General features: G+C 50.3%; 10 protein-coding genes and 2 long non-coding RNA genes across 14 annotated transcripts; 10 read left to right on the top strand and 2 right to left on the bottom strand.

Moving 5' to 3' along the window:
- Positions 1 to 4,341: 4,341 nt before the first annotated feature.
- Positions 4,342 to 6,207, top strand: HOXD13 (homeobox D13). Its single transcript, XM_055308603.1, has 2 exons — positions 4,342 to 5,122; positions 5,957 to 6,207. Exons 1-2 carry the CDS (start codon positions 4,342 to 4,344, stop codon positions 6,205 to 6,207), a joined length of 1,032 nt encoding a protein of 343 aa, XP_055164578.1.
- Positions 6,208 to 11,301: 5,094 nt separating this feature from the next.
- HOXD12 (homeobox D12) lies at positions 11,302 to 12,268 on the top strand. The gene is made up of 2 exons (XM_055307681.1): positions 11,302 to 11,875; positions 12,030 to 12,268. Exons 1-2 carry the CDS (start codon positions 11,302 to 11,304, stop codon positions 12,266 to 12,268), a joined length of 813 nt encoding a protein of 270 aa, XP_055163656.1.
- A 6,564-nt stretch (positions 12,269 to 18,832) lies between these two features.
- Positions 18,833 to 30,679, top strand: HOXD11 (homeobox D11). The gene is made up of 3 exons (XM_055308207.1): positions 18,833 to 19,619; positions 20,392 to 20,846; positions 30,556 to 30,679. Exons 1-2 carry the CDS (start codon positions 18,833 to 18,835, stop codon positions 20,625 to 20,627), a joined length of 1,023 nt encoding a protein of 340 aa, XP_055164182.1. The 3' UTR covers positions 20,628 to 20,846; positions 30,556 to 30,679.
- Positions 28,423 to 31,493, top strand: HOXD10 (homeobox D10). Its single transcript, XM_055308206.1, has 2 exons — positions 28,423 to 29,187; positions 30,556 to 31,493. Exons 1-2 carry the CDS (start codon positions 28,443 to 28,445, stop codon positions 30,831 to 30,833), a joined length of 1,023 nt encoding a protein of 340 aa, XP_055164181.1. The 5' UTR covers positions 28,423 to 28,442; the 3' UTR covers positions 30,834 to 31,493.
- A 2,611-nt stretch (positions 31,494 to 34,104) lies between these two features.
- Positions 34,105 to 36,591, top strand: HOXD9 (homeobox D9). Its single transcript, XM_055308135.1, has 2 exons — positions 34,105 to 35,290; positions 35,635 to 36,591. Exons 1-2 carry the CDS (start codon positions 34,477 to 34,479, stop codon positions 35,874 to 35,876), a joined length of 1,056 nt encoding a protein of 351 aa, XP_055164110.1. The 5' UTR covers positions 34,105 to 34,476; the 3' UTR covers positions 35,877 to 36,591.
- Positions 36,592 to 42,089: 5,498 nt separating this feature from the next.
- On the top strand, positions 42,090 to 44,648 carry HOXD8 (homeobox D8). The gene is given in 3 exon segments (XM_055307637.1): positions 42,090 to 42,434; positions 42,437 to 42,779; positions 43,185 to 44,648. Coding segments are annotated over 3 exon segments (909 nt in total). The 5' UTR covers positions 42,090 to 42,164; the 3' UTR covers positions 43,481 to 44,648.
- Positions 44,649 to 47,133: 2,485 nt separating this feature from the next.
- On the bottom strand, positions 47,134 to 48,314 carry LOC129498615 (uncharacterized). Its single transcript, XR_008662164.1, has 2 exons — positions 47,613 to 48,314; positions 47,134 to 47,248 (listed from the first exon to the last, which is right to left on the bottom strand). It is a non-coding gene; the product is annotated as an uncharacterized LOC129498615 (long non-coding RNA).
- A 255-nt stretch (positions 48,315 to 48,569) lies between these two features.
- LOC129498817 (translation initiation factor IF-2-like) lies at positions 48,570 to 62,532 on the top strand. The gene is made up of 5 exons (XM_055308364.1): positions 48,570 to 48,575; positions 48,952 to 49,321; positions 59,705 to 59,729; positions 61,913 to 62,015; positions 62,281 to 62,532. Exons 1-5 carry the CDS (start codon positions 48,570 to 48,572, stop codon positions 62,512 to 62,514), a joined length of 738 nt encoding a protein of 245 aa, XP_055164339.1. The 3' UTR covers positions 62,515 to 62,532.
- A 16-nt stretch (positions 62,533 to 62,548) lies between these two features.
- HOXD4 (homeobox D4) lies at positions 62,549 to 80,325 on the top strand. Of its 2 annotated transcripts, XR_008662163.1 has the most exons (4): positions 62,550 to 64,171; positions 64,655 to 65,090; positions 79,600 to 79,703; positions 80,292 to 80,325. XR_008662163.1 is itself a non-coding variant. In XM_055308080.1 (2 exons), the coding sequence occupies exons 1-2, from the start codon at positions 63,736 to 63,738 to the stop codon at positions 64,993 to 64,995; spliced, it is 777 nt and encodes a 258-aa protein (XP_055164055.1). In that variant the 5' UTR covers positions 62,549 to 63,735; the 3' UTR covers positions 64,996 to 68,222. The 2 variants fall into 2 exon arrangements, 1 of the variants encoding a protein (XP_055164055.1); XM_055308080.1 differs by lacking the exons at positions 79,600 to 79,703; positions 80,292 to 80,325 and having other exon boundaries at positions 62,549 to 64,171; positions 64,655 to 68,222.
- Positions 80,326 to 80,371: 46 nt separating this feature from the next.
- On the top strand, positions 80,372 to 85,146 carry HOXD3 (homeobox D3). The gene is made up of 2 exons (XM_055308079.1): positions 80,372 to 80,915; positions 82,934 to 85,146. Exons 1-2 carry the CDS (start codon positions 80,378 to 80,380, stop codon positions 83,689 to 83,691), a joined length of 1,296 nt encoding a protein of 431 aa, XP_055164054.1. The 5' UTR covers positions 80,372 to 80,377; the 3' UTR covers positions 83,692 to 85,146.
- Positions 85,147 to 87,344: 2,198 nt separating this feature from the next.
- LOC129498616 (uncharacterized) lies at positions 87,345 to 90,170 on the bottom strand. 2 transcript variants are annotated; one of them, XR_008662165.1, is made up of 3 exons: positions 89,719 to 90,170; positions 88,527 to 88,991; positions 87,345 to 88,221 (listed from the first exon to the last, which is right to left on the bottom strand). It is a non-coding gene; the product is annotated as an uncharacterized LOC129498616 (long non-coding RNA). The 2 variants fall into 2 exon arrangements; XR_008662166.1 differs by having other exon boundaries at positions 89,956 to 90,170.
- Positions 90,171 to 98,352: 8,182 nt separating this feature from the next.
- Positions 98,353 to 99,575, top strand: HOXD1 (homeobox D1). The gene is made up of 2 exons (XM_055308287.1): positions 98,353 to 98,953; positions 99,174 to 99,575. The coding sequence occupies exons 1-2, from the start codon at positions 98,353 to 98,355 to the stop codon at positions 99,506 to 99,508; spliced, it is 936 nt and encodes a 311-aa protein (XP_055164262.1). The 3' UTR covers positions 99,509 to 99,575.
- Positions 99,576 to 137,318: the final 37,743 nt, after the last annotated feature.

The raw sequence follows: 137,318 nt of genomic DNA, 5'->3' as shown, positions 1-137,318 counted from the left end.
CCCCTTCTCTGTGAGACTAGTGCTTCTCTAAGAGGGAAGACTCCTACTGGGTTTAATTCTCACCAGGACTGGAGTTCTCTCCATCCCAAACAGGGGCCCCAGTGCCCTTCGGGAGGCAAACCTGGATTCACTAAATAGCATTTGGGGTTTAGAGAGTGTTTTGTTGTTGTCGTTGCAGACAATTTACATTTAATAAAGCCTAATTGAGTTGTCAAATCCGAATGGAATACATCTCCATTCCATCTCCAGACCTAGAAAGTGCCCAGACTGAGGATTCCAGCATCTGGCTTTCGCTAGAGACCCCTTTCTTTACCGTAGGTTTGCTGCTTTTAATTTTTAGATTTTCAACCTGAAGAAAACTGGGTATTTCCTACAGAGGGAAAATCAGCTTCAAAGTTGGCAGGGCACAGATTTGGTTAAGAACTGTTGAGCCAGGTCCACTGTATTTAAGGCTTTATTTTGGAATTAAGACTTTATTTCTACACTTAATTTTTTACTTCTTACAAGTTAATTAGGAGGGTGTCCTGCACTTCCTGGTGTGGCCATCAAGGAAAACACTTTCAAAGGAATTCCCAGCACCCCACTCTGATAGGAATTTTTAATTGTTGTCTGGCCATAATGGCCACTGATTATGTGGTTAATTGATCTCATTGCTGTTTTGGCAAGCAGAGGAACTTAGGTTCTTCAGTAAATCTAAATCTCAGACTTCATCCACCCATTCCCCAGCCCAGGACAAGGACAGGATTCAAAAGATCATTTACAAGAGGAGGACAACAGAGGATGTGACTTTCAGAACATTATTTATTCCCAAAAAGGGTGCCTATGGAGAGAGAGGAGAGAGGAGAGCAAGTGATGGGAAAGGAGGGTAGAGCTGGTCTCTCTCTCTCTCTCTCTCTCTGTCTCCCTGCCCCCTTCTTCTTCTCTCTCTCTCTTTTCTTAAAGGTTTTATTTATTTATTCATGTGAGACAGAGAGAGAAGCAAAGACACAGGTAGAGGGAGAAGGAGGCTCCTGCAGGGAGCCCGATGTGGGACTCAATCCTGGAACTCCAGGATCATGCCCTGGCGAGCTGAAGGCAGGCGCTTAACCGCTGAGCCACCCAGGCGTGCCCCTTCCCCCCTCTTCTCAATAAGACTTTGGGCAATGAGGGGTTTCTCACCTAAATCAGGAAATGTGACCAAACTGGTTTCACTGAATAACACATCAGTGTTTGGAAACATTTCTGTCTGGTTGCAAAAGATTTTCATTTAACCAAGATTATGCCTGTGTTGTTAAAGCTCCAACAAAATACACCCACAGGGTTCAGTCTGTGCTCCTGACCAGTTAAAGAAAATTATTCCCATTGAGTTTAAACCTAAAATCAATTCGGATGCAGGGTACACAAACTAAATGAAATGTTTCCGCAAATTCAGCCTCAAAATTCCTCCACCACCTACCACCCTTGGCTTATAAACTATGTGTCTTAGTAGTTCATAAACAGAGCAACCCTGACTTTGGTACTCAGCCACAACCCTATGATCCAATAGCAGCGGCTGCCCTTGGGGTGCTGGGTTTAGGAGCCCTCATAGGGTCCAGTCTGAAGCTCTTTCCTAGGGGGAATTCCCTGCCCCAGGGCCAGGACCTGGAAGGCTGTACAGGAAGCAGGTTCAGCGGCAGGATAGCAAGAGGCAATGCTCTTTAGTGCTCAGAACCTCTCTCATCTCTGAACATCTGCTAGGATGGGCAGAGAAACCCCAAGTCCTGTGCGAGTCCCACAGGGCAACTGGAGACAGGGCCATCATTCAGAAGTGTCTCTCAACTAGAGCATTAATTCAAACTTTCCTCCCAGTCCTGCACAACTTAATTTTAATGCTGCAAAATTAAGCCACAATTGAAGGGCTGTCTCAAATCAGCAAAAACTGACCAATTCTTCCTAGCTTAATTTCATTTTCTTCATTTTTTGGCATATCATCAGCTATTAAAATCTATTTATCAGAGAGAAAATGGCACAGAAGTCTCTGGTGGAGGGAAACCACAGTCTTTTAGTTTTAAAAGACTGAAAGTTCATTGGTTCCAGTTACTTCTTAGAAATTATTTCAACGAATTTGCTTTTTGAGGCCACGGAAAAATTTTTTAACTATGTATTTTCCCTTTTTGCAAAAAAGCAAGGGAGAAAAAGGAAGCATAGGAGTGTTTCAGGCATTCCAAGATTGGTTTGGTACTGAAATTGTTGGGTAAAGAGGACCTAGCCAAACTCTTCCAGAAAGTCAGCAACTCTGTCACCTGGCCTCCGGCTGGTGTTTTTTAAAAGCCGATTCAGCTTTCGTTACTAACTTTTGCCCCTTTCTTTCAGGTAGCCAAAATTGTTCTCACCAGCAAACTTCTACTCCTTATGATTTTTCTGCAAAGGCTCAGGCCCCTCTGACTTAAATTTGATCATGAACACATCTAGGACTTCAAAAAGGTCAAATTCCCCTGCCTTTCCTTTCCAGCACCCCTCTCATAACTTTCCCCTTTATTTGAGCCTTTTATGGTTACTGGGTTTTGCGTGTCAACACTCTCAACACCAGCAGCCCACCCTGCAATGCCAGGCCAGGCCCGGGAGGGCCTCCTTGGCTTTTTTATTCGCCCCATCCAGTCATGTCTTGGGTCCAGGAATGGCAGGGCTGTGTGATAAGCTGACTTCACCAATCACAGGCTCAGGGGAGCGATTTTCTTGGAGATGGGCCGGCCTGGGGAGTTGATGCTACAGAACCGAATAGGCTCCCTCTGAGGGCTCCTGCACCCACCGCAGCACCTTCGACTGCTCAGATGGAATGCTGCTCCTAAGGGGGAGCCTTCAATTTACCGCTGGACACACTAGCTCCCCACTGATGGCTAACATGGAGGGTGGTGGGCTGGGGCTCTGTGGCTGAGAAATGGCACGGAGGGATGAATCACGTCAGGGCTGCGATGCTTGACACCAAGAGCCCACTCTGTCCCTTGAGAGTCCAGACTCAGTTGCTCAGGGCTGCTCCTATCTGGGGCCCCAACTTGACTTGGGGGGAAAAAACCCCATCCTCTTATAATTTGCCCCCCTCTCAGTTCTCTGCAGTTGGCAGCTTGGAAAAGAAAGCGAAACAAAGTTCCCTGGGAAAGTGAAGTTTTCAATTAATTGGTGTGAGTAATGGGCGGGGGTGGGTGGTGGCTGCAAAATGCAAGAGGCACTGGGGCTGCAGGGGAGGCGCAGAAGTTTCGTGGAGGGCAGCCGAGCGGCTTTCTCCAGGTGCCCTCCACCGGCTCCTCGGCGGGCCCGGGGGAATCCGCGCCAGGGCTGGGGAGCCCAGTGGAGCCCGGTTCGGGGGGCGACTCCGGGTTGGCCTGGGCAGTAGGGGCGAGTAGTGCGGACCGGGCGTCAGGAGTTTTCTCGCTGGGGCAGATCGTCAGGTTGGCCGCGCCATGGCCGCGTCTTGTCTTCTGCTTGACTTGCTTGTAAGCCTCCGTCCCGGCCCCAAGGGCGCATGGTGGCATTCTCCTGGTGGGGGTGTGTGTGTGCGTGTGCGCGTGAGCAGGGAGCGTGGAGCGTGGAGCGTGGAGCGTGCTGCTCCGGCTGCTCCCAAGCCGGACGATCCCCTCTGACAACCTGCGTGATCCGCCCCTGCCCCGTAGCTGTGCTCGCGGTGGGGGATCCGCCCCTCGGGCTCGCGGTCCGGGTCAGCGCGTCCAAGCGACTGCGGGACGGCACCAGACGTCCGTCTGTCTTCTCAGCCCTCTGACCCTCTCCGTCCTGCGCCTTCGTTTAGCTGCGCGGCTCGGGGATCCGAGCAGAGGTGGCAAAGCCAGCCGCGGCCGGAACAAGGCGCAGGCCTCGGCGCGCGTCTCGGTCGCAGACTGGGCCTCGGATGGGCGGTCGCGCAATCGGCTCGCGGGGGCCCGCTGCGGCGCAACCGCCCGGGCCCGGGGAGGGCGGAAAGGGGCGGCGGGCTGCGCCGGGGGCTGGGAAGGGGCAAGGGGCCGGGGTGGGTGGGTCCGGCGGGGCCCGGGCGGCGAGCCAGGCTCTCCCGCGCCCCCACCCCCACGTGCCCCCGCGCAGCCAATGGCGCGGCCCCGAGCGGGAGCCCTCGGGGAGGGAGGAGGCCCCCCGACCGGCCCAGGCCCCCTCCCAACCTGAACTTCGTTTTTATAAACGTCCCGCGATGAGCTAACCTGTTGGAGGGCGGGCGGGCGGGCGGGCGGGAGGCGGGAGGCTCGCGGAGGGAGAGGGCGAGAGGAAGAGGGCGGGAGCGAGAGGACCGGAGAGGAAGGCGAGGAGGGAGGAAGCGCGCCGCGCCATGGTGTCCTGCGCGGGGCCGGGGCCGGGGCCAGGGCCGGGCCGGGCCGGGCCATGAGCCGCGCCGCGACCTGGGACATGGACGGGCTGCGGGCGGACGGTGGGGCCGCAGGGGCGGCCCCCGCCTCCTCCTCCTCCTCCTCGGCGGCGGCGGCGGCGGCGGCGGCGGCGGCGCCGGGCCAGTGCCGCGGCTTCCTCTCGGCGCCAGTGTTCGCCGGGACCCACTCCGGGCGAGCGGCGGCCGCGGCGGCGGCGGCGGCGGCGGCGGCGGCCTCGGGCTTCGCGTACCCCGGGGCCTCGGAGCGCGCGGGCTCCGCCGCGGCGGCGTCGTCCTCGGCCGTGGTCGCCGCGCGCCCCGAGGCTCCCGCGGCCAAAGAGTGCCCGGCGCCCGGCGCGGCCGCTGCAGCGCCCCCGGGCGCCCCGGCCCTGGGCTACGGCTACCACTTCGGCAACGGCTACTACAGCTGCCGCATGTCGCACGGCGTGGGCTTACAGCAGAACGCTCTCAAGTCGTCGCCGCACGCCTCGCTGGGGGGCTTCCCGGTGGAGAAGTACATGGACGTGTCGGGCCTGGCCAGCAGCAGCGTCCCGGCCAACGAGGTGCCCGCGAGAGCCAAGGAGGTGTCCTTCTACCAGGGCTACACGAGCCCCTACCAGCACGTGCCGGGCTACATCGACATGGTGTCCACCTTCGGCTCCGGGGAGCCCCGGCACGAGGCGTACATCTCCATGGAGGGCTACCAGTCCTGGACGCTGGCCAACGGCTGGAACAGCCAGGTGTACTGCGCCAAGGACCAGCCGCAGGGCTCCCACTTCTGGAAATCCTCCTTCACAGGTAGGGGCGCTGGGGGGGGGGGACGGGGAGGCCAGGAGGGAGGGAGAGGGGGGAGGGAAGAGAGACACAGAGAGAGAGGGAGAGAAGGGAAAGAAAGCTCTAGGAGTGTAGGTCCCTACTTGGCAGCCGCGCTCCTCCGTCCTCCTCGCCCAGCCAGGCTTAACCTGATGGAACGTTCCTAGAGTTTGCCTGGAATCTGTACCGCTCTCCTTGGAGCTAAACTGTCCTTCTCACAACCCTTTTCATGTCGCGTGCAGGCACAAGCCTGTTTTTCCGCCTGCAGTTGAGGGTGTTTGCGTGCCCTTGGCTCGGGCCTTGGCCCCTCCTTCCCGAAGAGGTGTCACAGAGTTGGGTCCCACTTTTGAAGGCTATGACTGCCCCAGGGTCACCACTAAAGCTTCTGAGAGCTCACGAATTCCAAACACTGTAACATAAGAAATGGAAGCTTGAACAACAACAAAAAAAACTTGAATTTTTTTTAAAGTCTGCGTATGTTTGCATGTGTCTGTGTGCAACCAGCATTTGCAGAAACTGTCCTTATAACTGTCCTCAATAAAAAAAAAAAAACTGTCCTCAATAACCATGCCATAAAAGTGAAGGCTTGTTAAGATGCTGGTTTGAGAAACCATGACGATCCATCAAATGCCTTCACTTTGAAGTGTAAATAATCTTTCTTTAATAATGTGTTAAATAATATGTCTGTGTAAATAATAATAAAATGCAAACAGCCTGGTTTTCTTTATTCCCCATACTCCTTCCAAACGTACATACACAGCCCCCAGTGGTGCTCCAGGAACCCTGGTCTAATTTTTTTCATGCTGTTTTTTATACCAGGGGATGTGGCTCTAAATCAGCCAGACATGTGTGTCTACCGTCGGGGGAGGAAGAAGAGGGTGCCCTACACCAAACTGCAGCTCAAAGAACTGGAGAACGAGTATGCCATTAACAAGTTCATTAACAAGGACAAGCGGCGGCGGATCTCGGCTGCCACGAACCTATCCGAGAGACAAGTGACCATTTGGTTTCAGAACCGAAGAGTGAAGGACAAGAAAATCGTCTCCAAGCTCAAAGACACTGTCTCTTGATGTGGACCAGATTGGCCAGAGAGAGTTTAAATGCTTTCAGTTGTCTCCAAAAGACCTTTGGAAAGACTTGAATATGTATTTAATTCCCCCCATCTCCCTGCCAATGATGGCAAATTTTGTGAATTGTCTTTCTTTCTTCCCCTTATCTGGCTCTAAAACCTTTTGCTGCCCAACCTGACTTTGTAGTTCTGTTTCTTACTTGTTTATTATTGATTTTGTTCTTGTCTAGGTTTTTTTTTAATGATGTTTTTAATGTTCTGTTTCTCCCTCCAGGCCAGTATAAAGGACTTGAAGTATTTTTTTAATAATCCTCCCCCCCCACACACACACACAAGAATTTCAGAAGTGCCATTATTATTTTAGGGTCTTATTTTCTTGAGTCACTTCATATGCCTGTTTCCAGCACTGATTATCTTCATAATCTATTAGGAAAGTACAATTTGCAGTCATTCATATCCTGTGATTGGGCAATTTAATCATTAGCTCTCAGTAGTCACCCTGAGGCAAGTGGAAACAGCTCTGGGCAGGCAGTGCTCTAGGGTCACTGGGAAAGTCTAAAAACAGGCTGCCGGAGGTGCTGTGATGGCTTTAAAAGCAGCTACCTTATTAAATAGGGTTTGTATCGATATTGGAATGAAGACAATCTTTCCTACTTTGGGTCTTTCATTTGCTGTTGTAGTTATATATGTTTAGTATACCTTGTCGATTTGTGCTTTTATAATCTTTAATTTGAAAATAATGTGTCCTCATGGATGCCTTCATTTCCCCAGCTCTCGATGCAGATATTTAAATGGCTGCAATTGTGAGAGTGATCCGTGGAGGGATAAATGCACACCTTCTCCTTGACCTTGGGTCTGTGGGACTAGAATTGAGGGGATCTCCTCGGTCCCCTGAAAGAGACTGAATCAATGTGGCCATGGGTGGAAACTTTAATCCAGAACCCAATGAAGAACTTGACTGTCTGAACAAATGTATTGAGCCTTTTGTTTTAAAACAGCTAACAAATATGAAGAATGTGGAGCTCTAAAGTTCAAGATTTAAAAAAAAGATGTTTCTAAAAGTGATGACAAATAACTACTTTTAAAGTGCTGCATATTTATACAACTGAGAGATTATTTTTGTAGATGCAATGTCTGTGAGCTGGGATATGTGTGCAGTGCTTCAGGCATTTAAAAATCATTTTTTTTTATTCCTAGGGAGATGCAAATAAACAGAACTCTGTTTCCTCTGTGTCTTTATATATTTGTTTTCTTTTTCCAAGCTTGTGTTACCTCTCGTGTTCTTATTTATTATAAAATCTTGTTGTCCTGAACATTACAATGTTCCCTATAGATGAAGGAAACCTCAACTCCAGTTCTACTCTCTGAAGCCTCCACTCCATTTCCGCCACCCGTCTCTGCCCTTTTCCCTGTGGCTTTAACATAAGTAGTGATGTCTTTAAATGAGAATATAATTTGTGGTGTCTAAAATGGTATTTTTGACCAGACAAAAAACATCTCCAATAAAATTTTACTTCTCTTTCAATATTATCACTTTATTCAAATACCTTTATTTTTTTTTAAATCAACATGTATGTTTGTGTCTGGGTATACGAAATTGTGCTCGCTTGAAGGTGTTCTTCCTAGAAAGACGGTTATAAATATCTACTCTTGGAAGGTCTTGAAATTAGACATATCCATATTTGGCAGTTGAAAAAGAAACATCTCAGGCTGATCCCTTATCGCCTTCTCCGAGCAGCCTCCAAACAGCATCTGAGGACTGAAACCATAATTACACACCCTAAACCTCTGGAAGCAATTTTTAGGCACCGCGAACTTTCTTTTCGAGGCCTTTTGGCCACTCGGGGAAATGGCCGCTGAGGAACTGGGTGCCTCATCGTCGCAGGCGCCCAGGACGAATCCCTTTAGTGCTTGCTAACTTTTTGGTGTGTACGTTAAATACGCGTGTTTAAAACTTCACACTCTATGTAAAGTCTTCTCGCGGGAGGGCTCCCTTGTGCATCTGCCGGGGGAAGCGCAGAGACCCAAGGTCCAGAGCTACTTTCGTTTTCTCTGGCCCGGCTTGATTCCTCTCCTGTCTTGCACCGATGGTTGGCTGTGCGCCGCCAACTTCGTTTTAACTAAAAGATAGAGACAGAGACAGAGAGAGACAGAGTCAGAGACCGAGAGGGAGAAGGGGACAGAACGGGCTATGATTCAACCTGGAGAAGAAATAACCCCTGAAAATGGGGACACATCGACCCCGACCTTCCACTTTCTGGAAGCGTTTCCAACATTTTCTCTGTTTTCCTCACGAGATGGTCTTTCATGTGAAACGGGCCTGTTTTCCCTTCTTTTTCCAACATCATCCCCCCCCCCTTTTCTCCATAAATTCCAGACTCCGGAGCCGCACTCCATTCCCAGGTCCATTTCTAAAGGTTTCCAGGCGGACGGGGGGCGGCCTCGAGGCTTTTCCCTCCATCTGAGGCTTGCGGGTCAGTTCCCCTCCGCCTCAGAGAAATGGGAGTTTTGCTGAAGATTAAAACTGCTCCAGTGCTCTCCGGTGGAATTTGAATTGATGGCTAAATCAGTAACAGATGAAGACTTTGCTATTTATATGCATTCCTTTTGTATTCCGAATTGGGAGGGAGTGGAGGGGCCGGTAGGTGGCCGGGGCGCGGGCGGGAGGCCCGGGGGCGCCAGGGCGAAGGGGGCTCGGCAGAGCGGCCTTTCCTTCGGGTGGAAGCTGGGAGGCCGCGCGGAGGGCGCCTCCGGGGCCCGGCGGGTTTCGGGCGCCGCCGCTGGGGACTCGAGGCCCGCGCGCCTCCGCGTGAGCGGAGCGAGGGAGGCTTTGCGGCCCGGACGCACCGCCAGACAAAGGGGCGGCCGCGACGCTTGCCCGGGTCTGGCAGCCTGCCGGCCGCCTCTGGCTCCGCTGTCCCGGCCAGCCTTGCTGCCACGATCTCCGGCTTCCAGGGACGCCCGGCGGGGCCTGGCAGCGGGCCGTGACCGCGCGGGCTGGCGACCCCAGGCCGGCCGTGCCGCCCTTCACTGTTGATCTTGACCGTGCGGCGGCGCGGCGCCAGGCGTGGAGCTCGCTCGCCATCTCCTGGGCGGTCGGCGGCATTGGCAGAGCTCGCGGCTCAGCTCCGCGGCCAGATTCTCTCCCGAATATTCCCCCCAGCTCTGCAGCCAAGCCTCCCGCCGCGTCCCGCCCGGCCCCGCCCCGCCCCCGCCGCCCCCGCCGCCCCCGCCCCCAGCGCACAGCTTTGCCTGCGGGACCTCGGAAATCCTAAATCCGGGCGCTGAGGTGGGGCGCCTGGGCACCACTCTGAGCCAAGGAGAAAGGGAGGGAGTCGAGTTGGTCTCGCCTGGTTTTCACTTAGTTCCTTTACATCTTTAGTCCCCAGGGGTAAGCTGCAGCTGTGCGGCTGCCTCGGGGTCCGGAGGAGACACCCTGCACTTGGAAGTACCGAGCATCGCTGTGTGCTGAGGCCGTGGGAGCCTGCGGGGATCCCTGGGGAGGCGGTAGCCCCTGGAAAACGGGGAGAGTTTCCCCCAATGAGAGCCTGGATCCCCTAAATCCTTAGGAACTGAGGTCGCAGCTTTTGCCTACACCCCCCAACGTCCCCCCACCCGCCACCCCCAAGGACGAGGAGGGGAGTCCTGGTCTGTAGGTCTGAGCTCCCAAGGAAACCCCGACAGAACCCTGAGGAGTCCCGGACATCCCCATCCCCACCCCCTGCCCCCGCCCTCGAGCGGGAGGAAGAGACCGACGGCGTTCCCCAGAGCCGCCCAATTGGTCGCCATAACTCACACAATAAAGTCGCAGCGCGGTGGTCAGCCTTGCCCTCCGGCGGCGCCTGTGTGGTCTCCGCGCCGGAGCTGGCGGTCTAACCAATTCCAGCTTGGCTCGGGGACCGGCGAGGCGGGCTGCAGGTTGGGGCGGGCGCCAGTCACGCGGTCGCTGGGGTTCTTGGGACAGAGGCGGGAGAGGAGGACCCAGAGCCCCCTTGGCCAAACTAAACCGGAGGCTGCCGCACTGCTGCCGGCGACGGAGAGCGGCCCCAGCGGCGTCCCTGTCCTCCGGAACCCCGAACCCGCCCGCGGCCTCGGCGGCGCCCAGCCCGGTCCCGCTAGCCTGCTGCCTCGGTGTGTCCCGCTCTTCCCGAATGACTCTGGCTCTTCCGTCCTTCCACACCGGGTCCCGGGAGCTCTCGTCCTGCTCTGCCCACTGCAGAGGAGTCGAACAGCTTGGAGTTCTGGTTGGCAGGACGTAGTCGCCAAGGTGACTCCTGGCGATAAAGGGAATGTAGCCTTTGGCCACGGTTGGCCAATCCAACTGCCCCTTCCCGGGGCCAGCATTCTCCATGGACCTGGACGGCCACAACTTTCCTGGGAGCAGAAGGCTTGGCCATGGAGAAGCACACCAGAGTTGGTGTGAAACCGCCTTCCTGGCAGCCAAGCCTGGGCAGAGTTTGTGATGCCTTCCTCCTCCATCAGCAAACTTCTTGGACTGTGCCGGGTTCAGGCAGTGTGGGGGTCTCCGCTGCTAGACCACTAGTGCAGAGTCCTCTCCAGGGTGACGGGGTGGGGAGGAATCGGCGCAGGAGTAGCATTGCTCAGGCCTAGGGGACACAGCCCGTGGCCCCACCACACGGTGGGCTTTCCGTACAAGCCTAGAGGTACACAGTGCTGGAGAAGGCCTTAGCTGCAACTTAAAGCTGGTGGTAGCAAGCCTGGCCCAGGTAGCCGGTGGAGAAAGGGAGTGCAAAGCTAACCAAGACCAAGAAGGATCCCAAGGGACATTCGGGCAAAGGCACCCAATGTCCCCAGCTCCAGAAGCTGAGCCCGGAAACTCCCAGTGGTTTCACCTTCACTCAACGCTCTTGGGTTCTGACTGGCAGCCTCGTCCTTCTCCTTCGCCATCGAATATTGCGGGTGTTATCATAATACCCTGAAGGGGGGGAAACGGGTCGGGGGATGTAGGCGGTGCTGAAATGACCGGCTTTGAAGAACCTGCAGGCAAAGTTTCGTCCAATCGTCTGAGCCTGTCCTCTTATTCCCGGTTGTAACTAAATACTGCTGCGAGCGCAGCCGAAGCCCTTTGTTGGAGATGTGCGAGCGCAGTCTCTACAGAGCGGGCTACGTGGGCTCGCTTCTGAATCTGCAGTCGCCTGACTCCTTCTACTTCTCCAACCTGCGGCCGAATGGCGGCCAGCTGGCCGCGCTCCCCCCCATCTCATACCCGCGAGGCGCGCTGCCCTGGGCCACCGCGCCCGCCTCCTGCGCCCCAGCGCAGCCTGCCGGGGCCACCGCCTTCGGCAGCTTCTCGCAGCCCTACCTGGCCGGTTCCGGCCCGCTTGGCCTACAGCCCCTGGGCGCCAAGGACGGACCCGAAGAGCAGACCAAGTTCTATGCGCCCGATGTGGCTCCCGGGCCGGAGGAGCGTGGCCGGGCGCGGCCGCCCTTCGTCCCCGAATCTGGCCTGGCCCCCGCGGCCGCTGCTCTCAAGGCCGCCAAGTACGACTACGCGGGAGTGGGCCGCGCGGCAGCCGGCTCTGCGGCCCTGCTCGAGGGGACCCCCTGCGCTGCCGGCTTCAAGGACGACGCCAAGGGCCCGCTCAACTTGAACATGACAGTGCAGGCGGCGGGCGTCGCCTCCTGCCTGCGACCTTCGCTGCCCGACGGTAAACGGTGGCCACGCTCCCTGGGCCAGTTTGGGCTGGGCTGGGTGGCCAGGGGCGGTGCAGGGGACAGTGTGCAGGGGGAGGGAGCCGCTGGGGGCGGGCAGGCGACAGGGAGCGGCCAGCCGGGCTGACTCGGGTTGGGGCTGTGTTGCAGGCCTGCCGTGGGGGGCGGCCCCAGGGAGGACCCGCAAGAAGCGGAAACCCTACACCAAGCAGCAGATCGCGGAGCTGGAGAACGAATTCCTCCTCAACGAATTCATCAACCGCCAGAAGCGCAAGGAATTGTCCAACAGGCTGAACCTCAGCGACCAGCAGGTCAAAATCTGGTTCCAGAATCGGCGTATGAAAAAGAAGCGCGTGGTCCTGCGCGAGCAGGCGCTGGCGCTGTACTAACCCCGCGCGTGGCGCGGCTGGCCAGGCCTGCCTTTTAAGGCCGAGGCCTGGCGTGAAGGAAGAGCTGGGACTGGGGGCTTTTCCGTCCGCCCCTTTTCGCTCCTCCGACCCAAGTACCCTCCCGCTCAGTCTGCAGCTCCAGAAGCCAGCAGAGGACTTGGAGACCTGGCCAGTTGGGCCTCTGCGCTTCCCACTCTCTGGGAGGAGCCTGCAGAAGTTGCAGTATAACCTTGGCCTTGGGGCTTCCTGAGTGGGGGCCTGGGGTCACCTGTCCTAGCTCTCCTCTGGGGTATTTACATGGCGGCTCACCCTAGCACCCTTGTACTTGGATTTCTGCTTCCACCTAGACTCCTTTTCCTCTTCTCCCCAGCCCTTTTTGAATTTAGCAGGCACCTCTCTAGAGCTCAGAGTGGAACTGAATTTGGCAAGTCCTTCTAAGGAGTAGGAAAGGGCTGCAGGCACAGTTGGGTCTCTTTGCCGCCAAAGCCCCCTGTAGCAAAGCCAGAAACTTGGTTCTGGAGAAAGGAAAGGGCACCGCCCCCCTCCTGTCTGCCCTGGCTGATTTGGGAGGACAAAAGCCACCCTCGATATTCAGACTTTGGGAGGAGAGGGGAGAGGAAGGACGGTGTGGCCGGACAAATTCGAAGATACCTCGGAGTTGGGGCTGGGCTGGCCCTTCCAGCTGGACAGAATGGGGTGGATACTTCCTTCCCAGGGATCGGGGCAGGGAGGTAGAGGCTCCAGGACCTAGCAAACTGCCATAGCAAACTGCCATCTCTAGATAGGACTGGTAAAATTCTCCTACTTCTCCTGTCTCCTCACACATGTCTAAGCCAGAGCCCTGCACTCCGTAATTGGACTCAGCTCTGGTGAGGACAGCTGCTAATCTGCTTTGAGGCTGGGTTGCACTAGGAGGTGGGAAAAATATCCAGGGGGAGGAGAAGGCAGTGAGCAAGGAGAGGGGTGTCCTACATTCCAGCTGTAAATATGACCTCCCTGTTGAGGTGGGTAGAGGTGTAGACATGTCTTTCTTGAATTAGGATAATGGGCCACCGTTTGGAGACGTGAAAGCTCCTCCACCAGTCAGGGGGCAAAGAAGGAGGCCCCTCAAATTCTCAGCCCCTGGTCGCTGCTCTGACCAAGTAGAGAGAAGTTCCCTTCTCTTACCATTTTCACCACCGGACAACTCCACCAGGGGCCTTTCTGTGCCTCAGCCACTGTGCCTTTACAGAGGCCATGGCTGGCTTCCCTCGATGGAGCTGGAGCGGTAAGGCCCTGAGCCCTGCTGGGCTTGCTTTCTGGAAGCTGGGGTTCCTGATGCTACATGGAGTTGTTTTGCATATGTTGGGTTGTCCTGGTTTAGCCTCAGTGAAACTGAGGGAGGCCCCCCCAAGCTCCTTCTAACACCCCTGCCCCTTTTCCCTCTCCTTCTGAGAAGTAGCGCCCCCCAACTCCTACTGAGGTATATGACAGCCAAAGAGTTGAAGATTCCTTCCCAAAGTCCAGTGATTTATTTTCAGTGGAGGACTAGGCCTTAAGATATGGAGTAGGCACCTCACAGAGAGCCCTAAGCCTCCACCCAAATGACCTCAGTTTATGTTGACTAATTGCAATTTCTTTGCTATCTAATAGTTGTTGTGCATGGTTTCTGTTGTTTTGATTTTGTTAAACAACAACAACAACCCAAGAGCTTGTATATATCAGATACATCGAAATGTTTTGAGTGGAAATAAATATCCAGGTCCCAGTCAAGGTGTCAAGGGACTGATGTCAATTTTTCAGAACGTTTCGGATACCCTCCTAATGATTTGAGGGCACCAAATTCGTTTTTCTTTCCTGATTGTGGTTTCACTGCAGGTGTTGACTGTTCATTAAATGAGAAAATGGCTTCCAAGTCGGTCAGAAAATGGTGTATAAAAGCCTATGAACAAGATATGTATGAAACATCTGAGTGGGAGGTGCGGGGACTGTGGGCAGATTTGAGTGTGTCTCCCACAATAAGTGAACTCTCAGCTTGTTGCTGGCCAGGGCTTCTGTATTTTGCCTAAATTCTCAAACTTTAAGGCTTGCTGTTGGGGGTGGGGGGCTGCTGTCAAGATATGAGGCTCCACAGATTTCAATACAAAACACGTCTCCCTGGTCAGGCTTCTTTAGAACAGGCTGTGCCCGCTGGAAATCCTCCATACTGACATCTCTGCCCAGTAGGCTTCCTTGGGAAATGTGGCCTCTGCACCCCACAGGCCTTAGGAGCCTCTAGCTGAGGCTGGGAAAGTTAAAAACCTGCTCAGTATTCACCATCCTCTTGCAGATCTCAATTTCCAGCTAGCTTTGAAATGGGAACTAGACAATTGCTGGCTTTTAGCAAGTGGGAGAATTAGCAAAACCATTAAATCTCTAATACCAAGTATTCATGGGTTCCAACTCCCCTTTCCTGAAATACATTTTGATGTGTATTTTTTAAAATGTTTTTTAAACAGTTCCTTTAAGAAAAATATAACGGTGGGGGGCAGGGTGGGGTGGGGTGGGGGAAGAAGCAAGAGGCTGCAGAGGCCCTATCTTCAGAAATGTTTTCTCACCTGATGGGGCTCAGAGAGGTATTGGTACCTGGAGCTGGGTCTCTCCCCCAAAACAGCAGAACAAAGGCGGAGGCCACACGCAGACTATAGGTCCAGAGGGCTGGGTAAAGGACTAGGAAACCGGACTTAGACGCAGGCCCTGGGATAACAGAGAGAGACCGATTCTTTCCAATGTATGCCATTAAATCATCACGTTTTTTCTCTTTAGCCTGGGATGTGGGGTGGGAGGAGAAATTCATGGAGACCACTCCCCAAAGAGATTGAAATTATTCTAAGTGCAAAATCTCGGTTGTCCGTTGGGGCTTCAGCAGTGTTTTTTCAAATTTGTCCCCTTTACTGATCTGCACAAATACAAAGGCGGTGGTGTCCTCTCTCCTTTCCTAGCCAAGGTCCTGGCAGGGATTTGGAACCACGGCGAAATTCCTAAGAAACAAACGCGGAGAGAAATGATGCTGAAATCTGAGTGCTCAACATTCCCTCGCACAAAGACAAATGCGTCCTCCAAAATGCTGCAGTCCAGGCAGGCCTCTTGACCAAGAAGAAGGGGTTTAAACGAGAAAAAATGGCTTCGGCTAGCATTCAACCAGCTGCAAGCTCAGAGGGCCGACGGGGGGACTCTTAAGGCCTGGGGGCTCTCCCCGAGGGAGGCGGGCTGGGGAGGCTTCCGGGAGGCCGGCGGGTGGAGGAGAAATCCGGAACCGTTGTAAATATTCATGTCTGCGGGGGGGGGGGGTGCCTCTTCACCCCGCCTCTCCCAGCTGCAATCACCCCCCCTCGGGAGGAGGGGGGGCACCGCGCCTGTCCGACCGTCCTTGGACAAAGGTGATCTCCCCACATTTTTGTTCTCCAGTCACTTGACTTAGGGAGCCCATTCCGAAGGCTCTGCAGGGAAGGGACTGGCTCTGGGTGTTTTCCCTCGCGTTTCTCCTCTTCTTTCGTTTCCTAAAAGAGCATAAATAATTAAAGTTTGGCAGGGAGGAAAAGCCTTCTTGCAGGACTGTAGTGGCAATAAATGAAATGACTCAGAATCCCTTCCCCAGTCAGCTTTTACGAGAGCTGCCAGACAGTGTCTGTTCACGTTCTCCAGATACCAGGGGCGCCCTGACAAAGTTAAGGTCAAGTTAGTGTCTTATCTTGGGTGGCTCAAAATTACCGCATCGCGTCTGGGCGCTGCGCGGAAAGCGAGCGCTCGCGGAGCAGCTGGATGTGCCGGAGGGTCGGATGCGCTCCGCACGCTTCGAGTGGGGGCCGCGCGGGCAAGGACCAGGCCACAACGCCGGAGGCTCCACGGTAGGTCCTCGCGGGGCGCGCGGGGCGGGGGGCTGCGCTTTTCCTTAGGTTTGGGGGTGAGGGTCGAGGAGGAAGCTGGGGGCCGAGGGCCGAAGCCGGCTGGGCCCGGAATGAAAGCCCCAGGTGGGGCGTGGGGGCGGGCGCCCGCGCCGCGGAGCCGAGAGGGGTCGGCGGCCCCTTCCCGGGTGCACCCGCGCGCCGCTGCAGATGGCGCGCCCTCCCCCGCCAAAGCGCGGCTCCAGCCTGAGCCGCCATCGCCATGTCGTTGAACTTGAATGGTTCCGTCCTCCCCATTTCCCTCTCCAGCGGTCAGCAGGCTCCGCTTTGGGGGCAGCGGGCTGCCCGCGCCCCACCCTGTGCAAAGAGAAGGTGCGAGAATTATGCGCACTCCCAGACACGTAAAGACCCGCCTGGGGGGGGGGGCCGCTGCCGCTGCCCTGGGTCCTGAGCTGCCGCAGGGCCAGTGTGCAGTGTCCGGGGAGCCATTTTAGGAGAGAGATCCAGGGGCGTCGACCACGAGCCCGAAAGGGAGAGGCTGGGGCGGGCGATGGAGATGGGAGGCAGATAAGTGCGCGGGCGGTCTGCTCGGAGGAGAAAGGGGCGAGCGGGGAGCTGGGCGAGGGTGCCAGCTGGGAGGAGGGTGCACGAAACGGTGGGCAGTTCTGGGGCGGGGGGAGCCTCCTTGGCCTCCACTCGCCACGGACCTGTTTGCGCAGTGTTCCGAGCAAAGCAGAGGTGGGAGGGGGGCGGAGGAAGAGTGGGAGGGAGAAAAAGAGGGAGGAGAAAAAGAGAAGGGGGGGACAGCGGCCAGAAAATAGATATGAGCTGGGATCACCCGCCTTTTCTCTGTCTGTCGGCTCGGTGGGCAGAGCGGGCCACACGGGCACTGCGGCGCGGGCCAGGGAGGGAACCAGCTGCACAGCCCGCACCACCTACCCTGGGCGTAGGGCTGAGGCCCAGAACCCAGTGCGGGGATTGCCTGGGCAGAGGAATCTTGGGGAGAGGGCCGACTTTCTGACCTCGGTTCTGGGATTCGGGTTTGGGGAGCTTCCTTCCGAGAGACTGATTTTACCTTTGGAAGGCGCCGGCTCTCCCGCAGGCGGGAGTCCAGGCCTCGCCTGGCCCCCAGGGCTAGGAAAGAGGGAGATGGCGGCCTTGGAGGAAAGTGAGGCCTTGGGGCACATGGATGGGGGGTTCTCAGGGCCAAGTGCTGCAGAGAGGCTCAAGCCAGGAGGAAAGAGCTGCTGAGACCACTTCGCCCCCTCCCCAGGGCCAACGGACCTCCCGGGGGCTCCCCCCCACCCCCGAAGTGACCATGCGGGCCCAAGGGCACCGCAGGAGCCTAGGGGAGAGCTGGCGGCATGGATGCCTAGGCCTTGGCGGGGCTGCGACGCAGGGAAGGGGCTGGTTGTGAGGCGGGCTGGTCCCGGTCCAGACCAAAAAGCAGAGAGGGTGAGGAGGGTGGAGGCACCCACAGTTGGTCTGGGGCTGGTGGGGAGTGGGAGGCCAGGCTCCTTTAGAGTAGGAGGACTCGGGATCCTTTTGTTCACCAGACCCCCCAGCTTCTAGGAGGGCCACCGGGAGTCTCCGAGGTCTGAACTTCCTCCTTGCTTTAGCTTTGGGAGAGGAAAGGCAGAGAGGGGACAGGGGTGGTGGCACACAGCTAGGGGAGAGGAAGAGAGAGCATCAGGGGACAGAGATAGGCAGAGGAAAGGAAGAGGAAGGAAGAAGGCTGGAAGGAACAGGAGAAGGAAGCCGGAGAAGAGAGGACAGGCGAGAAAGAAGCGAGAAGACTGAATGGAAAGGAGGGAAGGAGAAAAGGAGATGGGAACAGAGAGAGGAGGAGAGAGGGCGAAAGGTCCGACTGGGCACCGAGGCCCTGGCCTGGGTGAGCTCCTGGCACGGTTTTGGCGTGGGGTTTTTCGAGGCTGGCACTCGCGCTCCGGGGGTCAGGAGTGGAGAGAACCAAGTTATTCTGCGCTGAAGGCGCAGGGCTAAGAAATATGTAAATCAGGGCTCCGTGCGCCCCGAGAGTGGCGCAATTACGCCCCTTGAACAAGAAGCAACAAGCTCCTGACCGGCGAGCTGCAGAGGGTGGCGGCGTCGCGGGGGAGGGAGCGGCTGCAGGAAAGGGTGTGGGGGTGGGAACCTCACAACCTCACACCTAGTCCCCTATGCCCCGGGCTGGGGCTCCCCCCTCTGCTCTCCGCTTCTTTCCCTTCCCCCTTCCCCCCCTTCCTCCCCCTCCCTCCTCCTCCCCGCCGGCCTCGGTCCGCGTACTTAAAGCGGCGCGGGCGGGCGGGCGCGGGCGGGCGGCCCAGCCGGGCGGTGGCAGATGCACCCGGCAGTGGCGGCCGCCGGCGGCGCACAGGTGACCGGCCTGCGGCTCAGCCCGGTCAGGGGGCGCCCGGGGAGCGCCGGCTGGAGAGGGAGACTGGTCCGCCCCCAGCGCGCGCGTCTCGGCGCCAGGAGCCGTCCCGGGGCGTGTTGGCGAGAGCTGATATAGATATAAGGACATTTCTCTCCATGGCGTCACGTGACATAATTACCACCAGAATCAATCAAGATGAATTGCACGTCAGCGCCCGGTGGGGATTTTTGCTTAGTTGATCCTGGCCCAAGCCTCTTGTGCAATCGATGGCTCAGGTTGGCGGCGCGGGGAGCGGCCCGGGCTCGCCGGCGCGCACGCCGCGGAGCCATGAACGACTTTGATGAGTGCGGCCCGAGCGCAGCCAGCATGTACCTGCCGGGCTGCGCCTACTATGTGGCCCCGTCGGACTTCGCCAGCAAGCCGTCGTTCCTGTCGCAGCCGTCGTCCTGCCAGATGACTTTCCCCTACTCTTCCAACCTGGCGCCGCACGTCCAGCCCGTGCGCGAAGTGGCCTTCCGCGACTACGGCCTGGAGCGCGCCAAGTGGCCGTACCGCGGCGGCGGCGGCGGCGGCGGCGCGGGGGGCGGCGGCGGCGGGGGCGGCCCCGGCGGGGGCGGCGGCGGCGGCGCCGGGGGCTACGCTCCCTACTACGCGGCGGCCGCGGCGGCGGCGGCGGCGGCGGCGGCGGCCGAGGAGGCGGCCATGCAGCGCGAGCTGCTGCCTCCCGCGGGCCGCCGGCCGGACGTGCTCTTCAAGGCGCCCGAGCCGGTGTGCGCCGCGCCCGGGCCGCCGCACGGCCCCGCGGGCGCCGCCTCCAACTTCTACAGCGCCGTGGGCCGCAACGGCATCCTGCCGCAGGGGTTCGACCAGTTCTACGAGGCTGCTCCCGGGCCCCCGTTCGCCGGGCCGCAGCCCCCTCCGCCTCCCGCGCCGCCGCAGCCCGAGGGCGCTGCCGACAAGGGCGACCCCAAGACGGGGGCTGGCGGCGGCGGGGGAAGCCCCTGCGCCAAGGCGCCCCCCGGCTCGGAGCCCAAGGGGGCGGCAGAAGGCGGCGGCGGCGGCGACGGCGAGGGGCCCCCGGGGGAGGCGGGGGCTGAGAAGAGTGGCGGCACAGGTAGGCACCGGCGCGGGGCGGGCGGCGGGGCCGGGGGCCGGGGGCCGCGGGCCGCGGGCGCGGGGGGGCGGCGGGGGCCTCCCTCTGCTCGCGCCGTTTTATGTGCTACTTTATAAGCGTTCGAAGGGGTTTATACATCCTATAAGATTTCCCGGGCCGTTGTAAAGTGTGTTTACGATAGGAAATCAATTTAGGTGGGCTTAAGGTAGACTTCGAAGGGGACATTAATCGCCGGAGAGAGCTTTTCCCCAGTTTGGAGGGGGGTGGGGGTGCTGGAGAGCTTGGAGTGAGGTGGGGGGAGATTTCAAGCCACTTTGTGAGTGTGGACACTCGAGCCTCCTGCTTTTAAGGGGGGGTGGGGTGGGGAGATCCTCGAACTGGACTTTATCCAAGCCTCTGGCTGACGCGCGCTGCTGGTTGGAGTAGAGCAGATGCCTGGGCGCGCTCGGGTTTCTCTCCCTTCGGGTTCCAACTCAGAGCCGGCCTCGCCCTCTGCTTCTCCACCTCCGTGCCACGGTGTGTGTGTGTGTGTGTGTGTGTGTGTGTGTGTGTGTGTGTGTGTCCTGGCGTGAACACACGTCCACGCCCGCACTCTCTCCTGTGCCCGCCCATATATCATCCCCCACGACGCAGGCAGGGCCTTTCAGTGGCGGCAGGGGACGTCCCCAACGGGGCCGAGGCCTGGCCCTCGCGCGGGCCTGGGCCGGCGGGCAGGCGGCCGGGGGTGGGCAGTCAGCCGCCTCTCTCACCTCTTGGTCTCTTTGCCTTGCAGTGGCCCCCCAGCGGTCCCGGAAAAAGCGCTGTCCCTACACCAAGTACCAGATCCGCGAACTGGAACGCGAGTTTTTCTTTAACGTGTACATAAACAAAGAGAAAAGACTCCAACTCTCTCGGATGCTCAACCTCACTGACCGGCAAGTCAAAATCTGGTTCCAGAATCGTAGAATGAAAGAAAAGAAACTGAACAGAGACCGTCTGCAGTATTTCACTGGAAACCCCTTATTTTGAGAGCTCCAGGAAGCACCCCTCTCCCAGAGCCCCACTCACCCACCCACCTCCCCACCAGCCTGCCCTCGGCAGGCCCAATGTCCTTGGGTTTAATGACGCCTCTTCTCTGTGGAACTCCACGATTCCTTCCCACGGTCAACTCGGGACCTCCCAGCGACCACTGCTGCCTGCCGACGAGGCCGGGGACTTGGCCGAATGGATCCTAATAAGGGGAAAATGGTAAATGCAAACGTCCCTTTACAATTTTACCGCCAATGTGCTGTTGTTCTCGCTCCCTCCCTCCGAGTCCCCGTGGGGACGCTGTGGGATCTGTAGAGAGTTAGGCCGCTGGGCTGGAAGGCACTTGTTTTTGTTCTGAGTTTAAGGGACCCGGCCATCCCCCTTGGTGAATGCAGATTATTTAAACTCTGGGAAATGTATCTTTGGTCTGTCGTATCAAGGCATAAGTCACTGTGTTTTGTGTGAATAAATGGTTTCTAGTAAAATGGAGGTTACAGCTTGAACACACTATATGATTTTTTTCCTCTTTAAAGAAGTTTAGTGTCTGATTAGGGTATTTTAGTGGTCAGAACCTTCTCCCATATGCAACTGAAAATCAAGTGAAATGCTCTTTAATCCTGCTGAAATGAGAGTAGCTCTCTCCCACCCTCTCTAGGCTACACTGATTTGTTAAAAATCACTTCAGGGATGAATTTCTGAACTGGGGATCTAACCCAGCCATTCTGGGGCTGCTTTCTCCAGGCAATCAGGCTGGGGCAGCAGGAACCTTAAGAAGGAAGTCTCTTCCTCCCATTCCCAGTGTAGTGAACTTGGAATTTCTGAAAAGACAAAAACCATTTTTAAAAAATTGTTAGAAAAATACAAATTTACTCCTAACAAGATGTCAAGGAGCCAGGGTCCCTTAAAAAAAAAAAAAGCAACCAAAATTAGAAACCTTCATGGAAAATAATGGTTTGCTAAAACGGAAGTTACCAGTGGGGAGAGGGCTTGGGATCCTTGCTAGTGTCACAGCAGGCATACGGCAGAGAAGGGAAGACCCCTCCCTGGAATAGGGCCTGAGGCTGCAGACCCACTTCTCACTGCATTTATCGCTTCAAGTTAAAGAATGTGGTGGGGGCTGAACTGCACTTTATGTTGCAGGGCCAGGCCAGGCTGTTTACAAAACCTTGAACTGTCTAGACAACACCATAAAAGCCAAAGTTCTAAACAGCTTAATTGGGTTATATTATACACCTTCTGGTGGGCCCAAAAGAGATTTCCGCAATGTGCAATAAACTGTAGGAGTGAGAAAAGCATCTCTCCCTCTGAAAAAAGTAAAGTGAATCATGACTCTTAACCTCTTCTAAGCCCAAAGTAAAAAAAAAAAAATCCATAAGATGTACAGTACTCCATGCATCTGCAGAGGAGGTATGCATTTCCAAATGCAAAATTTTTTTAATTACAAAAGTTTGGGGGGGGAGGAAAAACATAAGTGCATAAGTGTATGCCTTTGAACTTCCAAAATGTCAAGGTCATCACCTTTAACCTTTCTGAATAATTAGGCGCCTTAAGGTTCTTCTGTGATATTCAGCCGCCACCCACTCTCACACACACATGCTTACACACCTCCAGACCCCCACATACATTTATGACCACACAGCATCATATCAGGGGCTCACCATAAATCTAAGCAAATGCCTTAATTTCAGGATCAATAACCTTAATTTCCCTTCAAACATTTGTGTAATTCAATAGCACTTGACTTCTTCTTAAAATACTGGTTAGATTTAAGTGTCTACCAGCATGTTTTTTTTTTTTAAATACAGATGGTATATATACTGAGGTGGATTTTTTTTTTGGAGGGGGGGTCATAGATAGCAATTCCCTTTGCTCTAATGAAAAACCACGGCTTTAAAAGCAGGCATTTGGAAGAGGAAGCTCTAGTCAGATTTACAGCTTCGCTATATTTGAAAAAAAAAAATGTTACCCCGTCAGATAAATTACCGAACTTTCTTTGAATATGAAAATATTCATTTTACAAAACTGAAAATATTTATATTGTTTTCCAAAGTGTCCCTCAACCTTTGGTGAAAATGGCAAGAGAAACAAAGCCTACAATCGAATAATTTCGTTGGGAAGGGGATTCCTTTGTGTGGAATTCTGGGCGTCCGTTAAAATGTCAATCCCCTAGTAGTATGATGGTTGCAGGAGCTTAAAACTGCTTTATTTCTTTCTCTCTCCATCTATCTTTTTTTTTTTTTTTTAACTGCGTCTAAATGTAGCAAGCTTGTGTGTCCACCACCTTGGGTAAGCCGAACCAAGAGATACCATTTCCCGTTTGCATGGCCTCGGAGAGCCACACGGGGGCGTGCTCACGTTCCAGAAGCCGCGTCTGGCGCAGAGGCCGCGGTACCCTATCTTTCCAATAGTGATTCTAATAGGCAATCTCAGCCCGTTAGTAACAGGCGGCCACTAAGTATTTGTTTGCTGTTTGTTTGTTCTAAGCAACCACGAGGTGTGCGAACTTGTGTATAGACAGAGAAAAGGGAGCTACCCGGATTCCTGAAACAGACAATCACCCAATCGTTGTCCCCTCCAAGATAACGCTGTTGCAAAGAATACCTTGCCATAGCCTGGTGGTGTCAAGGAGAGATTTTTTTTTTAAAGACGAATAGGTACATTTCGAAATAGGTCATGCCACTGCGAGTTGATTCAATGAGGGAAATTAATGTTCTTGTTGGTTTGAGTATGGAGAACGATATGAGGGTAGGACCTGCTCCTCCCCAAAAGCAGGGTCCGCCTTGTACCGACCGACCGCCGGGGATGATTAAAAGGCTTTTGTTTAAGACAGATCGGGGCGCCGGCAACTTAGCTTGGTGTGGTCTCAGGGAAAATGAGACGCGTCGGGCCCGAGGGGGTCGTTGTGGGCCAGGGAGTGCCCCCCACCCCGGCCATGCCTGGCACCCGGGGGTACCGGCAGCGAGAGGCGCCGGCCGAACCCTGAGCTGGGGTGTCTGGGCCCAGCTGGGCTGGCGCGGCCGCGGGAAGCCGCAGGCCGGCCCGGGAGCGTTTGGACTGCGAGGCAAAGCGGCTTAGAAAGGGGATTGCATTTGAAGCCACGGAGCTTTGCATTTGACAGGAGCCCGGCCGCTCTGCGCGGCCGCCTGCGGGACTGGAGCACAGAATGTGATTTTGGCCCCAGCTCTTGGCAGCAGCCTTCTCATTGCACGCCCTGCCGGCCCCCCACGCCCCTTCCGCACAGCCCCGGACTTTGGGGAGGGCCCGTGTCACCATCCTCCGTCCAAAAGAGAGGCTCCAAAAGGGAGGGCTCCAGGACACGGGCTGTTCTAAGGGAGGGTGGCCGTCCCTTCTGGCCCGAAGTTCATCGTGAAGCGCCAGCAACCCCCAGAATCAGTGCTGGCCTCCTTGGCTCTGCCGCCTCTGTCTCCTTTCTCCAAACCCCGGACCAAAGGCCCTGAGCCCACCCCTGGGAGCTGGCATCGGCGTCAGTGGAGGCTGGAGCGCCATGAGCCCCCCAGTGAGGCGCCAGCCAGAGGCATAGGTGTTCCCCACAGGCCCCCGTGGCTCCCGCCTGTCTGACCGCGGGTCCTGCTTGGCTCCCGTGAAGCGACATTTCTCAGAGCCTAACCTGGGTCTCAGGCCAGGTGGGGAGAGAGCCCTCCTCCCCAGATGTCGTTGTGCTCCTCTTCCGGCGGGTCCAGCAGGGGCGCGTGTGGCTTCTGAGGGCCCCTTGGCCTTGGCTGGCAGCCTTCCTCAGACAACGGGTGCTCAGCAGTCTGCGGTTCCTCTCCTGCCAGCAGTGCCCAAGATGGGCCTGAGAAAGGACAGAGCATCGGACCAGGACTTGGGGGGCTGCAGACCCGACCCCTCCTGATTGCTCAGAGCTGGTGGGGCTCAAGGAGCGAGGCCATGTCTCTTGAGTCACCAAGGTCTCAGATCCTGAGGTGGAGGGAAAGTGCGCCAAGTAGGAGTCTTTTGTGTCTGTAACTGAAAAAGGCTCCCCAGCAGCCAGCCCTTTTGCACCGTCCCCACAGACTCTTCACTGGGTTGGTGGTGGCTTCCACAGCCTGCCCATTTGCCCCCTTGATTTCTTTTCACATTGGCTGGAAGGTGCACAGTGCAACCTGGAGGGGCTCCCTGGGGAAGCAGCCTTTAAAATTCGTCCCCATCCACTCTGCCCCCAAAGAATGGCACAGCCCTGAGACCACTAAGGGCCCAAATTCAGGGCAAGCCTAGGAGTCCTCAGGTCTACTCAGGCCCAGGGTCACTGTTCTTCCTGGTGACAGAGGAGCGCAGATGCAGGCCACTTCTTGATTACAAATGCTAATTTCTTGCGAAGGCGACCCTATTAATTTTTTCTCGGGAAAGAGCTGTGCCAGGGAGAAGGAGGTCTTGGTACAAATATGGATATTCATCTCCTTTATAGTGCAATATTGATTTATTATTAATGGTAACTGCTCCAACTGATCTAAAGATGATCGAAAACAGCAGCTATGCAGCTACATTAAATACTCGTAAGCAAAATACAGGCTGGCCTTGGAAGGCACTGCCTTTTCATTCCATTTGCTTCATCCTACCCTTAGAGTCTCAGCCAAACTTTCCATCCTCCCAGGTCTATATCATTCTCTTGCATTATTTCTATTTTGCTCCATTTTTATTATAAAATTTCTCTGAAATACTGGAGTCTCTGGCCTCAGGGAACTGGTCTGAAGGCAGATATTTGAGAAAGAATAAAATAGAATTTAGTGATAATAGATTCAAAATTATAGGCAATACACATATTTTCTGTGAATGAAGAAGACCCACATCAAGCCAGACCTAATGTGGGGGTGACTGAGAGCCTGAAGCCACTGAGAGTTGAAACAGAAAGGCCCCCAAATTCGGAAGGCAGATCCTGCTTGTACTGGCTCACCGCAGACCTACCCGCTCCGCGAGGAATGGCTGGGTTTTAGCCTGAATGTTTTCTTCATGTATAAATAAAGATTATGAAAGGGCTTTTGATGGGCATAAAATTCCCGATTAGATTGAACAGTCCTGCCTCACGAGTAGGATAGGGAGAATTGGACAGCCGAGTTCCAGGCAGCTCTCCTGGCTGAGATGCAGAGGGACGACCGTCCTGGAGCGCCAGGCTGGCGTCAGGGCGCCTGCCGAGAGCGTGTGCAGCGGGCACTTTGTCCAGCCCTGGGCACGCTTAACTGGGGCCGGGATCGTGATCTCCACCGTCTGATAAAACCATTTTTGGGGTGCTGATCAGTGGCTGTTAGCTTTGAACAGGACCATAGCAGACCAGAGGCAAAAGTTTTTTTTTTTCCTGCCTTCCTTACCCGCGCCCCACCCCCCCACCCCATCTTCAAGCTTAAAAACAGCCACCCCTACGGAAAGGTAATGTTTAAACCTCGGGCTTCGCCGGCCGGCATCCCGCAGCCGGAGCAGCTAGAGGCGCCAGGCTTTTAACCTGACAATGATGTTGTATTTGAACAGCTGCGTAAAGGTTTAAAAGGTCTGTCTCATTGCCACCGCGGAGTTTTTTAAAAGGGGTTATTGTTTGGGCGAGGGCACTTCGAGGCGACAGGCAAAGTGGTCCCAAGGCCGAAAATAATGTTCAGCGCCTGTTTCCACCAGGCCAGGGGAGAGTCCTTTTAGGGAGGGGGGACAGAGGGTTTGTTGGAAAAGGTTTTTGTGAAGGAGTGAGCAGGCTCCTGGTTCCCCCGCAGAATGCCGAGGCGCTTTAATGAGCATCGGGCTCCAAAGAAATGTTCTGCTGAGGCGGAAACCCAATTTGCCCACAAGTTCAGTCCCTGGGCCTGAAATCCAAGGCCAGGCGAGTGTGGGGAGAAGAGAGCCCAGACGCCTTCCCGGACAGAGAACTGGTTCACGATCAGGGTTTCTGGGGCCCCCTTCGTCTCTCGGGTGCAGGGAAGGGGATCTGGGAAGCCCGGGGATGGCTCCCGTGCCCTGGCCCGGCCCCTCAACCCGGGCAAGCCTTTGGAAATCAAGGTTAAAGCTCCCCGCTGCTGCCCCAAGGCCGGGGCTTCCGAAGGGCGGCTCACCCGCCTGCAACCAGAGAACAAGAAAGGAAGTTGTTGGAGAAGTTTCTCATAAAACTCTGAGTTTCCATGGTGGTGATGGTGGTTGTTCTTTAATGAGCTCGACCACAACCCCAGACCAAATCCTCTTATAGAACTTTCCGTCACCAAAGGAAACAGAGGACCAAGAATCTCCCAATTCCTTTTTTTTTACCTCCCTCCCCTCACCCAAGCAAACCGGTGTCAAATAATTTTAGGAATTGTCCAAAACTATAAAACTCAACTCCTGACAAAAGTATAGCTTTTACTATTTGACGATTTGTGTTAAAACAAAAATTGACCTTCTTGGTTGGTAGCGAAGGGGAAAAATCAATAGTATAATTTTCAATAATTCATAAAGCGAACGCCATTATGCTAAATCTTAACTATTAATCTTATCCTTTACAAAGTCTCGATTGATTTGTTAATAAAATATCTTCCCGTGTGTGGCAACAGCGGGTATAACTCTTTAAAAACCTTCAGAAGCAAGAAAATTACCAAGTAGCCCAAGAATGTAGATGAGAATTTTATTGATCGCCCTGATTCTTCTTAATATGTATTAATAAATTCCACAACCTTTTGTACCTTGCACTTGTCAGAAACCAATGCTTTTACAAAATCCATAAAAGGAAAACATTTTTTTTTTTTTTTTTTGCAGAAGAACCAAATGACACCTTTGCATCTCTCTCTCTCTCTCTCTCCTACTCGGCCCAGTCAGTTTTCCAAAACTTCTGGAGTCCGAGGGCGAGAGTTTCCCCCTCTCTTTGAAAAACAATCTTTTTTCTCTTCCTTCCTTCCTCTCTGCTCATTATTATCAGGGTGTGTAGGGAGGGAAACCTCGAGGTGGTTCTCCCGCTGTGAACCGGAGGGACGCTTTCGAGGACAGCCAGCTGCTGGCGAGGGATTGTCTCCCGCTGAAAGCTCCCAGCGGCCCGGCCGCAGAGGTCGGGGTGTGGGTCCTCCGAGAGCCGAAGGCTCGCAGCCCCGGCGGGGCGCGGAGGGGCCGGGATCCCGCAGCCCCTCGCGCCGGAGGCGGGACCGGACAGCGCCAGGGCCGCCCGGGGCTCGGGGCTCGGGGCCCGGGGCTCGGGGCTGGCCAGCTGCCTGGCCTCTGAGCCCTCGCCGCCCTGTCGCCTCCGCTCCCCGCGGGAACTTGGCCGCGTCTTGGCGAGCGCGCCCTGCAGTGTGGCCCCCGGGGGTGGGGTGCCTCGGGGCCCGGGGAAGCCGACTCACCTTCCCAGGCTGCCCGGGAGAGCGTGAGCCACCGGGCCCCCCCGCCCCGCCCCGCCCGCGCCCCGGCGCTCGGGCGCGGTCCGCCCGGGTGTGTGCGGGGCAGTGCTGCTGCGCGCTGGCGCCCCGGCGCCCCGGCGCCCCGGCTTCCCTCCCGGGCTGAGCCTTTCCCTCCGCCAGCGGGGCCCGGAGGCCGGGGCGGGGGGCGCGAGTGGGGCCGGCCGGCGGAGCGAGCCCCGGGGAGGCCGGCGGGCGCCGGGGAGCGCCGGGCCGGTTGTCTGCGGCGCGCACTATCGCGGGCGCGTAGTAGATGTCGCTGTTGTCCGTGCTTACGCGGCCGGCCGGCCGGGCTCCGGAGCACGTGACCTGCGAGGAGGCTGCGGCTCAAGGCCATTTTCAAATCTCATTGGCTTGGTTGTCATGTGGTCGGCAGAGGCATCCACAATTACACGGGGAATGTTTTCCTAGAGATGTCAGCCTACAAAGGACACAATCTCTCTTCTTCAAATTCCTCCCCAAAATGTCCTTTCCCAACAGCTCTCCTGCTGCTAATACTTTTTTAGTAGATTCCTTGATCAGTGCCTGCAGGAGTGACAGTTTTTATTCGAGCAGCGCCAGCATGTACATGCCACCACCTAGCGCAGACATGGGGACCTATGGAATGCAAACCTGTGGACTGCTCCCGTCTCTGGCCAAAAGAGAAGTGAACCACCAAAATATGGGTATGAATGTGCATCCTTATATACCTCAAGTAGACAGTTGGACAGACCCGAACAGATCTTGTCGAATAGAGCAACCTGTTACACAGCAAGTCCCCACTTGCTCCTTCACCACCAACATTAAGGAAGAATCCAATTGCTGCATGTATTCTGATAAGCGCAACAAACTCATTTCTGCTGAGGTCCCTTCGTACCAGAGGCTGGTCCCTGAGTCCTGTCCCGTTGAGAACCCCGAGGTTCCTGTCCCTGGATATTTTAGACTGAGTCAGACCTACGCCACCGGGAAAACCCAAGAGTACAATAACAGCCCCGAAGGCAGCTCCACAGTCATGCTCCAGCTCAACCCTCGCGGCGCGGCCAAGCCGCAGCTCTCGGCTGCCCAGCTGCAGATGGAAAAGAAGATGAACGAGCCCGTGAGCGGCCAGGAGCCCACCAAAGTCTCCCAGGTGGAGAGCCCCGAGGCCAAGGGCGGCCTTCCGGAAGAAAGGAGCTGCCTGGCTGAGGTCTCCGTGTCCAGTCCCGAAGTACAGGAGAAGGAAAGCAAAGGTCGGTATGAGCAAGTTGCCACCCCAGCGGGGCGTGCAGCCCGGGAGCCGGCAGAGAGGGAGCGCCTGGGTGCCCAGCGTCGAGCCCGGGCAGCTGAGGCGGGGCCGACTGGCAGGTGCTGCTCCTCCTGGCTTTTAGAGGGGCAGTCTCAGTCTCGAGATGGTCCCCGCTTCTCCCGGGCTGCCCTGGCCCTCCTGGCTAGTCCTGGCCCCACGCTGATGGCGCCTGGGCAGAGGAAGGGCTTGCCGGGTTTATTTTTCCTGAGCTAGACCTGAAATGCAACAAAAGAGGGCAAATGAGACCTGCGGCTCGTAAACACGGCCCCAGAACCTCCTTTCTCCTTCTCAGATTTGCAGTCCCAGCTTTGCCTTTCACCCAACGATGATTTTAAGGTGGTCAAAGGCACCGTGTTCGTGTTCAAGTGTATGCACCCCGCATCCTGCGAGCTTGGGGGCGGCAATGGGAACGAAATGACTGGGCTGGTTGGTGCTTGGGCTGGGGAAGAGGGCTCCCAGCCTCTGCGGGGTTAAGTAACCTTGGCTTTGTCTGGGGAAAGTGCCGCAAGCTTTGCAGTCCATTTGCAAAAGGGGCAAAGGCTGAAGGGGGGGAAGGATGGAATATGCAGGGCCCACCCCGGCAGGGCCAGCCTTAGGGCTGGGCTGGGGCAAAGAGCCAGGGGCTCTGGCTTTTTTGAGAAGGAACCCTGCCCCTATGCCTCTCCCCCAGTGTCCAGAGGTGGGCCACAGTAAGGAGCCCCATTTCTGGGGGGAATGCTTTTGTGTGGGGACAAGAAGGAATGAGAATGCAAGAAATTCTGGGGAGTACAATGCCCAGGCAGGTCGGAGAAGGTGTACTCGGTTCCTTGGTTATCTTTTGAAAGAGAAGGGCCACTATAAGCCTGGTTGTGGGGCTCCCCGCCTGTGCAGGAAAAGTGGGGAAGAAGTGGCAGACTTGGGGATGTGAGGCAGCAGTGGGATTGGTAGTCTTGTTCAGGCTCTGGTTTGCTTTTTCCACTCCAGCCCAGTTATGAGCTGCCCACTTAGAATGCTGCTGGGGAGATCCTGAAAGTTTACTATTGTACTAATGTTCCGTGCAGGTCAGAAAGTTGAGAGAGAAAGAGACAGAAAGAGAGAGAACCCTGACACCGAAGGCAAGAGTACCCGCCCTCGTGTCATTTTGGGCATTTAAACTAATCTGGCATCAATTACAAATCCCTTCCAGGGCCCACCTTATATGAGTAATGTTTAATACCAGCATTTCCCAAAGCGGCCTGGCTGCCAGCAGGGTCATGGCCAAGGGTACATTTGAAAAGCCTGAGAAAAAAAAATTCTTGATTTTTTTTTCTTCTTCTCCCTTTAATTTTGTTAGAGGAAATCAAGTCTGATACTCCAACCAGCAATTGGCTCACTGCAAAGAGTGGCAGAAAGAAGAGGTGCCCTTACACTAAGCACCAAACGCTGGAATTAGAAAAAGAGTTCTTGTTCAATATGTACCTCACCCGCGAGCGCCGCCTAGAGATCAGTAAGAGCGTTAACCTCACCGACAGGCAGGTCAAGATTTGGTTTCAAAACCGCCGAATGAAACTCAAGAAGATGAGCCGAGAGAACCGGATCCGAGAACTGACCGCCAACCTCACCTTCTCTTAGGTCCCAGGCCCGTCGGAGGCCAGGATCGGAGAGGGGGCACCGCGTTCCAGGGCCGAGTGCTGGAGGACTGGGAAGGCGGCAACAAAACCTTCATTGCTCTTTTGTTTTTTGTTTTGTTTTGTTTTGTTTCCTGCTAGAATGTGACTTTGGGGTCATTCTGTTCGTGCTGCAAGTGATCTGTAATCCCTATGAGTATATATATATATATATATATTAAAAAAACTAGCACGTGTAATTTATTATTTTTTTCATCGTAATGCAGGGTAACTATTACTGCGCATTTTCATTTGGGTCTTAACTTATTGGAACTGTACAGCATCCATCAGTTCATTCATTCCATCCAGCAATGTGACTTTTTCATGTTTTTCCTGACACAAAAGGTCTGTGTGTGTGGTTAGTCCATGATCTCATGGCGTTTTTGAATACATCCAGTACTTAAAAGTACTTAAATTACATATATATTTAAAAAAGATTAAGAAAACCCACAAGCTTTGGGGGAGGGGGACTAAAAAAGCACATTACAATGTATCTTTTCGCAAATGAATTTAGCGATTGTCCTTGGTGAGATGGAATATTGACGACTTATGCCTTGTAGCCTTCCCTTGTGGTGCATCTGTGGTTTGGTAGAAGTACAACAACAACCTGTCCTTTCTGTGCATGTTTTGGTCGCATGTATAATGCAATAAACTCTGGAAACGAGTTCGCTCCCTCTGCTTTCTGAAATGGACAAGTGTTACGGTGGAAATGAAAGCCTTGGGTGAGATTATCTCCCTGTTAAACTCCTTGTTTGGGGCAGTTGGGGGTGGTGATGGAGATAGATAGATAGAGAAGAAAGATGGGAGAGGCTGGAGTAGGCCTAGGGTGCTGAAATTTGGCAGTGGTGGGGGGAGTGATCATCCAGCCCGGTGTGCTGTTTTCGTAGTTGAGAAGAAGGGGAGTCTTCGCCCCTTCCCACCCTCCCAAGATGGTAACATAATTGAATCCTAGACCCGTGTGATTTCCCTCTAACCAGAGCTGGTAAGTAAGACTGTGGCCACGCTGCTTTTTTCCTCACAGCTCCCCATTTGTGTGTTTTCCTGTTTTTGGTTTTGGTTGTGTTACTCTTTTAATACTTTCAGTGGGGTCTTGATGATTTCTGGCTGGCGTGCCATCGTCAGGGGCTAGGTTGAAACCAGTCTTGCTTGCCCACCTGGAAGCCGCCGGGCCTCCATTACAGGAACCAGGACAACCAGCAACTAGCATTGCAACGGATCCAGTTCTTCCCCCCCCTTTCCCTCACCCCCACCCCTATCCCAAGCGCAAGACAAGCCAGGCCACACGAAGCTGAGGATGGGTGAGTCTTCCCATCCCACTTTGCCCTGGTTTCCCTGTGGAATGATTTCATGCTCGGTCATTACCTTTTAGTGGCCCACGCGAAATTTTCTGAAAAGATTTTCCCCACGTAACGCTCCCTCTATTTAATTATAAAATGCTGGTTGGAGCCACTGTATGTAGAAGGCAAGAAAATGCACAAAAGGTGACTGAAAGGGACTTTGCAAATGAACGTGACTTCCCATGAAGTCCAATGTTCCAGCTGCCGACACAGCTTGGAAAACTCTAGCCAGCCTTCACCGGGAGAGTCCAGGCTTATCTAGTCCTGCGTGGGGGAAAGAAGAGGCCTTAGCGAGAGGAGCTGACAGAGAATTCGTTTCCCCAGGTTGTGCTGTGCTTTCAAAGGGTCTCCACCAGCTTCAAGTAGCTTCACAAAACACATCCTTTCCAATTTCTCTTTTTCTCCCCATAAAACTATGTATTCAGGGGCTCTAAGCTTCACAGTTCTCACCCAGGGAGTCTTTGGGAGATTCAGTATTTATTCAGAGTTTTAAATTTCCCCCTGAAAACCAAGAACCTTCCCCAGTTCCGAGACAGAACCTTGAGGGGAGCCATTTCCTAGGGGTGAGAGAGAGGGAGAGAGACAGAGAGAAGGCTCGGAATCAGGGCCAGGTTGGAAACGCCGGAGTAGATTTGCCCAGACCTCCATTGGTTGGGCAGGAGAAGGAGGGCAATTTTAACTTATCCATTTAGTCCCTGCGATGTGGGGAGCACCATTAGTTGTTGACAGGGGGCCACGTCTCAGAGGAAAACCCGTGCTACAGGCAAAGGCATCTCCTCTGGAACAAAATCAGAAAGCCCTTGGCAAAGGCAATCAATCAGGCCATAAGTAGCCATTTACCCCCTTCCTTTCCGGGGCTCGAGGTGGGCTGGGATCCCTCCAAGGGTGCTCTGAGCAACTTGTAGAGCGAGGAATAGATCCTCCGCCGCCCGCTCTCTCTCGGGGGCTGCTTTTGTCTCGGCTCCCAGCCGGGCTTCCGAGGCTTTGTCCCATGGATTTGGGAGTGACAATGGGCATTTCCCTCAGATTCAAGGCTGCCCAGCATCACTTCTGGAAGTAGGGTGGGGAGGGGGGGGGTGGAAAAGGGAAGAGGAGGAAGAAGAAGAAATGGGGAGACGGGGGCCCGGGAACAACCCCAGGAAGCGGCCCTGCGCGGGGAGCTGCGCGGGGAGCTGCGCGGGGAGCTGCGCGGGGAGCGGCGCTTCCCGCGGGCCTCGGGGAGGCAGGGTTGGGGCGGTGGGCGGGAGCGGGCCGCGGTCGCTTTTGGGTTCTGCCCTCTGGCCTGTTCTCTTGCAGGGCCTTTCCGGCAGCCCCGGAGAAGACAAGGCGCCCCGGCCGCCGCTGTCCCCGCGGTGCCGCCCCTGCAGCCGCCAGCACCCCGAGGGCACACCGCAGCCCAGCGGAGGCGCCGCGGCACCGGGTCGGCGGGGCCAGGCCGCCCCAGCGCACCCCTCGGGCCGCGGCGTGTGTCCGCCTCCCGTCGGGGGGTGTGTGGCTGCGCGGGCGGGTGCGAGGGTGCCGGGGGGAGGAGGCCCTCCGAGCCGCTCCATCCGTCCGTTTTATTAGGGACACATTAATCTATAATCAAATACACCTCATAAAATTTTTATTGAAAGGCATAATATCATTACAGAGGTCTTCCACCTGTTTTAAACAACACGACAAGCTGTGAGCGGGCGTGTGTGGGTCTGCGTAGGGAGGGGCGCCGCGGCCCGGGGCAGAGACTACCCGCGGGCGCCAGGGGGCCGCCGCCGAAGGGCCGCCCGCCGCCGCCGCCGCCCCGCGGGCCCCGGGCCGCTCGGGGCTCCGGCCCAGCGGCGCTCGCAGCGCCCGCGGCGCCCGGGACGCGCGGCCCGCAGCTCGGAGAGTCCCGGGGCTGCGGGGGCAGCGCCCGGTCCGACCTGCACGGCCGCGGGCGGCAAGAGGCGGCGAACAAATAGTCCCCGGCGCCTCCTCCGGCCGCGGTCGGGCGCCGCCGCTGCAGCCGCCGCCGGGCTGGCCGAGCCCCGCCGGACCGGGCTGGCCGCGCGGACCGGGCTCCTGGGCTCTAATTGCGGCGCTTATGTTGATGATGATTTTTTTTTTTTAAATCACAGCAGCCCCCAGTTTAGCGGACTGATTTACTCCCGGTATTGGTAAATATGATCACGTGGGCCGCGCGACCAATGGTGGAGGCTGCAGCCTGCGAACTAGTCGGCGGCTCGGGCGCCGGCGGGGAGCGGCGCGGCGGCGGGCAGTGTAACCTTGGGTGGGAGCGCGCGGCGCCTCAAAATGTCCTCCAGTGGCACCCTCAGCAACTACTACGTGGACTCGCTCATAGGCCATGAGGGCGACGAGGTGTTCGCCGCGCGCTTCGGCCCGCCGGGGCCCGGCGCGCAGGGCAGGCCCACAGGTGTGGCCGACAGCCCGGCCGCCGCCGCCGCCGAGTTTGCCTCGTGTAGTTTTGCCCCCAAATCGGCCGTGTTCTCCGCCTCGTGGTCCGCGGTGCCCGCCCAGCCCCCGGCGGCGGCGGCGATGAGCGGCCTGTACCACCCGTACGTGCCCCCGCCGCCCCTGGCCGCCGCCGCCTCCGAGCCCGGCCGCTACATGCGCTCCTGGATGGAGCCGCTGCCCGGGTTTCCCGGCGGCGCGGGCGGCGCGGGCGGCGGCGGCGGCGGCGGCGGGAGCGGCGGGGGCGGAGGCGGCCCGGGCCCTGGTCCCAGCCCCGGCCCCAGCGGCCCACCCAACGGGCGCCACTACGGGATTAAGCCTGAAACCGGAGCGGCCCCGACCCCCGCCGCCGCCGCCACCTCCACCTCCTCCTCCACTTCCACGTCTTCCTCCTCCAAACGGACTGAGTGCTCCGCGGCCCGGGAGTCCCAGGGGAGCGGCGGCCCCGAGTTCTCCTGCAACTCGTTCCTACGGGACAAGGCGGCAGCGGCGGCTGGGGGACCCGGGCCCGGGGCAGGGATCGGGGCCGGGGCCGGGGCCGGGGCAGGCGGCTCGTCGGAGCCCTCGGCTTGCAGCGACCACCCGAGCCCGGGCTGCCCACTGAAGGAGGAGGAGAAGCAGCATCCGCAGCCGCCGCAGCAGCAACTTGACCCAAGTAAGTGCAAAAGAAATTGCCCCCTGATTTATTGCTGAAACCTGTAAGGCTCGAATGTGCAAAACTGATAGTTTTACTAACCTATAAAAACGTCTAGACGCCTACTCTAGCCTAGGCGAGCAACACGCATCCATAAAAAGCTTCCCATAACCACCTACCCTAGGCGCGCGGTTTGTACGGTAAACAGCGCGGGCATTAAGGCTTTTTATGATAATTCCCCCCAAGTTGTGAAAAGTGGCCATCCTTGGTGAAATTAATTTAACGACCTCTCTCCCCCACCCTGTCGTCTCTCCTTGCCTCCCCTCCGCCCCTCGATCCCTTTCTCCAAACCCCCCTCTTCGTAGACAACCCTGCAGCAAACTGGATCCACGCTCGCTCCACCCGGAAAAAGCGCTGTCCCTACACCAAATACCAGACGCTTGAGCTGGAGAAGGAATTCCTCTTTAACATGTACCTCACCCGGGACCGGCGCTATGAGGTGGCAAGGATTCTGAACCTCACAGAGAGACAGGTCAAAATCTGGTTCCAGAATCGTAGAATGAAAATGAAAAAGATGAGCAAGGAGAAATGCCCCAAAGGAGACTGACCCGGCGCGGCGCCGGCGGGACCACTCTGCGCTGCAAAGGCAGTGGGGTTTTTTGTTGTTGTTTGTTCGTGGATGCTTGATTTCCAGAAATTCTCCAGCGATTCGGACATTTCCTCTCCCCCATCCCCGCCCTTTTTAGGTAGAAGTGACTGTGTGGTTGGTCTCTGTGAGGTATTTGGGGGACTCTGTATTTGCTCGCTTATGTGTCGGAGAAACGAAGTGGCTTTGGGGTTTTGCCTTTTCCCCCGCTCCCTCCCTTGACTGAAACGTTGGTTCCATAGGAAATGCTATATTTTGTGAGTGCACGCTGGATTGAGGGGCCCTCTCCTGTGTAAATGTTCCCTAGGTTTCTGAAAAGTGCTGTAGTTTAGCAATCCCAGCGTTGCTCAAGCAGGGGCCAAGTGTGCCCCACTTCTGAGGATGAAGGCAGAGCGGCCGCAGTGGGAGGCCCACCGGGTGCCCACTAGTTACGAGGGTCCCCTTTCCTCAGGGAGCCCCGGGGGCCCTCCACTGAGACGGGGAAGGAGGCCTAGAGGGGAGCCCAGGGCCTCTGGTGGGTCGGGGGTCTATTCTCAGTGCACTGGAGGAGCCACTCTCTCCTCGGAGGGCTCTGCTTGCGTGGGCGGCCGCGCGTGGAGGCCCTCTGGGTTCCTGCCTGAGAACCAGTTGTAAATGTTACCGCTTCCTACCAATAAATGCTGACCTGATCAAATGGAGCCCAGACGCTGGCCCTGAACACTGTGTGCCTGCTTTCTCCGTCTCTCTGCAAAATATCACCCTCACAGGACTCCTCTCCCATCCCTGGGAGGGAGACACTGCTGAAAATCTGGGGCCCTTCCACCTGAGAGGTGGGTCTGCTGTGCCCCTGAGTCTCCCTTTGTTGGGCAGACCCAGCCAGAGCACAGCCCCGGGGTGCCCTTGGCTGCTCAGTCCTTCCCTCCTGCAGCCCGCTTCCAGCTTCTCAGCGAACTCTGTGCCCTAGGCCTGGTGTCAGCCTTGCAGCAGTGCCCAGCAGGGCCCACGGGCCCCAGAAGCCAGGCACCCTGTGGCTGGGGCGATGGCACGTCACACCCCTTGTCTCCCTCTGCTCAGGGAGGACCAGCCATCCGCTCCTCATTTTAAACAAGGGAGAGACCAGCTCTGCACTCTGCAGCGACTCCCCCACCTCTTCAGGCTGGCTGGCTCCCGGAGGGCTGAGCCAGTTAGGCTGTGAGCTTCCGCCCTACGTACAAGAGCCCCAAAGTGACCTTAGCAGATCGAAATGGTCAAGGCTCTCCCCTGCAGCTACCCCCACCCCATCTCATTGCCTCCTCCCCGCTGCCCAAACTCAGTTCCCGAGTGTGCTTAGCTCCCAGATCGGCCCTCTGAGGGCCGCACTTAGGGGCTAAAATGAAGGTCATTGTAAGTGAGGGTTTGGCCCAGCACAGCCTTTGCAGGCCTGAGAGTGGGTGGCGCCGGGTGCCCTGGGCTGGGGGGAAGGGGCAGGGGCGATGGCAGAGTTTGGGGGGGGCCCGATGAAAGGGGACTTGGAGGAAAAGAAGAGGGAGGCTGGGAGGGAAAGCCAAGGCCCAGATCCGGCAGAAGGTGCAGCGTACCCCCACCCCTGCGGCCAACCCGATACCTAGGGCTCTTTGAAAACAGGAAGAGCCAAGGTGTCATAAAGCCATCGAGCCGGCGAGACGTCTGGAGGTAATGAGTTTACGACAGGCTCGGCGCTTCACTTTGAAACCATCTCATTTTGATGTTGTGTTTGTGGGAGGAAGGGAAAAATGCAGACAAAACTGGGTCTTAAAATCTGGACAATAAAATATAAACAAGACTGTGTTGGACCAAGAAGGCAGGGGCTTGGGAGCCCCCAGTGAGGTGTGAGCACCTAGGAAATAAAAAAATGGGGGAGGGTAGGAAAGAGGAGATATCGTGATACATTTCTGATCTTTAAAGTGGGCCAGGTATCAGAATTAGCCTACAGTGGGTGGCTCTTTATAATATTTCACTATGGCCGCGGTCTAGCTCCTTCTTTTCTTTTTCTTTCTCTCTTTTTTTTCTTTCTTTCTAATTAGCCTGTTCTTTGGGGGGAGGAAGAGTTAGTGATCTTGAGTCATTTACTCCAGCCGAGGGTCTCCCAGCCGCATGGTTGCCGGTTGGCACACACACAAAAAAGAAGTTATTTAAATGCCCTTTCATAAGGATACCTGGCTCTCCCTTCCAAACTTTGCAGCAAAAGTATCGTTGTAAATTACATCCCCTTGCTAATAGAAACGTAATCATTACAGCTGATTTGGAAGAAAACATTTTTGAAATTGAGAAAAAAACATTAACCTCGAAGGGAACACCTAAGCTGATTAAAGTCTTTGCTTTAACAAAAATTCAGGTGGAATGCTTAGTCAATCCATTTCACTCTGTGACTTTTGATATAAATTTAGAAGCTCGTGTGTTGCATATAGAAATGCCAATACACACAGACCAACAGGGCCTCTCCAGACAGCCACGCAGAGATCCAGCAGAAAGCCTTTAGTTTGTTTTCTATTTCTGCTTTCCCCTGCCCTCAGATTGCCCAGCGAAATGGGCCTGAAGGATTAAAATCTCAAAGCTAAAATACCAAATATTCAGCGTTAAAAGAAAATATTAATAGAACGTCTATCATTTCTTCGTTTTCAAAGTGCCTGGCTCCTCCGACAAAAAAAAAAAGCCTGTTGTTGATGTTCAGAAAGTTGTAATTTTTGTTCAATCTAGCCTGTCCTTTAATTGTGGGCGATTCTGGAATGGGGACCTACTGTGTCTGGCAAAAGAAGCGCTGGAAGCTTTTGAGAAAGACAGTATTGGAAGCTCTCGGGAGTACAAGTATCTTTGGCTTTCAGGAGCCCCTGCTTAGTGCACTTGACTTGTTGACAATCAAAGGGATGAAGCATTATTAGTGTCAGCGATCCAAGCCCCAGTCAAAATAAAGAACAAGATTAGAACTGGTCGAAAAAAAAGGGAAGTTAAACTCGGTCGGCTGGAGGCGGCATTTTGCCACTAGAGAGCGCTGTTGCTCCACTTTGTGACCTCGTAAAGCTGGCTCTGCGGCGGCGAGGAAGGTTTTGATTTAAAATATTTACAATCTTATTTTCAATTCCAAATTAGGATAAATTTAACCAAAAAGAAGCAATGTACACTATTAAATTCTCCAGGCGTGTTTGTTAGGTATAAAATTTTGGATTAGTCAGGATTTCAGAAAATTTGGACTATGGCACAGCTGAAACTATAAAATGTTATGGTTAAGTTAATGCATTCTATCAAAACAAACGTGTAAAAGCATAGATCTTTATTTACAAAGTTAATCGCGCTCTTTCCCCATTCAGATTATAAACAGAATGCACGGGGTGGGGGCGAGGGGGAATTAAATGTTTTGTCCCAAGAGGACATGTTGTGCTGTAATGCTTTCTTAATTAGGCCAGAATTGGTAGAAATGAATTTCGTGGTGTCTGTGTTTCTTTTCTTTTCTTTTCTTTTCTTTTCTTTTCTTTTCTTTTCTTTTCTGCACCCAAGAAATCACACGGTTCTGGAAGGTGCCTTGTATTACTGAGATCTGGGCTCTCTCTTTTTCCCCATTCTGTTCCAAAACCCACTCATTGATCCAGAGTTTAAATGCGCACCATTGCACACGCCGAACACTGAAATTTTAAAAAGCCACAATTACAATGTTGGTTCCAAGGCTTTATTGAGAATAATTCCCTTTTAGTCGGGTATTTGCAAGGTTGAAGTACAAATCGTGGACTATCAAAATCGGTTTGTTCGCCTTCCGGTTCCAAGGAAGTTTTACCTGGCGATAGATTTCTGGCAGAGAACAATAACAAATCCGGCCCCACCAGCCCCGGGTCTCCTCCACTCCCTAGTAATCTAAAATAAAAATAAAAATAAAGCATGCCTGTATCATCTGGAAATTCATTAACAATCCGTTTACCTTGACCATTGCCAGCCAATCCCCGTAGAAACAATTGAAAGAGTATTTAGACATTGTCTTGCTATGCCTTTCCATCTCGGTGTCATTTTCTCCTTTTGCAAAACATGATTCAGTGCACACGGACTGACCTCAGGATCGCACTCGCACACTGGACCAACCCACAAGGAGTAGGGGGTAGTTGAAATGAGCCTCCTGCTGCGCCTTGGGGTGGGGAGTGGGGGGTGGGGGGAGCCCGTCTCGGGTTCTTAGACCTTTGTGTTGGGCGCGAGCTGCCGGCGTGAAGTGCGCTGGCGTAGGGGCAGCGTCCTCGCGGGCTCGGGGCACGGCCCCAGGTCAGTTCCCGAGGCTGGTGTGGGCCTGGTGCCTTCACGACAGTGGGTGATCCCTAAGGCCGAGGGGCTCGGTCCTCTAAAGATTGCACGAGGAAAGCCGAGTGGGCGAGGGAAAATGCACAGTACAGACGTCTTATTACACTTATTGGACATGAATACGCGTAGAGAAGGGGGTTAAACGTAATATGGGGGAGAGAAGACGGTGATGTGACGCTGCGCGGGTTCCTAAAAATCAGCAATATTTTGCCGATTCGCGCTCGACTTGCCCACGCGACTCGGGACGTGTCTCTTCCTCGTGGCTCACAAGCTAGGATGAGCCTTCGCTTTCCTTCCTTTGGGGAAAAATTAGTAACTTTTTAAGCCGCGTCCGGCGCCCGCTCTGGGCACTAAGTTCCCAGGCTTGGCAGACGAACCAGAACCATCAGCAGACGCTGGGCGCCGCCTTCGGCCGCCTGGAACCGGCGCGATCCCAACAGCGGCCCCGGGGCCCCGGGTGGGGGCTCACAGGCGGCGGGTCCCCCCACCCCCGCCCCTCGCCCGCGGCCACCGCCCGCCCCGGGCGGCTCCAGGCCGCGGCCGAGACCCGGGGGCCGCGCGTCCTACCCCGGCGCGGGTTCTCCTTCCCGCCTTGGAAACGGCGGTGCCCGCTTCTCTATTTAGTCCCTCGGCAATGCTAATGCGCGCCCCCCGCGCCCCCGCCGCCCCGCATTCTTGTCGTCCCCCCCCCCCGCGCGAGCCTGGTGCTGACGTCTATCAAGGGTGAAATGATGGAAACTATATTCATGGGCATGATTTCCATTAAATATCAATTAACCTGGGAGCCTCAGCCAGGCGTGCAGTGCGTCAAGGGTAAATGTACATCTTATTTCCACCAGGCCTGCTCGCCTGGAAAAGACGGCCTGGAAAAGCTCGCTCTGGTGATGCCAGGATTGGGGTTTGGGGGTCACCCTCGCGGCCTTTCACCACCCCCCTGGGAGGGCCCGACCCCAGCGCGCGGCGCTCCCGTGGGTCTACGCCACCTGCCCTTGCTCCCCGGGGCTGCAGCGCCCGCGCGTCCAGAAGCGCAAAAGCCACGGCCGGCCTCGGGGGGCTGCTCCAGGGGCCAGCGGAGGGAGTCCTGTGCTCCCGCAGCCTCCTGGGAGTGGCCTCCCTGCCTCCCCCCAAGTGTAAGGTCCTCCCGCGCCCCCGCCGCGCCAGCCCCGAGCCGCGTCCCGGGGCCCCGGGGGGCGAGGCGAGCCCTTGGCAGTGCGGCTTTATGGGCCCCCTTTAAGGCCGGCGGAGGCATCTCCCGGCCGGCGTGAGGAGTCCCGTCGGGAGCGGCGGCGGCGCCTCGGCGCGGATCCCTCCGCGCGGTTATCTCGCCCCCATCTTCCCCTCCGCGCAGTGGCGTGGTGCGAAAATGCCTCGCCGGGGCGCACCGGGGCGGCAGCCTCGGCGGCGGCGGCGGGAGCGCTGGGAGGGGGCCGCGGGGGGGCCGAGGTGAGAGGCGGCGGCGGGCACAGGGTGTTGGTTTTTTTTTTTTCCTCTCTTCCCTCCAGAGCGGGGGTTTGTAAGCCGGAGCCAAAGAGTGTCCCCGTGGGCCGGGCGCACTTTTTTTCTTGTCCCCGTGCGCTCAGGGCCGCCCGGTGCCTGAGAGGAAACAGTGGAGGCAGCGGGGCAGGTCACCCGGGCGTCGGCGATTATATTGCGGCCGAGCCGGCGCGCGCCGGGAGAGGCCGGGCGGGCGGCGAGCGCGGGGGCTGGGCGAGGCCCCGCGACCCGCGAGGGAGGCGGCGGCGGGCGCAGGAGCCGGGCATGAGCGCCCAGTAGCCGGGTGCCCGCGGCCGCCGGGCCCCAGAGGCGACGCGCGCGCGGGCGGGCGGCGGCGGCGGCGGCGGCGGCAGCGACGTAGCCCGGCGGCCCCGGCGGCGCGAGCAGCCGCCCCAGAGGCCCCCGCGGCAGTGCGGCCGCGCCGAGGCGCGCTCCCTGCCTGCTCCGCGCCGCCCGCCCGGGGCCGCCGCCGCCGCCGCCCCGATGAGCTCTTACTTCGTGAACCCGCTGTACTCCAAGTACAAGGCGGCGGCGGCCGCGGCGGCGGCGGCGGCGGCGGCCGCGGCGGGCGAGGCCATCAATCCCACTTACTACGACTGTCACTTCGCGCCCGAGGTCGGCAGCCGCCACGCCGCCGCCGCCGCCGCCGCCGCCCTGCAGCTCTATGGCAACAGCGCCGCCGGCTTCCCGCACGCGCCCCCGCAGGCGCACGCGCACCCGCACCCGTCGCCGCCGCCGCCGCCGCCGCCCGCCGGCCAGGGTGCGGCGGCGGGGGCGGCCCGGGCCCCGGGCAGGACTACTTCCAGCCCGGCGGGGGCAGCCCGGCCGCAGCCTACCAGGCCGCCCCCCCCCCTCCTCCGCATCCTCCGCCTCCGCCGCCGCCTCCCCCCTGCGGCGGGATTGCCTGTCACGGGGAGCCCGCGAAGTTTTACGGATACGATAACTTACAGAGACAGCCGATTTTTACGACCCAGCAAGAGGCCGAGCTGGTACAATATCCTGACTGTAAATCGTCCAGTGGTAATATTGGCGAGGACCCAGACCACTTAAATCAGAGCTCGTCTCCTTCTCAAATGTTTCCCTGGATGAGACCACAAGGTTGGGATGCAATTTTATTTTTTTTTTTTATTTTTAATGCGGGGAGAGGGGGAGAAATCTGCTTTCGTCTCACGTTCTAGCTTTAAAACTACCTTTCCCCTCTCCCTCTTCTTTTCCTTTTCGTGTAGCTACAGTGGCTCTTATTCATAAAGTAATACTTTTTTTCCCCCTTAAAGTAGAGAAACCGCGTAAAGATGCGGACAGAGCAATCGGGAGGACCTTCTCTAACTGTTCCTCTTGCCTGCATATTCTATATATATAGAAATAGATATATCAGAGCGAGAGACTTGTGTGTATTTCATCCCTCAGCTTGTTCCAGAAAGCTCCAGCAACCTGCAGAGGCACCATGACATTTCCAAAACGCTTATTTTCCTTTTTCTTTTCTTTTCTTTTTTTTTTAATCAGCAGCTCCTGGTAGACGAAGAGGAAGACAAACCTACAGTCGTTTCCAAACCCTAGAGCTGGAAAAAGAATTCCTTTTTAACCCTTATCTGACCAGGAAGAGAAGAATCGAGGTTTCCCACGCCCTAGCCCTCACGGAGAGACAGGTAAAAATCTGGTTCCAGAACAGGAGAATGAAATGGAAAAAAGAGAACAACAAGGACAAATTCCCAGTTTCCCGACAGGAGGCGAAGGATGGAGAAACCAAGAAGGAAGCCCAAGAGCTGGAGGAAGACAGAGCTGAAGGCCTGACAAATTAACTTCTACCTTTAAAATTTTACCACAGACTATTAAAACTAATGATCAACACATGCTGTTGGACACCATCTATTTTCTTTGTTGGAAAGGACTTTACCTGTATTTCAAGCTACCTTCATGTCACTGCTCTTGAGGTTTCTGCGCTTTGAGAGGGGTTTGGGTGTTTAAAAAAAAAAGTTTCTAGTATCACACAGAAGCAGCCCTTGAGCTGTCCTATGTAAGGGTAATTTGATACTGACCTTGTTGCTATATTTTTATAATGGTAGTTTTTAATGTCTGAGCTGGTGATTTGCCTCAACAACGTAAACTTCCTAATGATTAGCACTAAATAATTGAATATGAAATGCTTTATTAATCAAATAAGTGCACTTGAACACTTAAAATCATTTCTTTATGGTGAGTAAATTAAAAGAGATCTATTAATTTTTTTAAAAAAATATGCCTGCAGAATATTTACTTTATGTTATTTGATTAAAACGTATTATTTATGTTCTCTTTTTTTGCTTTTATAATGAATGGTTCGGGTGCCTTTTGTTTACTCCTAAAAGGTTTGAGTGTTTTGTAAATGTAATATCTCGGGGAAAAGTCTGGGCCAAATATTCATAAAGCACATGTTAGCTGAAGAGTGTAATGTGTAGTCCTGCTCTGCAGCTTCCTTAAGCTTGGGGGAAAATGTTGGGCCAATGACAGAAGTTTCAGGAAAATGTCATAGTTGACATTTAATAATTTTCTGTAGTCTATACAAATTATAGCAATTTAACCATCTAAAGTGAATGAATACTTGAAAAGCCGATTATAACATTTTCACTCATTAACTTTTCACTCTGGCGAGTCGCCTCGTGAAATGCCTCTTATTTCTCAACTTGCTTTCGTTTTGAACTGCGCTTGGTATCGCCTGAAATCGCTAGGTCTCTATGCTGTGGCCGCTGCTGTGATTCCGTTTTTTGAATAGGTGCCATATTTATTTGTATTCCCTTCGCTCTGTTTGCACGCCCATTTTGAGCCAACTTGTGTGCGTCTCAGATGTCGGTTGGTACGTCCTCTGCTGTTCTCCAGGATGGCCTCACCTATTGAAACAAGCCCTGAGAGCAAATGCAGAAAAATCCGAGTGTAAACAACCGCTCCAGAATATAGCTAGCTCCTCAATAAAGAAATGAATCTTTTTCTAGAGCTAGTGTCTTTGAGCGCCGTACATAATCCTTTCCCTGAGTCAGGAACCACCACCTGGACTACTAGAAGGCAACGTTTCACCAAAGCTTCTATTTGATTTAAAAAAAAAAAAAGAGTGGGGGTTGCAAGCACTGTGCAGTAAAAATAAATAAATTCAGGGGAGGGGTCTCTTTTTTCATTCCAGAGAGAGCTGGCTGGGCTACCCTAGCTTTGTCTTGCTCTAAATAACCTTGCTAAGATACTGTGAAAGCTTTGAACTTCGCAAAGGACTCAAGTTGTGGGCCCAGCGGGGGAAGACCCAGGGTCCAGGTTACACCACAGATTATTCCGCTGAGCCTGTGCTGATGCCGGGGTTTGGGATCTGTTATTAACAAGATATCCATTTTCCATTGGAGGCTGCTCCTGCAGCTGCCATTTTATGAGGAAAGAGGAGGGGGAAGAGGGGTAGTAGAGAAGAGGAGAAATTCAAGGAAACTAATACTTCTCCCCCCAAAACGGAAAGGTAGACACTGAAGAGCTCTTTGCTTTTTCTAGATGCGTTTGTTTTTAAAGAGGTAACATTTTAATTTCCAGAGTGCTTTTTATTGCACAGGTAAGAAAATGGAATCGGTTTTAGGCCCGAACCAGCCCCTCAGGCGTTGGTGGGCTATTTGCTTACCACTTCCAAGAACCTGGGGAATGTTCTGGTGGGGCCAGAAATGAAGTACCACCTAGCTTTCTATCCAGGGAAGAGGCTGTGGTTGTGGCATTCACGGACCTGAGCCAGGAGAGACAATTTTAAGTCACGGGTGGCCTGCGGCTTAAGGAACATTTGCACGAGAGGAGACAGCTGCAAATGTGCATGCTGGATTTGGAAACGTTCTGCTCCGTGTGCTGCCTGAGACTCTGCTGTTGGCAGTCTCTGCTTTGCTCTGTAGAGCAAAGATGCCAAGCGCCTGAAAGCATGGCTAGGGAGCAGCCTGTGGGGTGGTGGTGGTGTAGGTTGGTGGAGGTGGTGGTAGCGGTGGCAGTGGCTATGGTGGCTGCAGCCGCAAGCTGGTTAGAGCTGCTTGCTGGCTAAATTCCAGCTACCTTTCATTTAAGTGATTCCTCTATTAGCAAAATTTGTTGTCTCCCGCGCAAAAATGCTCCCCAAATTCCAGTTTTAGAGCCATTGATTTCGGGCAAGACTCAGGGGACCCAGTGCATGAATGGATGTGGAAATGAAGGGAAATGAAGGGATGTGGAAATGAAGGGGAGTAGCAATGTCCTTATTTCCTCTCTATTCTGTGTTGCTCTGGAAGTATATACCTTCTTGACCCATCGCCCCAAACCCATAGTAAAATTGTAAGGGGATCCCTGGGTGGCTCAGCGGTTAAACCTGCCTTTGGCCCAGGGCATGATCCTGGAGTCCAGGGATCGAGTCCTCCATCGGGCTCCTTGCGTGGAGCCTGCTTCTCTCTCTGCTTCTCTCTCTCTCTGTTTCATAAATAAATAAAATCTTTTTAAAAATTGTAGGTCTTGTACAGAGGAAAAAAACCCAACTCTGTTGTAATAGCTGGTGCATTGCAGAGTATTTGTACACCTACAAATTTGGTTTTCTGGGTATACATTTGGTGTATTTGTACATACACATAGATTACACGTTGCAGGAAGTATTGGTCATAAATAAATATAGTTACATGTTTCTTTTTGTAGCTGGGAAAAATCATGGATCTGCCTTTAAATAAAGAGCTTGGGGAATTCTCCCTCTTGCTCGTGCTCGCGCTCTCTCTTTCTCTCTCTCTCACACACACACACACACACACACACACACACACACCTTTTAGTGGCCAGAAACCCCCCATTTTGGTGTTTCATGCAGACTGGAGGTGACGAGCACAGAAGATACCCCATCTAATTGGCTCAAATCTGTAAACACCCGAGGGTTGCCGTGAAGCGAGCAAACATTTTTGCTGCAGAAATTTGCATAAACCTTCAGAGAATCCTTTGAAAATCTAGGCAATGCTTTTTGGCCCTGGATGCTTCGAGTCTGCTTAGAGAGGTCTGTAAACCGTTTAGAGAAAAATAGGACCCTCCAATGTTAACACTGAATGAAAGAACCAAGCCTTCCAAGTGATTTAGGTTCTCTGTTTGCGAGGACCAGAAACACAAAAGAGGGTGTGGGTCTCAATGGTTTCTAGAGAAAAGTCAGTTCGGGGACTGCCATTTTGTGAGGTTCCACAAAGCCCAGCACATCGCCTGGATTACCTCTGCACAGGGGAAAAAGTGCAAATATGGCTGCCTTTTCAAAAGTGCAAAGTCTTTTCCCAGCCCCCCTTCCCCAGGCTGAAAAGGAGGGTCATAAAGCTCTGCTTTTATGTGGGTAGGGGAAAATTGACAATTGAGATTATTTCTTAGAAAATTCTAGAAGTGAGCAATCTCTGTTCAGTTCCATATGTACAGATCCGTGTAAAGTGTTCTAGCTTGGAAGGGCCCCCAAATTTGCCCCACATGTTCTTACACATTTTCTTTTGTAATTAAAAACATTGTTTTATTATTCTTCAGTGCATAAGGTGTTGCTATTTCACATCCAAGCTTGTGTCCTCTGCTTCCCTGGTGTTTGATGCTTCTTCCGGCATCTGGGGGTGGACAAGGGAATAAAGAGAACATTTTAATGGACCTTGGCTACTGCTATGGTTCCCTCCAGCAAAGTTAGAGAGCACACTGTTTCTAGAAAGAATACGACTTTTGCTGACAGATGGCAACAGAATTCCTTTAATAAAAAACATCCAAGGTCATCGGAACCTTTTCAAGGGATACAAATGGCCTGCTCCAGAGGGTGCTGTGTGTTTCCTGTTTAAGTCTATGTTCACTTAGGTACTTACTGGATGTGAGGATGTTAATAACAGAAAACCTACCTGTAGACATCCAATGCAAATATTTATAGATGCATTACCAGAAGTCCAAAGACAGTGTCCTTGAAAGGATGGGGGGATGGGTTACCTCTTCCAGGCAGGTTCTGAAGCCTGGATGACCATGCCCGTGCATTAATGATGAGGAGAATGCTGGGGCCCTCAAGGACATTTACTTTCAGCTAGTGTTCTCTGGAGCAGCTCCTATCAGAAGTGCAAAAGGAATGTGACTCCTGCCTTTGAAGAAAAAGGGCTATTTTTTCCCCAAGGCTGAAACTGAGGATCCGCTCTTCCCTCCGCCCCCCCGCCCCCGAACAAATGGAGCCCCCTCCTCTTCAATAATGCATGGAGCAGGCTTTTTGCTGGACAAATATTGGGGGGGGGGCAATGGAAAAGGGAGAAACTAGAATTAAATTGCATAGAAACAAGAATTGCACTTAGGGGAGACATGACAAGGGGTCTCATGGGGGATCCAGAAAGACTGCTTCCCCTTTAACCCAGTGCTGTCCAGGAGGATATTTCTGTGAAGATAAATGCCAAGTGTTGGGAATTCAAACTGTTTTGGAGAAGTTGACAAGTACTTAAAACCAATTCCAAGCTGCGAGCTGGTTGGTGACTCTCCTGCCCCTAGAAACCCCAAGAAATGGGAGGGACCCCAATTTATGTCGGAGAGGCGTTAGGGGGAGGGCGGGCTCTCTTGGCCTACAGAGCCCAGGTTTCCTGCGCAAGATCACTGGGGCTGGCTCGCCTGGAGAGAAGAGGGGCAAAAACCGAAAGTGCCTGCCTGCCGCTCCGGAGCGGGCCTTTCTGGGAGGGGAGGGGAGGGGAGGGAGGGGAGGGGAGGGGAGGGGAGGGGAAGCCAAGTGACCCGCGCAAGGAGAGTCGGAGGGGGGTGCCCGGCGGGATGCCCTCCCCAGCGCCCGGGCCGCGCACCGCATGCGTTTCCCCTCTAACACAACGCTGCTCGATCCAGCAGAGGTCTCGAGCCAAAGCAAAAAAAAAAAAAAGCAAAAGAAATGCTTCCTAGAAAAGGTGAGAGTCAGGAACCATGGAGGCGAGAGACGCAGGGAGAGCAGAGAGGGGCAGGGAGGAAGAAAGAGGAGAGGGGGAAGGAAGGAAACGGAGGAGGAAAGGAGCGAGCGAGCGAGCAGGAGATAGCGGGGAGAGAAAGAGGAAAAAACATGGCGCTTGCGAGCTGTATGTGCAAAATCCGCAAGGAATTGCAGCAAATTCCTTTTTGTTTGAAGAAAATTTACAACTTGGTAATAGACCTTTTTATGACCTATTTGCGGTCGTCATTGGCTGCGGCTGGTCATGTGCAGGCGCCGCTCGCCTTCACGGCCTTTTTCCTGATTTCCCAGGCGAATTTCCCCCCGCATTCTGCCTTCCTGGAGCCTCACCCCCTCTTTTTCCAACCTTTGTCTCTGCAGAGGTGGGATCCAGTCGCCGGCTGCGGGGCTGCGGGGTCCGCGGCGGCCTCGGCTCCCGCCCGGCGCCCCGCGGGGCCCCACCGCCGCCCGGCTCGGGCCGCGCCGCGGCCGCCTCCGGAGCCCGCGGGGAGCCCGGCGGGCGGGAGAGCCCGGAAGGAGCCCGGGGCGCCGAGGCCCCCGCCGGCGCCCACGGCTCCCGCCCTCCCGCCGCCGCGCCCGGCCTGCTCGGGCGCCTGCAGCCCGCGGTTCCGAGGCGCCTGGGTCTGCAACGCGAGCGCCTCCCTGCAGCCCCGCGCGCGGAGCCCGGCAGCGCCTAACGGACTCCAGCGGCGGCCGGGCCGCCCGCCGCCTCCTGCGCCGCAGCCTCCGGGTAAGAGCCGCCCCTCCCCGCGCCCGGCCCCGCCGCCAGGAGCCTGGGGCCGCCCGGGGAGCTCGGCCCGACGCCCCGTGCGGCCCCGGGACCCCGGGGCGGCCGGCCGCGCCCCCTGCTTCCCCAGCGCTCCGCGTGCGAGCGGGCGTCCCCCGGGGCCCCGGGTGGGGTCCGGCGGGGCTCCGAAGCCGAAGGGAAGCCCCGTCCCCTCTCGGGACTCGGAGAGGGGGAGAACGGCAGAGGGGACCCCGCTGGGTGGGGAGCCCCTCCATCCCCACCCTGGGGCGAATCCCGAGGTGCCTCCCGGCCGTCTCCGCTTTGTTGTGGGTCACTGCAGGCCCTCGACAGCTCCCAGCAGTGTTTCGCGGCGTGTCTGTGGTCAGAGGTATCTGGGAGGCTAACAGGTGTTTTTTTGAGGGTTGAGGGTTGAGGCTTGGGGTGGGGGTGGGGTGAGTTCTGTGTACCCAGGATGGGTTTGGTTTGTCTGTCCCGGCTTTGGCGAGTGATGCTGGCTAATTTCTAGGGTTTATGGCTTATTGGGCCTTATGTATGAGATGGCATCTTAAATATTTTTAACCGTTCTCTGGTTCTTAGCGAATTTTTGCAATGACTCAAGCAAGGTGCCTCCCACATCTAATAATCTATCAGGTGAATTTGGATTATGTTATGTCACAAAAATGGGTACATGTTTTGGGAGGTAATGGTATCAGAAAACCTGGTGCAGGTTTTGGGTAAAAAAACCAACAGATACTTAAGAAATTCAAAGCAGGTCTAAGTTCAAATGTCGCGTGTGTTTCTTACTTGCCAGAACAGGAAAAGAGTAGATATTTTGCTCTCTAAATGCACTGTCCTAGGGTTTTGCCCCCAAAACACGTTATATGGCAACATTTTACCCTCTTCTTCAAAATTACTGAACTGAAACATTACATGCATCAAAAGAAAATCCTCTGCAGGAAAAAAAAAGGGGGGAATGCTCTTTTATCCCACCGATTTTGAACAGCACTTGAGGATGCATCTCTCGAATCCTCTTGACTATTCCCTCACGAACACCATGTGAAATATTAAAACCTGTGGACAGTCTGCCGCATTGCGCATGGGGTGGACCTGCGCAGCGCTGAATATCGTCTCCAAAGCACCCAGCGGCAAATCCTAATATTCCAAATATTCTTTGTAATCGTTTTGGCCATAAAGTATTTCTAAACAATAAATGACATCTTTGTAGAAAGGTATTTTTAGTAATTAGGGATGGAATCACGCTGGTTTCAAAATGGAGGGCCACTATTTGTGGCCAGTCTGAGGAATTGTCATGGGTCACTATAATCTCAGGAATAAGAAACTGAGTGATATTTTTTTGCTTGAAATGTCTGTATTTTGTAACTGTTTCGCCACTACAGTACAATGGCTGTTGAGATCTTTGTTTCATCTTGGTATAAAAGGCATTAACCATTGAAAAACAGGCCCCTGGTCCAGGCAGGACCTAGGCCTGTCCCCTGGTAGCGCCAAAGCCTAAGGGGCCCCCTAGGCGGGCTGGGACAAGCGTGGGGGTGGGGAGGAGTTGAGGCCATGATGGGCAAGCCCTAGTGTTCAGAGCTTCAGTGGCTTTTCCCTGGGTTGGGTGGCTGAGTGCGGCCCAAGTGACTAAGGACCTAGGCGGACTGCAGGTCTTATTACGCAGGCAGCAGAGGGTGAGGTCATGGGCAGATATGGAGGACTGAAGGGTTCTTTGTAAGCCCTGTGGTAGCATTAAGAGCTTACTGGAACTTAATGGTCGATTGCATTTAAGGGAATGAATAATCTGCAAATCACATTTGAACTCAGGCCAGGAGGAGACCAGTTAACGCTTTTGCTGCTGCCGGAAATGCCTCCATTGTCCCTGTTAACGCAATTTAAAAAAGTAAACCCAATTTTTAAAAATTAAATAAGAAACACTTGGACCCTCAGAGCTCACAAGCCAGGAAGTGTAAGTCCCAGCGTCCTCAGCCCGAACCTCTGTCCGTTTGCAGTTCACGGGGCCACTGACATGTCCGAGCCTCGGTGTTTAGGGGTCAGGCTGCGAGCTGGGCTTGCAGCTTCACGGGGACCAGGGAAAAGAGCAAAGTCCGCTATTATAAATGTGGCCAAGCACCAGGGCTGAAAACCAAACGTTATTTTCCTATCATACGCTCCTTCAAATAAGTATATTTCGCCAGATTTCTGTTTTCTGAGCTAGAGAAGCAAGGGAAATCGGAACAAAGACAGTATTTCACTCTGGGCAGGCAGGCAGCTGTTAGAGGTATTTACGGCCTTGCCGCAGTGCGGCCGCGGGGCAGGGCACGCGGGGGCACCGGAAGCTAGGGAGAAGCCACCAAGAACTCGGAATTCCGATTTAAGCCCAATTTAGGGCCACTTTTCCGGATTTGGTGTGAATAGATACCCTCTTTCTAGGAACGAGTCCCTTGGACTTGGTGGTTGTGCAGAATGAGGGAGAAGTTGTGCTTTCTGAACGCGGGGGGGGGGACTCCCCTTCCCCCCAACCCCCACCCCACGCCCTGATTAACGACTCGGGAGAAACTAGATGTGCAATCGCGGATCCAAATGACAACCTTGAGGGTGTTCACTGGCAACATGGCGATTTTGTGGGTTTGGCGGAACAGGGCTTGCACATCAGAGAGGATGGCTGAGGGTTTTCAGACAGGTTTTCCTGGAAGAAAAAAAAAAAAAAGAAAGAGAGGGAGAGAAAGGACGTTTCCCGCCTCGCTGAGACGGGGCGTCCGAGCCCCGTGCAGGTGGGCGCGCGGGCAGCGGGCCGTGGCGGGCACCGCGAGGCGCGGCCAGGCGGCTGCACCGCTCAGCGCCCCAAGCGCCTGCCACGCACGCTCGCCTGCGCCTGGCGCATGTGCAGTGAAGTGGCCCAGCCCGGAGCCCGCCGCGAGGCACGGGCGGGGGGAGGGGGCGTGCGGACTCGGGCAGGAAGAGGGCTCCCGAGCGCTCCACGCCGCCCTCCCTCCGTGCTCGCCGCTCCTCTTGCCTGTCTTGCGGCCTCCAGTCTAAATATAGCCAAGCCTGTTGTCCTTGACGACGTTGTTTCCAGTCGGCTGGACTCCGCACCCCAGCCCCGTGTAAATCTGTACTTGAGACACAGGCTGCAAACGCGAGCTGGTGGCCAAAGGGACGTTCAGTCCTCTTTCCGGGAGGGGTTCAAAGAAACACGCGCGCACGCGCGCACACACACACACTTTTAACACCTTAAGAGAAAAGGTGTGTGTGTGATCCTCGGGGGATTGCATCGGGTTGTTTTCCAGCCTGGGGCGTCCGGGAAGCGGACCTTTGCTCCTGGAGCGGCTCTAACCGCCCAACCTCAGGCCGGTCCCTCCTGCAGCCGTCCCGGTCGAGGGCTCTGCGGGGTCCCTGCGGGGTCCCTGCGGGGTCCAGCGGCTCAGCAGAGAGCGGTCAGATAAATAAATAAATAAACGGACAAACTGGAGGGATTTTCCGCCTGGACTCGCCTAATTAATGGGGGATGCACGCTCCGGGGCCGGGAGCCCGGGGGTGGGAGGCGGTCTCGGGAGCCTGTCGACTTCTGGCCACCCCCCCCCCCGGGGGACACAGCGACCGGCTCCTCCCAGCCTCGGTGCCCGAAGACCTTCAGGGGCGCGAGGGAGCCTCAGCCTCGGGTTTCCAGGGCAGCCCGTGCCCCTGCTCGGCTGTCTGTCGCCTTGTCCAGGAGGAGGCGCTGTAGGACAAGCGTCTTGCCAGCTGCGGCGGCGCCGGGGATGCCCCGGGCGGGGGGAGGGGGGACACGTGACTGCCCTCCCTCCTCCTGCGGCCTCCAAGTGCTTTCGGGGCTCCGTGGAGGGTCGGTGCCGGGCCCACCCCCAGACGGCTGCTTCCCGGGACGGGCGGCCTCGGCCGACCGGAGGCCGCGGAGCCCGAAGGCCGGTCCCAGGGTGGCAGGCCACCTCACTTCCTCCGCCTTCCCGGAGGTGGCGCGATTTCCGCGCGCTGGGCTCCTAAAAGCAGGGAACTAGGGGCCCGCAGGAGGAGGACACGACGAGCCTAGGCAGCCCCCTGAGGCCGGGCTGCTGCTCTGGCCACTTTCCCTCCTGCAACCCCGGGTACCCAGAATCGGCAGCCCCGAAAGGCACAGGGTTCGGCGCCTCCCCCCGCAGGGCTCGCCCTGACCCTCGGGGACGCCGCCTGGGTTCTGGGCTTCCCTCCGGGCTTGAGGGAATCTCCTGGACTTTGCAGCGTGGGGACACTGCACATGCACATCTCAGCTCTTCCACACCGCGCACGCACACCCCTTTTCACCCCTGCGCCCATTTCGGGGCTTCCGTGGGCTGCGTTTCTTGCACCGCGGTAACACCCAGCCTCAGCAGTCCGCCCCCACCCGACCCCAGGGATCCTCCATTGTCTGTGGGCAAGGCAGTCTTTTTCTTCCCTCTTTTCCGTACTTAAGGGCAAGGATTCTTAATATCTGCATTCAGCTTTGTTCATAATTCAGGTTCCTGGGTCTCAGCCAGACTTATTAAATCAGAGTATCTGGGACCTGCATTTTGTAAACACTCTCCCAAAAGGCAACTAGGAAGCATGCTTATATTTGCAAACTACTGGTCAAGTGTCTCTCCTGCTGCTTCTATGGTTTTTTGATGTCCAGGAGCCAAGTTCCCTTTAAAACTCAGCACCCTGCTCCCCATAGTTCCTGGGGGTCCCTCCCTAATTGATTTTTTAAATGCCACTACCTCCATAGACTAATTGCTCCCATTTAGGGAAGGGGACTTTGATTTCTTGCTAACTTGGAGATTTTAAGAAGGCGAGTATGTTCTCATTTCAGACTACCTTGGTTCAGATCTTTACCACTTACCTGCTATGTAACCTCAGGCAAGTAGGGCAAATTGCCTGGGCCTATTTCTTCATTTGAAAAGTAGGAATAAGAGTACCTTGAAGGGTTTTTATGAAGATTTTTACTTACATTGCAATACTATTTGCCATGCATTATCCTACCTACCTTACAGATATTAACTCACTGGTCAAGTACTTTAAAAAGTGCTTTGGCACATAACGAGCTTTCAGTACATGTTGCTTATCTTAATTATCTTTTTTCTGGTCAACATCAGGCCTGATGTTGAAAGAGACCTGGTTCACTGAGTTCTTGAAGCCTTCAGAGAAGACAGGCCTAGGCTTGGTCACACACGGGAAGTGGCAGGCCCAGGAGAACATAGTTCTGGGATGCTTCCTCTTGCTGTAGGGGGCCTCTTAGGCCCTGCCCCCTTGGGTCTCCAGTGCCTATGGGTAGACTTCAGGGCCACATCCAGAAGGGAAGTGCCCCTAGCTCCTCAGTGGGCAAATGCCAGACTGAAGAAGCCTCATATCCATGGCATATCCATGGCACCCAGGCATATCCATGGAAAGGCTTCAGGCCTTTCCTGAGAGAGTCTCCTCCACCACCACCCATCAGTCACAACCAGCAAAGCAAATATCCCCTTTTTAGTCTCTTGAAATCTGGAGCAGGGTAGAAAAGCACAAGGCCAGTGGGCAACAGCAGAGGATGCCAGAAGTGTCCCACTCCCTCCTAATCTGCTTGTATTCTGAGCTCGGGGCTCCAGGGCCCAGGCTGAGCCACAGCTCCCAACATGGGCCACAGTAATGTCAATGTGTATCTTGGAGAGGACTTATCCCCCCAAATCTCCATCAGCCTTACCATTTTTTTGAGATTTTGTCTTTTTAAAAGCTGTGTAAATGCCATTTCATGCTATAACCCACATGCACAGACTGCTTTGCAACCAGGTTCCAACCTCTAGTCCTGGCTTTCATGACTTGTGCTTATAGACTTCTACTAACGAGGACTCTGCAGCCCTTCACCAAGCTACTTCTCTTGGCTTAACCAGGAGTTCACCTGGGTCAGATTTTCTCTCAAAACACAAATAGTCTCTTTAGCTACCAACCATATGGGATGAAGTTTGGCCTATGGCATTGGGCAGTGCTGTAGTCTCCAGTCATCCCCAACTCCTGTGCCATCTATCCTCCACTCTTGCTTCTTAGAGTGCTAAGATGACCATCCCAGACCCTACTCTTTTTATGACCACTGGAGTCTTTTCTAGCCCCTGGTTCCATCATCAAAAGTCCTGTCTCAAGCCCCATTCATTTGGATCCTATCTCCCCAATTGGGGTTTTCTCCTGGGGTCACCTTTTCTTTCCAGAGGACACCAAACCAGAGCTCCAGTGAGTAGACTCCAGTGTAGGAGGTAGGGTTGAGGATAATGGGAGAAATGTTCCTTTTTCAGTGATAGAATATGGTGTCAGGAATATGGGATCATATTTCTCTCCTGCTTGTGACTCCCTGCTCAGCCCCCCTCTGGCTCAACCCTCATCCTGTGTTCCCAAGTGCCAGGCCTACATAGTCTTCTTCCATCTGCCCCCCACCTAGGGAGTTCATTCAGAGTCTTAATCCCTATCTATCCTGGTTATGCAGACATTTGGTTTAAGAGGAGAGCTCAACACTACCTCTGGGCAAGAGACCTCTTAAAAGTCAATGTCAGAATATTCTTCCCTGAGGCCACATAGCAAGGGCCCTTAGGGTAGACAGAGGGCAGACCTCATTACATATGGAGTGTAGCTGATACCTGCTGGTGCCCCTTCACTTTCTCCTTCTTCCTGGGAGCTGCTCTGGCTTGAGGTTGGTGGAACCCTACACGGGCCCCTACCTCATAGGAGCTCTCTGGGCAGGAATTCCCAGGACTGGCCCTTTCCAGCCAAATGGAGAAGGATAGTGCCCAGAGTCCCACTTTTCCCCAAAACTAATTCACTACAGGCTTTAAAGAAGGCTTCAACCTCTCCTTCCGCACCTTTTCTTCCATTTCTACCACCACCACTATTGAAACTCCTTGAGAAATCTCCAGCAAATTGGCCAAGTTAGTATGCTGTTCCCCTGAGGCTCAGCCTTCTTATTAGACCAAGTTTGTTCTTTCCCATCCCCACTCTCTCATTCATCCTGGGGGCTCGGGGGCAAGGGAAGACCGACCGTAGGAAGGTAGACGCTCTCTCTTTAATCATGTGGCCTGGCTGCCCTCAGATTAGAAAGTAATTGAAGATATCTGCCTCACTGCCTGTCTTCCTTTCCTCCTTTTTCCTCTGCATAGCTAGTTACTTTCCTGTTATTATCTAAATATACAGAGTAGGCTGTGTCATTGTATTCATCTTCTTGTGTGAGCCACAGTGAAGACTGCAAGCAAGCCCAGTCACCGTCCTTCCTCACCACTCATTTTAAAAAATATCTAGTGAGCCCAGATTTAGGCACCCTGCATTGTTTCAAACAACCACCTCCTCAGCCTGGTCTCCTTCTTATACCCCACTCTCCCTGAAAAGCTCACACATTGCCTAGAAAGTCACACATCCTTTTATTAATTCTGTTTTATTAACTTAAGGAAAAATAAAGCTTTTCCCAACCTCTGGAATTCTGAGTTTTGGTGTTTTTTTTTTTGTTTTGTTTTGTTTACCGTGGATTAACTGGGACTAATTTTGAAGCTGCTCACCCAGTCCTTCTAGAATCAGAAATCATTTTTTGAAGAGTTGATCTTTATTCATATTTACAACGGATGTTACCAACTGTAAAAGAAAAAGAGCCTCCTAAGTAGCTAATGGGGGAGGGGGGAAGAAATATATGCCTTACGGTCTGAGCTAACGGCTCCCCACTTTCTAGCTAATGAAAGTCAAATCAGGGAATGGATTTAGAAATACACAGGGAATGGGCGGAAATTAGAATGCAAAAAGATCTTTGTGGAGAAGGGTCATCTCTTTCTTGGGCTAGGTAGGACTTGCTGATGAGAACTTTTGCAACTGAATTTGATTTAGAAATTGTGTATGTGTGCGTGTGCTCTACAAACCTACACGTAACACCCATTCTTTTCATCAGAAATGTCGAAATCACAGGTTTTCACACTGATTAGTGGAAACTCTGGTGGGCTATGGAAGGATGCTGGGGGTCAAGTCTCTTTTTATTTACCTCCCTTGGTGGGATCTGGGGGCATCTCTCCCACCCCCACCTGGCCCAGCATAAAATATCACTGAGAGCTGCGTGTGCTCGGGCCCTAGCTCCTTTTTTTTGGCTTTCTCAGCAGGAGCGCGCTCTCCCTCCTTCTCTCTTAGGCTCACCCTCTAGTGGGAGTGGCAGTGTAGGGGTGTAGCATTTCACTCAGGTTTTGGACACTCAGGTTTGGGCACAGCCCGGAGCCCTGTGGGAGCAGGGACATCTGACTTCCTGGGCTTGGGTTCCTGGAGAACCTCATTTGCTTCCTCACACCCTGTCCCCTTCACACCAGGGCTGTTTTATTGTTTTATAACCTTCTTTAGAGCTTCAGTTGCCAAAGATCCCGATGGGGCTATTCTCCAGTTTCTCACTTTACCAAACCCCAAGTCTTGCTGTTTTAAGCAGTTTGGTCACTTGCAAAGGCCCCCCTTTCAGAGCTAAGCAAATTATAGAAACCTCTAGGCATGTGGCTACCTTCACCTTTCTCACTGAGCCCAACCACAACAACACAGAGCCAAGTGTTAACTCCAACTGCCACCCCCATCCCAAGCCCACCCAGCCTCTCCCTAACCACCCTTCTTCTCTTGAAGTTTGAACAAAATCTCAACTAACTCCTGGAATAAGCAAGTAAGAAGTAGCCTTTGACTTTCCTCTTTATTTACCACATCTAGAGCTAGAAAATGATTGAAATAAAGGAGCTGATGGTACTCACAGTGAATGCAGCCAAAGACTCATAAGACATGCCCACCAACCAGTCTTTTCGAAATAGCACTACCTCCCCCACTTAAACAGACTTCTCTGAAAAGATGCTGTTTGAAAAGCCCAGGGTATTGATATGAATATGACCCTCCTTGCATCCTGAATATTTGGAACTATTTAAATGTGAGAGAACAGTTGCAGTGAACCTTTATTTGGTGAATAAAAGTTTAAAGCCGAAGGTTATTTATGGTTGTGCAGAGATGAGACCTGAGTGGCTATTTACGAGCACGTGATTCCAATAAACTTTGTTTTATGGCTTGAGAGTTGACAAGCCAAAATATAATTCCCACCATAAATTAGGTTAAGAGCATACAAGTGCAGATGCTTGGTTCTTGGAGCAGCGATAGGGAAGTGAGAGGCTCCAGCTAGCACCAGGCTCAGAAGGAGACAGTTCTGCTCCCAGTTCCCTTGCCCACTAGGAGAGAAAACCAGTAAGTCACTTATTACTTTTTCCAGGACAACTCCAGGGGTGGGTGAGCTCTCTGCCTTCCTGCCTGGGGTGAGCAGAAGTCCCAGCGAAGTTAATTTTCATTTTAGCCTAAACCTGAATTAACAAATAGAATGGGAATCCTGGTTTCCTCCCCTCCCTTCTGGACATAGAAAGTTGGGAACTGAGGACTCCTATCTCACAAAAGGGACTTACTGTCTGTCTCCTCCTCATAATGGAGCATCTGGCTCAGACGGGAATTAAACAGTGGTAGTCTCTAGGTGGAGAGAGTGGGAGAGCGGAGTTGAGAGGGGGAGGGAGAGAAAGGATGAGGATGGAGATGGCTTTGCCTCTGAGATTTCCCAGGGAAGACTGCCATCCCAGAATAGATGAAAACTTAAACCTGGTCACCAGCCCCAGTGAGGATCACCGCTTTGTGAGATTGCTTTGTGGGCTCTCCAGAAGCAATGCTGACAAAATGCTGTCACATCCAGAGAGCCGCATAACAATCTAAAGCATTGCCATTTACCTTCAAACCCATCGATTTTTTTTTCCTCCTCCTTGGTTATCATTTGGGTCCTCATTTCCCTTGGAAATCGCCCTTTGTTTTGAATTGGAGCAGAAGTGGGACAGCAAGTCCCAGTCATGCCTGGTCCTTCTTTGGAAGGGAGAAGACAGGTTTTGGGGGCGCTGTTTGGGGCTGGGGAACTGGAAACCAATCTGAAACTGGAAAGGGGGGTTGAGAGGCTCCCAGCGCGAGGCAGACGGGGAGCTGGGGCAGGGGACAGATGCAGCGGCTGCCCCAGCCCAGGGGACTTGCGCCCACCCGGCCGCTGGTGCAGAAGGAAACACACAAAGGCCCATTTTCTCCCCGCTTCCCGTTTTCCCACTGGGGAAACCCTGTTCCAGGCAGCCTGAGTCGGGCCAAGCAACCAGTGAGGTTTTGCCCAAGGGTGCAGGGAGTGGGGGAGGTGCCGGGCCAGGCTCTCCGGCGGCCCGGGGCTGCCCTTGAGGACTGCGGGCTCGGGCTCCGCGGAGAACTTGGCGCAGATCCTGGGGGCGGCACCCGAAGCGGGGAGGTCTGGGTATTGGTGGGGTGTCCGGGCCTTGTCATTTTTCTGTGTATCCTCTATCTCTGCTTTATCATCCTGTGGAATTTGAGTGACCCCCCCCCCCGTTTTCCTTGCAACAGGTTCGGGACCAGGAGACTGCGGCCCGTGAGTACCTTCCCGTTTCCTCGCAAGGCGGAGGCGGTGGGGATAGCGGGGAGGTGCCGGCGGGAGGGCGGCCGCGGCTGCCCGGGCCTGGCGGGCGAGGGAAGCTCCCTGGGAGAGGAGGCGCCAAGTTGGGCTCCTGGATGGATGGTTCGGGGCCTAGTTCACAGTCACGCACCCAAGAGAACAGCCGCAGGCGCCCGCCCTCGTCCCCCGGGGCCTCTCCAGGCCTCCCCAGCTCGCACAGGTGCAGCTCCGCGGCGGCAACGCTTCTGCTAAGAGCTTGCAGCTAATTAGCAGCCCGCCCTATTAACAAGTTTCGGCGAGCATCGCTTTCCGCTCGAACCAACCTGCTAGACGCCAGAGCAACGCGACTCTCCTCCGCAGCCCAGCCTAGCTTACCCCGGGCCAGCTTGGCCCAACCTTCTCTCGTCTTGTCTCGTTTTGTTTTTAATAAAAAGAAGAAAGAAAGAAAGGAAGGAAAAACGTAACCCCCCCCCCCGCGGCTGCTGCGGGTGTGTGGAGTTGGTCCGCTTCCGGGAAGGGCTGCGAATTCTGAGCTTTCCGTGGAAATCCCTCCTCGCCCCTCCCCCGGCCCCAGCCTCAGCCCCAGAGCTTTGGGCTCTGGGCTGGGGACTCGGGCTGAGCAAGGAGGGAGGGATGCGACCCTTCTGGTTCACCTCTGCTTCTCTGGAACTGCAGTTGGAGAATTTTCGCACCAGGGCCGCTAGTGTTGCAGGCAAACGTGGTGGTGGTGGTGGTGGTGGTGGTGATGGGGGCAGAGATTCTTGGGGTTCTGGGCTCAGAAGTTTGGATCTTTCTGAGTTGCACGAGCCACGGAAGACAGGTACATTTCTGAGGAGGCCTGTGAAATCGCCAGGAGGACTATCTCATTAAGGTGAAGGTGGTGGCAGGAGAATTAAGGAAGACACAGTGACTCCTCCCTCGTTGCAAAATGGAGATTATTTTCTTTCAATGGGAGGTGGAATGTAGGAGGGCGATAGGAACCAGGCACCCTTACTCCAGAGTGGAAGAAGCTAGGGGTTGGCTCTGGGCCAGGTTTCTTTGCCCTCCAGGGTGGGCAGCCTAGTTGACTTCCTGGGGGCTGTGTTCACCCCCAGATGTAGAGATTCCACCCAGTTCATAGTTCCCCTCTATTAATAAGTCTGGCTCAGATGAAACCGGTTCTGGGCTCCAGGCTGGAAAATCTGGTGTTCCCAGGACACCCTGGTTTTGCCCCCTTCCTGCTGCTGCCCCGGCTCTGGGTGCTTATCTCTGCCAGTGCTCCTCGCTCGCAAACCCACATTCGGCACCCTGTAGCTGAACACAGCACAAAAAGCCCCAGAGATCAAAAGCATTTGTATGGGCAGTTGAGCGGGAGGTGAATATTTAACGCTTTTGTTCATCAATAACTCGTTGGCTTTGACCTGTCTGAACAAGTGGAGCAATAAGGTGAAATGCAGGTCACAGCGTCTAACAAATATGAAAATGTGTACCCTCACCCGGGTCCCCACCCAGCCCAGTAGGCTCTCCCAATTTGTCTGGATAAAGCCTAGGCCCAGTGTCCCCAGGCAGGTGGGTGTGTGGGAACGCTTGGCATTAGGGGAAGTTGCGGGGAGGGGGAACCCCCCCAACTTGAACAAGGGAATTTGGTGTGGAGGCAGCCTTGGACTGTCGTTAGAATTGGCACCCAGGAAATCCCTACAAACTAGCCAAAGCACTGGAACCAAAAGATGGGGGTGGAGTGGGGAGTGTCCAAAGTACAGAGTAGAAACAGGGCGCCAATTTTGCCAGGCTGGGGGGCGGAGGGGAGTTTCCCCGTTCTACCCCCACCAGATCCAGGATAAGGCTAAAACTAATTTTTGGATCATAAGGGAGAAAATCAAAACAATCCAAAAAAATTTTTGTAACGTCTCCGGCCTACGGTGGAAGATCCCAAAGCCCCTCTTGAGCCCCAGCATCCTTCCTTCCGCCCCTGAAATCCATCCAGACTCTTGAGTGTGTCTGTATCCTTGGTGCCCCAAGCTGAGGGGTGAGCCCTAGACGGCGCTGAGGCGCTGGGGCGGGTGCAATTCATGAACTTTTGTACTCTTGTGTGCTGCTGTCTGCAAAGCAAAAATAATGAAACTTTGTGATATGTTTGTAAATGATTTCGAATGACCCCTCGCCCTGCCCTTCACCATTAGCACGCCGACCCTAGCCCAGGGCAGCTCGGTGCCTGCAGCAGTGCCTGCCGCAGGGTCTGCAGCAGCAGGACGCAGAGGCCAGCCCCGCACAGGGCCCAGGAAGGTAAATGTGAGACTTCTTGGAACACTAGCTTTGCCAGCCAACCTGGCTTGCCCCGCGCTGGGGAAAAGAATGGGCGGAGGATATTCTCTTCTCCCTCTTGCATCTTTTCTTCTGCCACTGGGGGGGTATTTGCTCCTTTCAGGAAAATACCACTCGATAAGGGGGTGGGTTATTTGGATCAAGGGGGGTGGGTAATAAAGCCGCCATTTCTGGGATGGATGATTTTTTTTCTTCTTTGCTTTTCTTTCTTTCTTTCCTTCTTAAGAAGACTGTCCTGCCTCCTTGGCTGCTCGGTCACTCCAGCCCTGGTACAAGGATGGGGAACTCGTTGCTGCAAATTTCCACCAAGCTCTTCAAGCTACCTGAACCCTCTCTGAAAGTGCGAGTGGCTGCGTCGGGCGGTGGTGGCTCCGAGGAAGAGGCCGGTGCTGGCTGCGGTCTGGGTACCCACTCTGGGTGGAACCCGGAGGTAGTAACGTTGTCTATATATACCCTGTAGAACCGAATTTGTGTGGTATCCACATAGTCACAGATTCGATTCTAGGGGAATATATGGTCGATGCAAAAACTTCATGTTTCTCCGAAATAGCCATAGTCGGAAGCAGAGGCCAGAGGCAGCCGGCTGCGGGTCAGTTTCCTTTCTGTTTTATTACCTTAGACTCCAGGAGGATGGACTGAGCCTGGTGACATAGTGGAGCCTCTGCATGGAGAAGCCCCTCACCTTGAAACAGAGGCTCCTGTGTAAATCCTTAATTGGTTGCATGAATGCAGGGCCAAAGGGCTAGGTCTTGGGGGGCTGGGGAGCCAGGTGGAAGGCCAGGTAGACCCAGCCCCATGCCCTAAAGGAATATAAGGTGAGGTCAGAGGGTACCCAGTGAGGGGGCTCGCTGGTCCTTGACTGCCGAGTGGGAAGAAGACTGGCTGGGAAGAAGGAGTGCAGGGTCCTTTGGAGCCCATCTGGGTGAGGTGGGGGTGCCATCACCACCTTCCAGGCCCACCTCTCAGCTGCGTAAGCTGGGGGGGGGGAGCTGGTGGCAGTCTTGGCCATACCTGCAAGACTGGCTTTGGCTAAAATCACTGCAGCCTGGGCACTCACAGACAGGTTGGCAGTTACTCATTGCCTGATTTGATTCAGGCCAGCCAGATTGTTGTAACTTTTGGGTGACCCTGGCGAAGACAAAGCCAGGACTCGGCCTTTGTACGACAGAGTCCCCTTCCCGCTGGCTGGCGGGAGCCCTGCCTGCCTGGGGTTCTCTGCCTAACTCAGAGGCTCCCTCACCCACCTGCCTTTGGGTATTCTGTGGCCTGACGGACTTGGAGTTTCATCCCCCCCCCCTTGAACTGTGCCCATTTTGGGGGGCTGTTTGCAGGCAGGGGGCGAGTGGAGAGGGCACTGGAGGTTAACAAAGTCAGTGGCAGACAAAAGCTGGGATGCCCTGCCAGGAGCGAGGGTGCTGGGGATTAGAGAACTATATTAACATCTGGTGGGGGCCCTCAAATGTGCCATGGCGAGTCACTTGATTACACGTATGTTATTTAGTTAAATTTGTGAAAATTATGAGATGCTCACCAACCCGGTGATAAACTCGCTCCCTCGCTATTGGCTGGCCTGGTCACATGGCCGCCAACTTTATTCAGTTGACAGCAAGTAGGAGGGCCCTATGGAAGGAGAAAAAAAGACAACACGAGAAAAATTAGTATTTTCTACCTTCTGAAATTAATGGCCATGAGTTCGTATATGGTGAACTCCAAGTATGTGGACCCCAAGTTCCCTCCGTGCGAGGAGTATTTGCAGGGCGGCTACCTAGGCGAGCAGGGCGCCGACTACTACGGCGGTGGCGTGCAGGGTGCAGACTTCCAGCCCCCGGGGCTCTACCCGCGGCCCGACTTCGGTGAGCAGACCTTCGGAGGCGGCGGCCCCGGGCCGGGCTCCGCGCTGCCCTCGCGGGGTCACGGGCAAGAAGCCAGTGGCCCCGGCGGCCACTACGGAGCCCCAGGAGAGCCGTGCCCCGCGCCCCCCGCGCCCCCGCCCGCGCCCCTGCCCGGCGCCCGGGCCTGCAGCCAGCCGGGCGGCCCCAAGCAGCCGCCCCCCGGGACGGCCCTCAAGCAGCCGGCCGTGGTCTACCCGTGGATGAAGAAGGTGCACGTGAATTCGGGTAAGGCGCCCCGGCCCTCCGTCCCCACCCCAGCCTGGAGGCCTGGGCCCCTGGGGGGTGCGGGTGGGGGGGCGTGGGGGGCTTCCACGGGCGCCGCAATTACTCTCTCCATAAATTTTTATAGCTGAGGGAGCAGGCCGGGACCATGTGGCTGGCTGCCTGGCTGTGGGCGAAAAAGGGGGTGGAGATGGGGGTGGGGTGGGGGAGGACTCCATTTTCAGAGCGGAGGGAAACCGGTGGAGGAGGGGGGGTGGTTTCCAAAGGCTGGGGAATTGTGGGGCTCGCGGCGGGGCCAGGGAGCCGGGAGCACGTTGGGGGATCCCCGCCCGGGGCCTGGGGGAGCCGGCGGGTGGGAGCGGCGCGTGTGCGCGGGGGCGGGGAGCCCCGGGAGCGGCCGAGGCCGCGGCGGCCGGGGCGCGTGCGGGGAGCCGGGGCCTGCCGGCCGGGCGCTGGCCTCACCGCGCTGTCTGTTTTGTCTCGCAGTGAACCCCAACTACACCGGCGGGGAGCCCAAGCGGTCCCGGACGGCCTACACCCGGCAGCAAGTCCTAGAACTGGAAAAGGAATTTCATTTTAACAGGTATCTGACGCGGCGCCGTCGGATTGAAATTGCGCACACCCTGTGTCTGTCCGAGCGCCAGATCAAGATCTGGTTCCAGAACCGGAGGATGAAGTGGAAAAAAGACCACAAGCTGCCCAACACCAAAGGCAGGTCCTCGTCCTCGTCCTCCTCCTCTTCCTCCTCCTGCTCTTCCTCAGCTGCTCCCGGCCAGCACTTGCCTCCGCTGGCCAAGGACCACCACACGGACCTGACGGCCTTATAGAAGTGGGGACCCTGGGCCCATTCCTCCCTGCGCTCCCGGCTGAGCCGAAGCTGCGGGGGCAGGCCGGGCTTGCTGTCACCTCCCTGGGCTCTAAGGTACTGTGGGGTGGACCTGGGACACGCAGGCCGCCCTCGGACTAGGTTAGCATCCTGCCCGAGGGCAGCCCCCTCCCTGGAGCGGGAGGGGATGGGAGGGGGGCGGGATTCTCTCTCTAAGTACATGATCCTATGGCAGGAGCTACTGAGAACCTAAACCTTGGCGAGTTATTAAACATATGAAAATCTCTGCTGTTGGATTTTGAATTTGCAAATGAAGGTTGGATACTTTATCCCAGCGTGAATTGGAACATCCTCCCCCACCCCACCCCTCCAGGGAGCTTTGTGGTTTAATAATGTGGGGGAGTTGAGGCAGAAGGCTGGCCACCCCTGTGCTAGGTGCTTTCAGTGGAGACAGGAGAGCTGGGCCAGGATTTGTGAACTTTCTGGGTTGTCTGTATAATTTCCAGTGTGGAAAAAAAGAATATTTTGCTCCTAGTGGCCCCATGCCCAAAGAAATAAGTCTAAGAAGGAAATGGAAACGGGTTATTTTATGTTTAGATTATATTTGCTTGAATATTTATTTGTGGGGGATGGGGTACAGAAATCACTGACATCTTAATGCCAAAAATCATGAGATGGTGAAAGGGGCTGAGTTTCAGGGAGAAGAATCTGAGATGTGTGGACTAACTTCTGGCTCTAACCAGCATTTTGAACTCCACCCCCTCCCCACTCCCCGGAAATGTGTGTAGGGGGCCCTTAACCCTTTTAGAGGGAAGCAAAGGGTCCACTCAAAGTTGAGTTCTTGAAAATATATTTCCACATGTGCTTTTTTCAGCACTGTGCTTACAACTAGTTCTGGGTGATTAAAGAAAAGGGAAAAGAAAGAAACAAATGGTCCAACATTTTCCTTCTGGGGAAAGAAAACAAAACCTCTATGTTCTGGGTCATTAGGTAATGACTGAATTTTCTGTTCCAACTGGATTCCAAATGCTGGATTCCAAGTAACCCATATAGCAGTATTTTATAGGAATTGGTGTAGGGCCTATATGGGAGAGAGGGGTGTATGGTGGGGAGAAAGTGGGAAAGTGGGGAAATTTTAGCTTTAAAAAAGAGAGAGAAAACTATTTGAATCTAGAAGTCCACAAAACTTGGTCTTAGGGGTTTTTTTCCCCCTGAAGTTTTTATGTTTTAAACAAACGTAAGGAAGTTTTTCTCAACATTAATTAGAAGCAGAAATCGTAGAAGTATAAAAGTTTCAGGCCCTCTTCCTTGCCTTAAGAATAGTGGTTTAAAAACAATCAGTCTCAAACAACAGGAGTGATGTTCTTTAGTCATTTTTCTTATGCCTTGCCTGAGAAGGGTTCAAAGCTCATTTTTCTAAAATGCTGACCCTTAAGGATAAGGGGGAAAGAGTCAAAGGTAATGGCCAGAGTTCATATACTGAAATGAAACAAGACTTTGGAAGTTTAAACCCCAAAGCCTCGGGCTCCAAAGAGAAGCCTCTGGTTGTAGCTCCCAAAAAGTGACAAAAGGGGGTGGTGGGGGGGGGAAGGGATGAGCATGAAAGAGAGATTCAGAACTGGAGTTTTTTTTTTTTTTTAATTTTAACCAGTGCTTCAAAACACTTTAGAAGGTTCAGAGATAATTTTTAAAAAATATATTTAAATGGAGGGAGAAAAAAGACTTTCTCTGCACGCATGTTCTTGGTGTCTCCTGAGAGCTAAGAGCAGGTATTCACTGGAGTCCCTAGGCTGAAATTCCACTTCTCTAAAGTATCTTCCAAGCCTTGGTCTTTTGTATTAGACCCTGGGGACAGCTCTTTGTTCCTCCTTGGGGTGAGCCTGGCTCTCAGACTTGCACATGGCAATACTTGAATATCGCCACGTCGGGATATTAAAGATGGATATTCCTGCATTATTCGCATCATTGTTTCTATGACAAAAAGCAAAGAGTTCATACATAGTCAAGACGTCTTTTTTCTGACGCCCTCACGTTGAGAAGCTGAAAAGGTATTTTACTGAAGTTCGGCTAAATTACAGAATCAGGTTCATCCAGAGGACAAATTTTCTATTCGATTAGCTGTATTTCAGCCGGGAGGACTGACCTCTAAACCCTTAACCTTTTGGACTCTAACTACCCTTCTCTTCTTCTTTTTTTTCCCCCTCTAACATGGAGAGCAGTCTTTGGATGTAGCATTTGAAAAGAGCCGCTATCGTTAGGCAAGTTGGAAAGTTGCTAAGATTCTTTCCTGAAGCCCAAACCTGTGAATATATTGTACCTTCTCCTTGGGAGAGGGGGCGGGGAAAGTATATATTTTCACAACACCCAACTACATGTATATTATAAAGATTATTATATAGATTTCCCCCTTCCCTGAAGTTCAGGTTATTCACCCCAGCTTCAGACCAAATGCCAAAACTATGTAGCAGCCTTCACCCATGCCCCCAGAGGAAAGCCAAGAGGCATGTTTTGGTGAAGAAAACCCAAGCTCCTTCTCAAACACAGCCCCACTACTTTGAAAAGTAACTAAATCAGAGAAACAACTTCTTTGTTTATAAATCTCAGTTCTCCTCAGTTTCCAGGGATTGTCTTTTGAAATGTTAATGGAGCCTGGATGGCCCAGGGGGCAGCCTTCAACCCTGTGGTCCCAATCGGACCCTGGTGTCCATTTGGGCCCACAGGAGTGGGGCAGGGAAGAAGTAGTGCCTCCCACCCCCCAACCCCCCCACCCCACCAACCACCACCACCTAGGGCAGGGAAGGAAATGAGTTTCCATCTGGGAACGTACTCTGCAGAAACCTAGATGTGGAAAGGCACAAGTGCCCATTTGCTTTTATTTGTTTCCAGTTTGTTCCTCCAAATATGAGCCAGAAGTGTTTGTTTTGGTGGTTTGTGTTTTTTTTTTTTTTCTTAAAGCTGTGTTGGGGTCGTGACTGGGGAGGAGTGAAGTGTTTGCTGAGGACATGGCTCCTCAGACTCCCATCTCACTTTGTCCATTGCAGCCTTTTGTTGGGAGATGACATTGTCAGTCAGCCCCATGGTGTCTGTTCACACAAGATGCTTTTTTAATAGAATTGACCAATGTTCTACTGCCACTGATTAAAGTATTATTTATACTAATTGTTGCCTGTAGTTTTGATGTAATTCATTGATCTATATTTGAAATAATAAAAGGTGTAGCGAAACTTCCATCCTGTTTGGTGCCTCCACAGAAGCATTCTTCATTAAGTCTTCTAAAAGCCTTAACATGCGATATAAACAGTTTATTTTATGAATTTCTGCATCATGCCTGACATGTGAAGGTCAAACCGTGGAAGGGTTAGCAAATCTGTCATTAACCTGTCCCCCACACATGCACACTCCCAATTTGGCCACCTTATTTCCTGAGTATTGGGAAGCCTATGCTGGGATTCAGGCTGCAGGGCATTATTTTTTGAAAGGAAAATAAGTAACTTCCTAGGCTAACAGGAGGCTCCAGGTTGGCTCTCTGTGTGGCCCAGGGTAGCCCCCACCCCCACCCCCTCCCCTGAGTCTCTCTTTGCTTTGTGGTGGGTGAGAGACTTCCCTGCCCACCCCCCACCCCAACTCTGGAAGAGTCCTGGGTTCTGGGCCACGTGGGACTGGCCAGTGGCTGCTCCCACCAGACCCCTCTGGCCTCCAATCTTGGACTCCTACTTTTCCTGTGCCCTTCAGCCCCACTGGGGCCTCCAGCACCTGCCCCTCCTCCCCCTAGCGCCCCCTCTGCCCTCCAGACGACAATAAACACTCCCCACTATAAAAAGTGGCGTGCACTATTTTTTTTTTCTGTCTCTCTAGTCTTGGCCTCGCCTTGCACAGTGGGCCAAGACAGGAGTCCCAGAATAGCTGGGGGGGGGGGGCGGGGAGGGGGAGCTCGCTCGCGACAGGAAATGAGCAGAATGCATAAAATCAGACATGTGTCCCTAATATATGGAAGGGCTGGCCTCCGACGCGTGGACATGTGTATTTATAAGTGTGCAGACAGAAGTTTAAATATTCAGGCCCATTTTATGATTGTCCTCTGCCCGTCTTCTGGCTAATGGCTCCTCCTGTGCCCACCAATACATCAATACCGCTGTGTGGATTGAATCGCGGGCAGGGCCGAGGAGGAGGAAGCGAGTCCCTAGCCGAGCCCGCTCGAGTGCAGTACAGTAAATCGGGGCCCTCGGCAGACGGCGCTTCCCGCCATGTTGGGGAGCCCTCCCTGCCCCCCGCGCCGGGCTGGGCGGCCGGGGCTCGCCGGCAGCCGGGGGAGGGCCTCTCATAACCCGGAGAATTTTCAAAGTGCGAGGAAGATGATAAGAATAGATTTCTACAAGTCCCGACCACGTGATTGGCGAAATAATTAATTCAGCACGTCCCTTAAGAAACACGGAGTCGTCATTAATCTGCCACGCAAAGGGCTCTCTCCGACTTGGAAAGTGCAGGGATCCCAAGAATATCACCCGCCGAGGGGGGCCGCGCGGCGCCCCCAGCCCCCTGCACCCCCGGCACCCCCGGCCCCCGCGGCGGGCGCGCGAGCGCGGCCAGCAGGTAAATATTTTGGCGACTTTTATTTCTCGAGATTTAAATCCTTAATGAACTTAGCTGTCAGGGCCGCTGACAAATCGTTCCCTTTGCTTCCTGATTTGGAACCGCGCGCCGGCGAGAAGTTGTTAGTGGCTCGGATGGTGACCTTTGGTTCAGCAGAGCTTTGCACTTATGAAAAATCACTGCGAGCGGCCGAGTGTGTGTCTGGGAGCGCGCGGGGATGCGTGTGAGCATGTGGGGGGGCGGGGGGCGAGGGGCGAGGGGCGAGGGCGAGGGTGCGCGCGGCCGGCCCCGAAACAACAGGAGTTGTAAAAAAAAAAAAAAAAAAAACCCGCCCGGCTGGGGGACGCGCCTGGCGCACGCGGGGCCGAGGTTGCCCGGTCGCCTGTGTCTACCGGGAACAATGGTCGCTGTCACGGCATCTGCTGCCTATTCTTAAACCGGTGAGAAAAGGCCCCGGCCCTCTTTTCAGGCGAGGGTCGTAAATTTTTCCTTGCGTCATAATAGAGGGCTATAAAATCCAGTTGAAATTTTACCCCAGGCAGGTTTTTAACCAACAGATCATGATTTCCGAGTTGCTTCTCCCACTCCCCTCCTTCCCTACTGCTGCTTCTGTCACCACCCCTCCCCCCAAGGAGTTTCTCCTTCTAACCCCTTTATTTTTGCATTTTTAATTTGGGCGAGGATCTAAAATTAAAGGCCCGGGTTCGAGGTCCGCGCGCGGCGGCGGGAGCGGGAGACCCTGGGGCGAAAGGAGCCCCGGGGCAGGGGTGCCCGGGGGAGAGGCCGGGGCGCGCTGCGGAGGCTGGCGGCCGTCGCCTCCGTTCAAGCCTCTTTTCTCCCACTCTCCGAGGGGATTTGAGGTCCCACTAGCCGCTCCGCTCCCACCTCACCCCCCCTGGCTGCCGGGGGGTGCTCTGGGCCAGGCCGCAGTGGGCGTTCGCCCCCTCCTCCAGCTCCCAGCTCAGGGCCCGGCCAGGAGGAGAGCCTCTTTATGCGCCTCCTTCCCTCCGGTTGGCTTTGAGGATGATTTCCGCTAGCTGGAGCTGGCTGTTTGGTAGTTGTTTGGGGATTGTGTGTATGTTTTGATTTCTTTTTTTGGTGTGTGTATATTTCCCCCCGTCAGGACAGAGACAAAGTTTCCTCTGCTATGAATTATACATTCAAGCAATAATACATTAATTCAATTATTCAAAGATGACAAATGTTTATGTGCTTTGCAAGTGACTCCAGCGCAGATTCCGGGCGCTTTCTCTGAGCTGCTTGCGTTTTTTCTCAATGAGAATTGGCTCCCCTCCCACCCCAACTCCACCCACCCCAACTCACCTCAACATCCCCCCCGTATGCCCAGAGAGGAACCCACAAAAGCCTCCCCAGCCCCGCTGGCAGCCCGGCAGCCAACAGCCTCCCAAGTCCTGGGCTTGGCGGGCACCGGCCCGGGCTATTTTATCAGTGTGACAATTGCCCGGGTTGATGTGATAAATCATCGTAAGTAATTCCTGAAAGGGTGCGAGGCTGTTGGGGGCCGGGCGAGGACTGTAAATCTTTCCGGTTTATTGCTCTATGAACATATGCTCCGATTGAAGAAGGCTTAGATCCTTTCCTGGAGACAAATTCCCGCAAAGCGGCCCCCCTCTTTGGCGGGAGATTAACACTTGCTGCGGGCTGGCCGCTGGGCCCCCGGCGGGCAGCTAGGGGGCGGGATCGCCCGGGTGGGGGTGAACTGGGGGCACCCACGGTCCGGTTTCAAGAGGCGACCTGAGTGGGCCTCCTCCAGCCAGGCCCTGCCAGGTGAACAAAAGGAGGAGCTCCCCGACAGGTCTGGGGACTGGAGCCTGTGTGAGGAAGTCCTCCGGGACTTCCTGTGCCTCCGAAGTGAGGATGAGGAGGACTTTACCCCCTTCTCCCCGGCTCTTCTAGGGCTGCGGAGCACAGTCACATTTGCCATCGCCTGTCGGAGACCTTGCAAGCTGTGACAGGGCATCTGCTCCGAGCTGGATGCGGTTGAGAAGCAGAACTGGCTGTGAAAACAAGACTTGGGGGGTGGAGGGGATAGGCTGGAGACCCCAGCGCGGGGCGGGATTCTGCGGGGCGGGTGGGTCTGGGAGAGGGCTGTGGGGCTCTCGGCAGGCCAGGCCCCGGAGGAGGCTGCTGGCTCGCCAGGCCCAGGGCCGAACCGCTGCCCGGCTCGCAGACCTGTTAGGGTAAATTCCGCGGGCCCCTCGGAGAGAGCTTGGAGCGGGTCCTGCTGTGCCATTTCCAGACAGCAGCTCCCGCGACTCCCGGCAAAGCCGGGCTAGGACTGATTTCGCAGCCTCCTCGCCTTCTCCGAGGCGCCGCAGGAAGCGGGGAGCCGCGGCCGGCAGCGGCGGGGCCTGCGCGGTCGGTGGGCCCGGCCCGGTTCCGAGGCACACGGGTCTCAGCGATGGGCGGCCCAGGTCGAGAGGGGACACGCAGAGGGGAGAGCGCTCCCGGCCCGGCCTGCTGCTCAGGCGCCTTTCCTGGCTCCTCTGCTGCGTGTGCCCAAGCAGCCGTGGCCTCAACTGCGGGGTGCGGCTGGGGTTCCCCGGGGGCGAGCGGCCCGGTCTGGGAGCCGCAGTCGCCCACCTTAGGGCCGGAGCCTGCGCTGTCCACGGCTGAGCGCCTAGTCCGGGGAGGGGAGGGCGGCGCGGCCGCCTCGGCCCAGCCGTGCCCAGGTGCGTGCGGGTGCGAGGCTCGGCCCGGGGAGCCTGATGCTCCACCGCCGCGTCCGGAGCCGCCCCCGACAGGCAGCCTCCAGAATTGCCCATCCGTGGGCCAGTCCGGTGCAAGGCTGGGCCAGGGTCAGAGGTCGTGGGGGGAGAGCCCCAGCGCCCCCATCCCCCGCCGGCGGCCCGGCTGGGGCTGCGGCGAGATGGGGGCTTTCCTTGGGCTCCGCGCAGACCCGTGTCTGCTCCGGGGCGTGGGCCCGGGTCCACGCTCGCTGCCCCTCCTCCTAGCCCCCAGGCCTGGCTGCGCTCCGGGGCTGGATGGCGTGAAAGTTTCAGCCTCAATCAGTACAATCTTCCCTCGGGGTCACGTGAACAAATATGCTCGCATTTGAAGGCAGCGTCTGTATTTCCCGACTACGAGGGGGTTTCCGGGGCTCTCTCCAAATCCAGAAAGGGCCACATTCCGCAAGCAAAACAAGCCCGGAGCTCTGGGGGGTCTGGGAGGGCTGGGCAGGAACCCAGGAGTGGGTGGGGGCGCGGGTGACCGCGCTCGGGGCCTGGGAGCGGACGGGCGGGCGGGCGGGCGGACCGACGGGAGCGCAGCGCAGGCGAAGCCAGCTCGGGACGACGGACTCGTTCCTCCTGCGTTTATTGGTAGTTGAACCTCAGCCTGGTTCCGTTCTACCGGGAATTCCGTGTGCTCGGGTATATGGCCGCGTCTGCGAGCGCTCAAGACCAGGGTTGGGACAGTGTTGTCTGCAGACAAAGGGGGAAGGCTAGCTCTGCCCCCCACTGGCGCCCACTCTGAGGCCGAGGACACCAGGTTTATGATAAATTGGGATCCAGGTAAGCAATTGCATGACAAAATGGAAATCTTTGGGCACCGGGCTGCTTGCTGCCCTGAATGGGATACTAAATATGATTTATTTTGTGTAATCTGTGATCTTGATTATTGCCAATTGGTGAGGCAGTCCGCGTAGACCTAGATACACTTCTACATATACATCGAGGACGGTGATTAATCGTAAGGAGGTTCGCTTTGTGGGGATGCTCCCCGCCTACCCAAAGGTTAGGAGGACACACTACCTTGCCAGGCTGGGGGGGGGGGTGGCTGAGGGCATGGTTGGAGGGAGGAGGTGGCAGTTTGAGGAGAGGGTCGGTGAGGGGGTCGGGGGCTGGAGGAAGTATTTTGGGGGTAAATGTGCAGTTATGAGAATGGGCTGGAAAATGAAATGAATAAAAAGAAACTTTTTTTACACTGTCACTGCCAAAGTAAGATGGAGCGTCATATTAATTCGTGTCTTGGGCTGCCTGGCTGGGCACAGGCAGGTTGATTTATATGTATTTAAAATAAACTCTGTGACCAGCCAGCTCCCTGCATTGTTCTGGGAGCTAGCTCCACATATGCACGCCTTTATCTCTTGCTGCTGGCTTAATATTATTTTTCCTTTAGAGGTTAAAGTGCTACTCAGGCTTTCCCCCCAAAATTCAAGAGAACCCCCACACTGCTCAGAAGAGTTTGAGAGGCTCCTCCACATGCCCCCTCACTAATCTGGGTTTTGAGTTCCATAATGTCAGGGAAAAGATTTAGGGCTCCTGAGTTCTTCTCCCCAAAGAACCCAGGATGAAAACTAAATCATATTTTGGCTTCTGCATCCCTTGCATCCTTTTGTTTACTGGATCCTGTGGCTCCTGGCTGGAGGAGGACAGGTCCATTCATCCTGGGTTTTTCCGGGGCCAAAGCCCAAGCAAGCAGCTCCATGAGTCCAAGTGAGCAGCTCCAGGCTCGTGGGAATGCCACATGGCTGGGCCAGACTGGGCCTCTGTAGGGAAGGGTCCCAGAAAGCAAGGAGCAGTCCCTTAGCCTAGGTTGGGACAGGCCCCAGCTAGAGAGGGACCGACTTCCAAGGGCATCGCCATCAAAGCAGAGCAGTAAAGTTGTTTTGTCAATCCCCTGCTCTTGGCTCCATCAGAACTTAAAGTCGCTGGACATTTTTCTTCGCCTGCTGCCTTGGAGCAGCGCGCCTGCCAACTTAGTCAGCTGAATCCAATTACTGCGAGCAGCATTTCATTTGGCCCCATGGAGCACTCACTTATAACTTCCCCGAAAATTTCAATAATCCACACCAAGGCTCCCTATCCTAAAGACTTTTCCTGGGGATGCTGGTGGGGGTTGGGGTCTAGGGCCGGGTCTGCCTCAAACCAGCTCTTCCTTGACAGCTCACAGATGGGGCTCCCTCCGCTCCCCCAGTTTCTGGCTGTGGAAAGGGTACTTGAGCCGGTGGCCCAGAGCCAGCCGGGTTAAGCCTACGATTCTGGGCAAGCAGGAGGCTGATGTTGGGCCTGTGCTGGATTTTGGGTGGGCTGAGCATTCGGGAAAGCAGGAGAAGGCAGTGGGGACTCTGGGTGGCCCAACTTTGTCCCCCTTGGGGTCCTCTTTCTTTTTCCCTTGCCAAGCCTCCTGCGCCAGAGAGCAGGGTGCACAGGGCATCGCAGAGCGCCCAGGAGCACACTTACCCTGTTCCTCCACGGCTAGGAAAACAAAATCTAGGTACAGGCAGCGCGGGGTCGGCCCTGGTGGCCTCTCAATTTAGCTGTCTTCTAAGGGGAAGATCCTACTTTTCAAGAATCCTCTTTAAAAAAAAATAATAAAAGACTCAAGCAGTGAAAGTTGATGTCCGCTCACGTGAATGTATCATATAAAGTAGCTTCAGGGGCTCACCAGTCAGGTCTGAGGACCTGGATACATGGCGCCCCCACTGCGCAGCCCTGGGGCGGCCCCAGCAGCCTGGGCCCCCTGGGTCCGAGGCCGGCTGGGAAGCTGAAGCCCGGGCGCGATATTAGGAGCCCTACCGGGCCGGGATCTCTCCGAGGCGCTTCCGTTGGGTGTTCATTAAGGGGTGAGTTATTGCTGTGTGAGCCAAAGGTCACTTCAAAGGCTTATGGCTGCGTGCTCTGGTCTTTAGAAGGGACTGGAACGCTTTGTGTGGGGCTTTCTCCTGCGCGGTTTAGTGTTTGCAAACTACTGAGTCGACAAATTGCACAGGGCAGATGCAAGAGGGGGGATTGTGTCTCTCCTTTCACCTGACCTGCATGGGCACCCGTTAAGCACCCACAGTCATGGTGGACAGCTCGGTCTCTTTCTGGGTGAGGGTAGGAGGGATGTTTGTTTCTTAGATGCTTTGCAGCCTGATCCCCACCCAGGGGTGGTTGGGCAGCCCAGGCCAGGAGTGTGGTGGGTACCCACTGGAATAAAATAAATTCAGGGCAACCGGTCAAGATACAATGTACAAGCCAGAAAAGAGTGCCCAGCTCCCTTCCCACTGGGGCTGAGCAGGACAGCCATTGACTAGGACCTCCCCAGGCCCATCTGCGCCCTAGTCCTCTTTTTCTGGTGCCCTGTGCTGTAGCCTTCCTCCCATCCCCAATTCTGCAAGGTCCTCTTTTGCTCCTAGGAGGGTGGGCTCGGTCTGGGGGATTAAGTCACCTGGAGCACTTACAGCTTGGTAGAAGCAGGAGAGGACTACTTGCTGTGGTGCCTTGACCCACTTGGCTCACCCTTTGCCCGAGGGTCTAGCGTTTTCCTCAGGTCACAGCTCTTCCTTACCCCATCCGGCGGAAGATTTTGTGTTAAAGTCCACTGACTCCCTAGAAGCCGACCACGTCTTTTTTTAATGCCGGGACACCCGGAGTGACTGCGGCCAACATATACAATAGTCACATTGATTATGACACCCTTAAAAGGGGTAGAGCCTCTCAACATGTGTGCGTAAGAAAGAACCGGCTGCCACTGAGGGTTTTCCATCTTGTTCCAGATCTGCCTCGACAATATCAAAAGGAACCCGAAGAACCTAAAAAGAGTTACAGCCAAAATTTGAGAACACACACACACACACACATACACAATTGTGGTGAGTAGTGTGACTTAAAAAAATATATATATATAATTTCTACTACATTTCCATCTGTCCTGCAACTCAAGGTAGCCATCTCAGGATTCACATTCATCAAGACATAAAACAAAGGGCGGCTTTGAAGTGGATCACCTCAGTGTGAACTGCTGCCCGTTACATGATAACCCATCATCGGCCTTCAAATTTATGGCGCTTTAATGGGGTGAGCCCGGTGCCTTAAATGCAGGGTGTATTACGTATTGAGTTATCTGGGCTAACTAAGAATGATTTAGAAGGCGCGTCCGGGTTTCCCATAGGGCAGAAGAGGCTCAGGCTGCAGCGAGATGGAGAGAACCCGGGCAGGAAGCTCTCCCGGCGCCGTGGCACCTCCATCCCCTCGGAGCGAAACCGAAAAGGAGCGGTTCGGGAATCCCAAAGCAGCAAAGCCAACGGGGAGCAAGAATCGTTGCTGTGTTCCAGCGAATTAACGGGGATGCCCAGCAAGAGTCTTGTCCGCCAAAAAGAGATTTGTGGGCTTCCGAGGCCCTGGTTTAGGGGGAAAAAAAAAAACAGGGAGAGGAGCCAAGGCCAACTGGAACCTTCGAAAAATGTGAGAGCAACAGAAACACCCGGCAGACCATCGCCTCCCCCTTCCTTCCAACTTGCCCGGACTCTGGGTCCATATCTGACTGGGTTGCGGAGCGAGTCCCGGCCGGCGCCCCCAGCCCGTCGGGTTTCGCGGCCCGGGCGGGCGGGCCTCCGCGCAGCCAGCGAGCCTCCGGCGGCGGCGGGCGGCGGGCGGCGGGCGGCGGGCGGCGGGCGGCGGCGGGTCTTCGGCCCCCGCGAGGCCGCGCGGCCGCTCCCGCGTCCCGCCGCCCAGCAGAGCGGCTCCGAGCGGCCGCCTTATATACGCCCGGGGCGCGCGGGCCGCGGGTCGGCCGAGGTGCCGAGCGGGGGATCCTTTTGCTGCTCTTCCTCCCACGCGGAGCCTGTTTTCCACTTCTGAAAAGTGCCGGGCCTTGGGAAGTGTTTTTCTTTTCATTCCTTGCTGAAGCGTTTACTGCCGCTGCGCTTGCAGTCATAAATTTTGTTGCAAACCACAATGACAGGTGCATTGATATGCACCGTGAGAGCTCCAGCTGCTTAATAACCCCGTCCCCTGGCCGCTGTGAGCGCCTTTTATTTATTCGGTATCATATTAGGTATTGATCCCGGGCAGAATTAAGTGCAGTGAGCAAGTATCAGGGTTCGGCTGCTTCGGAGGCGCAGCGGGTGCGGCGGCTTCGAGGGCCGCCTGCCTTCTGGCCGGGGACCCTTCGGCCCTGCGCTCCCAGCCTGCGGTTGGGCCTCCGAGCCCCGCTGGGCAACTTCCCCGGACCGCGGGAAAGGTCGAGCCAGAGCCCCCTTTAGTGCCCCTACCCGAGAAGGGGCCGGGGATCGTGCCCCGGCGGGGTTCTGGGGAGGCTGCCCCAGCCGGTGCCCCGGAGGCCGAGAGGAGCAGGAATGAGAGAAACGGGCAGCTGAGGACTTGGAAGACCGCCCCTCCCCCTGCTCGGGCTGGTCTTCACCCCAAGGCATTTGGGTCCCCGAGCAAAACTGAGCAGAGGTACCAAAGGGCTGAAAAAAAGAAAGCCTTTAAAAAAAAAGGGGGGGGGGTGATCGAAAAGATGAGCCACTGAACAGTTGACCATTGTCCAAGTGATTTATGACCCATTCCTGCTTTTTAGGTTCAAGCAGAGTTCACAAGGAGTAGGGATTTCTGGAAAGAAATAAGTTTTTTTTTTTTTTAAAAAAAAAAAACAAGTTTTGTCGTAATATTCTGGGGTTCTGTTTTAGTAGAGTTTGCTTCTTTGGGGCATTATAAAGTGGAGGTGGCGGGAGGCTGCAAAGCCCTTTCTGGTGAGGAGAGGCCTCCTGCCCTGGCTTCTGGGGCAATAGACATTGGGGTGGTGGCTCCTCATTGAGTGGGCCTTCAAATTCCTTAAGACAATGAAAACAGAGGCAGGGGAACAGACGCTGTGGTTATTCATGAAGCTGCCAAGTATTTACACTTTGGAGGCCCAGGACCTGGAGCTTCTTCCAGGAATATGCCATAGGAACAAATATATATGTAAAGCCATCTGTTTCGAAGACCTGGTCAGTTCCTAAAGAGGCTATTTTAACGTGATTTGTCCACCTATCAAGATAAACTTGGTCAACCTGGGAGGCAAGACGGGGGAAGGGGGTGTATTTTGCTTTCACAGTTGTAAACAAAATGACAGAAGCAGCAGTGAGTTCTGGTGGTCTGAGTGTCACATGTGACCATTTTGACATCCAGAGGGCCCACAGATTAAGACCGGAACCAGGATCCCCAGAAAAGCCCAGAAACAACTAAACCCAGAGTACCCAGTCCTTTGGCTTGGGGGCAAACACATAAATATTAGTCACAGGATGAGCGTGTAACTTTCCATTTGATATTCAGTAACATTAGTGGTCAGAGAACAATATAGAAAATGAATGAAAGAAAGATTAAGACCAGCTTTGCTAGGTAGGTATCTTAACCATGTGCATTTAAGAACAATAATAGAAACAATTTCTAAAACGCGTTCTAGCATTCTGTTATCCCATTGAAAAGGGCTTGTGTCTTATCAAGATAAATGTCAAATTCACTTGTATTTTGAAACAAAATGGGCAACAATACTATCAGACAAAGGCTAATATGAGGAATTTTAAAAATTGGGCTCTTTGGTGAAAGTGGAGGAGAAATGAGGGAATGGAGGAGTGAGCTGGGTCCTAGTGGCCAAATCTATTAGGCCACATAGCTTGTCTAGACAATGTGGTCCATCATGATGACCATGATGGAAGCCCAGGGAGTTTTGAGGAAGGAAAGGTGCCTGAAAGAGGAGATCAAGAATTAAGACCAGGGAGCTGACCTATGAGTTTTCTTTATCAAGCAGACAAAAGTGGTTGAATGGTACCAGTTATACTTTAACTCCTTAGGAGCCTTTCAGGAGAAGGGGGGTGGAGTGAGGGAGAAGGGAAACCTCCATCAAGAATCAGAGGACACAAAAGGGATAGAATTTTTCTTAGTTGTTTTTTCCCCCCTTTTTCTAATTCTCAGTCCATTCATCATGCCATGAGAGGTTCTCTCATTGGTTGTGGAGCGGGTGGAGGTGGGGTGCAGCAGATGATCCAGAGCAGAGGTCAATAATAATATATATTTATGTAATGGGTGCAGCATAAACATGATAAAATTATAATATAAAGCATTTTACATTCACCCATGCTCCATACATTTCAAATTCTAAATCTATTCACCCATCTCTAGTGGTATCCATTTAAAAGTAGTGGAGGACAAAGTAAAGACTCTAGAAAATTGTAGATGAAAGAGAAGGAACACTTTTTAGCCTCAAAATAAGTTTGGGAGTCTAAGTGTTCTTGGTTTTTATCTTCTAGTGTATTTCACATTGACCTGCAGAGTTAACTGGGCAGATTCTCACCCTGTCCCCAGAAAGTTGACTATCCGGTCTCCATGAAAGATGCTGTGATTTTGAAACCAGGTGGGGGAGATACCTTTTTTTTTTTCCTTCTTTTTTTTTTTTTTTTTGAGAGTTCTGGCTGTTCTGAGTGGGTTATAGAGTTTTCTTTTTTCATCAACATCCTGGGGTGACCCAGTGATTGACTGGTTGGTCCCTCCATTCACTCATGCAACAAGCATTTATTGCTCTTACTACAGGAAGGGCATTGGACTGGGTGTTAGGAATATGTAGATGAATAAGACACAGTCCTTGCCTGCAGGGAGCTCAAAGTCCAGTGGGAGGATCAGCCATTAAAACGTATGAGGCCATAAGTGCTTTTCTATGCCATTTAGAAAGCTAAATGGACAATCTTGAAGAAAGAAAATAGTGTCTGCGTGGGGTGGGAGCCCCTTCTCTTGGATGGAGTTGAGCTCAAGAGAAGGAAAGGTCTTTTCTTATGTTTATGGAAATGCCTTCTGACTTTTCCAAAGGTTCAAATAAGTTGAACTTCATAAAGTCTCAGATCCTCCCACTATGAAGGCAGCAGAGAGCAGGGGGAGCTAGTCCTTCTACACTGGTTGTCTTGTCAGTTACAGTCCCTCTGGGGCCTTTCACTTTTCTCCTCCACAGGTCACCTGGAGCCTGGGGCTACCCCAGCCCCCTCAGGATTCGGCAGACATCGGAGGAGGAGGTGGTGAAGGAGACAGTGGTGGTCAATGTTATTTGAGCAGGGTCAACAGGCCCTGGAGCTTCCTGAGTGCACCATGCAGAAGGCTGCTTACTATGAAAACCCGGGACTCTTCGGAGGCTACGGCTACAGCAAAGCCACCGACGCTTACTATGGCACCCCCCATCAGCCTTACCCACCCCCTGCGGCCGCCAGCTCCCTGGACACCGATTATCCCGGTTCCGCCTGTTCCATCCAGACTTCTGCACCCCTGAGAGCCCCGGCCCACAAAGGAACAGAACTGAATGGCAGCTGTATGCGGCCTGGCACTGGCAACAGCCAGGGTGGGGGGGGTGGCAGCCAGCCTCCTGGCCTGAACTCAGAGCAGCAGCCACCACAACCCCCTCCTCCACCGCCACCTCTGCCCCCATCCTCACCCACCAATCCTGGAGGTGGAGTGCCTGCCAAGAAGGCCAAGGGTGGGCCCAATGCTTCGGGCTCCTCAGCCACCATCAGCAAGCAGATTTTCCCCTGGATGAAAGAGTCCCGACAGAACTCCAAGCAAAAGAACAGCTGTGCCACTGCAGGTAGCTCTCTGAGGGCCCTCGCCCTGGGCTAAGTCCCCCAGACTGACCCCAAGAAGTTAGCTCACCTGGGAAGCAAGAGGCTCAGGGCTGGAAGTCCAGCTTTGGAGGCCATAGGTCTGCACTCCTATTCATGCAGAAATATCCTTTCTTTTTAGTGTCCCTGATTTGGAGCCACACCCGTACAGGGGCAGGATGCTCCATTCCAGGTTGCTGGTGCCACTGCTGGACAAGTCCCACAGTTATTAGTAGATAGCTTTTTCTTATATCGACCTAATAATATCTGTTGTCCTAGGCTGCTGGTCCTAACTTAGCTCCCTCCATCCAACAGCTCTTCAAAACCTGAAGACAGGTATTATGACTTTCCAAGCCTCGTTTTTTTTTTTAAGATTTTATTTATTTATTCATAAGTGACACAGAGAGAGGCAGAGACACAGGCAGAGGGAGAAGCAGGCTCCCTGCGGGGATCCTGATACGGGACTCAATCCCAGGACCCTGGGATCATGACCTGAGCCAAAGGCAGATGCTCAACCACTGAGCCACCCAGGTGCCTGAGTTTTTATGTAGTCTTCATCACACCAACCTTACTCCCTTAAATTAGTAAGAACTAAAGTCTGTGGAGTGCTAACATGGATCCATGTTAACAACCTTGCTAAATGCCTTACAAGCATTATCTAATTTAATTTTCTGAAGAACCCTTTGAGGTAGGTATATAATAACATCCCCATTTTACAAATAAGGAGACTGTTAGAGTTGCCCAAGATGACAAAACCACAGAATGGTGCGCTTGAATCCAACCAGAGCCTGCAAGACCTAGCCATGGACTCTGCTTGGTGTACCCCAGCCCAGATCTCCCCATCCCAGCAAATCCATAATGCGGAGGGTCATATCCTAGGGGAAGAGGATGTGCTCTGAAACAGGAGCAGCCTTGGGTTTCTCTTCCTGAAAAAGCTGATCCTAGAGTTGAGATCTTCTGTGGGTCCATTCAGGGTGTGTAGAAGAAGACCGGCACGGGCCAGGAGCCCTAAGGCCTGCTGCCATTCTCCTCAGCCTGCTTGGTTCCTAAAATTTTCTGGCCTTGTGTCCTTTGACGCCATTTATCTTCAGGTAGATGAATTGGCTTCCAGGTCCAGAGCTAGTTTGAGACCTCGGATGTAACTAGCTTGTTATCAAGTCTCTGGTTTGCCTGCAATTCTCTGGGGCTGCTGCTGCTACGGGGAAAGTGCCTTCCAGCCTGTAAGCATCTTCTGCTCCTCCTTCCGAGCTGCAAGCCCAGGCCCCTCCCTCCCAGGAGAAATCCATTTGTACAAGCAGGGAGGGAGTGGACAAGCTGCTGAGAGGTGGCAGAGGTAGTGGAAACCAGGGTTGAGACTGCTGCTCCCAGCACTGAATTACTCAAAATGCACCCAGGCTGGCCTTGGAGCCCCTGAAACTCTGGGGCAGTATTTTTATGGTTTCTTACTTCCCTGAGTTTGGGTGCAGAGCCCTTGGGTGCAGCTGAGCTGGAGTGAGGTGCCCAGATCTCCACCCTCATCCTGTGCTTCCTGGGGTGCTTTGCTCAGTAGCCAGCCCCGAAGCAAGGTTGAGGAGGGGAGAGAGGGAGCTGCCTTTCTCCTCCATCCCCCAGCAGAGTCTGGGAAGAGTGTTCAAAGAAGTCTGGCCCTTCTTTAATGGGGGCTGGGAGGGGGGTGGTGGCTAGGCCTCAGCAGCTGCTACTAGTCTCTCATTAAACTCCTCCACAGCCTTAGCCTTAGGGACAGGATGATGGACTAGGCTGGAAGGGAGGGGGCGGCAGAGTGAATAGGACCTCAGAAGGCAGATTGGGGGGGGGGCGGTTCAGGTGCAACTCCTAGGTAGGACTGGGGCCTTCGAGGTCCCGCTCAGAATCTCACCTCTCAGCCGCCCCTCCCCCACTCCCAAGGTGGGGGGAGGGATAGAGGAGCCAGGGAAGCACCCCGCTGCAGCCCTGGGTGCCCCCTCCTCTCCCGCTCAGCATCCCCTCTACCTCCCTTCCTGCCCAGGAGAGAGCTGCGAGGATAAGAGCCCGCCGGGCCCAGCGTCCAAGCGGGTGCGCACGGCGTACACGAGTGCACAGCTGGTGGAGTTGGAGAAGGAATTCCACTTCAACCGCTACTTGTGCCGGCCACGCCGCGTGGAGATGGCCAACCTGCTGAACCTCACCGAGCGCCAGATCAAGATCTGGTTCCAGAACCGGCGCATGAAGTACAAGAAGGACCAGAAGGCCAAGGGCATCCTGCACTCGCCGGCCGGGCAGTCCCCGGAGCGCAGCCCGCCGCTGGGCAGCGCCGCGGGCCACGTGGCCTACTCGGGCCAGCTGCCGCCCGTGCCCGGCCTGGCCTACGACGCGCCCTCGCCGCCCGCCTTCGCCAAATCTCAGCCCAACATGTACGGCCTGGCCGCCTACACGGCGCCGCTCAGCAGCTGCCTGCCGCAGCAGAAGCGCTACGCGGCGCCCGAGTTCGAGCCCCACCCCATGGCGAGCAACGGCGGCGGCTTCGCCAGCGCCAACCTGCAGGGCAGCCCGGTGTACGTGGGTGGCAACTTCGTCGACTCCATGGCGCCGGCGTCCGGGCCCGTCTTCAACCTGGGCCACCTCTCGCACCCCTCTTCGGCCAGCGTGGACTACAGCTGCGCCGCGCAGATCCCGGGCAACCACCACCACGGACCGTGCGACCCTCATCCCACCTACACAGATCTGTCGGCGCACCACTCGTCTCAGGGACGCCTGCCCGAGGCCCCCAAACTGACGCATCTGTAGCGGCCGCCACCGGCCCGGACTCGCGGCGCAATTACCTCTTTTGCTTTGGTGGCGGGGGTGGCGGGCGGGGCCCGCGGGGCAGCTCGGGGACCCCCTCCCTCGCTCCGGCCCGGTCGCCGCCTCCTGGTCTCCGGCCCGCGGCGGCCGAGACGCGGGCGGCTGGGCCTCCCCTCCAGGCGCGCCCTCTTTGGGGTGACTCGCCATAAATCAGCCGCAAGGATTCTCCTCTGTAACCCCGACAGTGCCATATACTGCGGACCGAGGGACTCTAATCGGGTAGTGGTGTCCCGAAGGTAAGTCCGAGACCCACCGGCGGCGCGCTCTGCGGAGGGACCAGAGCCCGGACAGCCCGAGGCCTGGCCCGCGTCTAGCTTAGTGACGGAGACCTTAATTTATGTGCTCCTTCCCGTCCCGTAAGGATTGCATCGGACTCAACGATCTGTATTTATTATTTGAAGCGAGTCATTTCGTTTCCCTGATTATTTATCCTCGTCTTAATGTATTTATGTGTATATTTGTAGAATTCTCCAGCCAAGCTTAGGAACGCGCTCCCAGGCCGCGGGGGCCACGTTTCACCTCTTTAGTCCCCTTGGTCTGAACTAGTTGAGAGAGTAGTTTTGAACAGTTGTAACCGTGGCTGGTGTTTGTAGTTGATGTAAAGGATTAAGACCGCAAATTGTCCTTCATGGGTAGAGTCAGGCGGCCCCTTGGCGTGGCACGACACCCGTTACTCATTTCTCAACAGCCGCAGCCCTCACCACTCGACACAGTTTATTGATTTCAAATTGTCTGGTACTATTTGAACAAATATTTAGAATAAAAAAAATTTCTCAGTCGGAAGTGTATCTGTGTTAATCACGCACACTTGGAAGTAGATCACTCTGCCTTTTATCTTTCGCACAATCCCAATAGAAGGCCCCCAAGTAGGCTGACTCTTGGATGTGTACATTAAAAAAAAATGTATTTGGAATCTGGCACACGAATTGGTTCTGGGGATACTTGATTACATTGCAGCTATTGACATCAGGGGAGAAAATCTGAGGATGCAAGCCTAGAAATGGCCTGGGCGGGATAATTTGGGTAGGGCTTTGTGCTGTGCCTGCTTATGCTGTTTCCACCACCCTCTTTTTTAGAACACAAATCGACTTTTTAAAGATTGCATTTACACTGGGGAGGCCAGCACTCACTTTTCTGCGCTAATAAAAAATAAACTTTAAGAGAAAACTGACAATCAAAGAAAAGACACACGTGAAGTTGTAAGAACTGAGCTATGAAAAAGCTGAGGTGCACAAAAAGAAAAGATCATTTGGAAACACGCACCTAAGCTTTTTCTCTAGGAAATGCTGTCAGGACTTTTTCCTTTATAACGGTTGGTGGTTCATTTCTAAAGTAAACAGACATCCCCCGCGATGTAAAGTAATAAAAGTTTCATTAATGGAACATAACAAGTACAAACACCTTGTTTATTCCTGTTTCTTTGTACAAAACGGGCAAAAAATGTCTTCAAGGGTTAATATCCATTTTGTAAATATTAGTGTGGCTTTAGCTAGAGGCGGACAACGTCCACCCGCTCCTCTATCAGGAGACACTTGGAAAGCGCCTTCAGATAAGGTTCAATTCTTTTGTATTTCAGCAAAGTCTGCCCACGCATCTCTATTTGGTTTGACAAATAATGCAACTCCTACTACATCCCCGGTGACACGAGGTGAAATTCCCATTGTGTGGAAATAATTTAACTTCTAATCTTCTGGTGGAACAACAATCGTTTCTATTTGGATGTTTGTGTTTCGCTAAATAATGATGGCTCCAATAATACCTAGTTTCCTTGTTCCTTTGTGCTGTTTTTAAAATGGCATGTTAGGTTGGGGGTGGGAGGGGATTATCCTTTTGCTAAAATTTCACTTTATCTGAGCAGGTTTAGAATATACATGTTGTAGAAGTGTATCAACAGAATAAATGACTTCAACTGAAGGGATATTTTACCCACTTTCAAGGCTTAAAATTGTTTTCTATGAAATTTGCATCGATAGGCAGAATTTCTAATTGTCTTGTAAGAAATTATTTTTTAAGCTATTAGGGAAGTCAGAGAAGAGCTTGCTGCCTTGCAGGGATTACAACAACCTTTCTTAACTGGCTAAATATTAAATAGATGAATTATCAGGCTGTTTAGATTCAGCCCGGTTTTCCCTCATCTCCTCTTCCTACCATAAATAATAATAAAAATACATAATGCATTATGGCTCCAGGCGTTTTCCAGCGCGGTGTGTTACCGCAGGAGTATCTGCTGAGTCTGCGGGTGTCTGCAAAGGCCCCAAGTGTCATCTGCGGCTTAGGGTTTCATGGATTAGACAGTAAACGGTGTCTAGGCCGGCTGCCACCAGCCTCCTCCCACACTGAGGCTCCAAACAAGTGCGGGGTTGGGGGCTCCCTCTCGGGGCGGTGGCCCAGAGGCACCCCTCTCTGATGAGGTGGTGGTGGTGGGGTCGCTTGGGACAAATCGGCTTTCTCTCACCTTTGGGGAAATGTTTCCCGAGGCTTCTGAGAATAGCTCGGATTCTTTGCTGCCATTGGCGTGAGTGTCATGTGATGGGCACACTCGGTGGCTCCCGGCGCGGGGAGGGGGGCGCGGTGGTGAGTCTGGGTCGGCGCTTCCCGCGCGGCCCTGGGCCGGGGCGAGAGGGGGGCCCGCGGCTCAGCCATTTAAAACTTCATAAATTATAAACAAGCCGCCTTGGCCTTCGCCATAAATTCTGCTCCTTTTGAGCCTGCAATTAGCTTTAGGAAGCACCGGAGTCTAAACACAACCGAACGCCCTCTGAAGCGCCCAACTGCCCCAGGTTGCAAACCTTTATTTATTTGCCGCCCGCCCCCCCGCCCCCCCGCACCCCGAGGTCTGCACACACAGCCGCCCCCTCCCCCGCCGGTCGCGCGCTCGCTCGCGCTGGGTTCCCGCTCAGCGGCGGCGGAAGGTCACAATAGCCGCTGCAGCGCGGGGGGCTCCCGCCTCCCCCTCGGGGCCCTCGAGCGGCGGGGAGAGCGCGTGGGGGAGGGGAGGGGAGCGCGGCCCGGGGAGGGGGGGGCTCGCGGCGCGAAGGGGCAGGTTGGCGGCGGAGGGGCGCCTCCACCCCAGCCCGGGGCTTCCGCCCGAGGCGGGGAGGGAGCGACGGGGGCGCCCCGAGGCCTCGAGGCTGCGGGTGCAGGGCGCTCGGGGCAGAGCCGCAGCCCGGCCTTCCAGCAGCGGCGGCGCCTTTGTGCGCGCAGCTTCCCGGGGGCTGCGCGCCGTGGGGCCTACGCCGGGAGGGGAGCACGGGCTGGGCCTGTCTCGGGTTGGCCTCCGGGAGGCTGACCTCGTCCGCCGCTCCGAGGGAGGAAGCGGCGCTCTGGCTCAGGCCTTGCTCAGCTCTCTGCCTTTTTCTCCTATGGAGACCGCTGAAGGGTAGAGTGGGGGAGGGGAGGGGTCACGGAGGTTGGGGGGGGGGAGCCTCCTGAGGCTTGGAGTCTGAAGCCCAGGCCCGTGCATGGGGGTGGCAGCCTTTTGGGAGCCCCTGGTTGTTCTAACGGCCCGGCAGTTGAATTAAAGCAGGGTGGAGAGGAGGCTGCACGGATGGCCCACTGCAGAATGGGAGGTGGGGGCGGGGAAAGACAGGCTGAGGGCGAGCTTGCCCTGGCTACCGGGAGAAACTCAGGATCCAGCCCGAGGGGGTAGAGGGACCCAACTGAGCTGGCCGGGAGTATGGGGAAGTCGCAGAGGAACGGTCTGCAGAGTAGTCCTGTCCCCTCCCCCCAAAGGCGGTAAGAAAGGGCGCTAAGTAAATGTTCTGCCTCCTGGCTTTCAGGCCTCAGCCTCGTCCAGGGACCTGACAGAGAAAAATCCGCCTCTGATGAATCATTAAGTTAACCATCCATTTGTACCATTTCTTTTTACAGGCTTTCAAATGAGAGAGAGAGAGAGAGAGAGAGAGAGAGAATATGGAGTGAGTTCTTTCCCCCTGGTGCCGCCCCAAGCCTAGTCCCTATTAGAGACACATCAGCCAAATTGGCTTCCGAGGCCCCACAGGCTGCTAACCTTGCTGAACAGGATTTTTCGAATTTCTATCTGTAAGGAGTATTAAAAGATAGTGATTACCTATACTAGCTACTCATTTCTTCTCCCTCCCCCATTCTGTACCAGCCAACCCACACTGAGGGAAGTGCATCTCCTCAGCCATAAGTCTGGGGAGCCTAGGCTCTCCATCTGTTGAGGTTTTTCATTAGCCAGGGTGAAGAGGATATGTGTGGGTGTATGTTTGAATAACAAAGAAGAAACCCAACATTCTAATGAAAAGTGTTTCTCTGCTTGACCTGGGGAAGCCAGAAGCTTGTTTACACTGTCAGTACTCAAGGGACTGTCACAGGCCTGTTTGGCTTTATCCTCAGAATTAGTGGAAACTTTCTCTTGAAGTACAAAATTGATTAAATAATCCCAGTTACAGATCCAGGAAGGTCCTCTTCATCTGGGGGTTCTTGGCATTACTTTGGTCCTTTCAGGAACTGTAAGAAAAAAAAAAAAAACCAGGATGAACAGAAGTATGTGAGTATTAAATAAAAATACAAAGAGGGCCAGAAGACCCCAATCTCCACAGGCCTACAGCCTCATCACTTTGGGGCACTGCAACTGGGTGAGCAGACTTATCCTTAGACACCTTGGGCACAGAGAGCTGACACTGAGTCACCAGCCATACCCTTACCACCTCTTAGGACTAGCTCACTTAGATCTCTCTTGCAGAGGGCCTGGATGGAGAGGAAGAAGAAGAAGAAAAAAAAAAAGACTGGGTAGGTGAATCCTCTGTACTTACTGCATTGGTGGTGCTGGTGGTGGAGAAGATCATCACAGAGGATAAAATCTTAGTTTTCATTGTAGCTTGTCTTCTGGTCCAGCTACAGATGCTGTTATCTTTGGGGCCCACCGTTGGTACCATATGGATTACATATATACTTGGCCTAACGCCCATGCTTGAATACGGCCCTCAGGTCTCAAAACCACCTTGGCAAGTTGGAATAGTACAAAGGTAATTCAAGGACCCACTTTCAGGCCAGGCCCAGCCTGGAGCACAGTAAACAAAAGGTTTCCCCACAGGATGGAAGAGGAAATGCAAATGGATGTCCAATCATTTGCAGCAGCAGCAGCAGAAGGCGAAAGGTCCCTAGGAGATCTGCAAGGTGGGTGATAGGAGGTAAATCCTTTTGCCCTAGATCCTGTGGCAAAATCTCTTGACTGGCTCCTGGAGCTAGTCTGGATCATATGTATGGGAGAACAATATCTGGAAAATAATGAAAATAGGATTTTAACATTAGTAGGAGCCCCAGGAGGAGACTTGAATTTACATCAGGATTCCCGGAGAAGCCTGGCGGTACTGATGAAGGGTTTCCACTGGGGAGGCGGGCCGAGCAGCAGGCCAAGGGGACCTGTTGGGCCTGGGCCTTTCCGACCGAGGGGGGCAGAGCGTCGCCGACTCCCGCGGAGACGCGGAGAGGCCCTTTGATGGCTCTATTGTTCCAAGCGCTGCCCTACCAACACCACGTCCCTCCCGCCTCCTCCGCGAGCGCGGCGCGGGGACGCGGTCGGCGGCGCTGGGCTCCAGGCGGTGGCGGAGCTGCCACCAGCCTCCCTCGGCCGCGGCCCCCGGGCGGCAGCGACGCGCCCTTCCCGTCGCGGGCGCAGCGCACACAAAGGAAGCCCCCGCCCGTCCCGGGCCGCGGGGACCCGCCGGGGAGCCGCAGCGCCCCCTCCCCCGCGGGGAACAATAGCCGCCGCCTCCCTCGGGCGCCCCGGCGGCCGCGCCGCACAAAGGCTCGAGAGGCGCGCGCCCGCTCCGCGCCCCCCGGGCCTGCGGCCCCGAGCTCGGGAGGCGGGGGGGGGGCGGTGAGCTACCCGGCCCGCGGGGCGGCGGCCGGGGCGGGGGCCGGGGCGGGGGCCCCGTGCGCGTGCGCGGCGGCGGCGGCGTTGGCGGCGGCAGAGGTTGGTCCCGTTAAGGATTCATCAATCACCCGGGGTGCACTTCCCGCTCGACAGCCGTTCCTCCCACTTCGGAGCGAGTCGGGGCCAGCTGCGAGCCGACCAGAAGCCGCAAGCAGGGGAGACGCGGGCACGCGGGGGAGCCGCGGAGGCCGCGACACGCCGGCCCCGCCCCCGGACCGCGGGGGACCCTCCCGGGCCCGCCCCACCTGCTCCCTCCCAGCCCCGCCGCCCCCTAACGCTCCCCACGCCCAGAAAGGGCCGCTCACCTCTCCCTAGCCAGAACCAGCCGAGTCCCGCTGGGCAGGAGGCCTTCGCGGACACTGTGTGGGGATTTTTAAAAAGACTCCCGGGAGACAAGGCTTCGGGGAACGGGGCGGAGCTAGTTTGCTTGTCTTCTTCACCTGCAGAAGTAATTCGTGTGGGAGGAGGCAGGGTAACACTTGGACTGTTGAACTTGGAACTCAACTTGAATGCCATATAAAAAGGACAATAAAAATACACTTAAAATACCAACCACAATGATACGCCTCTCCTTCTCTGTTCTGCTGTGACAGAAGGACTGGAGTATTTTTACTTCAGCTCTTTTGGGGTTCATTTTAGAAATAGCATCAAGGGATGGACTGAAAACCGCGCGCGGGGCCTGGGGAGGCGGGGCGCGGGGGGGGGTTATTAGCATTAGAGCCCTCTAGCGCAGGAGGGCTTGGGGAAGTGGGAAGTGTGTGGTGAGGCATTCTTATACCCTCTCTTGAGTGGTACTTGTAGTCCTCTTGGTAAATTCTAAGAAAGTTCCAGGCTACCCCCTCTTTTACTCTTTTTCTGAGTGACATCAGCTGAGAAGTTTCTGGAGTTAGTGAAGTGTTGCCTCAGCCTATAGGAAAGAACCCTTGAAAGACAGAAACTTCCAGCTCCCCCCTCCCCTCTACTCTTTCAGCATCCATTGGGTGGAAATTAGCTGGCTTTGGAGAGATATTCTATTATCATTTTGCTTTACACAGATAATAAGCTGAAGCATTAAGCCTCGCACAGTGTTCTGAACTCATTAAGCGATTAAAATACTGGCCCTGTTGTCCTTGGCTTGGAGCCTGTCCCTCTCTCCCTTGCCTTTCAGCAGCACCTACTGAACAGCTCCTGCGTGCACGGTGCTGGGCTCTGAGCTATAAAAATGAGTCACTAATAGTGTGTGCCCTTTGATCTACTGGGGAGAAAAAGAATCCTAAAACAGCATGACAGATGCTGTAACACAGGTGTGGTCAAAATGTTCCTGGAATAAAAAGAAAGAGCCACTATCACCACTGCACTGTCAAAAAAAAAAAAAAAAAGGCTTCTCAGGGGATGTGAATTTGGGTTCCTGAAGTATGAGGTTTTTTAGGAAGGAAGGAGGGATGTACCAGGCACAGAGAGCAGCACATGCAAAGCAAGGAGGGAAGAAAGAGCAAGGTCTGGACCAGGAACAAGAAGAATCATTTGGAGTAGAGCATCTGGCTGGAAAGAGAAGTTGCATGGGGTCCATGGAAAGGAGACTGGACCTAATCTGTAGACAGTAGGTAGCCACTGAAGGTTTTAAGCTGGGATGTGAGGTTATCTATTTAGTAAGGCTGCTCTTTGGGATACTGTGTGTTAGGAGGGAAGGAAAAAGTTCCTCTCTCTGCTGCAATAATCTAGCAGAGAGAGGAACTAAGGTAATGAGGATAAAGAGGAAAAACATTCAGGGGGACAAATTCACAGGACTTGGTGATAACTGGATGAGTAAAAGGAGTTATGAATGCTAATCCCTAGGTTTCTATTTAGAGAGCCTGAGCCGGTACTCTGGTCATTCACCAAAATGAATGCAGGCTGGGGAAGAGAAGACTTTGCAGGGGATACTGAGGAACTCAGTGGTAGGTCTACATTGTGTTTTCTGCTTTGCTAACCGATACACTCTATGACCCTATACAATTCACTTCATTTTTCTGGCCTTCAGTTTCATCACCAGTGAAATAGATGTCTATTTCGATGTCTACCTCAGGAGTTTACCATTTGTGTGTGTGTGTGAGTGTGTGTGTGTGTGTGTACATGCCTGCATTAGGTATTACCCTCACCAGGTCCAAGTGAGTGTCCTATGCAAAGCTAAAACCTAGGGAAAACATCCTCTCGCCCACACCATGCTGATCAATATTTAGATCCTGGGTGGCCAGTTGAAATAGGTCTCAGGAAAATTAAAAACAACACCCTACTGCTTCCCAGATATTGAATCCAAGCTAATGCTTAGGAGTAGGTCAGATCATATTACTAATTAGAGCTCCTCCGCTTCCGGAGGGTCCTCTCCAGGGACACGTGCAGAAATGTGGTCCTGGTATCAAACCACTAAAGAGGAGGCCTCTTAGCAGATGTCAGAAAGCTTTTTTTTATATCCTGTGTCTTTCAGGGAATGCTTGAAGCCACCCACTCTCTTTGAACCTCCTTAGGCTTCCTTGTGACACAGTGCAGTGTAGAGGAAAGAGTATTGGACATCTGACCTTGGCTATTTACATTGGGCATGATGACAACAAGTAGTTTATCTTTTCTGTGTCATATTACATTTGTAAAATAGAATTATGAAAGGATCAAACAAGATAAAGAAGAATGGCATTTTTGGAGGTGCTCTAAGGGTAAGTAAGAGGTATTATTATTATTATTATGAAGATTTTATTATTTATTCATGAAAGACACAGAGCATGAGAGAGAGGGGCAGAGACACAGGCAGAGGGAGAAGGAGGCTCCATGCAGGGAGTCAGACGTGGGACTCGATCCCGGGTCCCCAGGATCACAACCCAGGCCAAAGGCGGCACTAAACCGCTGAGCCACCTCGGCTGCCCAGTAAGAGGTATTATTTTCTACTTATTGGATTGGCAAAAATAAAAAATTTTACTACCCCACTGAGATGGCAAGGGTATGAAGTAAAAGGAATTCTCCTATGTTGCCAGTAGAAGTAAAAATTGATGCACTTCTAAGGAGAGCCATTTGGCAATTTGTATCAAAATTGCCAGTGCACATCCTTTCCACTCAGTGATTCCATGTCTGGGAATTTTTCTATAGGTCAAAAACTTGAACATGTGTTTGTAATAGCAGAAGACTGAAAATACGCTAAATACCTATTGAAGAGGATTAGTTAAATAAATTGTGGTACATGGGTACAGGACAGCATGAAGTAAAAATAAACCAGGAAGTTCTGTAGGCACTTCTATGAAATGACCTTCAAGATATGATAGGAGGGAAAGCATGGGGCAAAAGAGTCTACCTAATATGCTATCATTTATGCAAAAATTGTGGGGGAATTTATAGATAGATGGAGACCTATGAAGTATCTCCGGCAAGATATACAAGAAACTAATAACTAGTGAAGGGGAACTAGGTGGCTGAGGACAGGGATGGGAGAAAGGTTTTCACTGCATACCATCGTGGTACAGCACTGCATACCTTTGAATTCTGCACCACATAAATTTAAATATGTTACCTGTTTAAAAAATAAAGGTGCAAAAGAGAGAGAAAGAGAGAGAGATTAGTACAAATGTAACTGGCCTGGGTGTACCTGTGTGTGTTCACACTTGTGCTAACTTTGTACTATCCAGTTACATTACTCTAGGGACACTTCTGGTTTTGATCCCCCAGGGATCAAGCTCAGCGGGAGATGAAGGGATCCTCTACTCTTGCTTGCTGGAGGAGGTAAGGACCCAGATCCATCTCTGCCTTCTCTTGCAGGAGTGGCTCAAGGTGGGCCCTCAGAAGTTTGGAGCACAATTTTAGCAAACAAACTGCAAAGAGAGGGCAGCAAGCTTCCCAGTCAGCCACACCAGCTGTATGGTCTCCCAGAAAAAGGGTGTCTCCATGAACACTGCTCTGTTGGCTGCACAGGGAGGACGCCACAGTGTGGAGGAGGGGCTGCTTTACTCTTCCCTCTTTGTAGGCTGTGGACAGGCAGCCGACTGCAGACAGTCAGGAGACCCATTAGTTCCCTCATTTTTTGCAGGATGCTTTTGTCTTTTAACCTTTGAGTAAAGTGACTTCCTCTCTAAAACGAGTGGTTCAGTGTCACTTACCTCTGAGGGGCCTTCTTGCACTGACGTTTTATGATATGATAGGCCCATCTTTAACCAAAGAAAGAGTTACAGCTTAGGCAAGGGACATTTCATCCCTTCTGGGTCCCTGGAGCTCAAATACTCATTCCAGATAATTTGGGAGAGGTGGAAGGAAAGAAGAGTTGGCTCCTCCCTCTTGAGACCCTCCCCACCCCCCATTCCTACCTCTTCCTTCTTTCCAATACCTCAAAACCACTCTGAATTTTCTCTGGGGAGACTGGGATAGACAAAACCCTTTCATTTACTATCTCACCGGCATCCTCAAAGCCAAGTTAGGAAAGTGGAAAGGAGCAGAAGCCAGGTCTCTGCAAAGCATATTTTGTCAGCAAAACTGGTGAAACTCCTACTGACTACTACTTAAGGATATTTTATGAAACTTCACCTCAACTAGACTTAGGTTTGGCCGTGACATTCTCCGCCCCTACCACCCAACAGGCTTCTCAGCCTTGTTCAGACTCATGTTCCAGCTAGCCAGGAGCTCTCACAGTGCTGGTCAAGGGCCCCTCCCACAGAACCACCCCTCTCTCCCCACATTGCCCACCCCACTCTGAAGCAGAAATTCTCAAAGTATGGTTCCAAAGAACCTTGCTTTAGAATCACCCATGAGGCTTACTGAAACGCCTACTGGAGACAGATACACTGGGTGAAAATCTCTTGCGTGGGCTCAGGCCCCTGCACATTTAAAGAAGCTTCTATTATGATTCCTATCCTCATGAAGTGGTTTTGGGAGCCAGTAATCTAAGGCTATCCTTTAGCCAATATTAGTCATGGTAAAAACACACCATTCTGTCCATCAAACATTTCTTGTCTGTTTACTGTGTCCCACGCAAGGGCTTGACCCATGAGCCTTTCATTCACAAGGCTCTCGGGGAAAGGCACAGCACTCTAAACCGTTTTCCTCAGGGAGGCTCATGTTAGTCCTTGGGATCCCTTTCACCCCCACTTCCATTATGGGAAAATTGAAGGCTGCTGCAGAGAACTACAAATCTTACTTAAGAGAAAAGCCCACCTCCCCGCCTGCTTTTCACCTCAACAAGCAAGAGCCTTTCTATCCTTGGGGGCTGTGGGGCCAAGAGTATGCATGTGCTCAAAACATCTCCAAGGGGGTAACATGACGAGACTTGTATAGAAGGGTTGCACGAGACTTCTTAGGAACAACTGTAAACACACAGAAGACCAGAGTGACATCCTTCCATCACTTCTGCCTTCTGTCTGCAGGAAAAAAAGCTTGTTGTTGGAATGAGAGACAAAGGTTGTTATGGGGCAGGGGTGGGGGTGGCTGCCTTGGTTAGCAGTATGGGAGAGATTTCAAAGCATTCCTACATCAAACACAACCTGGCAATCAGGCCCCTCTGCTGTCACCTCCTGCTGAGAACTCACAGCACCAGGACCTAGCAGGCCAAGTGACCCTTGGGAATTCACGACTTGAACAAGCAATAAAATTAGTAAGACATTTCTCTTATACCCTGTGAACATCTAGGAGACAAACTTTAAAGGTACTCAAGGTATCCTATGTTTACATCCTCCATACATTTCCTCCAATAATATCTTCCAATCTCTCCTTAGAAAATTATAGATTCAGATTCTTCTGGAGTAGATTTATAATATAGCTGCGACCTGTGCCAGTAATGAATCCCTAGTTCCTTTGGCTTGAGAATAAATAAATAAATAAATAAATAAATAAATAAATAAATAAACAAACAAACATATATATATGTATATATATATTATTTTTTTTTTTGTAGCCTAGACCTCCCCTAATAAAATGTTCTTACACAGTAGGTCTTTGGCAAATGTTGAATCTGAGTGTGAGGTAACAAGAGTCTTGACTCTAATCTGAGCAAGTCAAGAACCAGCCCAGGAATGGAGATACCAGCTCTGGGCCCCAAGATATAGGATATGAGCCTGAGGGAGTAAAGAGAATGAACAGAATGTAGCGATCATCAGAGACCTGCAACTGGGTCTGAAAAAATACTGAGCAACCCACCCACCCACTCTCACCCATAGTTTTGAAAACAACACAATTAAAAAAAATCTTTCTCCCTTTTAAGACATTTTCTTCCACCAGCAGAAGTTCAATCTCCAAAATTTTGCTTCAGGGAAATAGTGTGGACAGCTTATGGGTACATCAAAGTCAATGCTTAATTGTGATAGCAAGGACCCAACCTTTGCCCTAAAGGCTTAGCAGGAAAACCCCAGTCCCTTTTGCAATGAAGTTTGCCAAGCTGCGAAGGCTGCCTGTTTCTCCTGAAACCTTAGAGCAAAACCCTTGATAGGTTTTGGTCAGACTTGCCAATCAGGCTGGATTTTCTGCCCTACATCCTGAGTTGCAGCCAGGTGATGTCTTCTCCAGAGAGGTTTACAAGGCCATCCCCCTTCTTGACCTGCTGGGGCCTCTAGGCCTAGGAGCTGTGTTTAAATGGGCACCTATGATTTTGAGATAGAAGTGTACTCACTGGGCCATAATGCTAGGAAAAATTGGCTACTAAAGTCTAGTCAGGGGTGAGTGAGGTGTTATGTGAACTCAGCAGCATCTGAGTTGCTGATATTTTTGTATTAAGAGCCCAGAATGGGAAAAGGCAAAGAAATGCTTCTACATATGAAGGCTGAGCTAGCTCTCCCATTTCCTGATCAGGAAGCTAAAAAAGAGCCTCTATTTTTTTTCCTTTCAAAAAAACTACTTAGGACCTTTGTCATCTGATTGGCCATAGGAGCAAACTGAAAGTAGCAACATCAAGTGTGAAGCTTTGATTTTCAGCACAGGATTCTGTTTCCCAATCAAACCCAAGAAATCCAGAAGTGTAGGAACTCCAGACCTGTTAGCTTTGTGCTCATTCCTAGGTGTGTCCTCTCTACCTACCCCTTCCTCACCTTGGCTCAACTTCAGCTTCACCCGCAACACTTTTGGTGTGACTTTGTTTATTCACAAGTTCACATCCCAGTAAGGAACTGGCTCCCCCGACTGTGATGGCTCCGACTTTCCAGGCTTCCTCCAAGTGGAATTTTAGGGAAAGCCTCAATCGCTCTTTCATGACAAGTGGATCAGTAAAACAATAATAAAACCTCTGTCACCATAACTAAGAGGCTATAACAGATCAAATTCTCAAGGGCACTTGAATAAGCCAAGAGTAGACCCCATTCACACAGTTTTAGGAAACCACTCTCCTTCATGACTGCTGTGTGTAAATACCGTTTATTTATTTAATTTGTTATTTTCCTACGGCCCCAAAGAGGAAAGCATTACAAGAAATGTTGGAGGAAGTTGGGAAGTTTGTCAATGCAAAGCTTGTCTTTGTAACCCTTCTACTCTTCATTTCCTGCGCCAGTTGCACTTTTATTTCCCGTCTCTCTATGCTCAGTAAAACAAAACCATATTATCAAGGGAAAGACGTGAGCCCATTAACATTGTGAGCCCTCACATTTCACTCGCAAGAGACGACGCAGCACTTATCTGATGGAACAGAAGCTTTAATTGCCTCGAGGTACAAGCCTGTCCAAACCTCTGAGATCTGACCGGTCCCTGGGAAGCCTTGGCGCGCTGCAGCGAACGTGCGCAGCCCTGGGGGGGGGGGGGGCGGGTGCCAGCGTTCCGCCCCCCCGCGGGCACATTCCTTACTCCCGCAGCCTAGGCAGAGGGGGGGATCTGGTGCAGCCCCCCCCCCAAGGCGGAACCCCCATCTCTTGCCCCAACCCGAACCTGGCGCCCCGACACGCACCTAGTCACGCCGCCACACATGGAAGGGACGCGAACTGAAGGCAACGCTGCGAAGTAACGTGAAAATCTAGTCCAAACGCGGGGATTTTGTGCGCCCCAGGTACGCGGCCCCCAGGACGTACAACTTCGTCCCCCGAATCGGAGGGAGGGACAGAACGAGGGACAGTCAAGCCTGTGCTCCAGGTTTAGGAGAGAGAGAACTCGAGCGCCAGGAAAACCCGCAAGCGCAGGGGAGGGGGGGGGACAAAGGCTACGGGCGGTCCCCACGGGCCCCAGTCCCCAGCTTAGTGCCGAGGTCGGCAGCCCAGGGGCGAGCCCCCCCCCCCCCCGCATCCCGAAGAACAGGCTTCTCCCGCTCTAAGCTCTGGTCCTCACCCAGCGGCCAGCCCCGCCGCTCTCCCGCCGCTCCGTCGGTGCCGGTCCCGAAGCCCGCGTCCCGCGCTCGCGCCCCGCCCGCCCCGGGGCCGCGCCGGTCTCCCCGGGCCCCGGGGCGCTGGGCCGCGGCCGCCCGCAGGTGGGGCGAAGTTGGCTGCGGGGCAGGCGCGTGCAGCCGGGACCCCGGCCGTGCGGGGCGGGCGCCCATTGGCGGGCCGGCGCCACGTGGCCACCCCCGCCACTATATTAGGCCACTATTTCCCTCCGGCTCGCTTGCCATGGCTCGGCGAAGGCAGCTGGGCTAGGAGGGCGCGCGGAGCGGCGCAGCCCGCGGCGGCCCGGCCCCGCGCTCCGCACCCCGCGCCCCGCGCTCTCCACCCCGCGCCCCGCACGCTCCGCACCCCGCGCCCCGCACGCTCCGGCCCCGCGCTCCGCACTCCGCGCCCCGGCCCGCGCGCTCCGGCGGGGGCGCCGCAGCCATGAGCTCCTACCTGGAGTACGTGTCGTGCGGCGGCGGTGGCGGCGGCGACGTGCTCAGCTTCGCGCCCAAGTTCTGCCGCGCCGACGCCCGCCCCGCGGCCCTGCCGCCCGCCTTCCCCTTGGGCGGCGGCGACGGCGCCTTCGTGGGCTGCCTGCCCCTGGCCGCCGCCCGGCCCGCGCCTCTGGCCGCGCCGCCCCCGGCCGCGCCCGCCTTCGCGCCCTGCAGCCTGGAGGGCGCCTACGAGGCGGGCGGCGCACCTGCGGCGGCCGGCGGGGCGGACCTGGGCTGCCCGGGGCCCGGCGCGGCCTACGACCTCCCGTGCGCGCTGGGGCGGCCGGCGGACGACGGCGGGGCGCGCGTCCACTACGCCACCTCGGCGGTCTTCTCGGGCGGCGGCGCCCTCCTGCTCAGCGGCCAGGTGGACTACGCGGCCTTCGGCGAGCCCGGGCCGCCCGCCAGGCTCAGGGAGCCGGCCGCCTTGCAGCCCGCGGCCCCGGGCCCCGGGGCCTACCCCACGTCGGCCTCGCCCGCCTCCGGCCTCCCCGCCGCCTTGAGCACCTTCGAGTGGATGAAAGTGAGGAGGAGCGCCCCTCGGAAAAGTAAGTGCGGGCCTCGGGCGGCGCGCGGGGCGCGGGCCTACGGAGCAGGGGCGCTCGCGGGGCGCTGCTGGCCCCGGCGCCTGCCATCGAGCGAGCCCCCAGTCGACGTCCGGGCGTGTGCCCGGCCCCCAGCAGCCCTCGGCGCGCTGCTCCGGGAGGTGCGCGGGCCCTTGAGCCCGGGGCCCCGCGCCCCCCGCTGACGCCCTGTCTGTACCTGCAGGCCGACCCGCCGAGTTCGGAGCCGCCAGCCCCTCCAGCGCCATCCGCACGAATTTCAGCACCAAGCAACTGACAGAACTGGAGAAAGAGTTTCATTTCAACAAGTACCTGACTCGAGCCCGACGCATCGAGATCGCCAACTCCCTGCAGCTCAATGATACCCAAGTAAAAATCTGGTTCCAGAATCGCAGGATGAAACAGAAGAAACGAGAGCGAGAAGGGCTCCTGCCCTCCCACAGCCCCGTGGCTTCCCTCCAGCCCCCCCACTCAGGAGCCAGTACCACCAAGTCTGGAAAGAACCCGGGGAGCCCTTCTCAGGCCCAGGAGCCCTCATGAGGTTCAGCCCTGAGGCTGAGAAAGCTTGGCCTGCAGAAGTCATAGGCCCCCTGACGCCCGCCCGGACTTCCTGAGCTCAGCTTGGGACGGAAGTGGGCATGGGCAGAAATTAATAGAGGTTTCACTTGGGAAACAAGTCTCTTAGGGGGCTTCTGGGTTCCAGATATCAATTTGAGGTCTCCTAAGCCGCTTGTTTGTGTATTATTTGTGTTTTATCAGGGAAACGGTGCCCAACTGCCAGCCCAACCCTGCTGCTGTGTCGCCTAACTTAGTCATATGCAATTCTTTGGTGCAGAGGGGCAGAGCCAATAGTTGCTGATCTCTGCCAAACCCCTGTGCCGAGAAGAATGTCTACCCAAGGTTTTTCGGATTTTAATTTAAAGGACAGACTACATGTATTCAGCTTGAGATAACCAAAGCTAGCTAGTTAGGGCCTTCTTGATGTAGCGGAGCTGCTTCATTGATGATCTTCACATTTGCACTCCACTTTTTTTTTTCTTTTAAAAGCAGTTTCTACCTCTTCGTGTGCCTGAGTGAAGATACAATCGCTGTCTAGTTAGTAGCTAAACAAATCCACAGGGTGGGTGAACACTAGAACCTGAACTACACCTTGACACCAGTTACTCAGACTGGAATGTAAATATATACAGTATGTATATTTTTAAGGAGGTGTGCTTGCAATGAACTTCTACATGACATTTGATGTCATAGCATGTAAAGAGTCTGAACTTTTTTTTTGTAATAAAAATTACAGGATCTGCTACTCTGTTTTTCCTTGCACAACTTTCATTTGCATGATCTTCCTTAAAAGCTAATTTGGTTTCTTCTATTTGGAATTTCTTGATTCTGCTCTGGGAGTTGGTTTAGATTGGTGACTTGAAAAAAAATAACACTTTTTGCAGGTTGTGTACACAAACCACAAGTAACAGACAACTATCTGAGCGGTTTTAAGGGAGAAGAAAAACTGCTCTGCCAGAGAGTCAGGTAACTTAGGCAGTCTTGTACCTGAAGTGCCTGAGTTTTATGGTGAAGGTGTAGACTGCACATTAACTCAAAGGCGAGGTGTCCACTGTGGGGATGTTGTAAAGCCAAGAAGACACTGCAGAGAGATCTTCTTATTCTTTTGTCTCTTGCTCTCACAACAGGGAAAGACAACCTGAAGATTTTGTTAGTTGGCTAGTGTTCTCTGAGAAAGGCATCTGCACATCAAAAAGTTCTCAATGGCTGACTTCCCATTTCCAAAGTCAAGAATTACAAGGGAGGCTGGCAGAGGCCAGGAGTCAGAGCTTTCCACTTCCTGTAACCCAGACTGACATCCGGCCTAATAAGAGAGCATAGAGGTACCTCTCTGTTTTTAAAAATGAAATACTTCCAAGTGAATCCTTTGAAAGAAGTTTCAAAGCACAGCATTTGACAGTTGACAAGAGGGTATGTGGTAAAAAAAAAACCTCTAAGCTTGTTTCCACCTAGCCCCCCCAACCCCGCCCCCAGCTCCTAACCCCGAAAGCACACATGGTTGACCAGGCTTCTATGCAACCTTACAGTTATATTCTGTGAAAAAATGCGACGTTAATACACAAAGCCAAGTGGATACTTGGGACAATTGTCAGGGCAGGACGTGTCCCTCACTTATAAATAGCTATAGCTATATTTTTAAAAAATCTCCCTATAGCTCAACCGAAAGGCTTCAAGCCCCAAACAATCCAAATAAGAACCTCAGGTCTTCTTTTGGCTAGATTTCTAGATTCTACATTCTTTAAATCCAATTATTCAGAAGTCTGGATACAGTTGTGGAGGATTACGATACCCGATGTGATTGTCTTAGAAGATTGAAATTACACTTAAATTCCTGTCCTCTGCATCCACACTTCAATGGAGTTGAAGAAATAAAATTATAAGCGCTAATAAACTCAGCCAATTAGGGGCAAAAGATATTACTTAAAAAGCAGGTCTGTCAATATTAGTCTTTTATTATTTTTCACAGGTTCACTCTCTTTTTTTCTTAAAGGTTTTTATTTAGATTCCAGTTCGTTAACATACAGTGTAATAGTAGTTTCAAGTTGTCAATATTATTCTTATGTTTCACCATCTGCCCCTCATTGACTTGATGCTAATCAGATCTTGTTTGAAACAACAGCACCCCCCTCCCCCACCCCCACCCCCAGCTTTGTAGCTATTGGAAAGGACTTGTTACAGGACTTGTCATTTGCTTACTTGCAGCCACCTCCGGGGCTTCCCCTGCAGTGGTCTTTGACAAGACAATGTTTCCTTTTTGATAAGCATTAAGTGTACACCTAAACAAACAAACAAACTTACAAAATGCCAACATGCTGGGTCATTTCCTTAATCTACCACCCTTTTCACTGAGAAAATAAAGCTTTTCCTTTTGAAGCTACTGCTAGCACTTAACCCTGATGGATGTCTTCCCTGATGAAGGTGGCTATTTTGACATACGTATAATGTTGTTATATGAATCAGGCCAATATTAGCTATTTTTTGACCAACCCCAGGGATCTTTAAAAGCTTTCTTAATGCAGATCACTATACAGCTATATTCAGTATTAGGGAGAGTCCTGGCTGGGGATGGGGATGAACTAGGTGACCTCTGGAGGTCCCTTTCAGCAATGAAAATGCTATAGAAACAATTCAGTGACTTCTGCATATTTTATTTTAGGCCTATCGTTGGGAAAAAAAAAAGAGTTCAGCCCCAAGAAAATAAATACGGTCCATAGGATTATGGTGACACTGTGTTTGTACAGGAAAAGTGGATTTTAGACTTCATTAAATACCTCTTGTCGGTAGAGGTACCTAATCCATTTGGATTGTTTATAGAACATTCCCCTTCCCCTTATTCAGAGCTTTGTGTTATTTTGAGTGAGATCATCCATGAAGTATGATGGTTACTATGCAAACTGTGAGACTACTAAAACAATCACATTTCTATTTTATAAGAATTTAAACTAAATATGCTAATTTACCCTCCAGCGGCCCGTTACAAGAATGAATACACAGTGGACAGTTCTGGCTGTTGTATAATTTACTGTTCAATGTTCCTTTGTTTTCACAGAATGACCATGTGTCTATTTTTCTGGATTCAGGATAGTTGGGGGTGAGGAGAAGAAATAAAGCATTTAATAATATTTGAATTTCCATCACTTGAGTGCTAGCAAACAAAGGACTTGCTAATGTAAAAACCTAAAATAATGTCACCTAAATCCTCAAAAGATATTTCTGCCCCAGCCTTGGATATGGTCGGGCCTGAGACCAGAGAGGTTATGTCCAATTATCAGGTCATCAGAAAAGAGGGGCAGACCCTGGAGAGTTGCGTTAGTTCTGGAGTTCTTAATTATTTCTTATGGCCAAACAATGTTCTATATTTGCCGAATATTGAATTTCAAAACCTCAGGACCTAATCGGCTTCAGAGAAATGTTTAGTTTGACCACAGCCCTCTCGACAAGAAAAATGCCGATTGTTAAAACTTTATTTGTGGTTTTAAAGTGAAACCATACTGGATGTATCTCACAAATTATGATAAATCTCCATCTAAATAGAATCAAGATTTTCATGGTTTTGACCTCTAAAGCATATTTCCAGAGCATGAACATGCAATGAACATACAAAATAGCTCTAGTTAACATCTCACTTACAACTGCTTCTGAAGTTATAATTGTTATGCACAAATATAAATTCAATAGAAATGGTTTAAGTTTCATAGTGAAATAGAAGGAAAGAATTCCTAAATACTGACATGAAAAGAAAGTCTATTTCTTAGATTGTAAATACTTTAAAAATTTTTTTTTTAAATTATTATTTCTTTATGATAGTCAGAGAGAGAGAGAGAGAGAGAGAGAGGCGCAGAGACACAGGCAGAGGGAGAAGCAGGCTCCATGCACCGGGAGCCCGATGTGGGATTCGATCCCGGGTCTCCAGGATCGCGCCCTGGGCCAAAGGCAGGCGCTAAACCGCTGCGCCACCCAGGGATCCCTAAATACTTTTTTTAAAAAAAGATTTTATTTATTTATACATGAGAGACACAGAGAGATAGAGAGGCAGAGGGAGGAGCAGGCTCCTCACAGAGAGCCCGACGCGGGACTCGATCCTGGGACTGGGATCATGCCCTGAGCTGAGGGCAGACGCTGAACCACTGAGCCACCCAGGAATCCCTAGATTGTAAAAACTTAAACATTATCTCTTCTACTAGTCTTATTGATATAATTTAATAAATACAAAGGATGGCCAAAGATTGGTCATTTGGACTTGTAAATAGCTAATAGAGCAGGTCACTGACACTTCTGAGGCATTTCTAGAAGGCTCTAGACTATTTAGCACATTCCATTCTTCGGGGTTTTGTTGAGCCTAAACTATAATTTGAGGGATGTCTTTAAGAAAAAATCATGAATACAAAATTGCTAGGGTATCTTTCAGATCCTGGAAGTGAATAAGTGAATTTTAAGTTTCTTTCTTTCTTTCTTTCTTTCTTTCTTTCTTTCTTTCTTTCTTTCTTTCTTTCTTTCTTTCTTCTTTCTTTCTTTCTTTCTTTCTTTCTTTCTTTCTTTCTTTCTTTCTCTCTCTCTCTCTCTCTCTCTTTCTTTCTTTCTTTCTTTCTTCTCTTTTTCTTTCTTCCTTTCCTTTCCTTTCCTTTCCTTTCCTTTCCTTTCCTTTCCTTTCCTTTCCTTTTTTCTTTCCTTCCTTTTTAAAAATTTTACTTTTAGTGGGATGCCAGGGTCGCTCGGCGGTTGAGCGTCTACGCCTTTGGCCCAGGGTGTGATCCCGTGGTCCTGGGATCGAGTCCCACATTGGGCTCCCCACATGGGGGCCTGCTTCTCCCTCTGCCTGTCTCTCCCTCTCTCTCTCTCTCTCATGAATAAATAAATAAAATCTTCAAAAGACAGATTTTATTTTTAAGTAATCTCTACAGCCAATATGGGGCTGGAACTCACAACCCCGAGATCAAGAGTTGCATACTCTACTGACTGAGCCAGCCACGTGCCCCAAGTTTCTTTGAGTTCATGATAGATCCTTATCTGCCCCTTCCTGAAATCCTTGCTCCAGTTCCCAATACATAGCCGTTGTTTGTAAGATGATAGCAGTGACTGTTTTTCTCCAACATCTTGGAACCAGAATGACTGTTTGCTCTTTTTAAAGTGTATCAAATACTAGATAATGTGGACAAGGGCAGGTTGGGGCTCTGTTCTACAGTCTGATCGTCTCAGTCCCACTCTGCTCTTCTTGGCTACTGGCTGGCTGAACTATTGCTCTGTCTTGTAGCAGGAGCTCTGTTTCATCCCAGTGGTTTTTTCCTGTTGTATTTCCTTCTCAATGATTTAAACAGAAGAGAAATCTAGAACTGGAGATGACACAGCTACACTGCTGGCTTCTAAGCATTTCCCAGGAGGATGGAATCACTGAGGCTGAGGAAAGGGCTATGGAAAAAAAAGAACATTATTCTTAAGGAGGGAGATGTGGATGTTAGCACTGATTGTGATTTTCAATGAAAAGGGAACAGAACTCCCCTGTTCTCGGTTTCTTCTATAAAACAGAGGGGTTTGGTCTGGATGATCATTAAGTTTCCTTATCACCATATATTCTCACAATCCCTTACTTTTCGACTTATTACTGAAAAGTTTATTTAACAATGATGTAGCTGTGTAAGTTTGGCATCAACAAGAGACCTTTACATTTTAAATTATCCATCTTCAGAATGTGTGTGGGTAGGGGCCCCTGGGTGACTCAGCGTTTGCCTTGGGCTCAGGTCTGATCCTGGAGGTCAGGGATCAAGGCTTGTGTCAGGCTCCCTGCTCAGTGGGGAGTCTACTTCTCCAGAGTCTCCCTCTGCTCCTTCCCCTGCTCGCACTCTCTCTCTCTTAAATAAATAACTAAAATCTTAAAAAAAAAAAAAAAAGAACATTGTGGATATATGTGAACTAGGTGATGTTTCTCACTGGTCTTGACTCAAACAAAAGAGCTAACAATGCTGATAGCCTCCCCACAGTTACCACTTCCCTCTGAACAGATGGGAAACTTTTCAAATGGCTGTTAGAGCTTCAAGATCAGATTCTCAATCTTCTTGTTCTTAATAACTTAAAGTTAATCCACAGCTTTCGGAATAGAGAAATAATTTTGAATTTCTCTTCTTTTGAAATATGTGGGATTCCAAAGTAAATACTCTGTTCTGTTGCAGAGAGAGATACAAATACCCAACTCGCTCCTGCTTTCCATTAGTTACTGAGCCCTACTTATTTTTCCTTCAGAATGTCTCAGGCCTTTTTTCCTTCTCTGTTGGCTCACGCTTTATCATCTCTCATTCAGCTACAGGATGGATGCCCTGCTGATCTTGCCTTCAGGCTCCTTCCCAGTCAATCCATTTTAAAGCCCTGTCTTCATCATGTTGTTCCATTCTAAATTCTCAGTAGCTCCTGGTTGCCAGTGGGAGAAGCTCAAATGTTTTAGCCTGAGATTCAAGTCTTCCAGCATCCATGTTGAGCTCATGCCATGGCCTGACATAGCGACGTCACCCTTGCGAGTGTGATCTATTCATTCTTTTCCCCAAGGAAATTTATGCTTTTCTGCCTCTGAACCTTTTCTCACGCTATCCCTCTCTCTTAGAATTATCTTCCACCTTCTCTCTGCCTATCCAAAGTCATCCTTTATGGCACAGCTTGAATTTCATCATTGTGAAGTCTTTTTGCACCATCCAGACTTAAAGTGAGCTCTTCTGAGCTTCTGTAGTACTTGTATTACTCATTCAGCATTTCCAGTCTTCTGCTATATTATGAGATCTCTTTCTTTCTCCCTCTCTGCCACTCTCTCCCTCTTATTTGTTCTCCATTCGTTTTCTCACCATTGCCATGTATTTTCTCTCTCATTGAGTACCTTATACATAATAGCGATTCTATACTAGTTGCTGAATGTTGAATGGTTTTTTTTTTTGAATGGTTTTATTAGATTATTACATCAGGGCTACTCATCAAGCGTCTCTTGTGCAGGTGAAGAACATTAAAACAATTTATTTGCTAAGTTTTTTTTCAAGTAATCTCTATGCCCAGTGCGGGGCTCAAACTCACAATTTCCAGTTCAAGTCACATGCTCTACCCACTGAGCCAGCAAGGCTCCCCATGCTAAGTATTCTTTATATTTCATTATTTATAGAAGAACATGAGCTATTCTTGACCACACCATAAAATACTAATAGGAGGGTAGGAGGTAAAGGAGGAACCATAGACTCCCTTTCTTGTGCTTCAAAGCACATTCTTTTGATTGACTACATTGAAAACGAATGGAGAGTGTGAATGTTATCTGAACTGGTACCTTTTATCCTTATAGAATATAATGTATAATGCACTTTGGTTGTTTGGGACTTTGTAATATATGGTATTGCATTTATTACTTACTATAATCACTTGAATACCTTATGGGAACAGAACAGAACCACTGGAAGAGGGTTTTTGAAATCAAACAAGGTCTTGTGTGGAGTTTCTCAAGAGCGATCTGGAGACAATAAATGTAGTGGTTACAAGAGTGCATCTTGGAGGCAGACAGGTTTGGGAGCAAATCCTGAGATGGATAATGCAATGTCACTTAAAAATGGGAATTATGACATCCTTATTTCATTGACTTGTGAAGATGAATAGAGGATGAACAGACACATGCAGATTGCCTAGCACAATACCTGATGCTTAATAAACATTCACAAATTATTAATACAGGGTAGATTGAGAGTTATAACAGATAACTAGGATGGAAAGACAAAGTCTGAGGGAAATATTCATATTTTATATATATTATATATATATAAAACACTAATATTTATTGAACTATTATTAAACTATTAGGCACCAGGCACAGGCTATTAACCACTAGAATTGAAGAGACTGAGAAGGGAACAGGAATTATAGGGAATCAGGTTGGAGAGAATAATTAAAGGTCTAGGATTATTGACATAATTAGCACAATTTAGGTAGTATATGATAACAGACTAAATTAAAATGGTACTTAATAAATACTTGATGAGAGCAATGGTTAATCACTCACTGAATTAAGAGCCCAAGACCATAGAAGACCCTAGCCTGGGAGAAAGAAAGAATGAAAGGGGTATTAGACCACTGACCATTGCTTCCAATTTATTGTATCAGTCCAGGCAATGCAGAAAACTTAAATCCACTACACATCTGCTAAAATTTTCCCCATCTGAAAGGACATATGAATTCACATGCATTGGTATTTTGAGGGTCAGGTGTCATAAATTAGGTTACAGTGATGATTTACATGAGTTTCCTACACTGTGGCACTTACCCAGGGTTGAATTTATCATCCTTAAAAATAGAGATTCTGATTGCTGTGCTCTGTTGACATCAAAGTTAAAATAGGATCAACCACATTCTTGACTCTGTTACTGCAGAAAGAAGAAATTCCTCCCTCTACCTACTCTGGCGATGGGGAATCATGAATTTTCTTAACTGTGCATAAACCTGTAACTATTTCCATTGTGGGTTTATGAACGCCTGCCCTTAAGCTGAAAAAAAAAAAAAAGACTTGCTGCAGAGGGATATTTTGAGGTCTAATTAATGTCAAGATAGTCCTATGTAAATAGAAACTATTTTATTTTTCCTAAATGCTTATGACCTAATTGTCAAAATAGTGTTAGTATTCAATTACTTGTATGAATAATTACTCTATCATATATAAATGTTTATATCTCCACTTACATTTGAAACCTGAGCTACATTTCAAATTTGTGAAGTCTTTTGGTTTTACTACAGGGGCCAAGAAAAGAAATTACTACCGTATAAAAGAATTGTAGAAAGATAGGTTCACAGTAAATATAACTAGCTACAAAGGACAAGTTAAAAATTATAATATTTCTTATTCGACAAGGTTAGTATACTATTTGTCCCTAAAAATCTTTAACCTTCTTTAAAAACAATTTAAGCTCCCTTGGGGTGGAGTGTCTGGGTGGCTCAGTTGGTGAAGCCTCTGACTCTTGGTTTCAACTCAGGTCATGATTTCAGAGTCATAACCTCAGGGTCATGAGATTGAACCCAATGTCAAGCCCTGTGCCTGGCTCTGGGCTCAGTGAGGAGTCTGCCTGATATTCTCTCTCCCTCTGCTCTTCCCTTCACTTGTATTCTTTCTGCTCTCTTCATGTCTCTCACATAAATAAATAAACAAACAAATAAATAAAATCTTACAAAATTTTCCTTGGGTTAGTCTGTCAAGAAGCCAAATTTATTCTGTTTGCACATAAAAGCCCACATGCAACCAGAATAATCTGTTTTTCTAGCAGCATATGGTTACTTTACAAACTTCAGAAACAGCTGTGTTTGTGTCTCTGAAGAAGCTTTGGAATTTGTTATGTGGTGATGCTATCCAAGAACTGTCCAAGTTTACTTTTATTGTAAGTTTGTGATTTTTGGTTGTCCTGAATTTTGAAAAGTATATAGTTTATAAGAAAATGTTAGCAATTTCTTAATTGGTCTCACAAAAACAATCATGTTACATATTTTTTTATACAAATGGACTGAATGAACTTGAGTCTGAATGATCAAAGATGAATAAAGGTATTGCTTTATCCCTGTCCCTAACTTCATAAGCATCATAAAACAAAGCAAGCTAGCCCCAGATTATTTGTAAATAGAAGTTTCAGATTTTCCAATTCTGTTCCCTCCCAATTTTAGTTGTAAAATATAACTATCATTTTGAACTCAGGACAAATAGAGTTAGCTTAAAGCTTTCTCAATTAAGATTATGTAGTTATCAGGGATATTCTAGTCTTTTCTTTTTAAATTTTATGTATTTAAATAATTTCTACACCTGGTGTATGGCTTCAACTTACAACCCTAGGATCAAGAGTCGCATATGCCCTCAACACAGTCAGCCAGGTGCCCCAAGGACACTTCAATCAAATTGAAAAACATATTTGGGTTGCTTAAATATCCAAACTTTTAAATATCCCCCCTCGCTTATTGTCAGAAGCTCTTCCAGAGACTACTCTCCTAGTGAAGAAGGAATAATTATCTGTTAGTTTCATCTGTTTCTCTTGTTTGTTAAATTTATTTTTACTTGAAAAATACTGTGCAAAGTATGTACCCAGTTTTATACAAGTATTTCTGTGTACCAAACTATCTCTCCATGTATTCATTTATCATTCCTTCTATCTGTGGGTCTACATAGAGAGAGATGTCAAAAAAGGATGTTCACCTAATGTTAATGATGATTATTTCTACATGGTAGGCTTTTGCTGATTTTTTTCTTTGTAGTACTTTTCTACATTGCTTAAAATTTTAAAACAATGAGTCATTAAATATAGACATAATATAGTCATTACTTTAAAATACATGAAAAAGAGAAAATTGCATTTGATAGTCACAGTCTTTGCATTTATTTTTGCCAGTAGAAGATCCCAGAGGAATTAGATAATGCATCTCATGTGCCAATTCCTGAATAATTAAATAAAAATGTCTGTAATATACATGGGTGTACATGTGAGTCGAATAAATGATAGATAAGGTCTATCATTCATTTCTTCAATAGGGAATTCAGCACTTGGGTGTCACATATGTTCAATTTTCTTCCTACCAGTTGGAAACAAGCTCTGAATTGTGCTGATAAAAGCAGAATTCATGAATCGTGGAAGAATAAGAATATCTTATGCTTAAGTAAAATAGCGAATCCAGAAGTATGGAAAACGATACTCTATTTTATGGAACTTATTTTTTTAATTGAAGTATGGTTGACTCACAATGTTACCTTAGTTTCAGGTGTACAACACAGTAACTGGACAAGTTTATACATTATGCTGTGCTCTCCATGAGTGTAGCTGCCATCTGTCACCCCAGGACACTATACAATACAATACTATCGACTATATTCCCTGTGTTATACCTTTTATTCCCATGACTTATGCATCCTACAACTGGAAGCTTGTATCTCCCAGTCACTTTCTCCCATTTTGCCTGTTCCCACCCCTCTAAAACTATACTTATTATCACTTTCCATATATACAAAGCAAAATTAAAGAAATGCTGCTTTTTTAAATAAAGATTTTATTTATTTATCCATGAGAGACACAGAGAGGCAGAGACATAGGCAGAAGGAAAAGCAGGCTCCATGCAGGGAGCCCGACGTGGGACTCGATCCTGGGACTCCAGGACCGCACCCTGAGCCAAAGGCAGACGCTCAACTTCTGAGCTACCCAGGTGCCCCAGATTTATTTGTGTTAGAGAGAGAGAGACAGCACCAGTGTGAGTGAGGGGAGGGGCAGAGGGAGAGAGAGAGAGAGAATCTCAAGCACAAGCAACCTGCCTGCTGAGTACAGAGCCCGACTCTGGGCTCCATCCCAGGATCCTGAGATCAAGACCTGAGCCAAAATCAAGAGTTGGCCAGTTAACCCACTGAGCCACTCAGGTGCCCCAAGAATGAATGTTCTTAATATACTTTACATTTTTTTCTGGAGAGCAACACCAAAATATTCTTTGATATCTATCTTTCATTTATGTTGTAGAAAGGCTTAGGAAATTTCATGGTGGTCTATGAGAGAAACACACCAAAAACCCAGGGCTAGTTAAGCCTCTAGGAGGCTAGTGAAAGGTTAGATAACTATCAAGAGAAAATGCTAGTTCTTTCGTCGGCTTCATTTCAAAGGTGACTTATTTTATTGGCAGCTTGATATCTCTAAGTATGTGTGAGAAAATTTAAAATAGGTATGCATTTTTTCTGTTACTGCGTATCATCATTTGGCTAAGATTGTCACAATTCTGTGGGGCATCTACCTGGCGGCTGCCATTGGTTTGGTTGGTTGGATTGGCCTAGTAACCGCTCCTTCTTCCTCTAGCAGCTTCCCACTTTTTCTGGGGGTAAAGGAGTAGCTGATTCTTCTGCCCCTGGCAGCGATGCCAGCTCTGGGCCCCTTGCTGGTTTACACCGAGGGAGGTGCTCCTGGCTGGCCACAGAGCCTCCTCTGAGTGTAGTTGGGTGACCCTCCCGGAGTAACTAAAATCCAATTATTTCCCCACCCTGTTTCAACTGGCTTGAGTGGGTCCCATGTTGCCTCTCAGAACTCTGTTGGATGCACTGCCCTCAAGGAACTTAAAAACTCAGTAGTAAGGAAGATCAGACAAGTCCAAAAATAGTCCAAAAATAACTTTAAGTGCTTTGTGGGAGCTTCACATGCTTAGGACTGTGTCTACACAGCACAAAATGAAGTGGCAGTCTGGCGCTCATCCAGCTGCTTTAACAAATTTGGCAGCCCCCTGGATACCTAAGACTTCCAAGTCTATCATAAGAGCTCTGGAGAAGGGATTCCACAATTTGCACTGGAAACTCGTTGTGAGTTGCTTTGTAGACCGGCCCTGGAGAAATGGAATAGGTTTTTTTTTTTTTTTTTAAATTTCCTTCTATCTCTTTGGTTTACAGGAACTTAGCTCATAGTGGGAATTTGGAACTAAATGATGACAAAGTCCCACTACCGATTGCTCCTTGCTTTGTGTCATGGTTTGATTAATTTTAATTCTTTCCATTTCAAAACCCTCTGTACTCCACCTTGCATTCTGTACCCATGTCTGTCATGGACGATGGCTGTCTATTGCCATGGTGATCTGCATCCATGTCTATCTCCTCCAGGAAAGGGGAGAGATATTCATCTTCCTAACTCTGGACTCCCCACCCAACCAATATTGGCTTTATACACCATAATTATTGAATTTTTTAAAAGGAATTATCTGTGTGCCCTGCGCTGGTCCTGCTACAAGGTGCTGCCCCTCATACTTGGGTTAAGATGATAAAGTAAGGGAAATTTGTTTCTATATCTTCTTTTTGAGGCACTTTCTGCTACCCCTCCATCTACACATATAGTCCAGCCAGTTAGCTCTAAGCACCAACTGCCATGTTCTCAACCTGGTTACATGAGTGGTTGAAACTGGTCACAGAAGTTTAATGTACCTTTCTGCATGCGTGCTGTATTTCATGATCAAAATAAGTGAGGGGCGCCTGACTGGCTCAGTCAGAGAGAATGCATTTTTTTTAAGATTTTACTTATTTATTTGAGAGAGAGAGAGAGAGGTATCGAGAGAGAGCACAAGCAGCGGGGAGAGGGAGAAGCAGATTCCCACTGAGCAGGGACCCCGATGCAGGGCTCTATCCCAGGACCCTGGGATCATGACCTGAGCTGAAGGCAGATGCTTAACGAACTGAGCCACCCAGGTGCCCTGAGCATGTACCTGTTAATCTCAGGGTGGTGAGTTCAAGCCTCGGGTGTGGCGTAGAGTTTACTTAAAATAAAATTTTAAAAAATTAGTGAAGTAATGCTCTTTCAAAAGAGGTGTCCAGCCTGGGTTTCCCACTGAATGAGAAAGAAAACTGTTTAATATGTATTAAGCTTTATAAAGCACTTAAAGGCAAGAGTAAGGCATTAAGAGAGTTAAGCTGTGAGACAGATTGGATGGAAAGAGAATCAGTGAGGCCACTTAAGGGTTCATTTCCATAGCCTTCATGAGAGATGATGAAGTTTGAGGCCAGGAAGATGGAAAAACATAAGACAGACACTTTGGTGGAAAAAATGGGACGGAGTTGGTGAGACCAGATATAGACCTTGGCGCTCTAGCAATAGAAATGAATGGGGAAAATTTTTTTTTATTATGGTAAAATACACATAAATCAAAATTTATCATTTTACCCACTTTTAAATGTACAATTCAGTGGCGTGAAGGGCATTCACATTGTTGTGCAACCATCACTATTATCCATCACCAGAACTTTTTCATTTCCCCAAACTGAAACTCGTACTCATTAAACACTAACTTTCCATTCCCTCCTCTCCCCAGTTCCTGGTAACCACCATTCTCATTTCCATCTCTGTGAATTTGCCTATTCCTCATACCTTACATAGGTGGAATCATATAACATTTGTCCTTTTGTGTCTGGCTTATCTAAATTACCATAATGTTTTCAAAACAGAAATGATTTTGCTGTGCCTCCATTACAAGTCATTTGAGATAAAATTGTGTTTTTCAACATGACACTAAATTAAACATATGCTTAAATTTAAGAAAGCGTATCTCTGGGTTTTCTTTTCTTTGCTTTTTTTTTTTTTAAGATTTTATTTATCTATTCATGAGAGACACACAGAGAGAGGCAGAGACACAGGCGGAGGGAGAAGCAAGCTCCCTGTGAGGAGCCCTACGTGGGAATTGATCCCAGGACCCCAGGATCACACTCTGAGCTGAAGGCAGATGCTCAACCACTGAGCTACTCAGGCGTCCCATCTCTGGGTTTTCTGACTGCAAATTTTGGATAATTAAACTTTTCTCCCTATTCTGCATCTGGGGTGTGAGTGGGATGTATGTATAGTAGGAGCTACTCTCAGTTTACCTACTGGGTATTCAACTGCTCAGAGGCCTTCCAACACTTGGAAATGCTGCATTTTCAGATTTTTCTCAAATTCTCCCTAAACTCAAATATAGCTGTCAAGTCTCCTATTTTCTTTGGGTTCTGTTCTCTGCTGATAGGTTGAGGATGCTGATAACAGGTTGGCCTACATTTCTCAAGTAACATTTAAACTTTGATCAGGAATATTTTATATATATATATATATTATATATATATATATATTATATATATATATATTTTTTTTTTTACGAGACCCTAATGAGTCCTAGAGACATTGTAGAAATGGAAACTTTAAGAGAGAGGATATGAGACTTTGGCCAAAGCAGGCTTGGGATTCTTCCAAATCTCTCATGCAGATGAACACCTAGGATATCTGTTTGGCGCCAGCAAAGGCCACTAAAGGTGGATGGTGCTTTAGGTGGCACAAAGCAAGGAGTAGAGGAGCAACTTTTCACAGCATAGAATCCTCTCTGTTTGGGCTGGAAAGAGCCTTAGTGGTTTTCCACTCCAGTCCCAAAACACGGGCTTGAAAATCAGAAAACCTGTGTTCAAATTTAGACTCTACTCTTGACTATTTGACCTTGGGCAAGCCACTTGACCTCTTCTGCACTTCACTATCCTTATGGGGAAATGAACAAAATGGTATCTACCTCATAAGATCATGGTAAGGATTAAATAAAACAATATCTAAAAAGTATTTCTACATTTATAAACTTAGTAGCTTAGAGCAACAGTAATCATCCATAATCTTACAGTTTCTGTGGGTTAGGAATTCTGGAGTGGTTTGGCTGGGTTGTTCTGGCTCAGGATTTCTCAGAAGGTTACAGTCAGATGTCAGCAGTCTGATGGCTTGGTGGGGCCTGAGGGATTCACGCCCAACATGGCTCCCTCACACGGCTGGCAGGTCAGTACTCTCCATGTGGGCCCCTCTGTGGGCTGCTTGGTGTGTCTTCATGACATGGTTACTGGCTCCTTTCAAAACAAGTACATCAGGAAACCAAGATAAAAGCTCTAATACCCGAACTCATCTGAAATGACGCATTATACTTGGAATGTTCTACTAGTCTCACAGGCCCATCTCTGTTCCAGTGTGGGAGTGGGCTGCACAACGATGTGAAGAGCAGGAAGTGAGGTCCTTGGAGGCTGGCTACTACTTCCATCTTTGGCTCCAATTCTAGCTATGAATTACCCCAGGGATAGGAGAAACATGGCGGTGGGGTGAGATCTGGAGGGAGGCCAGAAATTGGACCTGATGGGACAGGCAGGAAGTCACAGAAACTAACTTCATCTACCTTTCCCTGCCCCAACAGAGGGTCTGAAAGGCAGCTTGAGTCAGGAAGGTGCAGCCCCTGAAGGGAACTACAGACCTCTGGAATTATATTTGTGTTTGGAAAATATAGATAAAATGATTCCTCTTTTAAGCAAATTGGTTCTACTTCGAAACTTTTAGCAAATATCCTGGTGTTCCCTGTCACCTGGCAGGGCCAGCAGTTTTAGATAGCTGCTACTGCTCCTACCAACATACTGTGTGACAGCAAGTCAATCTCTTCATGGGTTGGACAATACTAATTCATTGGTGGTTGTTTTGAAAAGCAGTTTACCATTATAACTATGAGGTATGTTTATTTTCATGTTATTATTTTGCTTTAAAATATTCATTAGTTTACTTAAAAGATAGTATAAAGATCCTCATAGATGCATCAATCAACACATTTACTTGCTCATTTTTCTTCTAATTTCAGTTTTCAAAAATACCCAAAGGCTACATCCATTACTGGGTAATGGACTGCAAAATCTTATTTAATTACAATGAACATATTTAGTGGAGTTACAAAAAAGAAAAAATATGTAATTCTGTGTCTGTCAGTTTAAAAGAATCAAAGTCTGTTAGTTTAAAAGAATCAAAACCTTTATTCTCATTCTCCTCTACCACCCTCTTCCATCCTCATTCACTCCGACTTCACAGACCTTGAGAAAGCAGGTGTTCCTGGATGTCTACAGTCAGGCGGCCTTGGAGACCCATGGCTCAGGACTCTGAAAATATAACCCAAAATTCTCATTGCCTGAGCTTTGTGATTATAGGTTCCCAGCCTTTGTTCCTTCAGAATGTTAAATTGAAGTCTGTACTCAAAATAAACATATAACTACAGGGGGAGTCTATTCTTAAGTACAGTTTTGATAATTATAAAAGAAATCCAAAGAGAGGCTTCTGGTGTCTTCATGCAGGTGTCCTGACTTTCAAAATGGCAACTTATTTCCATCTCACACTCATAGGCTTGAAGGGAGCAAATCTGGGTATCTAGACATAGCTCCTTGCAAAGAATTTGGTATTAGGCATGAATCTAACACATTCCAGGTCTGATTCTGATATAGGGCTTTATGTGGCTCGCCACCAACAATTTCCAGAGCCTTCTTCCTCTGCAGCCTGAGAATGTTCAGCAGACAGATTGTATTGGGGGACCTTGGGACACAAGCATTCCCACTGTCTATGAGCTCTTCTGGTGCATTCTCTACTAACCTTGAAGACAACACAAGCATTTTTTGAGGTGATAAACTATGACCTTATGCCAACAGTCTTATTTATGATTCTTGAATTATAAAATATTTTAATGGGAGAATTTCCCCAGAAATTTAAAAGTGATAATTAAAAATAGATAAAACACACAAGTTCAGGAAAACTTAGTACACTCAAATTCTTCCAGCAGATCCTGGTACCATTACATACACGATTATATTTAATTCAATCTAAGATGATTACTTCAAACTGGATTCTCCTGCTCTCTATTTCTGGTTCCTCAGGGATCCTATGAAAAATCTGAGGAAATTTCTTGCTGATTGGGGAGATATTAAACTGCAACATATGGCCCACACATGTGATTAGTATTTCTCTAAGGAAAAATGCAAAGGATTATATTTGGAATATAGGGTATGTGTTCAGTGGTTCTGGATGACCCAGGGGATTATTAGGTTCTTCTTGTGGAATTTTCTATAGTTGAAAGATGAATCCGGAATTCTGAATGTTTGGTGTGGACATTGGAGCTCATCTGTAAGATTTTGCAGGTGTGAGGCCTGCCAAATTTTCAGTATCATGTAGTTTCTTGAAAGGTATTCATACTGTTCCTCAGAGATTTTCTGATTTTCAGGGTCTCTACTACATATTTTAGAGGAGTCTTTTCAGACAAGTATCTTCTGAAGTAAAAAATTAATAATTCATGAATAATATGTTATTGGCCCCCAAATAAAATGAGTTGAGCCTATAATAGCATTGCCAGTTTTGTGCTATAGTACTTCAAATGAAATTATTCTAAATTTCTTTCCTTTTCACTACAAATGTGTTTTACCACATATTTGATGACGGAACTAGAGAATGGGACATGGTTTATTTTTTAAAGATTTTATTTATTCTAGACATAGTGTGTACAAGTGGGGGCTGGGCAGAGGGAAAGGGAGGAGCAGACTCCCCACTAAGCCCATAATGGGGCTCCATCCCAGGACTTCACGATCATGACCTGAGCTGAAGGCAGATGCACAACCAACTGAGCCACTCAGGTGTCCCGGGACATGGTTTCTGATGAAACTCTGACACTCATATTGTGGTCCTGGGAGGCCATGGGCAGATATCAGGAGGACCTGCTGCCTTGGTCCAAGGCCATGGCTAATCTGACCATCTCAGAAGCTCCTCAATACCTTTTCGATCTTCAGGTAAAATGTCCTCTACTGCAGTATGAACTCCTTGTTTTGTAAGTATCCAACCTCAACCACTGAAGTCCTAAAGAATGTCAGGGCTTCCAACTGCCTATATGTGGCCTTTCCATTTGAATATCCTACTGGCAGCTCAAATCAGTATCCCCTGCCCAATCTACTCCTCCAGCAAACTGCTTCTCCTTCTTGGTTACCTGAATGCTGTCAGCTTAGTGACACCAACTTCTCATTTCCAGTCACTCAGGTGAGAATTTTGAGGGGAGTACAATTTTGTTCATTCTCTTACACTAACCTCTTTCGAAGTCCCTTGATTCCTTTTTCTTTTCAAGCATTTGGATTCACTTTCCACATTTTTCTCCTTTGACATCATGTGGGAGGCTTTGATTATGGCTGTTTCCCACTACTCCAGCGCCTTCCCGTCCGGTTCAGCCTCAGTTCTGCCCAGTGATTCTTCATGAACCATCTCCCTTTCACGTGTGTTACTGCCCTGGGCTCTAGGCATTGATCACAAGCTTAAACTATTTTATCTCACTCTCAAGGACCTCCTCTAATAAGAACCTACTCATCTGGCCTGACTTCCCATTACTGCCAAAAACACTCCCCCCTCTACTTCAATCAGATTAATTTCCTTCTGTCTTTTTTCCTTTATTATCATATTAAACTCTTACTTGTTTCTGTTTCATTTTTTTTTCTTCCTGAAATATTCCTTTCCCACCTTTCAAATCTCTATATTTGGACCTCTGATAATCCCACCTCACAGTAGCTTCTTCTTTCCCTGCACCTAAAAGCACATCAAAACCATAAAAATGTGTTCCTACTCTTCAATCCAGTAATACCATTTCCAGAACTGTATCCTAAATCATTAACATTAACAAATTAGAGAAAGCTCTTGTGCACAAAGTTTCCCCTCCCCTCTGACACTATTGATAATACTACTGAGGAATTGCAAACAAACTGTATGTCCAGAGATAGAAATTATTGTACATCACTCTATAAGATGCACAAAATGAAAATTATAAAGATTATGTAATTACATAAAATTTGTAAAAAATATAAAGCTAACTGGACAGTAGCAACAGAATATAATATTGCATGTATATAAACACTTTAAATCAGCCTTTAATATACAAAACATTTTAAATCAACCCTTAATATGCAACTATAAACACTTTCAGCCCTTAATATCCCAAATTTTAAACAAGCTTGATTATGAAATGGTAAAGAGATAATGTAAACCTAAAGACATTGCTGACACCAAAAAAAAAAAAAAAAACCCACAAAACACTTTCATTTGCAAGTTTCTATGTAAATAAATTTGGATTTTTTTTTAAATTTTTATTTATTTATGATAGTCACAGAGAGAGAAAGAGAGAGAGGCAGAGGGAGAAGCAGGCTCCATGCACCAGGAGCCCCACGTGGGATTTGATCCCGGGTCTCTAGGATCGCGCCCTGGGCCAAAGGCAGGCGCCAAACCGCTGCGCCACCTAGGGATCCCAAATTTGGATTTTTGTTAAAAAGAATGTAACATCTTTTATGTGCCTATGACATTCTAGTTATTTTATATCTCATTTAATCCTTACAATATACCCAGAGAGGGAGATATTATTAGCTACATTTTATAGATGGATAAAATAGACTAGGCGAGGTTAAATAATTTTCCTAGGATCACAGAGTAGGAAGTGGAAGGTTCAGTATTTCTGCCTGATTTTGCTGTATGGTAATCTGAAACAAAATTAAACACTTCTTTATTCTTAATAAACAAATTTAAACAATTCTTTATGCTTTTTAAAAAAATTTTTATTTATTCACGAGAAACACAGAGAGAGGCAGAGACATAGGCAGAGGGAGAAGCAGGGTCCCTCGTGGAAAGCCTATTGTGAGACTCAATCCCAGGACCCGGGATCACGACCTGAGCCAAAGGCGATGCTCAACCACTGAGCCACCCAGGTGCCACAACAATTCTTTATTCTTAATAGAATTTCTATTATTGAGGACCTGAGTATTAAATAATGTGCGTATTGTAAACTTTAAAAAGTTGGGGACAAGAATAAGACAGAGAGGGGGAGGTTGGGAATTAGTTACATGGACTTCTTCTGAAGAAGTAATCAGAAACAATACAGAAGTTAATGTCTATTCTGGTGGACAGAGAGCCTCGTGGGAACTCTGGTTCACCATTTTCAGCTTAACATTTATGATTCAGAGGTGACAATGATAAAACTGTGCAAGCACTTGAATGATTTGATTAGGATGCAACCCACCCTCAATCAGAAAAACGGATGCTACCACCTTTCTGTAAACCCGCAGTTCAGTTGGTACTTCATGACACTGGTTTTGAGTAATCTTTCAGCTTTCTAAAGATAGTTGGCTCTCCAGACTCCAATTTGTTTCTGTGGCAGAGGATTCTGTAGTCATGTCCCATATATGGATAATAAGAAGCTTTGAAATTTTGTCAATCTTTGACTGCAAGGAATATGTCGGTCTGCAGAAGATCTTGTGAAAATAATGTTGGCAAAAACCTAATTTTACTAAATTCATGGAACTGGTAGCTAACTGGGAAAGGTATTAACTCAGAGATCCATATGTTTTTCCCCTGGGACTTGAAAATGTGGATTTCCTATTGAATAGGACAGGTGAGATGTTTCTAGCTTCTTCCATGGTCTTCAAGCTACACGGGGATTGCCTAGGCACTGTGGATGAAGTGCTAGTGAGAAATTGAATCTTACAGTGATTTGGTTATCAGGTTAGTTTTTGGAAGTATATTGTACTTTTCAGAGCCTACTAATAGATAATGCCATTAGTTTAAAAGATGAGGCTCTTCATGCCTAAAAGAACTCAAAATTTGTTTTCCATTGGTGTGCCAATTTATTTACTCACAAGCATCAGCAGATAATTTTCAGACAGTCTATGGGGGTAGCATGAATTGGAGTACTATTGCCTGGAAAAGCACTTTGTTGCTAGAGTGAACAAGATAGGCAAGGAAGGAGTGTACCTCTGTTGTGTGGGAGAGTGTTCAGGTAAGATGTCTGAAGCCTAAAAAGGTTAAAGGGCAATGATACTGCCCTCTCCCTTCCTGTACATGCAACTTATGCCTTATGTTATGTTGTTTTGACTTCTTTTTGCTTTCAAGTTTGCCCATACTATACATTTTAACTTGAACCCACTGTGCAAAAATTCTGGGGTGGGGAGGTAGTGGGGGAAATTTTAACCTCCTGTGATATGGTCCTAAGTTTTGTATCTCTCTTGGGGTAGCACTACATTGGTTAAAATTTGTAGTTTTGTGAAACCTTTTCCTTGGTAAAGAGTGAGAAGTCCAAGGTTTGGGAGGACCCCATGTCCATCAGTCATCTTAGCACTGTTACCAATAGTTCATGAAATGATTAAGTTGTGTGGTATTGAAATCTCGAACAGTTTTAAAAATTGAAGTTCTTTATGTGATCAGTTTTAGGAGACAGGAAATGCTGAAATTAGCAAATGTGCATGGAATGACTCAGAATATCCACTGGCCCTACTATCTGATGACCTTAACTGCATGGGAGAGAAGAGAGGCCCATTGGAGCTTCTTGTCTCTTTTTAAAAATACTTTTATGTCTACCTAAAGTCTCTTTTTATTATGAAAAGTTAGAAACAGTTTGGCTTTTAAATCTAAGAATAAAATAAAATAAGACGAAATTAGCGAGGGAGATAAAACATAAGAGACTCCTAACTCTAGGAAACAAACAAGGCCGGTAGAGGGGCGGTAGGTGGGGGTATAGGGTAGCTGGGTGATGGGCATTAAGGACAGCACTTGATGTAATGGGCACTGGGTGTTATATGCAACTGATGAATCACTAAATTCTACCTCTGAAACTAAGAATATACTGTATGTTAATTAATTGAATTTAAATAAAAATGTCAATAAACAAAACAAAACAAAACCAGAATTCTATTCAGTTGAATGATTTTCAAGCTAGATGACTAGTGATTCAACTTGATATTTTCTTAGCTTCTATTTTCTCAAAAAGAGTTGACTGTTTTTACTTTTGGTATGCATCCGATAAGCAGAGTATAGGTTACATGCCTAAGTATACTGCCCAAGGATTCTATTATGGAGAAATTTTAGAGTTTATCCTGTCATATTGGTTGTTACATCAATGGTAGTATTTTTAATAAAAGCATGACTTTTGGCCATCATTTTATTTCCCCTTCACTGGGATATAATCAGCATCAGACTTTCTTCAGATTGTGAGGGAAAAAAAAAACCCTATTGATCTATCAGTGACCTTTGGCAAGCGGCTGCTCTCTTGAACTGTTCATGTCTCTGGAGTGTTTGACTAAGGTTTCTTCTGGTCAAGTCATTGACAATTCAAATGTCAAACAACAATGTGGCCATTTTTCATCTTGAGATAACTATTTCTCCAATAAGATGATCAATTAGTTTTATTCACATTACAACATACCTTCTCAGGTATTTTTATGCCATCCAGAGATCTCTATAGTCCTATTACCTTCTTATTAAAAACCCTCTTCATTTAGATTTCAGGCTATTAGAATATATAATCAGTCCAAACACACCTCATGTATGACCTATGTGTATTGACATTCTTTATACCAATGCATCCTCCAAAGGTGGTATTATGAAAAAAAAAATCTATTCTCAAGGATCTGAATTAAAGTCTTCCATAGAAAATGTCCCACTTTTGGTAAACTAACATTTTGGAAGTGGGCTTTTCACTGAAGCAAAACTTACATTTTATTACAATTCCTTGGGATTTTTTTCAGTTGGAAACCAGGCATTTCATGGAATGCCTTACAAGAAAAATTATAATATTTGTTTGCTTTTTGCAAGAAAACACTTAAGATGTCATACTTGCTTTTAAAGAAAAGTGTAATGCGGGAAACATTAGGTGTACATTTTGTGAAGAATTCTCAGCCCATCATTATACATACTTTGGAAAGTTTTCACTGTTGTCTGGGATTGTGTACATGTAGCTGCTTCAACTGTAGCCAGGTTTAATTTAATTAATTAATTATTTTTTTGGTGCAAAAAGGTGGTTTTATTAAAAGCACGGGCACAGGACCCCTGGGCAAAAAGAGATGCACGGAATCATGAGGTGTGGCCTATTGTATACTTTCAAGTTGGGAGTGGGTGAAGGAGAGGATAAGGCTCCCAGGTATTTTGGAAACAAGGTTTCCAGGCCCCTGATGGGGCTAGCTATTGTTGGGAAAAGTCATTCTTACTGTTTGGTAAAAATTCAGTCATGAGTCTCTTCAGATGTACATTAGTGGGTCATATGCCACAGATTTTAAATAGGAACTACTGCTTTTTCTTAGTTCCTTGTTAATGATAATATCCTCTGCATCTACCCACATTTTCAAAAGTGCTTTACATTACAGTTGGACAATTTATAAATCCTTCCCAAGAGATACCTACAGTTTAGAGAGATCTATGAATGCTCTCATTTTTAGAGATCTTATTTTTAATTGATGAAACTTAAAAAGGCCCTTTCTGAGAATGGTAGTTGGAGCTCAGAGTGCTTATACCTCTGAATAGAAACTGTTTTAAATCATTTTGGGGGGCATAATAAAAATATAGTACTGTGGGTATATGTGTATGTGTGTCTGTGTAGCGAGGGAGAAAAAAAAATGCCATGTCCGGAATTAGTCTTTAGTAACACATTTCAGAAATTTGGAATATTTAACATATTCAAAACAGCTGGCTTAAAATAATAGCAAAATACTTTCCTACATTTGAAAGTGAGACAGCCGTTCCAATAAGCATTATAAATAGAATAATCGTCACTGGTTCATTAATTCTTTCTCTTTTTCCTATGACAAGTTGGTGACAAGCACCTAATCTGGGCCAGGTAAGTACAGAGCGCTGGCAATACAAAGATAAATGACAATCTGTGCCCTCCTGGAGATATTTTTCCTCCTGGAGTTTTAATGTTTAATTTCACTTGTGCTTTTATTAGGAAGGAAAGGGAGAAGAGGAGGGAAATGATGGTCTAAAAAAGGGATGGGAGTTTGAGTCAGAAAAGTTATTATTCAGCTTTTCTTGGGCTATTTTTTAAGAGATTTTATTTATTTATTCATGAGAGAGACACAGAGAGAGGCAGAGACACAGGCAGAGGGAGAAGCAGGCTCCCTGCAGGGAGCCTGATGTGGGACTCCATCCCAGGACCCCGGGATCACGCCCTGGGCTGAAGGCAGGTGCTCAACCGCTGAGCCACCCAGGTGCCCCTCTTGGGCAATTCTGAACCTAGTCCATTATTATAAAGTTCTCAATTATTTCTCCATCTGAAATGAAACATACACACCCCTTTTCTCTTGCACTAAGAATGAATAATAACACGATGAGAGCATGGGATCTGGAGTCAGGTAGGTATGGGCTGGAATACTAATCCTGCCACCAATTTGATTGTACCTTTCTGTGATTTACTTAATTAGCCTCTCTGTGGATTGGTTTTCTCATCACAAAATGGGAGTAAAAAATACCAGGTCCTGGCTAAAAGGCTGTTTCTTTTTTCTTCTAGGCTCTTCTTTTCCTTTCATGCACTGAATATTATTGATCTGAAAATGAGGCACCACACCAAAAATTTAAAATAATTTGAAACTTGGGAATTGTATCTTTCAAATGATGTAGCATAATTGCTAACCTTGATGTTTTATAAGGCACTGGAGTAAAAATGATGTCAGGGCTCCCTAATCCCTTGGTCTGGCTATACGTGTTTGGCACAGATCCCAGACTAAATATAGCAAGTCTTGCTTCTTGGGTCAATATAATTTCTAATCCCTAGGTTGAATGAGCAAATCTTCCCAGACAAGATTTAATTCACAAATGCATTTAGGTAGACACTGGATATATCTAACTGTACATCATCAAGTGAAAACAGGCCATCAGCATTAGCTTGGCTAACTGAAAAGAAACTTGCACTAGGAAACCAGCAATCTCACCAGCAAATCTTGCTGGGGATGAACTAAACATAATTGCTCATTGAAAAAAAGTAAAAAATAGAATATTAGGGATATATTCTCCCATTGATAGTTGCACATATTTCCCTGAAGTGTTAATGGAAGCTCAGCAAGTGCATCATCAGGAAAATCTGCCTCTTAACATCCACATTCATCTGTCAGTCTCTTTTCACAGACTCTTGAAGTGGAGTGGAAAGGGGAAAAAAAAATCCCATAGAATTTCCAAGTAAGAGAAGTCCAGCACTTTGCACTTACCAGTTCACCACACTATCTCGCCTTCGCTTTAGAATGGCTACACTATTTGGAATCATGTGTTCCCATCCCTGGAGGATGGACTTTGCTGTCTTTATCTTTCTGGACTAGATAGATTAATGGGATTCCATGTAACTTAACCCATGAAGGGCAAGTTTTAAGCCAGGTCCTTCTTACTTACACGGACTTTAAAGACATTCCCTTCCTGCCTCCCTGCCTGCCTTTGCCAAAATGTCTCTGCATTCTTGGACTTAGAGCTGAGAGCAGGCTTTGTACTCCTAGAATCTCAGAAGACGTGAAAGTCTCTATTTTTCCATTCATTTCTATTGAAACAAACAAACCTATATTTTCCAATTTCTTCCCTAACTAAAATCAATTTCTGTGGTGGATGAAAGTTACTATCACAACTCAGTGTGAAAAGTCAATGAGAAATTGAAGACTGCTGTTCCTGTGACTACTTCTAATGATTGCAGTAGCAGGCTTAAACTGCCTTCACGGGAGTCCTGTAAGCCAGGCCCCAAAGAATTCTTACATTTCTGTGTAACCCCTTCCAGTAAAACAGCATTCAATCTAACTGAGACTGAGTCAGCTACACTTCTGCGATTTGTTTGGCTTGTGGCTTCTATTGGTTCTCTATGACTGCCTTAGCAAATTATCACAAACTCAGTGGTTTAAAACAACCCAAATTTATCATCTGGCAGTTCTTGAAGGCAGAAGTCTGATGCAGGTCTCACTGGCCTAAAACTAAGGTGTTGGCAGGGGTACGTTCCTTTCTAGGGGCCTGAGGGGAGAACAAGTTTGCTGGTATTTCCAGTTTCTAGAGGTACCTGTGCTAGAAGAAGTTGCTGAATCCTCTTCCCAAAAATACTGGATCAGGGGTGGGATGATAAAAAGAAAAGAAGAGCTCTGTTTTGTGAGTCTTTTGTATTAATGGCCGCTATGGTAGGCAGCCTTTAAGGTGACCCCAATGATTCCAGTTACCTGAGTGTGAGCTGGGCCTAGTGACTTGCTTTCAACCAACAGACTATGGCAAAGATGATGAGAGTTTGGTTCTGAGGATAGGCCGCAGGGAGACTCTGGCTTCCCTCACGCTGGTGCCCATGTGTTTGCTCTGATGAAAATCAGCTGCCATGTTTTGAGCTGCGTGAGAGAGAGGCGGCATGGCAAGGGTCTGAGGTAGGCTCCGGGGACAGAGGCGAACCCCGGCTAGTGGAAGGGCAGGCGGGCGGGATGGGGTACTGAGTGACGGGCACTGGGTGTTATACTATATGTTGGCAAATGGAACTTCAATTAAAGAAAAAAAAAAGAAAGAAAAGAAAAGAACCCGGGCCCTTGGGACGCCTCGGTGGCTCAGTGGTTGGGCATCTGCCTTCGGCCCAGGGCATGATCCTAGAGTCCCTGGATCGAGTCCCACGTCGGGCTCCCGTGGGGGGCTTGCTTCTCCCTCTGTCTCTGCCTCTCTCTGTGTGTCTCTTATGAATAAATAAATAAAATCTTAAAAAAAAAAAAAAAGAAAGAAACCCAGGACCTCAATGCGGAGGATCCAAATCCTGTCAACAAGCGCTTGAATGCACTTGGAAGTGGGTCTTTCCTTGCCCAGGCCTTGGGGCAGCTGCCGTCCTTGAGGCTGAGGCATCCGGCAAGGTGGGGCCTGGATTTCTGATTCACAAAAACTTTGGGAAAACAAATGCTTGTTGTCTTCAGCCTCTAAATTTGGGGATAATTTGTGTCCTAACAATAGATAACGAATACAACAATGGAATGGCATTTTGGCAAGTTTGGAAAATAGAGGGGGAGAAAAGTGATCCAAAATTCTACTACTCAGTCACAACTATGGCTTTATTTTTGTGTGTTTTGCTCCAGTCGGCATATGTACATACACATACATTTCTACTGCTGATATGCATAATGCGAATAAAATTTCACATCCTATTTTTTTATTTAACACTATGCCATAAGTATTTTTATGTTTCTTTAAGAATTTTTGTACTTATGGGGCATCTGGTTGGCTCAGAAGAGCATGGGACTCTTGATATTGGTGTGAATTCGAGCTCCAAGCTGAGTGTAGAGAATACTTAAAATAATAAATTTTTTAAAAAAGAATTTTGTACTTAATTTTTAAAGGCACGACAATCTCTGAAGAGGAAATGCCACAATTCAGCTGATTTCCTCATTCTCTTTGGGCACCTTCATTACTTCCTATTTAATTTGCAATTAAAAATAATGTGGCAACCATCAGCTTTGTGGATGTGGTGCTTTTTTTTTTTTTCTCTTCCCACTTTAATTTTTCTCATATCTTTTTCTTGGTAAATTTCTCAATTTGCTATAGTAACTCCTCCGATAATCCTCAGTGGTTGGTGGATGGCAAAAATTCCCAGTCACTTCATGCTAAAGCTGTCTTTGTTTTTCTTTTCATTAAATATTAATCTAGATGGCTATTGATTTTTGGTTGAAAATTGTGATGCCCAAATATATGGCAATATCAAACCTAAGAAAAATTCCACCTCTCCAATAAGAATATAGTTTCAAAGTTTTTATCCAGTTTGAGTAGACAATTTTATACATGGAAACAATATAGGTAATGTATATTTATAACTAATGTTGTCACATAAGCATTTAAATGGACAGATTACAAAAACCACTTTTTAAAATTTTGAAATACTGCCTTCTTTTTATTTCTTGTTGAATTCTTAAATATTTTTTATTGTGGTACAATACATGTAATATAAAATTTGGCATTTTGGGGACCCCTGGGTGGCTCAGTGGTTGAGCATCTGCCTTTGGCTCAGGGTGTGATCCTGGAGACCCAGGATCGAGTCCCACATTGGGCTCCCTGCATGGAGTCTGCTTCTCCTCCCTCTGCCTATGTCTCCGCCTCTCTCTCATTGTGTCTCTTGTGAATAAATAAGTAAAATATTTTTTAAAAATTGGCATTTTGATAATTTTTAAAAAGATTTTTACTTATTTATTTGAGAGAGAGAGAGAGAGAGAGAGAGAGCACAGGCAGTGGGGAGGGGCACAGGAAGAGGGAGAAGCAGACTCCCCACTGAGCAGGAAGCCCAAGATGGGGGCTCAATCCCAGGACCCCAAGATCATGACCTGAGCTGAAGGCAGACACTTAACCAACTGAATCATCCAGGTGCCCCACCATTTCAATAATTTTTAAGTGTACAATTTAGTAGCATTAAATACATTGATGTTGTTGTGCAACTCTCACCACTATCCATTTCCAGAATGGTATTACCTTTCTTTTGGAGTAGGAAAAATTCTTGTAAGTGGGATTACTGGGTCAGAGAGTTTGAATTATGTACCCTTTTTGAAATTCAATTATATTGTAGTGTCTAAGCACGTGGGCTATAGAGTTAGACCAAACTGGATTTGAATCCTGAAACTGAGTAATACTTGACCACCTTTGGGAAGTAATCTAATTTTTGTAAGTCTCGTGTTCCTCTTCTACAAAGTGCCTTCTAATGAAGGCACCTCAAAATACCTAATAATAATTGGTATGAAATTATATAGTCTAAAATACTTAGGATTGTGCCTGACACATAATGCCCATTATTTCTTTTGTAATGTGCAAAGATGTAAATGTGAACTCCTATTATTTATCATCATTATCATCATCATGCTCAGGATCTTATAGAATCAGTTGTTCTCTTAATAATGTGGCTTTTGGCATTTTACTGCTTCTATAAGGAGATTTTCAACAATATCTGTGAACAGTATTTGTGTTTTGAACAAGTTATGATACTGTCAGGATTGTAAAAGATGCTTTTGGTGTGGTTCAGTGTAAACTTGAGGGATGAGCTTTTTTTTAAAATTTTATTTTATTTTTTATTTTTTAAATAATAAATTTATTTTTTATTGGTGTTCAATTTGCCAACATACAGAATAACACCCAGTGCTCATCCCATCAAGTGCCCCCCCTCAGTGCCCGTCACCCATTCACCCCCACCCCCCCGCCCTCCTCCCCTTCCACCACCCCTAGTTCGTTTCCCAGAGTTAGGAGTCTTTATGTTCTGTCTCCCTTTCTGATATTTCCTACCCATTTCTTCTCCCTTCCCTTCTATTGAGGGATGAGCTTTTTATAGAGCTTAGCAACAGATGCAACAAACATGGAATTAAACCACAACAGTATTCATAGTACATCACCCCAGAGCAGGTTTCAATATCAGATGAAATGCAGGATGAAGGAATATGAAACAATAATGGGAAGGGGGGGGTGGAGAGAGATACTGGGATTTTGAAGAAATGAGTAGAAAGAAAGGCAAGTTCCTGGTTATCGAGCTCTTAAAGAAGTCTGTGTGGTCAACATATAGTCAATGAGCTGCAAACACCCTCGCAATACTCCTGTGAGATAGTGAGAAGCAGACAAACAAGGAAGCCTAAATACAGAAAACTTACTTTCTGGGCATCACACAGCCAGTTATTGGCAGAAGTGGGATTGAAATTTAGGCTTCCGATTCCATGATGCTATTTGTTTGTGGCTCACTATATTAGTCTGATGAAGGATGAATTCTAGAAGGAGGTTTTGTTTCTGTTTGAAATGAATGAGTCTTTACCCAGGCACAGACTCACACAGAATGAATAAGCACAGCTGTGCTAGAGAGCTTCAGTTTGCCCCCAGAGATCCATGCCTATCCTTCTCCATCTTGCTGTCTACATCAGAATTGACCTGTAGAGATTGCATCAAAGGGCTCCCTTGCCCTCAGCTTCCTGTTGGTATTGGTAAAGGAGATTAGAGGGAAGAGTGTATTTATGGTTTCCTCCCTCAGGGGTTTCATTAGGCTGGCTGTGTCCTGGCTCCTGTCTGGCATCCCTCTGTGTACAATCTTCAGGTTCCAGTAACTTCTCTATACCCTTGTTATTGCAGGGTGGTAACAGTCCCTGGGGCACTACAGTGCTATGCCTTGTTGATTCCCTATATCTTGCTCACATCTTTATAAATAGTCCCTTTACCAAACTCTCCTCAAATTATCCCATTTTGGAAATACCATCTGTTTTCTAATGGGCCTCTGACTGACACACAAGCCTTATTGCCATTAACCAGAACGTTTGGGGAAGAAAGAGGAGGTGACTTGTTCAGAGAAGGATCTGACTTCTCACCACTCCAGGCTGGTTTTGGCCTATAATGAATCCTCAAGAAAACTGGATCCTTCCTCTTCCAGTTGAAGGTGAGAAGACTTTTCTATCAGTGGGGACTCACCAGGTCCAGAAGAGAGGCCTGGACTGAGTAGTGTCCTGTTGCCTTGGGCCATCCTGGAGACAGGACCATTAGGTTTCACCTCTGGGTGTGGCCTGGCCTTTTGTCAGGAGTGGTCAGGCAATTCAGGGCAGAGTTGCCCAGCCATCTATCTGCGAATTCTTAGACTCTAAATCATAGAGCTAAAAGCAACCCAATCCTCACATTTCAGAACTATCATTGACATCTAAATTATGGTATTATATTTAAGCTTTATATCCAAGACTTTCAGCTTTGGGTACCTTTAGGAACAGTCTAGTGACCAAAGAAAGTCTCACGACTGAATGTCATTTGTTTGAAGGTCTCTGGACTCCAGAGAAGAGATTGTTCTGGGAACCTGTACCAAGATACCACCATTGTCCCATATGAGATAGACAGCTTTGACATTGAAGTTGGGATATTTGCTGTTTCATGTCTTCCCTTGAGAAGGCTTTATACCTTGGGTAGGACACAGAGCCCCAAAGCTGCCAGGCTCTAGCCAGCTGGGAGAACTTCTTTTATCCCGCACACAGTGATAACCTCCAAACCCACTGACTGTGAACTTAGCTATCTTCTCTTTTCTAACTGATTTTAGCTTTATTTCTCATGTAGCCCACACTTTGGTACATGGTTATGTAGAGGCTGCTTTTTGTGGTTACTTCAGTAGTGTATAGTCATTCATTGATTCAAGTATTTATTGGGGGGGGCAGGGACTGGGCAATAATGGGCAGCTGAGAATATGATGAATAGAGTTAGTCTCTATGGCCATGGAACTTAATGTCTAGTGTAGATACAGATACACAAAAAATAATTACCCATGGTTCCTTGTTTCGTCAACTTTACTGTAAGTAGAAGTCAGAATTCATCTCCACTGTTTTGATTTTTTTAATTGGAGTTCAATTTGCCAACATATAGCATAACACCCAGTGCTCATCCTGCCAAGTGCCCCCCTCAGTGCCCATCACCCAGTCACCCCAACCCCCTGCCCACCTCCCTTTCCACTACCTCTTGTTCGTTTCCCAGAGTTAGATGTCTCTCATATTTTGTCACCCTCACTGATATTTTCACTCATTTTCTCTCCTTTCCCTTTATTCCCTTTCACTGATTTTTATATTCCCCAAATGAATGAGACCATATAATGTTTGTCCTTCTCTGATTGACTGACTTCACTCAGCATCATACCCTCCAGTTCCATCCACGTGGAAGCAAATGGTGGGTATTTGTCATTTCTAATGGCTCAGTAATATCCCATTGTATACACAGACCACATCTTCTTTATCCATTCATCTGTCGATGGACACTGAGGCTCCTTCCACAGTGTGGCTATTGTGGACATTGCTGCTAGAAACATCGGGGTGCAGGTGTCCCGGCGTTTCATTGCATCTGAATCTTTGGGGTAAATCCCTAACAGTGCAATTGCTGGGTCGTAGGGCAGGTCTATTTTTAACTCTTTGAGGAACCTCCACACAGTTTTCCAGAGTGGCTGCACCAGTTCACATTCCCACCAACAGTGCAGGAGGGTTCCCCTTCTCCACATCCTCTCCAACATTGTTGTTTCCTGCCTTGTTAATTGTCCCCATTCTCACTGGTGTGAGGTGGTATCTCATTGTGGTTTTGATTTGTATTTCCCTGATGGCCAGTGATGCGGAGCATTTTCTCATGTGCTTGTTGGCCATGTCTGTGTCTTCCTCTGTGAGATTTCTGTTCGTGTCTTTTGCCCATTTCATGATTGGATTGTTTGTTTCTTTGGTGTTGAGTTTCATAAGTTCTTTATAGATCTTGGATACTAGGCCTTATCTGATACGTCATTTGCAAATCTCTTCTCCCATTCTGTAGGTTGTCTTTTAGTTTTGTTGACTGTTTCTTTTGCTGTGCAGAAGTTTTGATCTTCATTAAGTCCCAATAATTCCTTTTTGCTTTTGTTTCTCTTGTCTTCATGGATGTATCTTGCAAGAAGTTGCTGTGGCCAAGTTCAAAAAGGGTGTTGCCTGTGTTCTCCTCTAAGATTTTGATGGAATCTTGCCTCACATTTAGATCTTTCATACATTTTGAGTTTACCTTTCATCTCCACTGTTTTGTATCCATTGAGTATCCAAGCACATCGGTGACATTCAGTAGGTACTTTGTTTTATACATTTTCTGCTGATAGTTCAGAGTTTCTTACTCTGCCTGCCTTGGTGTCAAAGGCATCAGATCTGGCCTTGAGGCAAAGGAGAAAATCAGATTGGAAACTGATGCCTGTTTTGCTCTTTCTATACACTCTGCGACAACTGTCATAGCAGACTAGATAGCTCCAGATGTACACCAGATTGAGCTAGTTCCCCCATCCTAGTCCTTCTTCTGGGAGGCACACCTGTGCCCCTCATTGATGAGCTTCTCTGGCCCACTGCTAGGAATCATTTCCCAGTAAAGAAAAAAATAAAGAGGAAAGAACAGCAAGTTCTGTGACTAAACCAGCTTTAGCTCTCAGGGGTACGAAATCCTTCTCCAAATCACCTCATTAAAGGGAACGGGAAAGGAAAGACTCTCTCTGAGGATTACTGGAGTGTAGTCACCATCTATTCCTTTCATTTTCTTGCTAAATTCTGGACATTTGTGGCCACTTGCTGACATATTTTACTTTGGCTTTTTTTAGAGACTAAAGTGCCCAGTGATTCAAGCCAGTATATTCTGAGCTTGTTTGGGAATGGTTTGTTTCAATTATTAATTTAATTTCCAACATTCTTGGTGTTTTTTCACTTTCAGTTAAAATGAATTTCATTTGTTGAATGTATCAGGATTTGCATGACCTTTGAAATGATCCTTTGTAAGGAAACTGAGTAGCTTAAAATGGATAATAGCCCTTATGTTGGTAATTATCATTTGGTATTAATAGCACCTCTTCCATCTAGCCCCTCAAAATTCAAATTAAAGAGTTAAGTCAATTATGGAATCACAATTACAGCCATAAATTTCTTCAAATTTTTAATTTTTATGCAGTTATCTGTTTATGTACCTTAATTTTATTTTCTTTCTTTTTAAGATCTTATTTATGTATTCATGAGAAACACACACAGAGAGGCAGAGACACAGGCAGAGGGAAAAGCAGTCTCCCTGAAGGGAGCCTGATGCAGGACTAGACCCCAGGACCCCGGGATCATGACCTGAGCCAAAGGCAGACGCTCAATCACTGAGCCACCCAGGCATCCCTATGTACCTTAATTTTCATTCATGTTAACCACAGTTACAACTTTTCCCTAAGATTGTCACCTTAACCTGCCATGTCCAGCTCATATTTGTAGTAGCTTCCTTATGATTTTAGGCTCTATTTTTAATTTTAAGGCCACTGGAACTTCTCTCACTTGTGTCTGCAGGGAACTAGGCAAAGTTACTTACTCTGCTTCCTCTGCTTACTCTGCCTCAGGACTAAATCTTAAACTGCTCTTTCAGACCCAATGGGGTACTTCCCCATCCCATTGAGACCTTCTCCACTAGTGACTCTATAATGCATTTATCCAACTGCTTTGTTATCCATCAAGTTCTCACCTTGTCTTTTGGAGTGGAAGCATTCCATTTGTCTCCTGGCTCACAACTTTGGCATCCATTGACTCCCCCATTCCAGCAACAGCGTCAGTGGCTGCCACAGGAAACACTCATCCAACCTCCACTTAAGAAGGGAAGTGATGCTTCCATCAGACTTGGTTCAGGCTTGAGGTGGAATCCAGATGCCCTGTTTCTTAAATTTTTTTTTTTTTGTGAATTGAATGTCAAATTGTGAAAGCTGGTTGAGATGGATAGGGTCAGAAACTAAGCTAGAGGTGGGCTTAGAGCCGAATGCTTTAGATGGAATTAGAATCTAGAATAGATGCAATTCTTTAGCAGAATTAGAGTACACATTGGCAGAAGACCAATAGCTGATATTTGTAGCTATTGATTTAATATTTGCAATTGTTATGCTGTTTAAATCCTTTTAAAAACTAGAGTTAACTGGAGTTGTGAGAAGCATAACTTTCCTTAAGGAGTCTCTAGCAGAAGGAGCAATCATTTTCAAGGTAGAAAAAAAGTATAAATATTAAGACTGAGTTCACCTAAGAAAGATGAAACAGGAATCTAAAGGAAAATGTATCAGCTAGGATTAGCTCTAGCAAACCAAAATAATAGTGGCTTTAACAAGAGAGCTTTTTTCCTCTCCATGTAAAAGTCCAGAAATAAGCAGTGCCTGAAGTCATCAGGGATGTATGTTCTTCCTGTCTTTCTGTTTTACTGTCTTTAGTGTTCCATCTCCTGGTCCAAAGTGGATGCTAAGCCCTCAGCTGTCACATTTGCCTTCCAGCCAACAGGAAAGAAGAATATTATATACATATATCTTGCTTTTATCACGTTAGATAAAATTTCATCATATGGCCATTCTTAGTTGAAGAAGGAAGGAAGCTGGGAAAGGTCTTTATACCAGGTGGCCATGTGCTCAGCTAAAAATCAGGAATACTATTGCCAAGAAGAAGGAAAGAATAGATGTTGGGGATTAGATAAATATTATGTAATTGAGGACTGTTTGGGGCAAGAGGATCCACAAGCATTTCATGAAAACAAGTTCCAAAGGATTTCTGCCTCCCAGCGTTAAATATGTTAAATCATGTTCAGGAACATGTCTGTAACAGAACCACAAGCCAACTCTCAAGAGCCTGGTATTAGAAGCCCATCGTAAGTTATTATTGCTAATGTGGGTGTTGAGAATGAAGAAGAGTGAGTGAATGTTGAAGAAAAGACCTCAGAGACTTCTGGATAAATGGACTCTCGAAGTATAACAGCACCTGTCACAACTTGAGGAATGGTTTTGATCATTGTCAATGGAGCTGCTCTGAATCGCAGATTTGGGATTTGGAGAGTTTCGTTTTGCTTAGATTCTCCAAAGCAGCATTTCTGTACTTAGATTTTCAAATCAGAGAAGCCGAGACTTCCCACTCATAAGGATAGCAGCTTTTTTTCAAAGGAGCATTTTCTCCTCCCAAATGAGTCAGCTTTAACCTCTTCCTGCCATTTCTGGCAGCCTTGATATATTTATCCAGTGGTACCCTAAGTTAACTTCATGTGCTTAGTTTGTTAGCAGGGACTGATTTATGAACCAGGAGAGATAAAGTTCACTAATTTGTGTGGGGAAAAGAAGAAAACAAAGAACTTACTCTAGGAGCCACTAGATCACTCATTTTGGCTTTACTTGTTTCCTCTGGAAATTTTTCCATGTAAATCCCTTGAGGCTAGGGACTCTTTCTCCCTTGATATCCCAAATGCCTAGCTCAGTGCCTCTCACAAAGCTGGCTCTCGATAAATATTTGTTGAAATATTCTGAAGGAGGTTCATCAGAGACAATGACAGAAAAACACATAATGAAAATTAACAACCCAGTTTTTGGTAGTCTTGGGTCATGTCTAGTGTTTTTTGTTTTTTTTTTTTAAGATTTATGTAGGGGCACCTGGGTGGCTCAGTTGGTTAAGCCTTCGGCTTAGGTCATGATCCCGGGGCCCTGGGATCGAGTCCCCCATTGGGCTCCTTGCTCAGCAGGGGAGCCTGCTGCTTCTTCTCCTCCCTGCTCATGCTCTCTCTCTTGCTATCTCTGTCTCTCTCAAATAAATAAAATATTTTTTTTAAGATTTTATTTATTTATTCATGAGAGGCAGAGACAGGCAGAGTGAGAAGCAGGCCCCATGCAGGGAGCCCGACGTGAGACTCGATCCCAGATCTCCAGGACCAGGCCCTGGGTGGAAGACGGCGCTAAACCGCTGAGCCACCCGGACTATCCCAATAAAATCTTTTTTAAAAAAAGATTTATTTGTTTACTTGAGAGAAAGAGAGAGAGAGAGAGAGAGAGCAGGAGAGGGCAGAGGGAGAGGGAGAGAGACTCTCTAGCAGACTCCCCACTGTGTCCCACACGTGACCCCCATCCCACCACTCTGAGATCATGACCTGAGCCCAATCAAGAGTCTGGCTTTTAACTGACTGAGCCACACTGGCTAGGAGCTCTAGGAGCTCTAAAAGAAAAGAAAATTCACAGCAAGATGGCCCTGGGAAGTCTTGAGATTTTGTAAGGAAGTAATGAAGGAAAAACACTTATTTTGACACCTGCTCTTCAGTGTGAAAAATTTACAGCTTTGTAAATGGTAACAAAGGAAAGAAAACCTAATCTATAAGAGTCTGAGCATTTACCATACGAGATTTCAGGACACACGATTATTCCTTTTGCTTCAGTTTGCTAGTGCCGCCTATTCACCCAAATAAAGATGTCCTTTCTCCAGCCAAACCTGAGCTGCCAGAGTGAACTAATGACTTCAGAATGGAAGACAGATGCTTCCTGTGGGAGGGTTTCTGGGCAGACAGAGAACACATAACCAGAGCTAGTTACAGAATTTGTGAGGCCTGGTGCAAAATGAAAATGGAAGACTGCTTGCCTGTTCAAAAGTGAGAAAAAACATGTCATTAAAGGGACTAAAATATAAAGCTTTTTCCCTTTTCCCACAGTATCTCTGTTGACTTGTCATGGTGTTTTTAGTGTATTTAATGCTGCTCTAAGTAAAGAAGAATCAAACATTTTAAGTTACTGGCATGCTTTTTACCATTCATCTTTTTATTGTGGAATTTCAGTTTTAAGTTTATTCTAATATATGTATTCGAATTATATGAGAACATTTAACTTGCATGCAGGGTCACCAAACTTGTACAATTTGCGTTTTGTAGCTCACACATGCATATGTATTTTGTTCTTACTACCACAATGGATATGCTGCAAAGAGCTGTCTCACGTTTTTTTCTTTTGCTTCTTGATTCATGTGCATTCTCCTAACACTCTGTGGAAGCCAGCAACTTCCATAAAATGCTTGCCTTGTGCTTGCTTTGAGTTCCGTTGAACTCAATTCTGGATCCACTGGATTCTGTGTTCAGGCAGCACCAGGAATGCTATATGAAAATGAGGTGGCAAGAAATGACAGACACACATACCATGTGCATTATCTGCTCATGCCATGCTACATTGTCCCTTTGGACTTCACTTATAAAACCCAAGTTCAAGGATTCAATCATTGTGAATTGCAACACAGTGATAGTAGAGCGTTAAACCAAGTGTGGGCCCTTCTGAACCTGGCCCTGTGGGCCTGCGCAGGTCGCATGCCCATGAAGACAGTCCTGCATGTAACCAAAGTAAGAGTTACCTTTTCTTTTCTTTTTCAGTAATTTGAAAAATCAGTAGTCATTGGAAGAGCACAAATGAAATGAGCATGTCAATAGGGGCCATATTGAAAAATAGTATTGTATTGCCTAACTGAAGCTAAGAT

The sequence above is a fragment of the Nyctereutes procyonoides genome, unplaced genomic scaffold, assembly GCF_905146905.1.
Source record: "Nyctereutes procyonoides isolate TBG_1078 unplaced genomic scaffold, NYPRO_anot_genome, whole genome shotgun sequence".
Classification (NCBI taxonomy): domain Eukaryota; kingdom Metazoa; phylum Chordata; class Mammalia; order Carnivora; family Canidae; genus Nyctereutes; species Nyctereutes procyonoides.
Note: the sequence above shows the minus strand (reverse complement) of the source record. Positions and strands in the feature narration are given on the sequence as shown.

What these genes read in the sequence shown, in the direction of transcription:
- HOXD13 (XM_055308603.1), top strand. Translation starts at nt 4,342, where the DNA reads ATGAGCCGCGCCGCGACCTGGGACATGGACGGGCTGCGGGCGGACGGT. An exon ending in CTGGAAATCCTCCTTCACAG is followed by an intron (nt 5,123 to 5,956) that starts GTAGGGGCGCTG and finishes TTTTTATACCAG; the next exon opens with GGGATGTGGCTCTAAATCAG.
- HOXD12 (XM_055307681.1), top strand. Translation starts at nt 11,302, where the DNA reads ATGTGCGAGCGCAGTCTCTACAGAGCGGGCTACGTGGGCTCGCTTCTG. An exon ending in GCGACCTTCGCTGCCCGACG is followed by an intron (nt 11,876 to 12,029) that starts GTAAACGGTGGC and finishes GCTGTGTTGCAG; the next exon opens with GCCTGCCGTGGGGGGCGGCC.
- HOXD11 (XM_055308207.1), top strand. Translation starts at nt 18,833, where the DNA reads ATGAACGACTTTGATGAGTGCGGCCCGAGCGCAGCCAGCATGTACCTG. An exon ending in TGAGAAGAGTGGCGGCACAG is followed by an intron (nt 19,620 to 20,391) that starts GTAGGCACCGGC and finishes TTTGCCTTGCAG; the next exon opens with TGGCCCCCCAGCGGTCCCGG.
- HOXD10 (XM_055308206.1), top strand. Translation starts at nt 28,443, where the DNA reads ATGTCCTTTCCCAACAGCTCTCCTGCTGCTAATACTTTTTTAGTAGAT. An exon ending in ACAGGAGAAGGAAAGCAAAG is followed by an intron (nt 29,188 to 30,555) that starts GTCGGTATGAGC and finishes TAATTTTGTTAG; the next exon opens with AGGAAATCAAGTCTGATACT.
- HOXD9 (XM_055308135.1), top strand. Translation starts at nt 34,477, where the DNA reads ATGTCCTCCAGTGGCACCCTCAGCAACTACTACGTGGACTCGCTCATA. An exon ending in GCAGCAGCAACTTGACCCAA is followed by an intron (nt 35,291 to 35,634) that starts GTAAGTGCAAAA and finishes CCCTCTTCGTAG; the next exon opens with ACAACCCTGCAGCAAACTGG.
- LOC129498817 (XM_055308364.1), top strand. An exon ending in TCCTGCGCCGCAGCCTCCGG is followed by an intron (nt 49,322 to 59,704) that starts GTAAGAGCCGCC and finishes TCCTTGCAACAG; the next exon opens with GTTCGGGACCAGGAGACTGC. An exon ending in CCCGCACAGGGCCCAGGAAG is followed by an intron (nt 62,016 to 62,280) that starts GTAAATGTGAGA and finishes TTCCTTCTTAAG; the next exon opens with AAGACTGTCCTGCCTCCTTG.
- HOXD4 (XM_055308080.1), top strand. Translation starts at nt 63,736, where the DNA reads ATGGCCATGAGTTCGTATATGGTGAACTCCAAGTATGTGGACCCCAAG. An exon ending in GAAGGTGCACGTGAATTCGG is followed by an intron (nt 64,172 to 64,654) that starts GTAAGGCGCCCC and finishes TTTGTCTCGCAG; the next exon opens with TGAACCCCAACTACACCGGC.
- HOXD3 (XM_055308079.1), top strand. Translation starts at nt 80,378, where the DNA reads ATGTTATTTGAGCAGGGTCAACAGGCCCTGGAGCTTCCTGAGTGCACC. An exon ending in GAACAGCTGTGCCACTGCAG is followed by an intron (nt 80,916 to 82,933) that starts GTAGCTCTCTGA and finishes CTTCCTGCCCAG; the next exon opens with GAGAGAGCTGCGAGGATAAG.
- HOXD1 (XM_055308287.1), top strand. Translation starts at nt 98,353, where the DNA reads ATGAGCTCCTACCTGGAGTACGTGTCGTGCGGCGGCGGTGGCGGCGGC. An exon ending in GAGGAGCGCCCCTCGGAAAA is followed by an intron (nt 98,954 to 99,173) that starts GTAAGTGCGGGC and finishes CTGTACCTGCAG; the next exon opens with GCCGACCCGCCGAGTTCGGA.